Here is a 144,179-nt window from a genome sequence, read left to right on the forward strand (position 1 = left end):
CAGACACTCGGCCACGTAACAGCATTTGTAATATAAACCACTGGTAAAAACATCTCAGATGGGAAATGACTTGAAAATTATGAGAACTTTCTTCTTCTATTTCTGTGCACATCTTTTGCTTGTTGCTGTTCAGATTTTTATATGCCTGAGTATATGTTCATACACCTTAAGAAATATTTCATGGACACTTTAATTTCTGAACATACACACTGTGGATCACAAATGCCAGAGAAGAATAATCTCACTGAAGCTGATGAAAATTTTTTGGCATTAAAGTTATTTCTGTTCATTTTTCTTGAGAATGCATTTTTCTCTCCTTAAAGAGCCAAAGATTTTCTTTAGGGAGCAGGTATTCTGCAGAAAATAAAGTATCTTAAAGGTAAGCTTCATGCTAGTAGAATTAAAGAACAAGACAGTAATAACTACTTCCCAAAAACGTATTTCCATTAAATGGGAACTACTAATAAAAATTGCTCTCCTCTTCAACTCAACTTTTATGATTTCAGTACAGTTGGCTACTAGTATGAACTGGAATCATGGAAAATAAAATTTGCAGCTGATAGAGTAGCTCAGCAAATACTGTAGTTTTAAGACAAAGGACAAATTTTCTCTGTGTAAATACTGGCTCACAAACTTCGTGTTAATTTCGAATCTGTGAAGATCCTGAGGAGCAGTGAGGCCCAAAAAAATTAATTCCCCTACAAGAGCAGCTGTTAATGAACCAGTCACTCACAAATTAAAACAAAATTGATCAAAACATCTTGTAGTGGCAGTGTATTTAAGATACTACGCTTATAAAGACACAAAATCCTGAAGATAAAAGAAGACACAAAGGGAAGCTTGACTTTTTTTGTTTTAATTTATTTTTAATTGTTTCCCATAATCACTTTTGTTGAAAACAGTAATTCACAATCATATCAAAGGGACTAGAATTTCACCCATTTTCCTGCTTCACTCCTGTTTATTTGATTAGTTAGAAAAAATTGCTTCCAAAGAGTGAAAAAAGTAATTCATAAACAGGAAAAAGTAGTCTGAAACTCTATTAATAACCAACTTATTTTTATTAGAGCAAATACAGTTGTGAAAACTGTACATTGTACATTTTGGGTCAAGAATTATAAATAGAGAAACTCATAGATAAAGAGTTGATTCTTTGACAGCAAGAAACTTTAAATAGACAAAATGACATTTTTAAGTACATTGGCAGGCTTCATTGTGCTGTCCAAAATGTAGTGTACAGTATAACAACCAATTATAAATAGCCTTTCATGTAAAATACAACTGTGCACGTTTTAGAAAAATACCAACAATTTGTTTGAGCTTTGTTTTAAAAAAGCTTATAAATCATACATATTTATAAATGGTACTAACATGCTTACTTAAATTTATAAACATTTTTCATAAGCTTTGTTACCCATTATTTCCAGAGCATAAAGTATTTTAAATAAACATTTAATAGGAATTAAATATGTCAGTTACAAAATTATCTCTCCACGTAAGGAGACAGGGGGTGATTTAACAGTGGGATGGAACATTTCATCCATTAATTCAAGGCTTACACAGTAACTTTTAAAATTTTGTTCTTATTTAAAAATCACTTTCCTAAATTTAAAACACAATTTAAACTTTGTTGTTTTATTTTCTTTAAAAATAAATATACAAGTTTTATTTTCATTTGCTCTCTTTTCTGCTTTCTTCTTTATCCACACTGGCCAAAACACAGGATTCTCAACATACTTCTGTAAAAAACACCATGGTGTTACTGCCCTGCTCGGAGCTGCTTCGCTGCACAACATTCAGTCCATACCTACGGAACTTTACTACGCTGCATCAAAAAATAGCTAATGTATTTTGTAAGAATGTTGCCCATTAAACCATGCAAAAACTTAGAAAGTTTACAAACAGGTTCAAAAACTATACTGTATGAAAGATTCTCTAAGAGAGATAAAATAAACTGTAATACAAGCCCTTTGCTTTTTGCAGCTTTAAATTAAAATGTTTGCTTGCCAAATGATCACACCACATATCTTCAATAAATAAGCATGCATTTCATTAATACAGGGTACAATAATTACAGTATAATGGCACATAAAAAGAAACGTGATCGCGTCGTTTGAACAAAGGGCTACGAAACTACTTAAGACAAACTTTCCAAATGAAAAATTTTGAGGCTTTTTTAATGCTGAGGTAAAATTATAAATGGACTTTAAAGACACTGAAGGCATCAAATCGATAAACAATCACTTAACATTTTCAAATGCTCTACCTGAATGTATTCAACACAAATCTAGCACTTTAAAGTTATTATTTATTATGAGCATTAGCTAACTGTCATTGGCATTAATGTGCACCCAGACAAGACTTTATTTTAACTGCTGTCAAAATACCTCAGTGTTGCAACATCATAATTCAAATCACCAATTACCACAGCACCAAAACTAAGAAAAAAAGAAAGGAAAAGTCAACATGCAAACCCTGTATCTCACCTTTCTTGGGTTATTTTGATAGTCTATATCCTGTTTAGAATGTACTTCTACCAATGTAAGATTTTATTTTTTTTGATTATGAAAAATTTTGCTTGGTATTTGCATAAGTATTTGAGCATTTTAAGGAAGATAGCAGTATCTTTAAGTTTTGCAGTAATGGTGAATTATTTACTGAACCTTCATGCAAAATGACTCTTCAGGTTTAAGAGAATGAATTTAAGAAATTTATCCCTGGACTAGGAAAATATATTTGATTTTCGGCTTCGGCTGCTAGGCAGAACTGGTAGCTTTCTCCAGGTTGGACTAAACACTACTTATGGCTATACATCAAATTTCATAAACAACAAATGAACAGAATCATGCACAGGCAAATGAAATTCGATCTCCCAGAACACTGCAGGAGATGTTAAAAGCAGCAGGTAATGGAATAAGACTGGTGACTGATGTTGCTAACTATTTCTTCTAATGAGATAGGAGTGAACGCTGGAATCACTTCCACAGCAACAGAATCCTCTGACCACATTCCTCTGGCAGTCGTTTTCCCATCTCCCCACTAAAAACATCAGACGGTAAAATAGTAAGGCAGCTGTTAACTTCCATCAACAAAAAGTGCAGCTCCGTACATTTCCACTTTAGTCACACTCTGCTGGAACAGATGGACAAGCCAACGCGCTTCACTGGCGGGGCTGCTTCAGCAGATTATTTTGTTTGTTTTCCAACATGGCTGCTTGCTTCAGCTTTCAGAGGACCCCAAAGCCACGAGCCACCAGCAGAGAAACTGATCTGGGCCCCTGGCTGAATTTTCCAAGTTTCATCTCTCTCGCGTCCCATCCTAATTCCAAGCCTCCTTCCCTGTGTCTGAGTATGACAGGTGCCATTTAAAAGGCTGGTGACACAACTGCAGAGAACTGTGGGCTAACACCACTAGTTGTCATGACTTCACTGAAGGGTCAAAACAGTTACAATATTAAATAACTATGTTGAATCACATTCAGGCACAGCTAAAATTAAAGTGGGGAACATTAAAAGTATGTGAAGAAATTAAATCTTTATTATTTAAGGTGGGGTGGATATGGTGATTTTATATGAAAGCGAGACCTTTCTTACCTTTCCTAATTCCAATCAAGTTAGAAAATGGACAAAAAGAATGGCTAAACCAATATTCAACAGCATTACCAGGGCGATCATGACTGAGTTAGGGCCCTGAAAATAAAATAAAGATATTAGAATTAATGCAACCTCCCACAAAGGCACAGTAATGAACAAGACCCGACTTCACAATTTCTACAGGTTTTGTCCTTGGTCTGAAGGAAACAGACCCTGCTACTGAAACACAGCCACTACCCTTGATATTCAGGTGAGATAAACATCACCTGTGTGAAAACGAGCTGGACAAATATAGGTGAGAGTACATTACTTCTCTGCTCCTAATCACACTGAGATTAAGCCACCTGAAAAATACAACTGCATCAACAAATGAAAACAAACCCATCAACACAAAAACAATGTCAGCTTAAAATAAAGCAAAACAAAGAATGTGAACTACTTTAGGGAAGCCAGAGTGCTGCTCTTCATCCTTACAGGGGGATCCTTTTCCAGTTCCAACCCATTTCAAAACAGGTATAACAAAGATGCTTGAAGAAAAGAATACACTTCTTTGATAACCCAAACAGAAAAGAAAATTTACTTACCATTGCACTAACAAGCCTGTTTACATTACAGATTAAAATGCATTTTGCAGCTGCAAAATTAAATTTGTTTTGATTTATTCAGACACCCAAAGTCCTATGCACTGAAGAACTGAAAAGTCAAAAAACTCCTTCCATTCCTAGCTAAAGCTAAAATTGGTTAGAAAGTTTAAACCATTACACAATTTTAGTATTTCTGTGAAGCCAGAGAATGGTTTTTAATTATTTTTAGCAATTTTGGATATTTTTTATTTTTTAAATGGATGCTTTCTAATGATCAAGTTGAAAATATGTCCCAACAGATGAAAATACTCAATTTTCTTCTGCCCTTAACATATTTGGTTTATTCAACAACATGATTTCACAAAGATTTTAATACCCTTTTATTTTACAGTTGCACTGTAAGCAGAAACTTTTCATTTAGACAATACTTTCCTAAATCACAAATCATGAAGCCCACTAGAAAATCTGTGCAGAAAACTATCTTCTGAGCTGAATCACTGGCTTGCATAAGAAGGTATATATTGAATGAGAAATGATACAGTATTTTCACTTTTCACATGAGGCATGCCTTGGAGAAGTTCATTCTGCTTCATGACTACATAACGCTAACATCAGCTATATAATTTCTGGAATGCTAAGGTGTAAGATCTTGCTATCAGTAATGTGCTGTAGCAGTGTAAGTGGGAAGCTACAGAATAGTACTTGTGTCACTATTATACCACAGTCTCCTGAAACAGTCCCACTGAACACCTTCTGTCAGGACACACCTTTACACAGCAGTTCCGATGGCAGGCGGAGGCTGAGTACGTCACAAAACACGTTACGTCAGGCACTGCTTAAATCTCTGGTGAGCCTAAACCTCATCAGCACCTCCATCCATAGCAGCCATCAAGTTCCCTTTGCACACACTCAGAGGTGTCTGTCCACATGCTGAGAAGCACGTGTTCAAGTTCAAACAGCGACTGAGATTATAAGAAGGCCAATTAAATTATGCCATAGGGGTAATAGTATTGGCTGTAGCACCCACATTTTGCTTAATGGTGGAATGTCTAAAATATTCACTAGGAAATTGAATACCAGGTTTAATGACACCTTAGTCAAAGTGATTTTGAGTAACAAGCTCCCATTTACCAGTGGTATATTTCAACCACCAGGTCACAGAACAGAAGTGGAACCATGTTCCTTCCTCCTTAGTGGAAGTGATTCACCATGCGCCCAAGCATACGAGACAGGGGCAGAGGACAGGCATGAAAGGAAAGCACAGCTCCAGATATGGTTACCACAGCACTGTGGTAATTAATCTGTAGATTAATTACCTTGCTTCTGTAGAGAGCCTTGCTCTCTACAGAAGTGTGATTTGATTACACTGTTCATTTCCACTAAGATGTGGGTTCAACATCTTTGTTTCTGGTGTTAGGCACTGGAACAGGTTGCCCAGAGAAGCTGTGGTTGCCCCATGACTGGAAGTGTTGGATGGGGTTTTGAGCAACCCGGTCTAGTGGAAGGTGTCTCTGCCCATGGCACAGGGGCTGGAACCAGACAGTCTTTAAATGTCCCTTCCAAGCCAAGCACCCTATGGTTCCACAATCCTATGAGTCTAATAGGGATTGCCCATGTGATTCAAATCAGGTCAATGGTTCCTTGATAGGCTGGAATCCCACCTGAAGATTTTACAGTTATACTGCACCAAGAATTGCAAGGAACTGTGAAGATTATTGCCAAGTACCACTAAAATTTTTCAGGATTTGGCCATCTAGAACTTTGCATATTTGAAAATAACATTGATGAAAATCACATCGATTTACTGCAACTGAAAAAAAATTTGGAACCCGCAGTCTCTTCACAGGAGCCAAGAACTAGTTAATTACCTGAAACACATTATGGAACAGCATCCTGGAAACTGCAAGACAGATTTTTGCTCATTGCCAAATTGGGACTGCAGTTCTAATGGCAGCTCTGTATCATCAGTGCACAGACTCAGGTAATTAAGCTTGCTGGAGGGGAAGGTGATTTCTCTTTTGATGCATCTGTCAGTCAGATTAGGTATAACTATCTCACCACAATAAAATTAGATAAATTAGGCTAAAAATGCCAGGGGCTATGCTCTGAATCAACAAGTCTCATCTACAAAACAGAAGCAAGTTGACACCTTAAGAACCGGGCTGTTGAGTTCACATGAAGATCATAGAAAAATATGTTACCTCTTTATGATAATGAAATATCATAACGATATCTCTTTATACAAAGCACTAAAGCTCGTGTACTTTGGCCTGCTATGTGCATTGTTTCACCTTCTGATAACTATACCACCTTCAGCCCAAAGCAGGATTTCCTGATACACTAAAAAATGATCAAACAAAATTTATGAAGCACACAGTTATTATGCAATGAACTACCACCTGTTTTGGAGACACCTATTAAATAAGCGTTTAATGCTTTAAGACAAATACCACAACTAAGACTTTAGTGTCCCGCAAGGGTTTAAAATAGCAAAAGCCAAAATTAGTTTCAACACAGTCCTAGAGTGACTAGAACAGGTGCACTAAAGAAGCTGTAGTAGAAAACCTTCAGTCCTGCTTGAATTGACCCTTTCAGCTTCTTTAAGTTAGATATTTATGTAGTTCAAAATGCAACCATATGATTAGTTCCCATTTGGGGAAGAAAGAAAGTTATTTTCCTAAAATGTAGTGCCAGGAAATAAAATACTAGGCTTTTAATTCCATTGCATTAGGAATGTTCATTAAATTTAGCCTAAAGTTCTTGCTCAGAGGTTTGTTTAGGATCAGGCAAATACTGATCTATTTTTCAAACATCATGGTATTTACAGCCCTTACTAAATGGATGTTAGGTGAACAAAAAGATGAGAATTGAACAAAGAGATGGGAATAGAATCCTTGAGTAACATTCAGGTAAAAACCAGGCTAAACACCGTGTGTTTAAAAATCTTTACCTGCCAACTAAAAAAAAGATATTACAGTTTAGTAAAAGACTTGAGCCCAGGCTTGTTATTTATCCTAGGGCAGCACATGGACACATATCAGGCAAAATAAAAAGGCTATTAATGAATGTACACTACAATAGAGTTTTGCGAAATTCAATCCTATTTTTCACTCAAATCCAAGAGAATCTCTAATCAGCTCATATTCAAGGTAGGACAGCAGTGCACAAGCTGAAACTGGGGCTGGAGGCTGCTAATGACCAGTCAGAAACAATAGAACTGGATTGTGGTCAAGGGTCTCTGTGAACACTGCACACTGTGGTAAGTGCAAGGTGATGTGAGGGAGCCCCATTCTCAGTGAAAGAGGAGTGATTTACCTCTCAGAAATGACGGGTGACTTTGTCATTGTGCTTTATGCAGGATTTCACCTTAATAAAACTGTGACTCTTTTATGAGTTCTGGAATAATTCAATCTTTGATTTTTGAACATCAGGGAGTAAGTAAAGAGAGAAACACACTTATGTGTGGCATAAGAAGTATGTGCTGGTATTTTTCAAGTATAGCCAGAAATGGGGATATCTGGAGAATCAAGACTGTTCCTGTATCTAACTTATTGCACAGATGATATTCGAAGACATTCTTAAGGATGTAACATTCACAGAAAATATGAAACATGAATTTGATAACTAAAACAAGCTGCTACAAGCTTCTCTGCAAATAAAGTCATTTAAAGTTCTTAATCCAAATTTAAGCTGACATTTCATTCAGGTATGAGAAATGGCTTTGATTTAGACACATAGAAGGAAGAATTGAAAATCTTCCTTTCTGTATCTGTGCTCTTAATGCGTTATCATTGGAAACCTGGAAAAAGCACAGCACAATTTTATACAGCACTTTCAGATAATCTAACAAAAGTGCTCGACAAATGTTAATAGATTCATTTTTTTTGCATTACAAAACTCTGTTTTATCATTCTCTTTTCATGAGAGTGAGAGTTCTTTTCTCTTTATATTCCTTAACAAATACAATTTAGAACTTTGGTGGAGGATATAAGGCAGACTTACTCTCAAAGCGTAACAAAATCATTTGTCAGAATGACGAAAAAGCAATTGCAGCTTTCTACTGAAATAAAATCATTCCCCAATGCAACTCTAGAATTCTTAAGTCTCTCAACATTGAGAAGCATCTGAGATAAGGAGAAGTGCATTAATTAGGAAAAGGGAGAATAGGTTTAAACTAGAAGAGATTACGTTTAGATTAAATGTTAGGAAGAAATTCTTTACTGTGACAGTGGTGAGGCACTGGCACAGGTTGCCCAGGGAAACTGTGTTTGCCTCATCCCTGAAAAGGTTCAAGACCAGGCTGGATGGGGCTCTGAACAACCTGGTCTAGTAGGTGTCTCTGCCCACGGCAGGAGAGTTGTGAAGCTAGATGATTTTTTTAAGGTCCCTTCCAACCCAAACTATTCTATGATTCCATGAATCCGGCTTCTCCTCAGTAACTGTGCTCTCTTAACTTGGTCACTGCTTAATTCCGACACACTGCTGAGCTCAGCCCAGGAGCACTGCAGAACAGGCTACTGTTTTTCTGAAGCTGAAAGGTGATGCTGAAAATTAAGTGTCCAGCAAAGTAAACAGTCACTCTGAACTGTTTCTCCCTCAGACTGCTAGGCCACTAGGCCACTCTTTTTTGCTTTAATCAGTTTAGCATTTTTACTCTCAACCTTTTGAAGAAATAAGTACGTAGGAAATTTAGTCTATAAGGGCAAATTTACAAACACATATAGAAGACTAGAATCTTTGAAAAACACCCACATACATCTACATATATCTTAAGATACTGTTACAGTAAAAATGAATTCCTAAAATCCACCTTCCTTCCATATTGGAATGCTGGTAATGAGAATAATGCAATTAGGATGCTCCAAATGAACCAGAGTGAACCAGAGTTCCCAGATACCACTGCAGTATCAGTGAACAAACAGTAGCTAATGCACAATATCTCATCATTTTTACACCTTTTGTGATAACAGGCTGTAGGTTCATGGTCCTTATCCTGATTATTCTAGAAGGTAAATAAACTGCTGTTCAGATAGCTTACTTGTTAAGATGAAGCTTCCCTCAGCTCCAAAATATTATTTGAAATGAAGGAACAATAAGGACTATTTCTAGTGCCTTATTTTCACCAGAGCTAAAAACCAATTCCAATTCAGCCTAAAATTTGTACATGCTCCCTCAACATTTACAAGCCTGTCAGCTTTGTGTTACCCTACATAGGAGTAATATCTGTGAGATTTGAGAGGTTAAAGGGCTGATATCAGCTGTAATACAGATTTGCAGATTACAAAACCTTTGTGAACATCTACTTTGATCTGCACAAAACAGAATGAAAGCTTCCAGCAGAACTAGAGAATATCATCTTGGCAAAATGCTCATTATCAAACTACTCAGTGATGGCTCCAAAACCCTGGCATCTGAAAACTGATAGCACATTTAATCAAGATCATTAAAATCAACATAAAACAAGACTTTTATCTGAATCTTTGTAGCTGTTGGATCTTCTGACACATTTGCTTGTTAGCCTGGGAAACTGTTTTATAAAACACACTTTCAGAAATTATTTAGTACATCAGGGGTTTTTGTACCTTGAATCTTTCATTGTAAGATATGTTTTAATCATTCTTGCAGCTCTTTGTGTGACTTCCCCTCAAGGCTTTTTTTTCCATTTTAAATCCCCGATTTACAGACACTATTTTATCCCAGAAGTGGTTGCACCTGTGCCAAAAGCAGACAGAACAGACTCCCATGTACTCTTGCTTAATCTTTTCTGTAGCATCTCTGAACAACAGCAGCAGACTGAGAGCTCATGCTCAGCTGCCTCTCTTGCTCCTGATCCACCAACCTTTTCCAGTTCTGATCCTGCAGTGCCAGGCTCTATAAATTGTTTTTAATATACAATATTATATTTTACTGTGCTGCCACGGATAATTACACTTTCAGCCTTCTCAGCAGCTGATTTGCATGAGCTTGTATCTGTCTTCATTATAGACTACTCTTCTGGGTCTCTGTGTCTTCTATAAACTTCATGGACAATATTCTCATGCCCTCTTGTATGTCATTAACAAGAATGTGATTAGAGTAACAGAATTAATGTGAGAATGACCTCACCAGAATAATATCAAATAACTGATGGTTTTTTAATTACTTTTTGAGAACCATCAGTCAGTTTAAAAAAATTCTTTTAATGTGACATTTAGCCTTTGCATTACTCTGGTTTCCTTGTCAGAATACATGACAACGTAAAAGCAAATCAAGTGACCTTCTTGACTGAGATGATGATTCTTCTGCCACACCTGAAGATGTCGAACTTGTTTGACAAGACCAGTTACAATTCATGTTGGTTACTCCCTCTCTTTATTTCTAAATTTATTATTCATGAAGCCTGATGTCAATTATTCAAGTGTTTTGCATGCAATAAGTACTAGGCTATCTGGATTGCTTTAAATGGGTCATTCTGTTTATCCCATTAATAATGAAACACTGTTTGTTTTGTAGAGTACCACCAAAAATGACTCAAATAAACAATGCTTATAAAAGAGAAACATTATGACTATTGTCTAAAACTCTTCATTCACGAAAGGTTAACTTTAGTATGCAAAACTAATGTTTTCCCGAGTTTCTCTTGGCCCAAAAATCACAGAAACATCATCAGAGATTCTGAATTTCATACCATGGCTTTTTCTTCTAACATGAAATAGAAATGCTACTAGTCATTGCTCCTTTTCTGCATAGCTATTGATAATTTTACTATTTTTAAATAATAATGAAGTTAAGAGTCACACTGATCTGAAAGGGTATTTTAAAAACTCCTGTGCTCATTCCAGACTGGAATATTTCTTCCTCACTCCAGGTGAAGTGGGTTTTAGCTAGCTGTATCCAGACTGAAGATTTGACAGAAGTGAGCTGTGCCTGTGTTTAGGTTGCAAAGCTCAGCACTCAGAGGTAAAAAGGCAGTAAAGTGAGAATGTTTTTTTGTAATACTTACCGAGCTGTTTCCTACTTCTTTCTCCATTGCTGAATGTGACTCATTATTAGCTGGGTTCTTTGGTGCAGCAAATTCTGATTTCTTAATTTTTATGTCAGGCTTGTTTTCTTTGGCATCTGGCTTACCCCCAGATCTAGCAGGACTTGGCTTCTGAGAGGGCGGTATCCGTGCAAGTGTTGATGGTGAAGGGTTGGCATATTCATCTTCTTCCCTGAGCTCCTGTGGAAGCGCTGTTGGATTCATTTTTACATAATAGCCATGGTAGTGACCATGCAGCTCCCCATTCTCGGTGCTGCTGGCATTGTGCTGGGCGGAGAATTTTGGCTGGTGTTTCCCAGCTGCTTCCTCCTTCACTGGTGCTTTTGAATACAAAGGCTTGTTAGTTGTGGGTGTTATATTCTCAGTGGCTAAAAGCTTTTTTTCTTGACTGAGTCTTGCCCCAGAAGTGGAGCTTTGCCTTTTCAGTTGATTTGAAGGAGAAGTCTCAGAAGAAAGAGGAGGACTGTTTCTTGGGCTTGCTTCTGGGGTTCGAGGGGGGGTAGTACCTTTTCGATAAAAGTGAGGTGACTCTTTTGGGGTGGGTGGTTTCTCCTGACCTTTTTCTTCAGATTTTTCTTTTGCATCCATTCCTTCTTGAAATTTTTGTTTGATATAATCAGGGCCTGAAAAATAGTGTAACAGAAATATTAAGATCAAAATAAAGTTCACAGTAAAACTATTGCACTGGGATGTCAGACTACACTGCCTTGCTAAAATGCAGGCAGGGGTATATGTTACCAACAGTTCATTGACATCCACAGTGATTTACTCCAAATTGCTCAGGCACTGGAGTTCCTGTAGTTTTTTGGTAATTCTTGGACAGTAATACTTACTAACTTGGCTCACTCTAGATCTTCAGCTTTTCAAAGGGCCACGGTATGCAAATTTCTCCTGAGTGAAGTCTGAGTGACTCAAGATTGTCTAACCTTACATCACCTACCATTGCTTGATTACTCTCACTGATTGAACTTCTCATGATCAGAGTACCTGTTTGATATGTAGATAGTTAACCATGAGAATGAAATGTCTCTTCTGTTCTTATAAGCTACAGGAAAAAGGGCTTCAATCACTTTTTTTGGGTGAATGTCAGCTTGTCTTATATACACATATTTGTATGTACTTGAACTCTCACATGCTGGCTTTGTCTTCCAGAGCCAATCACTCCCATATGAAGACCCAGATTAACCAAATCTAGTCACTAATACAATTCCTGCTTAGAAGGCAGGAATAGAATATTCACCTGGAAAATACTTACAGAGCAGCAAGTGTGAAGAACATCCTCTCTCCAAATTCTAGCTAAACACCCACATGCACATTCACTACTAGGACTCGCTTATCAAACTGCACGCCTATACAGCTGTTAACATAAACAGAAACTGGCTGACATGCTCTGCTCCAAGTTTTGGTTCTCAGATTTAGTTGTTTAATGGTAAGACTTCAGCAAACACTGCTGAAGAAACAAAACTGCCATAAATCTGCATGCACTGTAGGCAATGTTTTCTGCTTTACTTCCTAGAAATCACATCTCAGATTTCAGGATCAGTTTCCCTAAGAAGTCAGAAGTTGGGGAGCTCTGTGAACAAAGAACTGCCAACAATCTTCCTGTATTTTCAAAAATGGCTTCAGAAAAACACATTGCAACTGTTTCTTCACTTCTATCCTTGCTAGCACCACAACTTTCCTTTGATTTCTTTACCCTTCTCTGAGTGAGCCTTATCTGTGCTTTAAGTCATAGAGAAATTCTGTGCCCAGAGAAGAAAGTCTGCACACATTTTTCTGCTTTTGAGTTTAGAGGAGGCTCTAACTCTGCTAGGCAGATACAGTGTTTTTACAGATGCCAGAAGCATATGCATATCTACGCAGTGTGAAGATGAGAGGAAGGAAGAGCAGCATGAAGCTTTTGGAAGTTACTGAGTCATCTGGTAAGTAAGCATTGCTGAGAAGAAGAATTACTCGGCATGCAAGGTCTTTTGAGCAGGAAACATTTTTGGCATCTCTGAAAACCAGGGGTGGAAATAGGGAGCTGTTAAGAAAGAAAGCTAGACAGAGACAAGCCAGGATTTGTTCTCAAATGACATTTGAGGAGGAAGTTTTGAGGAGTTAAGCCTTCACAGAGGAAGAGAACTAGAGGCTTGATTCACAGATTTTTATAATCTTCCTGGTAAAAGGGAAAAGCAGCACAACGCAAATTAAGTTTCCACATATAAAGTTACAGGTATGATCGCCATTCCAAAAATTCTCAGTCCTGTTGCGGATTTCCTTCCATCTTTGCTGAGATACATAAGGTAATGCTGAGGGATTTAACATGCATAAACTTTATTTTTCATATCTTTTCACATTAGGTATAATTAGGGGTGTAAAGAGAAAAGGATACCTAAAAGAACTCTGACTAATCTTTAAGCCCAAGCCACGGAGCTGTCAAATTGCAATGATTATTTTTTAAGGACAGACCCATATTCACATTACCTTGCTCTTTATGACTGCTGTGGTTAAAGCATCCAGTTGGAACACCGCCTCTTCAGTCTTACAATGCTGCCTAAATTCTGAAAATTCACTGTGACATACTCTGCATTGCCTCATATATGTAAAGATTTGACTTTTACTAATATCTGACAGCACTTGACAAACTGAAGACACTTTCATCAGGAAAACATCAGAAAATGACATCAGAAATGACCTCAGAAATGTCATCCCTCTCCACCCTTTCCTGCAATCAACTAAAAGCCTCCCAAAGTTGGCCAGAGAAAATGCCTCTCATCGAGAGACCTCCAAGCTGCTGGAATTTTTGAAAATAGAAGGGAACCCATGGTTTCACCAAGAGACTGGTGGAGTGAGAAGTAAAAAACTTAAAAGCAAAACAAAATGATAACCTGCAGCCTCCCAAAGAAGTTAAGTTTCAACAGGCTAACAAATGCCACACTTTCACTGGGTATTTGGCAATATTTGATGTTATGTGACACTGAGCTCCACCAAAGAATGCTGCATCCAAGTAACATCTGAAGGTGTCTGACCAGACATTCAGCCACTGCCTTTAACACAGCACAGCAGCCCTCCCTCTCACGCCCACAACATCATGTATGGATTTAGAGATACATCCTTTGCCTCCAGTCTTGTCAGGCAAGTCTTTCCAACACTGAAATTCTTGGCCCTTTGCTGAAGTTCCCTTTGCAGATTGTCCAAATCCTTTTTAAACTTCTGTTCGTTGTATCCAATACAACTGGACTGTGCACCTGTCCTAACCACTGACTCTAAGCAGCAAGAACTCAGCTCCCACTCCTTTCTAAGGACTAAGAGCTGTCAGGATTTACCTTGTCCCCTTTGTTAAAGACATGATTCTACAGACATGGGTAAGGCATTCCATCATAAGAGCAATCTACAGCATAAGTTTAAACAACCAAGGGCCAAGGGAATTTGTAAAGAGAGTCACTAACATCCTTTCCTGTAACATGTCTTAGCTGGCTGATCTTAACGAGGAAGGGAATAGAATTTGAGGGTAAAAAGTGATTATCTGACCAGGAAATAAACATGGCACTCTGGTTCGTCAGTTTGCAGTTCAAGCAAGCAGATCTAGACATGATACATCTCAGTGCCTAAGAACCTGGTCTGGAAAGCAGAACCAAGAAATGTTATCTAACCAAGTAAAGGTAAGATGAACCTGCATGTTTTCTTATGGTGACATGCTGGCTGTGCTGCCATTGCATCAAAATTGATGCACCTTCACTTGATCAAGGTCAGCCGCGGGGTGGTTTTGGCTCACACACCAGTTGTGATGCCAGCAACTGGATGGCACCATTGAAGTGTGAGTTAGCCAGTATTTGGGGAGAATAGCCTCTGAAAGACAAAGGACTGTGTGGAAGTGTGCAAGGTCTGCACAGTCTCACACAGCCTGATGGTCAGCTTGAACAGCACTTCATTGATGGCTGTGGGGTGAGGGAAGCTTTGATTCGGTTGAAGATGATTGCTCCAAATCTAGAATTTCTTGTGAATTTCTTATGTAATATGTCCTTCCTCCTGGAAGGGCTCCAGTAAGTGATGTGACAGCATGGCCAGCCCTGTAAATGAGAAGAGAAGGATGGCCTGGTTCTGCCACAGCATTTTTAAGGAGGTGACAGCCACATGCTTTCCCCCATGGCCCAGTGAGGCACACGTATTGGCAGCATAGGGCTGTTGCAGGACTGTGGCTCAAGGAGCATCTGAAAATGTCATCCTGCAGGACACTGTAAATGCAGCCACTGTTCCCCAAGAAGGCTAAGAAGAGACCTCGTGCCTCATCAGATCACAATGAAATCTGAAGCTTGAGAGGGATGGCAGAACACATCCAGGATAGTGAGGGAAAAGGCATACATGCAATTGCATCAGTGATTTTATAGACATCTTACCATTCTTACAATTCAGGAAAAATAAGCATTTCATATTACAAATTTTTTTGTCTACTGAAAGCAAAAAAAAGACTGTAATGCCACTAATGCAGGCTCCAGAACATAATCTTTTAAGAATATAATATTTAAAGTACTATTGATGCTGAGAGATGTGATTCAATTTCAAGGTATGTTAGAAGTACTTATTAGATAAACATATGATTATTTCTGCTTTTTAAACTGAAGTTCATGTTATGTGATATAGCCTATCTTTAGTGCTACGTAGAGAGTTAACAAATAGACAGGGCTATAAAGTGTAATCCAAATAGGAAACAATACTATAATTTCATCATTATGAGAAAATTCATGTTGTGCTTATAGATAAACTCCAAATGTGAACCACATATCTCACTTCCTAATTCTGTTCACATGTATGAACTGTTAGTGCAAAGATGCTCCATTTTCACTGTAATGTTTAACAACTGTCTGTGGGGTAAGGGTGACACAATCAAACTTACTTGCTCAACCAGAACACTGCAGTCTATATGCAAACCTTCCAAGATTAGAGGCCTCTTTTTACTGAACTACTCAACACTTCTACAAAAAAAAGGAGAGAATTCCTGATCTGAGAAGTTCACAATCTGTAAGTACAAAACTAAAGCTTATACCAATAGCCCATTTTAGTGATGGGGAAGCTAACCCAAAAGGAAATAATAATCCAAACCACGTTTCATTTGAATAACCTTTCCAAATTTAGTGCTCAGCTGTGAATAAAGTACCAACAGGCTCAAAGCTTTGCTAAATCTTTGACAAACCTAAAGGTGTGGAGAAAGCCTTTGTCAAAACTAGGAATGCAGTGTAAGTCCCCTGAGTAATTGAAACTCCACACGGCACTTTGGCCATAATTTTGTTGCCTACCACAAATGTCTTCTTGCTGAAAAAGCCAAGACCTGATCTACCAAATTGAAATTCAAAGAGAGAAGGAAATAATAAACGATGAGTAAGTTTCTTACTGCAGATTATACCCTAATACAAATCCAGAGCATGAGATGGTTGAAGTAATAGCTTAAGACTTTTGTATTTAAAAAAACTGTACTAAAAAAGGAAAGTATATTCTTTAGTGTTGGTACTGCACGTTGATATATACTATTCATGAAATAAACCAGTGAAAACAATTTTGTTTATCTTCTGATGTTTTTGATGGTTTTCTAATGTGTCACTGTCGGCAATAATACGTACGCTCTCACAAAAAAAATTTCTTTGCTATTCTGATGAACTTAATAAAAGTTTGAAAAGCCAAGTGATCATTTAGAGGATCAATTAATGTAAGATCTTTCTTCCTTATGTTAGGCTTTTTCAGGATAGGACATCCAGTAAAAAAGAATTCCTCAGGATGGTAACTATAGGTGAAGAAATATAAATAATCAATTATCAATCTCTTAAAATAAATTAGTCAGTGAGTCATTATGGAAGTGCAAATAACTATATTCAGTAAATTTTAGAAGGATAGGGTTTATTATTATTTCATCATTGGGGAGATATGAAAGGAGGGAGAAGAACTATAATTAATATCATTAGTACTTCCTCTGTTTTGTTCTAAATTTTCTGACAGTTATACTGGTAACAAGGAACAAAAAAAACCTCCCAAGTGCAAGGCTGCTAGCTTGAATTCAGCCCAACTGAAAGGAGGGCTGTGCAATGTCATGTGCAAAATGTCATGTGCAAAATGGAGCAGAGATGTGGTTACATTTTTAGTAATGTCTGGTAGACTGAACTGGGACTGAATAGGTCTGGAAATTAAAAATTATTGCCAGAAAAATTAAAGGACATAAGGCAAGGGGCTTAAAGAGCAATAGGGCTCTGAGAGAACCATTCTGCTTGACTTAGGTATGAGTAGAATAGAACAGCACATTTCAGTCGAAAAGGACTTAGAACAATCATCTTGTCCAAGTCACTGACTAATTCAGAGCTGAGCAAAAGTTAAAGCCTGTTACCAAGGGCATTGTCCAAATACCTCTAGAACACTGCCAACCCCGAGGCATCAATTACCTCTCTAGAAAAGCCTTTTCCAGTGTTTGACCACCCTCCTGGTAGAGAAAGTCTTCCTAATGGTATTTTCAGAGGTTATCACTCCAGGTGTGTGCAGTGCCCTTCTGATGGATGCAGTGATCCAGCAGTAGGGCATGGAATAGTGCAGCTCCATCATGGTTGGGTCAACGTGTGGCAACATAAGAACTGTCACACTCCTAGTGATGCATAGATAAGTTATTTAAGAATTCCTTAATTCAAAAACACATATGTAGGTTTGGCTGCCCTGTTTCAGCTGCATCTGAAGTTGGTTATGCCACTTGGAATAATGGCTTTCTTTAACTGTACTTGAGAATGCTTTAGAGAATAAAAAGCCACATTAGCTAAGGCTTAAAAATAAAGCATGTCACAAAAGAGAAAAAAAAAATTGAAATGGAAGGAATTGTTGACACTGTTTTGTGAAATGCAGAGGAAACCCAAGTCTGGATGGCTGATTTAACTTTTAGCCTCTGATAGCAATTGCATTTTGGTGAGGTATGACCAGCATTTCAAACACTATTAAGTAGCTTTCCTAGCTAAGGGCAAATAAAAAAATGTTTCCTGGATCAATTTTAAAATTCCATTTGGCTGCCTTAGAATCCTTTATTTTTTTTCCCCTGGACTTAATACACCAGCATGGAAGTATCATGGCAGCCTAGGAAAGCAAACTACAACGCAAACAAGAGGGAGAGGAGTAAATTTTTTTGCACAATCCAAAAAATACTCCAAAATATAATGTTTATTATTTAAGAGTCTTTCCTAATTCACTCCTAATTGCAAATCTTCGTTTCCTACTCATCCCTCTTTGAAGGTATCTTCCCTTTGCTGAAGTTTTCTCCAGCTTACACTTTCCGGGCTTCTTAATCTGTTGTCAGCATTGCTACTTCCTTAAGCAGTATTCCTGGTGGTCTTCCTTCTCATGCTGGACTGGAGGCAAGACTGCAGCTAGCATGTGCCAACAGCTACTCACTAAATCCATGAGAGCCATGGAGATTGATGCCTACATGTGTTTAGTTTATGGAACTGTTCTGATTTGACTGGGCAGCCTGCTGTCTTTGAAACCATGTACTACCAACATGACTGAAACATATGGCAAAGAGGTAGAATATAAGGGGATATTTCACTATTGCCACAACCTGACAAAGCCACATCATCATTCAGTGATGTAAAAGTCAGAACACACACATCTCCCTGAGGAGTCCTAGTCCCGCTAGGACTAACTTTAAAAGGCAGCATCACCAGCAGGCTTCAAAGCAAAGGGAAATGCAACCTTCCCTTTTTGCTAAGTAAAGATAAGGACCTACAGAAAGTATTCACTGGTAGAAATTGCTTATTAAGTGTCTTGTTCTGAAGAACTGCAAACATATAAATTCTTGCAGATCAAGGCTGCCACTTTATACGTGCTCAGGGAACAGTTTTGTGCAGTACACTGAACAACTTCTGCATAGTTTTGCTAGAATATGTATCTACCATATTTAAAATGTCTGCCAATGCTTTATTTTCCTGACTTTGACACCAATGAAAATGACACAGCCTTTTCAAAACCCTCACCAAATGCTTCCTGACACAGACTAGACTGAGATCAAAAGCCTTGAGTTACTTATTCACTACCCCACATACAGCGACAAACACACAAAGTTTGGCCAAACCCAAGGCTAGTTATTCTGCCTCTGTGTTTACTCTGCTGTGATATTTACACAGCACAATACAGTTCTTGGTGTGACCTGAGTACTTTACTGCTGGTGTCTCTGCATTTCGCACAGGTATTTGTTGAAAAGCATATGACACCATGTTATCTCACAACGCTTTTGGAAAATATCAAAACATCTACTCAAGCACACTTGAGCTGCCAGCAACAGCAATGGCAACAGAAAAGGAAATGGACTTCAGCCAGACAATTCACATCATAGGTAACATCACAAACTTGTGAGTCTAGCAGTAGGATGATGAAACAGATATTAATGCTATTTCTACCACTACGAAAACCAGACTGCCTCTTCTCTCCATGTCAGTTCCTCCAAATCTGAAATTAGAGTTACCCTAAAATTAACACACCTGCATACAGAACCTAAACAGCGTTTTTGTAATTTGCATTTTTGTATTATCCAATAACTAAGGAATCATTAAGGATAAAAGAATCCCTAAAAATAGGATTTTCTTCCTCTAAAGGTTTATAAATGCATCATTAAAGTGCAGACATATACACACTAAATGATCTGAAGTTAGGAAAGACTACACTAATGAATTTCAAAAACTGCCTGGAGTCAGCACCAAGAACAATGAATTTATTCTATGTATCCAATCTCTGCTCCTGTAATTGCTTTAGCAGGTGACTGAAATAGCTGTGGTATTTCCAAAACAGGGCAACACTTCCTAAATGTGTCTGCATAGCAGTGTGTAAGCCTTTATACTTCTGGATTCAATACCATGAGAAAAATGTAACAAACTTATCTTACCTGGTAGAGGGCACTATGAGTGCTGCACATCTATCTCTAACACCTCACTGGCACATCAGCTTATGGACACAGGAATTGCCTGTGACCAGCAATCTTAATTATGGCTTGCTTTACTTACCCTGCCTTTCTGTTGATGAATACTGACAGAACTTCAAAAAATATCTGTCAAGATTACATGGTGATGCATATGACTCCTGTATCTAGGACAGGCTTCATTTTTCCAGGGTAGATAATATGCAGACATTGTATTTAATGTGAATGATCCCAGCCAAATAACACATGCACTATAATCTACTTGAATGCTTCTAAGCCTGCAGGCTGCTTAACAGGCGATAACGGAGAAGGTAAATTTTTAGCTTTTTCACAAAAAACCTAGAGACTACTTTACTTCATCTGAACTTCACTGGGACAGCTGTTAACTGCAAAAGTAGGTTTTTTAAGCTCCTAAAGGATGGGCAGAAGTGAAAGGCTGTAATCCTATTCTCATTGCAACTGCATTTTCTCTGAGAAGATGAATTTTTAATATAGCGAGAGACTGTTAATGTGGCGTAATAACTGTCTTTACCCAGTAGAATTCACACTTCTTTACATTTCTCCCAGCATGTCCAGATCTTTCTGACATGATGATCCCCAAAGTTCTACACAGTATTTCAGACTCAGTGTCACTGGAATCATGCAGAGAAGGGACCATTCTCCATGACGTGCTCCTGTATATAAAGCCTGGAAGGGTATTAGCTATTCTCTTATCACATTTCAAGTGCATGGCTATCATCCTGCTCCATGGGAGTTTGGCAACAGGAGCAGGTTCATGTCTGCTGTCCAATTGGCCAAGTCTGTCAGCCTGTCTTAAGAACTGTTTTTCAGTAAATTCAGTAAACATGTGAATTTTTTTGCCAAAGCCCATCTAACTTTTGCCTCTTTTAAAATCCTTATTTCATAAAGAGAAAGTGCCTGTTTTTTCTGAGAACAGCCTTCTGTTCTTCCACTACAGAAAAAAGCAGAGCCTAGGATATGCACTCAGGGTTGTAGATGTCAGCATTTCTTATGCCTGTGGAATATCTTACCAAAAAGGCTCAAAACTGGGAAGACAGTAAATACATGTATGTCAGCAAACACCCAACATTACTCTTGAATATACAGGCATAGATACAGATAGGCAAAATAACATGGAAAAACTGGACAGTTTCAGACTCCACTGATTCTACAGATCTAGAGATGCCTTACTGCCTTTAATTAAAACTCCAGATATTTCTAAGGGATTCATGATTATATGATATAATGTCAGACTTAATTTTTCAGAAGTCTCCTTTACTGCCTTCTGTTTATAGAAAAACCACTGGAAATTATGAACAGGAGTAAAATAAAGAGACTTGAAATTTACTGCTTTTGAAATATATGGCTTTATGAATTTTCTCAGAGGGTTGAGGGTTAATCCAGTATTTTTCAATAACAGTACTCATTAAGCTGTACCACACTTCCAGCAAAATTAATTTCTTTTATCTAGCACTGAAATTAATTATAAAGTGTAAGAGCCTGAAGTGACTGCTGCACTGCAAATGCCAGAACTGGAGAAATACTGCAATCAGTTTAATTCTGGTAAAACTGGGGTACGTGAGCTGCTTAGCCTTGCATCCAAATCTGGCTTCTTTCCAATATGTTCTTTTTCTTTTGTATTTTAAGAGAAACCCCACTCACCATGCCACTTACCATTCTGACCTCACACAGTGGCATTTCTTCCCTTTCTCATTAGTGCTCTAAGTTTTCATTTCTTTTAAAGTCTAAGTTTGCTATATCCATTTACTGTTCCTCTCCTCCAAATCTATCCCACACTCCTCAACTGCCTCTGACAAAATACTTTCTGCTCTTCATCTGATACTTTTTGAGGAGCCTCTGTGATTTTCTTAGTCACATTTCAGTATCATTACTCCACTCTTACCCTCCTTTGACACAGGAGACCATTCTCCTCTTCTGGAACAAGTCTAATCTGTTAACATCTGTGATTTATTCTTTTAGTTCACCTGTATTTTTCTTTCATTTTTAAACCATACTTTCAAGGAAAATAACCTCCGATTATTCGTTCTTGGACTCTCTACCTTTCTTTTACAATTTTCATCCTGTTTAATTTCACCATATAAAAACTACCAATTCCACGCTGGCTGTGCTTCAGTTCCAGGTTTTACTCCTGCTCAGACAATGATCTGAATGAATAACTACTACTGAACTAATGGGTAGAAATCTTCATCTTCTCCAAATTCTCAACATGGTCTTCCACACCATACTGAACATTACTCTAGATTATTCAGGTCTATAATAATGATATATTCAGGTCTATAATAATTTATTCAGGTCTAAATGAATTAGATTTTTCATTTTTGGGTAGCTCCCTAGAGTCTCTCTAACTTTAAATAAGTCTTAAATTTTGCACACTTTCTTGGAATAAAAAGGCATGTATATCAGCCATCTGTTTCTGTGGCCTTGACAAACACAGAATGCAACTGCAAAGATTATTTTTCTCTAATGGTTCACATCACATGTTAAAAGTGTAACAGGAGAAACCTAACCTTTTAAACATAATTTAAATCTCCACTAGTATAATAAAATCCTTTCAAAATAGATCACCATACTCGACTGAAAATTAGCGCTGTAAGGAAAGTTCTCAGTTCTTTGTTAGCTGAATTTCAACATGGAACAAATATTTATGACACGGTTATAAATAGGATTTATAATGGAAATTTTGACACTGTGATAATACTCCCATGTGATAGACCCTACTTCATCTTGTCCTTGGCTGGACACCATGACAGACCAATATAGAAATTGACTGGAGCAGGCCAACAGTGTCCTGGAAGGAATGGTTCTTTTTCAGAGTGAATGAACAACTTTTAACAGGAGAAAGGAAGCACTGACATCTTTCTCTCAGCCTACACCTGTAATTAACACTCCCATAGTGCCAGATTAGATAGGTATACCTAGGCTAGAATTCAAAAAGTTACTTTGAGATAGCAACACAGCACTGAAGTTAGTCCAGGTAGTCCAGGCTTCAACTAGTTTCACAGTCAGATCCTGCAGCCTTTACTAAGCAACCACGAATTTCATCTGGATGCAAATTAACTAGATCACTACTTATGCAAGTCCGTGAAAATTACAGTGATTCTAACAGCTTTATCTCTCTACAGGAAACTGGTTCTCTGTTATTAGTTTTAAAAGTTAATTTGCTCAAAACTAATAAGACATATTTTTCCTAAGCAAATAATTTAATTATGTGACTCAAATGTATCTTGGAGAGACTGAGAAAGCATCCTGAAGAATTAAGGCTATGCTTCTGCAAACTTTCTTAGCTTTGCCTTCTCCCAAGCAGGCTCTCCTGTCCCGGATGCATTGCAGGAACACTGAGGAGTGGGTTGAGCCACCAGGTGTGTCAGGCAGTGCAGGAGGATGGATGCAGACTCCCAGCAAGCTGGATGGCCCTCAACCTGGGCAAGAGGAAAATGTGGAAGGAAGGATGGAGACATCTGTACTGAGGGCTTGGTGAGACAGGTGATAAATCTGAAAGTCACGTTGTGAAGACTGGTATGATATGACTTAGAAGGGGGAGAACAAGAATAGAGCTTGAAATTGGCACTTTTAATGCACCTTCTTTCTTTGGTTACTGGATACAACAGAAGTGCATTAGGATACGTCTAGAGGCTCTGTCTTCTCTAGAGTTCTGGAGAAAGAGGATAGAAGCAATAAATTGTAGAGAAAAAATGGCACAGCAGAAACCCAGTAACAGATCTGTGAGGATGCTGAAGTCATATGTAGAATAAATTCAGAAAATGAACAGGTTCTTGTATGACTAAGAATAATAAGCGAGGTCCCGTATGCTTTAAGGCACAAACTGATGGCATGGCTGGTTACTTTAACCATGCAAAATGCTCATTGTAATTGGCTTTTTAAATAAAACTATCTGGTCTGGCACACATGCATTTAGCCAGGACATTCCAGTTAATTAGCATCAGCCAGAAATCTCTCTTTCCTGTCCATATGGAGTTTGCATTTTGAGAACTCGAGGAGGTGGGGATGGCAGAGAAGAGGAAGACGGGAAGGATGGTTTTTTTCTTACACTACAGATATCTACCACTGGTCAAAAGAGAATGCAAACCACAGTTCCTCTTTAAGGCATTAGTGGCCATTACAAATTGACTTGTAATAAACTTAAAATGCTTATTTCTGAAACTAGTCATGTTCAGCATGTTAATACAGAAGCTTTAACAGTAACCAAATCTTATAGTAAAAAAATACTAGTAAACCTTGCCAAATTCTTACCCTTATCATTAGGAACTCTTTGCTCATATATTCCACCTAAAGAAATCCTGTCCATCTCTAAACTTGGACAGCTTTAATTTATGAACTGCTCCTTGACTTCTCTCATGCCTTGTTTAGGAGGTTAAAGGCTGGATGAATTGTTTTGGTGATCCATGTATGCTCATCTGGCAGCTGTTTGGCCTGACAAATAATCTGCCAGAAAACAATTCAGATCTGAATTTCCAGACCTTAACTGCTCTGTGGTAAAGTGCCCAGACTGCTCTTACCCTGCAGCAAAGTAGTTGTACCCTTCTTTCATTTAATCAAATGTTATTCATTCAAAGTGAATGAAAGAGCAGTATCCATTGCTGCAGGATATACATGCACATAGACAATTATGGCTTAGCTGTCCAGTCTGTGCAAGTCCATACTTCAGTTTACCTCCTGATAGTGTGCTTACAAGACCACATCCTAAAGACAGTCTGGGAATTTAGAATGAATGTGTCAGTCAAAGCATCCACTAACCTTGTGCAAGACTAGGACAATATTGCCCGTTTTCACTGAGTGTCAAAAACCTTTATTTTGTGTTACACCTTTGATACAGTATTCCCATCAGTCATATGTTCTTCTTTAGGTTTTAACAAGGGACACAAAAAGCACTTATTTTTTTTCTCTAAGTGAAGACAAATCTCAAACTGTCCCTGGATGACTCCCTTGAATGAAGCTATGACTCAGGTTTCATTTGTTTCCTGTCCTGGTGTGCTCTCTTTTGACACATCCACAAGTTTAGCGATGCCTGGAGGAAATAAGCAGGTCAGAGCTGAGATTTCTCAGAATTTGTTTTATTTGTTGATAAAAAGGCCAGGTAAAATATGGTCTCTATAAAGAGTACAACATTTGTTAAATCTACAAAATGTAGAGCCTTGTGGGTAGGGCTCTGCAAAGACACACATCCTCCTAATTATTAATCACTAGCCAAATATCTGCTACAGCAAAAGTAGAAGCAGGGTCTTGCCTGAGAATAGCATGAACAAACTCAGGGAAAACAGCTCTCTGCAAGCTTGTAAGTCCTTACACTATGGCTCTGACCTTTTCAATCATACTTATATGCAAATACTAAGGCAATCAATCACTGGGAGACCTGAATCTCAAGATTTCTATGGTACCTCATTATTATTCTTACCTGCTGGATGCTACTTTACTTCCTACTGCTTTGTTCTCCTTTTAGTCTCCTTTTAAACTGTACTACAAAGGTACAGCCTGCAGCTTCTGATGAATGCCTTAATGAACATAAAGGTGAAACAAGAGAGAAAGGATTTGGGAAGTATAAACTGCTGTGATACAATGAATGATGAATATTCACTGTAATTATAATTTGTGTGTAGTACTAGGCTATATACGGCCTAGAAAGTTGCTTTTTAAGAACCTAAAATTTAAGAGGTTTTCAAAAGGTTTTCAAATATTGAAATTATTTTAGGCTACAAGTAATTCAGAGATCACTCATTAAGACAGAAAAGAATGCTTCTGTTATTTAGAGAGAGGTATTTATTTCACTTCTTTTTGTCTCTTTTGTTACAAGAGGCTTGTTGATATGCTACATACATTTACTGCTGACAGCATGCTTGCCTACCATACTAAGCAGTTAAAGAAGTAAGAGAAAAATCACACTTTTTCATCACAACCTATTTTCAAGACAATTTAGTACAATGGAAAGCTTTCACTTAACTATAGTTTCAGAGAATGAGACAGAACATTTGCTGATACCTTTTAGCAGCACTTACAGATACTGTAAAAATAAAAAGCTTAAGCAACAAAAGAAACCCAAGAAGTTGGTTTTAGTGAGCAATAACAGTTACCTTCTTTTCATTCAAACACATGAAAAATGCTATTTGAAAAGCAGATATTTACTTCTGTTTGTGTGAGTAAACGTAAATACTTAAAAATATTTACCTATTTTATTACCAGAAATGACAAAAGCTAACAGTATCATTGTCCAGTTACTTACTCTTAGCACAATTCTTGGGAAATGCTTAAGCAAACAAGCATGCGTACAAATGAGTGGGTTAACAGGCACCACACGGAAAAAGTGTATCTGAAAAAGGTATCATGTACACCAAGCCTGGAAAACATCTCAGACATGATAGCACATGAAATCATCACAATGATGTGTGAACCTGGTGGTTTGCAGGAGTTTATTTGGGATAACTGAGATTTAGTTAACACCTTTAAAAGTGTTTACGTCATGGGAATAGATTTTTTTTTTTCAGATGTATACAAATATGCTGTATTTGACTATCTTGGAAACAATCAGAGAATTCAAAATTTGGAGTTCAGAAAAGGTATTTATCTTTTGCTAGGAGCTAGCTAACAGAGAGGTTTTCACACAGAGAACAGAGTAAGTAAACTTTGAGAAATGCTTTGCTGTGTCACTCCACGCATATGTGGGAAGGGATACAAACTCTCCTCTTCTGTAAATAGAATAAAAGTTTCAAATGAGAGGAAAATAAGATCCCACACCTTCTCTCCCATATCTCAGCTGATCTGTCAGCAATGCTACTTCAATTCCTGTGTTAGGGAGTAAAAAGACACCTGATAAATTGTTGATCTGGGTGATTTCTTGGTGTCAAATTTCACACTGTCAGATGTTGGCATTTTCTCCCAAGTACTCTAGTAATTGCTTTATTTGAAGGGTTTGGAATTGCTTTGTTTGAAAGGTTTGGCAGTTTTTAATAGTTTCTTTCCAAATGCTTCAATTCTTTGCATGGCTAAGGTTATAACTTCTTAACTTATGAATGGCAAGATGGCCTGCTGCTGTAAACTGGGATTTCTTCAGCTGGTGGAGAATGAAGTAATGAAAAATGAAAAAGACTTGACTATGATAGCAGTAAGTATGGGCCAGTAATATAAATCCACAGGAGAGGTAGTACTGAGATAATTCCCAAAAGTGAAAAGTACATATTTATACTGTTTAAAAGCTACTAAAGTCTTACTACTGGAAATAGTTCTGTTGAGCAGTTCTGGACTGCCATGTCTAAAAAAGATGAATTTATATTAGGATGTGTACAAAGAAAGTCTGCAATACTGGTAAAGGGAATGAAAATTCCAATCAGGTGAACAATCCTTGACTTAGGCACTAAATGAATACATAAAGAGGTCCTCAATCCCCCCAGTCCCAAAACACATTCTCTCTCTACAACAAAATACTTAGGAATAAAGAAGAAATCAAGTATTCTATAAGGTAACTGACAGTAAAGATTTAGTAACAAATATATATATATAGTGACCACTTGAACTAAGAATTGAAGTCAATATTGTGTTACTAGAAAGTGTTGCAGAATGTTGTTCTTTGCTTCTGTGGGTCACTATAGCCTGCATTCACTATATGGGCGCATTTAAGATAAGTAAGTTTGTGTCTGAAACAAGGATGAGCAGAAAATAACAGTAAGTGAAAATGAATCTCAGAGCTATAATCTCTATTAGCATGCGAGTACAGGCAGATCCTTGAGAAGTAATAACAAGATATGACTCAACTCAATTTGACAGGTGAAATAAAGGGCACACATGAAAAGACATTAAACTGGCAAATGGAGTTCCATTTTATCTATCCAATTTTAAGCTAAAGAGCAGTACACAGAAATATGAACCTCATGGAAAGACAGCAGAAAAACAATGCAAAACCAGCTTTGCTTCTTCCTGTAGCAACTTTCCAAACCCTGTGACAGATGAAGACCGGCTGCAATGCTGATAGAAGTGGGACAGACCTAATTCTATGCCACTAAGAATATAGAACTAAAGTTCTACAGAGCACACAAGAGGAAGATTCCCTTGCAGATTATGTATGCCTAATGGTAAAACATTCTCCAAAATTCAGACCTTAGCTAACCAAGACTGTCAGGAATTCCACTGGACAGTAAAAAACCTATAGATCTTCCCACTAATAAAGACATTATAGAATTAATCAAAATTTCTGGTGATTTATGATTGCTGAAGTCATTGATACTGTCCTGAACAAACTACTAATCTGAGACAAAGTTATATGCTCGATACTGACTTTTCAACACTCAATTGTTTTCATACAAATAAATAGTCACCAAATTATTAAAAATGGAGAACAAAATCTCCTTGAATAATGTGCACTTTTCATGACATACACGACTTACTTCTGTATAAAAGACAACATTCAAGACAGAATCAACACTTTAACTTAACACAAAATCTTTTCACTGCAATACAACAAATAGCCACATAAAACCCCAATCTACAATTACCTGGTTGGTAGAAATTTGGTGAAAGTTCTCTGGCAACTGCTCTTGCAATATCACATTCCTGGCGAGCAGCCTGAGCAGCCTGATCCGCAGCATCAGCTTTAGCTCTTGCATGTGCGGTTCTGTGCAAAGCAGAAAACAGTTTATATGCAGAGGAGTCTTTTATCAGGTGCATCAAGCATGTGAGAGCAAAGGACCTCAGCTATCATACACTATCCTGTACAGTGCACTCTTAGACAAATTGTTGTGAGGAACTGCAAATCAGTGAAGTACTTCAGGATCAAATCACTATTCCTCTCAGCTCTTCAGTCCTGTTTATCCTTGGATCATATTTACTTGCAGCAACACAATCTACAGCCCAAGCTTGTAATTAAAATTTCTAAAGAGAAGAAAAGAATAGTATCTGACAGAAACACAGGATTAGGATTTATTTACATGCTACCAGAATGTGTACAGAAGTGCACAGGTCAGACTGGGCCATCAGACTGACTCCTAAACAGGATTCTGGGAGTTCAGGACACATGGTGTTCAAAGGGATTGAGGAATGCTACTACCTTTAGCACATTTCAAAGTTAATGCTGGGTCAGTGCTGGGTGCCATGTGAAAATTTCTGAAGGGAAAAATTCAAGTATATTGGCCCAGAAAATAGGAAATGTCTTCCACAATCAGATCGTGTTGGTAAGAATAGCCTGGAAAATGTATTTAACACTTCAATAAGCTTTTGTAGAAATGGGAACTTAACTGTCCTAAATTCTTGTAACTCTCTGAATTTCAAATCCAAAAACAATCTGAAAAGGCAACTTTTCTGAAGTCAAGACAACAGTATGCAATACTTTGGTCATGTGCACTCTGCTTCCACTTTTTTCTTCTTGCTATTTCTCAAAAACCCCCAAGAACAGCTTCTGCAAAGGCTTCTGATTCCAGACTGCAAACTGATAGTTGTGTTACTGCAGGTTTGCATCACTGCATGTCCCATCTTCCCTCTCCACCTCATTTTCCAAACAGTCATCTATTTAAAAATTCCTGATGGTAGCGATCTCTCTGTGACTCTACAGCATTAGCACATAGCCTAGAGCTATGAAATGGCTGGTTAGAACAGAGGGGAAGCTAAACATGGCAAACCAGCGGAGTCTTTTGAGACTCTAAAGATATTACTAACATTTTAAAACCAAATACATTAAATTTTGTGATCGCATCCTTTTTCTCAAACATTATAATAGAAAATTGACACAGAAGTAAGAAAAGAATTAGTTAACAGGACAACAATAGCAGCAAATTTTATCCCAAGTGCCTGGTAATAGCAATGAGCAGCAATTAGATAAATGAACATTTCTAACAACTTCACTGTAAAAATCAGTGTTATTTTCAAGACATAATGAAGGGTTCTATATGTTTTAGATAAAAGAAGAATTAAATGTTAGCATTAACCAGAATGAGCACTGAGAGATTAACTGTATGGCAGACTTTGCATTTCTAAAAGGATGTTTAATCTCGTAGGGTACTAGTATAAACACAGACATAAAAAACCCACATAGACAGTTTCATCTGTGGTGCCTGGAGAAGATTTATTTAAGTTACATCCTCCCTAAAATGTGTGTGCGGATAAATGTTGAATGCTCTTTCAAAGCTTAGCTTGTCATAATTTACTGGATAAATATTAGCTTATGCTGCCTTCTTGAAGGTCCCTCTAGGTCTGTGAGAAAAAAGATAATGAGCAAATGAATTGTAACACCTTTGCTTTGTACTCAGAATGGGGGAAAGAAACTGTTAATAAAAACAAATACACTGTATAATCCCATATGTGTTCTGTGCAGTTCATGAATGGGTGTATGGTATGTGCTGCTTAGTAACAGTAATCAAACCCGTTCTTTCTCTATAATCATTATTTTCAATTAGATGAGCTATTCTTAGCTCCTGCATAATTATGTCTATGTAGCATAAACCTAATGAAGCAGTCCTAGCACTGGGACATTGTTTTGTGAGACAATAATGTAGTCTGCTCAAAGATAAACGAGACACTGGCCATCTTTTTGTGATGAAAGAACAACCAGACTACTCCCATATAAAAATAGTCTAATACTATTGCTACTGCTAAGACAGACATTTTAAAAGCTAATATATTAAACAACCAGCATCAGAAAAGCATACTGCCAGGATAATACATTTATTTATTGATGCCTATTAATTTTCTGTATTATTATATACAAGAAGCAAAACAGACATTCTGTTGAAAAGTACAGTGTCAATTAGTTATGGAATTAGGTGGTGACCTGAGTAAGAAGCCCGAGTAACTTTGTCACATGAAGCTGGGCAGAGCAGGTCACAACAGGAAGAAGCCAAAGGAACAGAAGGTAAATGAGCACAGCTTTCCTTGGCTGCCTTATCTCACACCTCTTTTTTCAACTCGCACTTCCTGCCGTTCTCCCCTTTGTACTGCCAGCGAGGAGCTGCAGCAGAGCAGAACAGCAGCGAGCAGCGCCAAGGCATGTCCTGCAGTGACACCCGGGAGCAGAGCTCAGCGCTGGGACACCGGCACTGCAGCGCAAGGCACAAGAACCTGCTTGTGCTCCTGAGCAGGCCTTCGACAGCCAGACTGCAGAGCGTGCCCGGAGACACTTCCCTGACAGCCTGTTCAGCGCTGACGAGCGGGGACAAAAGTGACAAGAGCGGGGGAAAGCGGCGGAGCTGATCTCCTGCACAGCGGAGCAGCTCTGGCCCTGCCCGGGAACGCGGGCTCTCCGCTCCCTGCCATTGTTTGCTGTTTATCACCCTGGCATTTGGCTGCTTCGCTGGCTAACTTCAGCAACGAGTGTTTTATCCTCTCCATTTGCAACTGCATACTTAGATAAAATTTAACTTCTTGCACACTTAATTCTAAGCGTCAGACTCAAATAATTTTTTCTGATTTTTCTGTTGCTATTTATTTTCTTTTTTATACTGACTTCCACATTTGACCTGCCTGTATGTTTTCCAAATGACTGGCTTACAATTACTGCTGCTTGATACTACATTTTGTCTGTACTTGTTTTATTCTGCCTTGAACTGACATGCACACTATCAGACTAGTATTACCAGAAACTATGGAGAAATATTTTAGTTTTGAATGACCACGTTTCTAAAGGAGAACTATCCAAGCAGAAATAGAATCCATTTGCTCCATTTATGCTTCCCACAGTTTTGGAAAGGTTTCTTTACCTTTTATTTTGGGGGTAGATTTGTCACTGTAAGGTCTCCAAGTTTTGTTTTCTATCAGCAATTATTCATTGAAATTTAAGTCTGTGATATGTCAAAATGACCCACAACTGAATGACCACTATCTACTTGAGAACTGTTTTTTTCCTCTAGGGAACTCTGTGTCCTTTGCTATGACAAGAGATCTTTATGAGAACTCTTGAAAGCAAAACTCAAAAAAAAGTCTCAGTTTCTCTCCCCAGCCAAGAAAAAGACTGCAGTAGGTTTTTTCAAGGAAGGATTGATCTCACGTTTCAGCAGCAAAATAGAAATTATTCAGGAGAGAAGGCAGCAATCCACAGATTGCAAAACAGTACAGAAAGATAAGTAACCTGCTTTGCAATGCTGCATTATAATCCATAGCAAAGGACCTTTAATGATTTTAAGTCAATATGTGGCTCTTTGTAAAAAATTATTTCTCAGCAACTGTAATACCTAATTCACACTAGTAACTTTCGAATTACAGTGTGGTTATATGTGTATTTGTCCCAGAAAATATCACGACTATCATAAATATTCCACATGATGTGGCAAACACATGCTTGAAAGCTTTCAAATGAATACAAAAATTAAAGTATTTACCAAAATCAATTCATATTTAGAGAGACAATCTACCACTTCACTAATGAACGCACAGAGATGGTAAATTTAACAAGACAGGGGCTTGAAATTAATTTGTATCTATGGCAGGAATCAAACTGCATTTAGATGAAAAAGGATTTTGTAGCTATAGCTCATGGGGAGTCCTGGTAGCACATGGCAGCATGTGGAGTCTGTAGATCCCTGGTAGACACCAGCGCATCTGATACCTGGCAGGTACCAGAAACCACCAGTCTCTGTGATCAGTGAGTGAGGGCTGGAGAACCAATGCTTGACTAAAAACCTGAGAAACCAGGGTCTGATCTTTAAAGCAGCCTAAGTTTCCTAGACTGCAGGACAACTGGTATCACCACTGATATCTTTCCTTTCTGTGTTTCACTGGGTAGGTAAACAGGAACACATCGTATTAACTACATTCAAAAATTATAAACACAGAGCCAGAGGCTTCTTACAAGCAGCTCCTTCTTTCAGCAATATTATGGTCAGATTTCTATCTATTTATGTATGAAAAATAACTTGAAGAAGGAGTGCTGAGGTTTGAAGAGCTTAAACAATATTATCTCCCTTTCTGCAGCAACAATGCTTATATATAATGCCATGTGCCTGGAATGCATTATGTAATGTTTATCTAAATTTAAAACCCATTTAGAACTGTCCATTACCCTCCAGATTATTTTGTATTTCCATGGCATCCTTCAACGCACTTGTAATGCTGCCTCATTCAGAGTCAACTAAAAATGTAAGCAGCATATGTTTACTTTGTTTCATTTTTCAGATTTTATTAAACACAGTGAATCCAGCACAAAGCTTTCCAGGAGCTTGCTTTCTATTTCTTAAAATTATAAAAATAATTCTGCTTTTCATTTGCCAAGTATGTGACACACAATTATGCTCCTATCACATTATCCTAAATTAATAATATTTACAATGTTAAATAAACAGATTTCTGTATTGTAAGGATAAAAATATCAATAATGATCAAACGTACATGAAGTTCTCAAGAGATATTTTTTATTAATGACAGGTATCAAGTTTATCTGTGTAACATTATATATTGTGTATGTAATGTTACTAGTTACCATCCTTCTTGGAAGTAGAATTCTCTAAAAACAATCCTACCTTCCTAAATTCTAAAATGCAGTGACAGTTATAGGAAGCAGAGAGTATTGTGTTGAGGTTTTTTTTCAAGTATAACACTTTCCAACATTTTCACATTTACTTCTATCTGTCAGAGAAAAACTTTGCAATCTGCAAAACCAAGTTCTGGTAAAATTGGTACAGAGATCTGTAGCATTTCCAGGTAAAATTAGCTGAAGAGAAAGAATTTAAGGGAAGTTCTTTGGTAGACAAATTTTTTCCTTGCTCCCATTTCATTTCTATATTCCCCTGATAATATAAATCAGTAATGAATGCTTAATATATATAGAACATCTATGCATTTTTTAACACTGCAAGTGAAAGACTGGCATTTATCAAGTGTGGTAGTCATTCTTCTCAGCTTCTTTCAGTGAGAATACTGGGTGAAAACCAATATTCTGCTACGGTAGAATTAAAAATACATACTTGCATGACTGTGCAGCGCTACCTAAGAACTCTTGGCTTTGTAACTCTCAGCAACTCATTGCTGTAATAGCTTAGAAGTGAGGGTAGGTCACTTGCTGAATACCAGCAAGAAATGGGGGTGTCTGAGAGAAACTGAAAGAGGAAAAAGACTGACTAATATATAATGCAATACAAGAGCTTCACATCAATAAGTAATTTAAAGAGATTCTAAACTCCAGATTGAATTAATAAAATGAGACCTATGCCCTCAGCTAACTTTACTTCATCAATCTCCTTTGTGCTTTACTGATTTTTAATCTCAACCAGCCACTGCTTCTTTATGAACTGACTTCTCTCACTATCTGGTCTAGCCCGGTACTACCACTGAAGTCTGATGTAGTAAAGCATGAGCAGGTCTATTATGCAAACACTGCTGGCACATCAATCTGTATCACCTTACCTAATGGATTTTGCTTCTGAAACTCCTCCTTCCCAGCCTAAATTAATTTCTCATAGTTTTCAGTCCTTACTCACAGGAACTTCAAAAATACTAACCTTTAGTTAGTAATGCCTGAAAAACTGAGGAAATTCCTTACACTTGGCTAACAGCCAACCTGGTTTCAGTACTTGAAAACATAACCTGGGGCTAATGACTGGTAAACAAGATATCAATTTTAGGCATAAATAACAGCATAAATAAATTGGGTCTATGTCCACAGAGATTTATAGGCTAACAGTGAATTGTGCCAGACATCATACTTTAACGAAGTATTTTGCCAACATTTCATACACCTGTAAAGATTATGGGTTCTATACCTTATCTTGTTTGCCTTGATTGAACATACTTGGACTATTTTTTTCCTAAGGTTTCTGATTTTGTACCCAATGGCAATGTATTCAAACAATAGCATAAATTACATGCAATTAATGAAGTACATAAAAATGGATTAAAAGCTAACTGTGATGCATTTCAAAGTTTAATGCAGAAAATATCAAAGAAAATGGCTGACCATGTGCATTTTACCTTAGGAGTTAGTTTCTTGTTCCAGATTTATTTAATATTTCACTTTTAGAATGTGTCAACACAAGCTAAAACATACTGTGGTAGAGCTGGCAAGTTATACAACTTCGGAATTCTGAAAAACCCCAAAGACAATTTACTGTAACCTAAAGTTACTGTAATCTAAAGTTTACTGCAACATGAAGTTCAATCATAGCAACTCCAAACCCCGCTGTGTTTAAGTGTACCAAAACAAAATACTGGGAAACAAAAATCTAGCCAGTATTGGAGATGGCCATGGAAAGCAGCACAAAAACAGATGACACCCTGCTGGCTGGTCCCACACACCGCTGCAAAAGGAAGTGTTAATGTGCATTTAAAGACAAAAATCAGGTATAAACAAAGGAATTTGCTTCTGCTGTACTACATAATCCAGCACCCATAAAACCACTAAGGGAACAATGCCCAGCTCATCCACATCCCAAGAAGGAAAAAGTAATGTCAGGACCACAGGAAAACTGTGGATCTAAAAAGACAAGCTTTTTGACTTACACTTCTTGAGCCTTCTGTCTATTGGTTACTGAAAAGAACACACTGAGAAGCCACTTACCAAGGTGTACACCCAGGCATCTGACAGTGGAATATGGGGAGGACATAATGGGGAACAGAAGTGTTTCAGATAAAGACATAACTGCTCCCATGATAAGAAGCTGAATTGGGCACAGTCAATCTTGAAACTTTATGGGTGTATTTTAGAGAGAAAATGATGAATCTTTCCAAGCCTTTGCAATGATATTAGGCACTGTAATAAAAGTGCTCTTTAATCCATTTTCTGAGAAAAGAATTACATAGTCTATTGTTTACAGGAAGTGAGATTAGTTGATTTTGGGACTGTTTACATTAGGTGTTTCAGACAGCTGACAGAAGGGCTCTAATCAGCTCATTGGAGACACTCATCTTACTCCATTAAAATAAACAACTTTTTCAGTTTGGACCTCTGAACTGTACAAATGTCACACTCCTACAGTGGTCAGCAAGTTTGTAGGCACATTTACACATGTTGTGCCTACAAATATGGCAAACATCAATCCATGTGCTTGTTGAGGAATCAGCTGCCTTCTTATGCCAAGATTTAGAAAATGTATTCTCCTTCAGACCTCTTGGGTCCATATCAATAAACCCGGAACAGCTCAGCAACTCAGGAGTGCCAAGGTACTCATTTCTGTAACACCAGTCACATATACACAGCAGTTCAGAAAGATTTTAGGTGAATGAAGGACAGCATTCTTGAAAGAACATATTTCTGAAAATCCACTTTCAACAATTGACATAAATTAGTTCAATCTCCCTTGTCTGTCTTTCAGGCCCTCACTCTTGTTCACCTTGCTCACCTGTTTGGAAAAAGACTCACATGCAGATGACTGAATTTACAAAGTTTTTTTGAATTGCTGTTAGCATCACTAGAGAGGCTTCTTTTTCTGGCACTCTCCTTAACTTCAGGTGTCCTACTAGCCTAGCATTATTGATATGCACACCAGATACTCTACTGCTGTAAAAAGGAGCTGGCTCTTCATGTGATGGTACGCAAACCACTCTGTCAGTAGTTTGAATGAATGAGTTTTGCTTTCATATTGATTTACTTGACTATAGCACACAGCACAGAAATCACAGAATCATTCAGGCCGTAAAAGACATTTAAGACCACCAACTCCAACCATTAACCAAGGACTTCCAAGTCTGCCACTAAACCACATCTCTGAGTGCCCCACATCCAGAAGTCTTTCAAATCCCACCAGGGATGGTGACTCAACCACATCTCTGAGCAGCCTATTCCGATGGTTGGCAACCTTTAGGTGAAGGAATTTTTCCTAATATCCAGTCTAGACCTTCTGAATCTGTCACTGCCAGAGGTTGTTTCCTCTTGTCTTACTGCTTGTTACCTGTGAGAAAAGATTGACACCCACCTTGCTATATGTTAAAGATCGCACAGTCTTCAAGTTCATCAAGATCAGCACCATCACTTTAAGCAGAATGCAAGTTTTCCCGTGGGAATATTTACACTTTGGAAAAAATACACTTTTGTGTACTATGGTCATCAGGGGTTTCCCCCCATTTTTGCCAATGGTGAGTCACTGACATTATTTTTTCTGTCACATAAATCTTGATGTGTATTTCTCTACCCTACTTTATAGGACAGATTGTATTCTATTCTATTTTATTACCAAGCCTCCTTAGTGAGCAGTATTTTCTTCCAGTTCCCTGACCCCATAATTAAAGTAATTCCTGCAGACAGGAAGGGACTATTTTTTGAAAGGGATAAGGGAATAGCTGCAAACTATTTGTTGTTTCCAGTCACTAAAGCAAATTATATTGTTTGGCAGAAGGGAGCTTCTGAATCTAACTAGAAGCATGAAAAATGATAACCACTAGAGCTTCAGCTACTCCTGATGACAAAGATAAGTGAAGAAAAACAAAAAGGAGATAAATACGTTTCTCCTTCCTTCATCATAGCTTTATGAAAAGAAGAACTTAATGTAATAATGAAGGGCACAGTAAAGGCAATCCTACTCAAGGAAACAGGAATAAATGGACCACTGTGATCATCTGCTCAGATAATTTTTAAGGTAATCCCCCCACCAGAGATTTTTTAAAAAAACCTGTTATTCATCTGGGACAAATAAAATAACAGTCTAAATATGATGACTGCTATCATCAGCACCAGTATCTGGATGCTGTTCTATACTCTTTAAGATAAGAAAGCAGTAACATTGTTTCAGGGATACAACTAGATGAAATATAAGAAAAGCTTACAGAAGAGATTGGGTTTTTTTTTGTATACAAACGGACTGTTTTTTCCATTCAAAACATTATGTTTTTCACTGTTCTACTGATTGTTACCAGTTTGAATTACTTTAAAAAATCAGAAAATATGATCTAAAATGTCATTATTTAGAAATTTCTTTTTGTTAGAATAGTTCTAGTTAAGAAACTTTTGGAAGCTGTATTAATCAGTAAACTTACTCAAGAAAACTACGTCAAATGTCATCCGTGACAATGTCTGTATTCCTGAATCGCTCCCTTATACAGAGTCGATGTGGTTTTTTTTAACATTTTTTTAAAATTTCAAGGCAAAAGAAGTCCACAGTGTTAGAGATATTTCAGTAAAGAATACCAAAGCTTTTGGAGCATAGCATGTGTAATATAAGACCAACATCTGATCTCTTAACATCAAAATATATGTAACTTGCAACACACTTGTTGCATGAAAACTACATTCCCAGAAATGAGAGGGAAAATGTGAAATATTAGTTAAAATTCTGTGGGGTTTTACTTCCTTTAAAAAGACAAACTCTCCAATCATGAGTACTTCTAGAAGCATGCTTCTTGCTTTCTCTAAGTGACTCTGGCAGTCTGTCCTGACTATACTGCGGTTTTAGTACATGCTTAGTGTCTTGGTGCTTATTTGGTTTTCTCCATTACAAAAGCTTCAGCACACACATTTGCTTACATTTTCTCAAAATAAAGTAATGTTATGAAATTAAAATCTTCGTAACAAATGAGAAGAGAAAGGATACACTGACCACAGAATAAACACAGAAGAGCTTCGTACATTGCGCAAAATTGTCTAGAAAATAATACAAAATGAAAATACTGCCTAGAACATAGTTATGAACAAAATACATTTTTATGAGATATAATAGTGGCATTTATGCACTTGTAACTAAAAAACAATGTGGTGTAAGGAAACTATTTAAATGACAAACATATTGCCATGAATTCAGATAATCTGTGGCAATGTTATGGGTTTTTTTTTTAACAGCTTTTAAAAATCTTTGGGCATTAAAATCTAGTGCAATACTCTCAGCCTTTTAAAGGCATTAACTGTGTTTAAATTTACTTTTTTGTGTCCTTAGCAATCTAAAAGCTAAAACTAAATTGGGCTTATCTTTCTTTGCATGGTTCGTTTCTGTTCCCTGATTAGGTGCCAGATGTCCAGAAGAAAAGCATTGATAGAAAAATGTTTAGCAAACCACTCTGGAATAAGTTCTTCCTTTTTCAGTTATTTAAATATAACTGTTACAAAACTCAAGGAATATGTGAATAACAGAAAACACACATATATTACAATTGAGCAGCTTAATTAAAAATGGCCTAAGCTCTCCATGAAAGACAAGTACTCAAGTGCAGGGATGGTGTAAGCCTTTTCTCCAGGCTGACAGATATGAATCAGACTGTTCATATTATATATTAAACATCAAGAAACCAAACAGGTTAAACAAGCAGAGGAAAGACTTTGATGATCCTTCCATCTGTAAACATGTAATTCCTCTTAACTAAAGAGCACTTCAGATTGAAAATAACACCACATAATTTCAGACATAGGGCAGCTGACAGCTATTTCACAGGTTTTTCTATCTCCAGCATGAAGGAAATGCAAAACCTGAGTTTATGACAAATGCACTTAACAGCTTTAAAATAATCTTCTCTCATACACATACCACCCTCCAACAAACACCTATGCATCTGTTTACTCTCTGTAGTTATCCATAATGCTGCCAATATAGCTTTGAATAAACAACCACCATGTCCTATCAGCTACCAGAAAAACTGAAAACCCAGGAATGTTGCTCTGTTCTGGTTCACATAGTGCTGGTGATCTTGCCTAGATGCCCAGAAGGCTTTTGTGGCATCCAGAGACTGCTGAGAGTTCACAGCAGCTTATTTGTTCCTGCTTAGAGCAGTCCTTGACTGCTTTGTTCAGCTGAAGTCATGCAGATCTGCAGAGTAAAGTCGAGGATTTGTTGTTGTATTACATATTTAGCAGTAACCATTCATGAGAGCAATGACTTACTGCAGACTTATGAAAGTTTACTGTTTTAGACGCTCTGAACAGAGCTGGTCATGGTCTATTTCCTCCTTTTTTTTTTTCCCTTCTTACCACAGGCCTTGTCTGGAACCCTGACATTTTCTCCCAGTCTCCTCTAAAAAGCAAGCTCTTTCTTTTCTGAGTCACTAATAGCAGAATTTTAGTGTAAACACTACTGCATGCCATGAAGAAGACAGCAAATCCCCAAATAATCAGTCCTAATGTCTCTTTGCCCTCTCTTCACACAAACACAGATTTATCAGACTTTCCAAGACAATCTAAAGGTTGATGGGTTTTACTGACACAACTGTGACACTGGAGCAGCTGGTAAGACAAGAATCTTCCATCAGGCAATACCATGTGCTCCCTGTCCCACCAAAAAGCTCTTCCTATTGAGACCCAATCTTGAGATCTGGTGCTTGAGATCAGGATTGGCAAGCAATTCCTGAGCCTCAAAAACAGATCTCCTAGTGAAGTCACCTTTCTAAACTGCAAGTATTTGAGCTTTTAAGAGCATCAGAGAAGGATGCTCATCAGATGCTCCCTTTTGCACAGCAGGCTTGCCAGAACCTACTCTATCTGCACTGAATATGCAGCATTTTCCAGAAGTGCTGGCCGTGATTAAACACATACCCATCTGAGTCCTGCACTTGTTGTGTCTTCAATAAATAACACTACAGCAGTAAGTGCTGCAGAGCAATTCATGTTGCTGACAGCCAGTGGGAACTGCAAGGGTCTGAACACCAGTGAGTGACAGGAAAATATTTGCACCTGCTACTTTTCTTGAGGACATTAAAGGAGCCTCACCATGTCAAGGGCATGTATCTTGGCAGGGAAAGGGCTGATAAATCCTGGGAAAGCAGTGTCCTGGAATAACCCTGTGGGCTGAATGAGCTATCCTATAATCACAAAATCATAGAATGGTTTGGGTTGGAAAAGACCTTAAAAATCATGCAGCTTCAACCCCCTGCCATGGTTATAGTCACCTTCCACCAGACCAGGTTGCTCAAAGCTCCATCCAGCCTCACCTTGGACACTTCCAGGGATGGGGCATCCATAACTTCCTGGAGCCACCTGTTCCATCATCTGACGATCCTCACAGTAAAGAATTTCTTTTTAATACGTAATCTAAATCTACCCTAAAAATACCCTACATAAACCTTCTGTTTGAAACCCTCTGTCTTAACACTACACCCACTGACAAAAGAGTTTCTCCCCACCTTTCCTCTAGGCCCCTCCTAGGTACTGGAAAGCTGCTTTATGATTTTCCTGGACCCTTGTTTTCCCTAGGTTAAATCACTGAAACAACACCTTATTTCGTCAGGTTGTATACTAAGATGGTCCTTCCTAGAGTCTGCACTGATCCACCTTCACCTGACTATGTATCTTATTTTATGAATCCCATGGGGAAATATGAAATCATCAACTGGGAAGGCTTTAGTCATGCCCCAGCTCTTCTGCTGAGGCCTGCATTGCTGGGGGCTTAAAGGAGGAATGGAGGACATACTTTAAGAGCCACTGGAAGGGCAGGGAAAACGAACACATGCTTTCTTGGAGAATTTGATAATTCAATATGATCACTGCAAGGTAAATAAAAGATTAACCCATTTTATGTAATTAGCAGAATAATAACAGTAATAAAAATTTCTCCCTCAACAAATGTCAGAATTCCAGCTAGATCTACTGATGCAGTGCATGTCTACTGAACATGGAGTATGACCTCACGTTATGCTTAGCCAACACTACTGAACAAAATGTGAGGGTGTGTTCTGCATAGCAGGTGTGCTGCTCTGGCACAAGCATGGCTCCAGCAGCAAACGGATGCACATGGAATATGATTTCTCGTTGGAAAGGTGAAATAATTTCATAACAAGGAGAGATTTCGCAATCTTATTAAATAAATAACATTTTCACTCTGTGTGAGATAGATGTGCTGTGGAAGTCCTCCTGAAATGAACCAAACTTTTGCTACCAATCTCCAGTGCTTAGCAGACTTGCTGAACTACTGCAATGGGTTAGTTTGCCAGCAGTTATGAAGAGATCCTTCAGCAGATGGCTGAAATTTGCTTTTGGCACTTTCTTTTTCTACCTCTTATGCAAGTGAGTCCAGCTACAAAATCTTGCCAACTACTTTTTCTTTAATGATAGACATTTCTAGTAGCAGAGCCCTGTTTTCAGTATTCAAATACTGAGAAAATAAGATAAAAATTACCTCTTTTTTAAGGGTCAGAATGGGAGCTAGATTTCTGCCTGACAATCAAGCCTGGCATTCCACAGAATGGGCAGACATACAAAGAAAACTTTTAGGAGTTCTTAGGTGTAGGATCTTCATGTACTTTGATCAGAGTGCAGAAACTCAACCTTTCTCTAAGTTTGCAAGGAAAGCCCTCACTGCAGAGAAAAACAGTATCTTTCATTCACTTTTAATAGATTTGAATAACAATTCAAATGCCAGTGCTGTCCAACTCTGTAATATCTGGACAGAAAGCATACAGGTCACACTGTATCATGTATCACTGCACTGTATTTCTCTCTTATCACCTAGCTGATTGGGAAAAACCAGAAGTGAGTTCCTTGTTTTAAAGACGTCATATGTTTTATAGAGAGTGTGAGCATCATGGGAAAGTTCCAGATGCAGCATCATTTATTGATAATTTCAGATATATCCTGAACTACCACTCTAAGAATGCCAGAAAAAATGCATTAACCTTACACTTTAAACATGGTATGATAAAATTAAGTATTACCAGCCTACAAATGAGACAGCATGGGGAGAACTTTGGATTTTTTTTTGGAGAGGAAAGAAACTGCCTTTCTTATCCACCTAGAGAAAATACAGATTCCAGTGCCAAGAAAGCAGGATCCTCATCTAAAGATCTTCTATGAAACAAGAGGGTCAATTTTGTTTGAAAAAGACTTCACAGAGGAAAAAAAAATAGTCTTTGGAGAAGGAAAAGAAATAAAACTGTCTCTGGCATAGAAAATTGAAACTGAATGGACTAGTCAGAAAACATGGCATTTAAAGACCTAGCCATCTGAGATCCTAATAATTAGTCTTGAGGGAACAGGGCAAAATGGGGTCTGAGAGCCTGTATTTTCTAGTCCTGGTTAAAAAGAGTTACCTGCTTTTTTATTCAATCTATCAGGTTACCCCAGAAACAAGAACAGTTCCAAAGAACAAGGAAGGCTGACTCCTACAGCAGCAACACAGAAACTTTTCTAGTAACGTTTGCAATGCTGGGACAATTGTTTTGGTAACTATACAGTCTAGGTTAGGAAATGTGTGTTGCTCCCCCACTGCCCAGGGTGAGAGATCCCAGTTCTTTTAGTGAGTCTACAGTACCAAATCTCCATGTTCTAAAAAGGTCCCATTTCCTCCAGAGCACCTGAAGCTACACAGCTATACGACAAATGGTCAGGATATCCAATGTGTCCATTTCCTCCTGCAAAGCTGCTTGGCTAATGCTGGACCCTTTTGTTTCACCAAAACTGAGCTCGTTGCTGTCACGTGAACAAGGTGTCTTCTCACCCTACATGAAATGATGATTTCTTACCTGCAAGACTTAGCAGTCAGCCAAAGAGCTGCAGCAAAGCTGAAGTACAGTTTCCACACAGAAAGGTTATTTGGGGTCTTTGTTCTTAGATGCCTCCGCTTGTCAGAATGCCTCTAACAATACTTAGGAGGCTCAACTGGAGTCACTCTAAAAATACTCAAGCTCTTTTTTATTGTCTTGCTCTACAAATTTCATCTCTTTGGCTCATGCTTACTACACTGTTTTCACTGAATCTAGCAGTCACCCATTAATATGGAAGATAACCCTGCATGAATAAGAAGCTGACATGACTTCCCTGATGCAAACCATCCATGAATGCCTCAGTCTTCTGAATCTCCACACACATTAATGATGTGTCATGAGACCCCATTCTTCTACACACACATCCTCAGTGGTAAAGCCCTCAGAGGATGACAGGGTAAGACTGTTGTCTCTCATTGGTGCAGACCAGTTCTCAAAGGACAGTAGAAGAAGTGAAACAGCAGTTGATAGCTGAATTGCCCACTTTCAATCAACCCTGAGAAATACTCACTGGACACTCTCATAAGATGCAGAATAAGCTGGGGCTGGGTAGAAAACTCAGCACAGGAGAAGAGCTCCCTGTTCAGTGGGGAGGGCAAAGACCAGAAAACCAAACCTCTTCCAGGAACATTGTATAGATATAAAGTGCACTTGGTACTACAATTTTTATTTGGGCTAGCTGCTGTCTCAAATTCAGTGATGGACCAGATTAAGTGGATCTATCTCCCTGTAACTGGGATCAATGATGAGTTACCCATGCTGCAGTAACTATGGCTACTGATGTCCATGTTGGAAGCATTGGTGCTGTCATTCTGAAATTTTTATACCTCAGCAGGGTGTAAGGGCATCAGTATGTTGCTAACTCTTTATTATTCTGTGACATTTTGCTCTGGCAGTTGGGTATTAGTCCTCTCAGTGGTGTACTTAATGGACAGTAATTGCTTGCAATCGAAATGCTGGAGCTTGCTTAGGGTTTGACGAGGCCATGAGCTGCTGCAGAAGACAGTTTCAGCCATCAACCTCACATTCTGTGAGTTACATCAGATAAGGGCAGACATACAGAACATCTGAACATGCAGTTGCCCCAGCAGAAGAATTGTTGATTATATTGTGCAGGAAGTGTATGTTAATTAAAAGGTGGACTAAATTTAAAGTTTATGATTTTCTAACTGGGGGCATCTGAACCAGGGAATAATAAATCAGGGCAGAATCAAGATTCTGTATGTTCTGGAAGGTTTTGGGAAATGTTTGGGTTGACAACAACTATTTTAAACATCCATCACATTCTCTCACAGTGAGAGGGAAATAAGGCTCCTTCTCTGCTATTCTTCTGCTTGGAAGCTTTACACATCTTGTACTTTGCTATTCTACATGCAACATAAAAGTGCTAAGATGGATGTAGGTTCAGAAAACGTGCTGCTATTAAAAGCCAACTGACCAGCTCCCACTGTCTAACCTGGCTGAGGTGTGTACATGCCTACAGTGACACACCTGAAGAAGAAGTGCCATCTGGTGAGACTGGAGCATGAAGTACTGCAGTGCTGCTGCTGTGTGAATGAGATTTTTGCCAGCGTATGTCAGAGCTGAATTTAGCCCTCCTGGAGATGGGATAATTAAGCAAAGAAGAGTCCACCTCCAGCTGATTACTTTTCCTCCTACAATATATCTGAATTAAAGAGTATGAATTACATCTAACACAAGCTTTAGAAACTTCGACAAAGCGAACTTTGGAATCCAGAAACTTAAACACCCTTACTTTTAAATTTTTAAGAGATATTTGGTATCCATCTGCCCTTGAATTAAACTGAAGTAAAAAAAAAGTATGTTATTTGGGTCAATTAACATGGCATAATGCCTAATAATCAATACTAATGCTATCCTTCTATTATCTTGAGTGGTCTTCTTTCCCACATCTGAAAATTATTTCAGAATAAGGTTTGTTTTCATTGTAAAATGTAACAATTAGTTTCAGTAAATCATGAAGCCACCTGCCTTCTCTGCATCAAGCACTTTCAAAACACACTAGGAAAAGGCACAGTTATTCTGAAAGTGCATGAATGAATTATACCAGAGTATTTTATATATAGCAAATTTTACACACCTAAAAAATAATTTAGTAAGGAAAACAAACTCTGCATTGGTGTTGTCTGTTGATTTACCTACTCCAAATCACATTTTTTTAAAAATTAAAACATTTTTTTTCCTTTCCTTTATTATAATGATTTTTGCATGGAAAAAATCATGTTTCTTTCTCATAATTTGCTGTGATGAAAGGCTGTGGAACACAGAAGCAGTACCACTCATTTCAGATAAAAATATTTATGAAAGATCTGACAATTTTTCTTTCTGTTATCCTTCAGACGACATTTTTTTAGAGCACTTAAAAGGAACAAAACATATGTTGTTTAAGCAAGTTCCCTGAACAATGGTATTTGCCTCTTAACAGTGTCAGGCTTGTGTCAGAGATCAGAAATGTTAAAAGGCAAGAAGACAAACAGGTTAGTAAGGAAACAAAGCATGCTCAGCACAATTAAACTGTGAAAGCAGCTAACTGCAATACATGGGACAAACAGCAGAAATGAAAGTATTTGAGAGAGAAACTGAGTGAATGTGAAGCAAATAAAAACTGCAAATAGAAAAATGTAGCCTTTAGATAAATTCTACCAATAAATCTATAAAATAAATAATAGACCTTAAAAAATTCCTTGGTACCCATACAATCTTTGATGTGGGCCATTTTTGTCTTTATCCTTGTGAATTACGGAGGCAAGAAAAGCATTAAGGACAGTCTTTGAATTTTGGAGTTGTGCTACATCCACTCAAACAGAACACTGCATCCTTGACACTTTGGGTAGAGAAAAAAATTCAATTCTTGACAAAGGTCCAGAGGGAAAGAGGTTCTTGTATATATTTGGGTTTTTTTGGGGTGGTGGTGGTGGTGATGGTCGTTTTTTGTGTTGGTGTTCGCCTTTTTTTTTAAACACCAAAATTTCTTCCTTAAGCTGTTTGAAGCTACACATTTCAACCTATAGAAACAGACTTCTCTGTCAAGTATCAACAGCTTGTCTATCTTTACTTACATAAGTGGAAATGAGAGAACACTGTCTCCTTGTGAGCACATTTATTCTTAAAATTATCAAATTGATAATTTTTAAAATTTGTACTTTTTAAACACAGATACTAAATTAACATATGGATTATATACATACTATATAATTATATGGATAATAAATTAATATATGGAACTTGTTTACTATTGTAGCTGTATTCTCCATTCTATTTCAAGACCAACAAGGAATAGGTTAGAAATAATCTTTACATATCATAGTCCCAAAATCTATTTACCAATATATTAATGAGAATTTGAATTTGAATTAATGAATGGCAAAACAAACAGCATATTGCCTACAGAAAACACATAGAATTTACCAAGAATAAACAGGGCAACCTGTGCTCACTTTCACAATTTGAGTGGAATGATGTACAGTTATCTTATGGCCTTTGATGTGGCAAATATGAGTTTGCTTTGATTTTAAATTATATTTGTCTTTTATTGAACTAATTTTATACTATAAAAACATGAACATGGTTTCAGAAACAATAGCAACCGAAGCATTAAAACACCCCCTGCTATTGCTATAAAGGGAAATAATATAGAAAGAAATACTAGGTCCCATGTGCACAGTCCTACTGTTCAGAGGATTCTCTGGCTGGGATTTTGCCTGAATACATTTTTTCCAGGTCATCAAATTCCAGATTACTCTCATACAACAAAGGAACACACGAGATCCCTTTAGGGGACTGTGTAGGGAAAAAAATCAGGTAAAACAAGGCTATAGTTGCATGTATGCTTAAATGTAAGGAAAAGCACAGCTGAAAGGAACCATCTTTTCTTCCCCCAGTCTCAGACAGTCATTCCTGAACTCGGATCAGTCTGTGTCTCAGGTTTGCAGCTGATTCCTGGTACTGGTTCCTGGTACTGCAGGCTAAAACACACTTGAAAACACAGGCTTCAAGAAAGAAATAAGGAAGTGAGAAGCTTAAGCAAATAAAAGGGCTTGGTGTAAAGAATACTCAGCTATTTTTTTGGCTCTGGGGGCTACTGAGTCTTGAGTCATTCAGCTCCTGTTCAGAGAAGAATTATTTCTGGTTTTGTAGGAAACACTACCCCAGAAAATGCAACAACAAAACATGAAGCAGCTGCTTTCTCTTTCCCCAGTTTTTGCTCCAAATGCTGGATTTGTTTGTATCTCTCTGTCAATGAAAAAAAAAAAAAAGGATCGGTACATGACAACAAAGTCCTTCTCTGGTCTATCTGTGTGATTGTGAAATATGTGAAAGGACTTTGTACCTCACAGGGTATACTTTTACAGGTGCTCAGTTTGCACTATTATACAGGTTTGGTGAGGGGAAATTAAGGAATGAGGTAGCTCATGAAACGAAGATAAGTAAATTCACAAACTGAAGCATAATACTACTTAATAAAATCAGGCAAAGCAAAACAATAACTGCAAGAAGCCAGTAATGGCTGTTTTGGCTCAGGCAACTGTACAATATGCTTTCTCAGTAACTTACTTCTCATCCTCTGCAGCTGGAAGGAAATATGGCATTCCTCACTTCCACGGCACACTTTCTCTCAGGCTACTTAGTGAACTGTGTTTTGGCCAAAAGGATGAATACTCTGGGAGCCGTGCAGTAAATACTTCCAAAAGATCTAAGCAATTCAGTAATTCAAGACACTGTCCTGTAGACTTACAGTGTGCAGAGATACCCTGCTTACTTGAAATATCAATCCAGTTCTAGTTTACCTCCTAGGTAGTGCATTTGTGTTTATACTATAACTCTCACCATATCCTTTAAGAGACTGATCTACTGAGAGATGATCTTTGACATTCTTTAGCAAAACATCCCTTACTGCAAATATAGGTCAGGAACATCTAATAGAAATTTGCCTATGGCAGCACAATATTTTGAGACATGAAAAACACTTTCCTATAGAGAACCCAAAAATACCACTAGGAGAGAACCCAAGATTATACTTGCATTTTCATATAAGATAATTAAGAATCATTTTACATGATATTACATAATCAAATACTTCTCTGTTGTTCAGGTCCTCCTCTTGTGGACCTTAAACCCCGTAATAGATGTAAAACTTCACTTGAGATAAGATATGATCTTGCTGCTTTATTGACACACAACTTAAAAGAGGCACAAGTGATGCAGATGAAAAGTAGATGAAAAAGTCTGCACCAAAAAAAAAACCAAACCCTGAAACCCAAAAAACTCACCAAAATCTGGAATATGAGTAAAATCAGAAACACAAGAGTTGTTCATATGCTGTCCAGCAATGCTGGACACAATATGGTTACATCTTAGAAGACAAGGGAAGACTGACTGTAATGAACAATACCTAAGTATGTTTAGACAGACAGTCTTTTAAAAGCATTAACTTAAGTTCAAAGAGGTTATTCTGAGATCCATGTTTATCATGCTATACACCAGTGTCCTACTTATGGCTCCAAAGCTTGCCATAACATAAAGCTTGCCCATTTCCTGAAAACATGGTGCTGGTGATAAGGGAAGGCACATTGGCCTCCAGGCAATATTGTGATGGACCACATGCTCATTCTGCCCTTTCTCTTGATACAAATCTGTTGTGTACATGCATAGGACCCCATACAGACTATATTCATCCATTTTTACCTCTGGTGACTTTACAACAGGCCACCTGGCTTACTCTCACTACAATGCAGGCATCTCTCTGCACTTAACCCGTATGTACCAATTCTCACTGAAGGAAAATAAAACTGCTGTATGAAATTTTACTATAACTATCCTGTTTCCATCACCTTAGGTAACAAAAAGGATATTGCTGAACTGAGACATTATTCAGAGACTTACCAGATTTTCCACGTATTTACTACAGAAGCCTACAGACTCTGAAGTAATGAAAGGAGAATAATCAGCTGTACACACCAAAAATAAGCTTCCTTTCATAAATCTACTTAAAAGTTCTTGGCAGCTACATGAAGATTGTTTTAATGAGTACACAGATTTATAGACAACAAAATTAGAACTGTCTTGCTTACATTCACTGCATCTTGGTGCCATTAAGTCCGAAGACAACAACTATGTAGCAAAACAATATCAACTGATATATATAAAAAAATAAAGATCATGTGTTGCTTCAAGCTATTCAGTTGATGTGGAAAACCAGGTTATAGCTGATGAGATGGAAAGAATGATCACCATAGCAACAATTTACCACTTAACAATGAAGGGGGAAGGGTGCATCATTTCTTCCTACTTGCACATGTAAACAGGATTAGTTCAAAATTCTCAAGTTCAGTGACTTATTCTGTTCTTTCAGTAAAAAATGCACTGAAAATCATATTACATAGTACTACAGCATTATATTCAGCATCATATGTCAATTCTATTGGCAAAGACAAGAAATTCAGTACCAGAAGAAATATAATGATGATTTTAATTAAAAATTCTCCTTAGTAACATAAGCTGTTGTGGAAAAGCTTGTCTCACTGAGAAATGAAACATTCCAGTGAAGTAGCAAATCAAAAATCTAAATTGCTTGATTTTAGCAATGTTATTCATGTATTAAAAGAAAACCTGAATTATATTATCAACTTATTTTAAAATAAATGTTTTGATTAAAAGAAATATAGACTGCATATGTACAAACATAACATTATCTATTACTGCTGTGGATAATTTAAAAAAAAATATTATTTAAGTGTGCTTTCCCACCCTTCTTTGGAGTTATTTTTCATGTGATATAGAAAAAATGTGCATAAATGAAATACACTTTAACTGTTTTTCTTGTGTCTGCTCCACCATTCCTCTCCATGCACACAAGAACCCCTCAACACCTGTAACTTGCACCACCTTTAAGTTTACCTCAGTCATCTTCAGTATTGCCCACACTGTTCAGAAACATTAAGATGAAAACAGCACAGCAAGCAATGAATTAACTGTTCAGCAGCCACTGAAGACAAACTGAATGACATTGGAGTCTTCATTAGCTGGGCTGGGCACTCAGCCTTTGAGGCAGACACTAAGTTCATTCACCCACCCATTATTTTACTTCCTACTTTTACCCCATCTCTGCAGCACGCACACTTTATCCTCAAAGTGCCATGCTAAAACAGATATTTAAACTGCTCTCATTTTACACTGCACAGGGATCAGAAGCAAAGCATTATGAAGCTCAATACTGCTGTGTTTAGATACGAGGAGTAAAAATCCTAATACTTAGAAATAATACTTACATCCCCTCACAGTGAATGGAGGAGAATCTGATGTACAGATTAGGTACTGGGCAGCACTTGAAACACTAGGAAAATTCAACTTGCCTAAAGGAAATTCTGAGAGACATCTTCAAAATACATTCTCTCATCTGTACTTATGCAGCTCTGTGATAATGAATTTCAGGCCATAAAAATTTTCAAGATTTTAAGCTCTAAATTCATGCATTTAAATACAGATGAGTGGCTTATGGTCAGTATTCAGAAAACACTGCCAAAGGCACAGTTTGCAGTCCTGCACATCCTTTGTGTCTCTGCTGATAATTAGGACACCAACTCAGGAAGTGTGAAACATGAATTGTGGGTGCCTGCTTCCAGTTTGAATCTGTACTACCTACATACCAGAGGGCGTGTGCAGAACAGTAAACCTTCTGACAGAAAAAGCTTTACCTAAAAATTATCCAAAAGTGGAAAAACAAGCCTTTAAACTACCTACAACACACAGGATGTAAAAGTCAAAATTCAGTTACAGGAGAATACAAATCTGTGACGAGCTGGTTAATTACTCTGAAGACAGCTCAGAAGAGTCAGGAATGATGCAGCAAAGAACAGCAAAAATGGTAAAGGATTTCTTCAAGCACTCTCCCTACAAGAAGGAGGTGCCAGACTAGTCCTGATGATCAAAGTGCCTTAAGAGAAAGCAGAGGAAAAAAAAAGCTAGCTAGCAGTACTCTGTCAGAAACATAAAGGAGATATTAATGTACAAAGGGTTTAATAACTTCCAAAAGCTGAAGAAAACACTACAAAAAATGCTACATAAAAGAGCCAACATAAAGCACTCATGAGTGTCAGTAGCAGGGCTGCATAAAAGCACCCCCAGGGAAAAGGGATCAACGGTGCTCACGCTGTCACACAAAAACCGCATGCAAATAAGTCATTATCTGCCACAGCACTCAAATATCCTGAACCTTAGATATAGATATGGCTGCAGCATAATAGCTGAGATCTTCCAGAACAAACACACCACATTACTTATGCCCGAAGCCCATTCCTGGTTTTGGGCAGATCAGCACAGGCACAGTTGAGGCACAGTGCGGCACTTGGCCTAAGGACACAGTCTCTGTGTGTGCAGATGCGAGCTCCTTCCTGCTTGGCAACAACCTGCTGCCCACCACTTGATACTAAGAAATCAGAGAATGGAAAAGCGGAGAAAAATGCTTTCCCTGCTCTCCTATTGCTGCTAAATTACTGTGTCTGCCATGGAGTAATGTCGTCTAAGTGCCCCACCGTGGCAGGGCAAGGCCCATGTCACCAAGGCACCTGGCAGCAGTGGCTCCTCACTCCACTAGCAGTGGCTAGACAGACAGACTGTCACTGCAGAACGTATATATCATCCAGTCTGATGTTTCCCATCCGTGTTATTTCCACCCAGTAAATCCCTACCCACTCCCAGCTGCGTTCGAGAACCCTTGGGAGTCAGGTTGGGCTGCTATCAGCAAGACAATCCCTTCAGCCTACTCCTAAGCCCTGTTGTTCAAGGACACCGAGGAGGCAGCTGCAGACAGGCTGAACGGTCACCCCCACTCCCAAGTATATTCTTAACAACTTCTAGCTTTTACATCGCCAAGACTTCGGCACATGATCTCACAGCGACAAAGGTAAAAACTTGAAAGTGAAATACAACACTGAAAGAGAAATTCCTTTGGCAGATCTTCTTTCCCTCACCCCTTCTCACCCTGCATTTTCAAGAAAGGACAAGATGCAAAAGAGGAGAAAGATTTAGAGGAACAGGTGCACATTGCAGTACCCATCTTACCAGGGTCTACAAATAAGCCAACAGAAATAGTGACAGAAACATAGAATGACAATGCAATGAATCCCTGAAAATTAAAAATTCCGGGAAAACACAAGCAAGCATCTCCTCAGTTACCCTGGTTATTTAAAACCTCAACAACTGAGACAGCTTGTAAAATAGCCAGCCACCACACACCAGGACTGAAATGGACTACAAAAGACAGGTAAGGCAGTAAGGCTCCATAAAGCAAAGATTATTCTCAAACATGCTATATTATAGATAAAACACTGGATTAAACCATGGTAAAGAAATAATTATAAATAAACTGTTGCATTTGTGTGAAATACCAGGGCAGAGAAGCAAAAAACCCCACAATAGTTTGTTGCATGATTAGCCAAAACCCAGCAGCAACTAACAGAGCCACAAGTCACTCGGTCTGTTCGGCCTGGCGAAGAGGAGACAGTGGGGAGACCTCACTGCAGTCTACAGCTTCCTCGTGAGTGGAAGAGGAGTGACATAGACTGACCTCTTCTGTGGTGATCAGCGACAGGACCCAAGGGAATGGCCTGGGTTCCGTAAGGGGAGGTTTACGCTGGATGTTAGAAAAAGGCTGGGCACTGGAACAGGGAACTGGTCAAGGACTAAGCTCAACAAGAGTTCAAGAACTGTTTGCACAATGCTGTCAGAACTCTTGGGGCTGTCCTGTGCAGGGCCAGGAGTTGGACTTGATGATCTTTCTGGGTCCCTTCCAACCCAGTGTGTTCTGCGCTTCTGCGAAGCCTAACTACAAGACAGTGCAGTGGTTGTTAAAGTGCTAAGAAAAATTCCCAGAGACACAGGGAAAGAATTAGAGACAAGGAACAGATTATGAATATCAGTATCCATAATTATGGTTTATTTGTTGGGAGTGGAAGCAAAGAGCTAATGTGTGGTGCTGGGATACAATGAGGCAACTAAGGTGGTATTTCTGAGAGAGGCAGGAAGCAACTAAGCTTCCTAGTTACCCAGGATGTGTCTGCAGTTGCTGACATTGCACAGCCTCCTAAAGGTCTGTTAATAAATATTTGCTTAGCATACTGTAACTTGAGCATAGGAGAGAAAAAGTACCCTTTCATATTAGCACACTACAGACAACCCTTACAAACCTCACATACTTTTCACAGCAAAGGAGAATGCTCTTTCTCCTAGGAGGAATAGGTTCTTCACAGAGATTACCTCTCCACATACCTTTCAAAGAACTACTCAAGTTTCTTAATCTTCCTTTAAAGTAAGTCCTTACAGAAAATACTGGAATATTCACCCCTCAGTATCAACTATACCAAGGAAGACAAATAATTATAGAAGTTTGATATTTTCATCACAAAAGCAATGGGATTTCTTCAGGAAATTTCAGCTTTAGCAGAAACAGACAAAATATTTCAAAATAAGGCAGTTTGTAGGAGAAAATAGTAACAAGTCACCATAAATTTGGAGTAATTTCATGTTCAGAAAAGTACACACTTACACAGAGAAAACAGATCTCAGCCTCTTTATTACAGACTGTATACTCAGGACTTGACCCTCTCCTTTACTATAGCTTTCAATACCTGCAGCAGGATGTGCCAGGTCCTGGGTCTAGTTAGACCAAGTAGCACTTGGTCACCTCTGAGAAATCCTGTTGTGCCCCAAACCAGTGCTTGGGCTTACAACCTGAAAACTGCATCCATCAAAAGCTCAGACGTTTCATTAGAGACAATAATAGTCCACAAAGACCATCAGAGGGTTGGAGAACCTTTCTACAAAGACAGGCTGAGAGAGCTGTGGCTGCTCAACCTGGAGAAGAGAAGGTTTTGAGAAAATCCCATTGTGGTCTCCCAGTACCTTTAAGGAGGCTTATAAAAGGGAGGAAGAGGGACTTTGTACACTGGCAGATAGTGATAGGATAAGGGGAAACGGCTTTAAACTGAAAGAGGGCAGATTTGGATTAACTGTCAGGAAGAAATTCTCAACTCAGAGGGTGGTAAAGCAGTGGAACAGGGAAGGTCTATGGATGTCCCATCCCTGAAAGCATTCAAGGCCCGGCTGAAGGGAGTTCTGAGCAACCTGGTCTAGTGAAAGACCTCCCTGTAAATGGCAGGTGGGTTGGAACTACATGATCTTTAAAGTCCATTCCAACCCAAACCATTCTATGATTCTAATATTGTCCATGAGCAGCTGGTAAAATGTATTGAAAGAGATTTATCTCCCATAAAACTTCTTTATTTGCTCTAACCAAAACTATAAAGGAATGGGAACCAATGTTTCAAAAGTATAAATCAATTTTTTAAAATAAATTTCAGAATTAAAACCTTCAAAACACTCATTTTAAGAAGATGACATCAGACCTGCATATCACAGACTCTGCTTCTGGAGTTGCAGGATGAGCAGTAAACACTGCAATGTAATGAAGGGAATTCTGAATGGATTATCTATTACACATGTGGGACTTCACTTTGTTAACATATAATGTGATGCAAAAGCTAAATCATAGTTAATGAACAATAAAGTTAGAATCTCCCAAGAAAAGCTGAAATTCATAGCTTACTGGAAGTTTCACAGTTATACAGTAACTGTATAAAAGTATGGAATGAACTTTAACAGGATGTTGAAAATATAGTCTCATCATAGCAAAGTGTTTCATCTCAGTATAAAAATGTCTTTCCACAGTTAAAAACTGTAATTTTTTGGGCATCCTTCTCAGCCACTAACTTTCAAATTCTAAACTTCCCACCAGAAGGCCTGAAAGTCGATTTTTTTTTTTTAACATTAAATAATTTACGGATGTTTTCCAATACATGCATTTGGCTTTTTAGTGAGAACATTTAAGTTTAAACCTGAAGTAATTATTACAAAGAAAATATGATAGTGTGAGCAGGATCTGGTTGACAATCTCTGATGACTAAACTCCTTTCTCAGGGGCACTTATGTTTTGAGTTATTGTTCAGCATAAAAGCAGAGAGAATACATCTCTAAAATATACTAAATTTAAGGTCTTAATGAGTTTTTGATGTATGCTAAACACACCTACCATGAAACTCACTGGAAGTTGACACGCACTTGCTAAAAATTTGTAATGAGCCCACAGTCCAAGCTGATGCATTTCTTAACTAGTGTAGACATTAACTAAACTTCTACAAAGGCTGATCATGTTGTCTCATTTAGCAGTTTAAAAGACTGCTATTGAATGAGTTATTCCTTAGAAGTTCATTATTTATCAACATTTAGTTTCCACGACAATGTATAATTAATAATACATAATATAGTACTACAGCTTGCCAAACACTTGCTGTGATACAGAAGCATATTCAGGTGCTACAAGGCCAGTTTTGTAGAGCCCTGGACTGCCTGAAGCTTTTTTAAACTGATACATACTTCACTAAATTTGTGTGCCATGAAAACATAATAAAATATTTATAAAGAGGAGAGTATGTTTAAAAGAACCAAAAAACATGAAATTGTAAGTCTACATAATTAGTATTATTACAACAATTAAAGTATTTTCAAAATGCATTTTCTAAAATTAAAAAGATGAAAGTAATTAATAAAATTCCTCAAAATAAAGTAGCCCCGAATGACTAAAGAATTTTAATAACTTTATTATGTTTGTCTGCATAGTCATGGCACTTAAATGCAGGGCTGTACAGCTTCTCTATTTCTCTGGACACATCTTATTTCTTTTCATGCAGATCACACAGGTGTATGATAGACACACTCCAGAAAACTAATGGAGTATTTTGGGCACAGCAGGAAAGTGCCAAAAAGACAGCCTGAAAGTGTCCTTACTTGCACTGTAGAAGTACTCTTATTTTGGAGGGGAGCTATTACACACATGGCAAACAGTCCATTACACTATGCATCTCCTGTGAGCCCTCCCAACGTGCTCTACTGGCAAACATCCCAATGAACCGCTTATTCTCCCAGGACCATTATCAGAGATGGACTCAGAGCACAGAATGACATCTCTGTTACACATATTGCATACAGCAATGCTACTGATGTGTGAACTCACATTAGGGCATTTAAGCCAGCTTACTGAACTGAAGATGGATCTCAGCTAAAATTGCAGGGTTTGGGTTTTTAAAACATTGCATTGGGTAAGAGGAAAAGACACTTTGAAAACAACCAACTTTGGAAGAGTGCTTGCTGTGCCAAGAGGATTTAAAAGCTCCTGATTAGGAAAATGGCACATTGTATTTTTGTGACACTAAGTGGTGTGCAAGAAACTAATGCCTCAAGCATGTACCTGACTAGAGAGTACAAGAGGTAAGCATTCTTCCCATGGCAGAATTGCAAGTCCCTTCTTTGTCCTGACTGGAAAGTAAATCTTGAAGGAAAGAAACCTGATTCTTCATTGCAAGCTTAGGGAAGAGACAGCAGGAAGGACAAAACAAAAAGGCTCACTGTCTTTCTTTTCAGATTTATCTGTTACACTTTCCCAGGACTGTTACCAGAAAACTCTCCCTAAACTGCTAAGGGAATTTTAGTCTTTCTCTGATCATTTTGCATAGAGTATGTTGAACACTTAAACAGAATATGAGGTTCCCACAAAACAAACCTGGAACCTTCAGAATGCTCTCAGAATGAGGCCAAGCACTCTCCATTCCTCAGCAAGCTCCCTGTACAGAGGAGGACAAGGGGGGGAGGGCGAATACTGATGATGCTGTTATGAAAACAGGAAAACAGTAATGGAGGAATATGGAAGAACAAATAAGCAAGATATTGAGTTGCCAAAGTAGAGTACTGGGTGGCAGAAAGTACATACAAATATATGGTAAAAAGGTAGAAGTACACTGGATCTGATTTTATATGCAGAAGTTTATAAATCCTGTTTTCCATTTACAGTAAAATCAGACTAATTTATCAAGACTACTTTTACCTGAATGTGCAAAAAGCAATTTGGGCACACATTTGATAGGCAGGTATAAAAGAATGAATGTGAGAAGATCCAAATCAGTGGCACAAATAAAGATGACGGTCCGACGGTCCATCAGCCCATCCATCCGCCCATCCATCCATCCATCCATCTCTTTCTGCTTGACTTGAGAAGACAGCACAGAATGACAGTCAGTAGGAACATGAAATTAAAAGTGTGCTATAGAGAAATAAAGAGGGTTTTTCACTATTGTCTTAAATTCATGCTTGATAAAAAAGGTATTGATCACTTTTTTAACAGAAACTTTTACCAGAAATTCAACAGCCTTGGCCTTGCAGTTTAATGACTTGAATTTGCAAAAAAAGGAGGAATTCTCAAATCACTGACCTGTCTTCATAGTAAGGAATAAGAATTTAATGTCTGATATTTTTCAGAAATCCCTTAGAAAAAGGCCACACATGCAAACATTTGCAGGTCACCAGTTTGATTGTTTTGGGACATTCTATAGCAGGTGCTAACAAATCTTAAAATGCATTTATTGGCCTAGTAATTTTATGGATAAAATTGTCAGATGCCAAAAATATGGATATATGGATAAAATTGTCAGATCTTGCACAACACAGGGACAAAGTCTGACAACCAAGCTCAGCATAACAGAAAAAATGACACTGAAAACAGTGTTAAGGGTATTTTACTCTGGGTATTTTTAAAAAGCACCTACAAACATTTAAGGTGCAATACTATTCCTGGAAAGATCACTGGGAGCTTAGACACTCATTTGAGCAGTATCAGACTCTCTGAGTGAAGAAGGCACCATCAGTCAGGACTTGCTTTCATGAAGTTATGGACAATTTATACAGACATTGCTTAGTGCACAGTAGTACCACAGGGGCACAAAAATGCATGAACTTTCCTATTTTTTATTTATATTATTGATATTTATAATATCAATAATATTCTTTATATTATTTATAAATAATATAAATTATATTATTTATATTTTACGTATATTATTTTATTTATAAATTATTTATTTTTATTACAATATTTATATAATTTTTTATTTATATTACACTGTCTGGTGGGAAAAGAAGCAGAAGGCACAGTGTACTTCTCCAAAGTTTGAACTAACAACAACACAAATGTTTTTGCATAAATAAAAAAGTATTTGGCTTCCTAAGGGTTTCAGCTCACTTGTATTACTTTGAGCATTCACTAACTAAAAAGAAAAGGTGGAGGGCTGTTTTGAGCACTATCAGCAACTGAGCAGATGATAAATGTACATCTGTGTGCCATGTAGAGAGACGATGATAGCACAGGGAAGATGGGCTACTCTATCAGCTGTTAGTGGACTGTATTCCTGTCAAACGCTGATAAGCTCTACTCGTGCATTGCCTTATTTAGTCAGACTTCTCTGCTGACACACCAATGCACAGTAACAAGTGCATATGATGCTTCCAATACAGACTTCAGCTCCTTTCACTCAGAGCATAACAAATACTAAATGGCTTTGTATCATTTTCTAAGGCCAACTGAAAAAGTTTTATTTTCTGATTTAAGAATACACTGCCAGTAACAAAACTCCACTCTTCGTAGTATTTAATGGGGAACATGATGTAGACTGAAATAGAATGGTCAGAAAAAAATGCAAACTTTTTCATAATGGAGACATTTACTCTGTATTTTGAAGACTAAGAAACTTACTGGAACATATGTAATGTTTCATGAGCCCGTCGTTTTAAGAATGAGCATAGGCTAGAATAGGCTTAGGGCTCTAGAAGTAATTCAACCTGAAGACGTAAATTTTTATGAACTTTTTATTTACATATATACCTGTATACTATTACTGTGATAGGATAACTCTTTTCCCAAGTAACTCCAGCTACATTTATTCCAAATGACATAACACACATAAGGAGAGAACATTTTTATTAATATTAAAAGCCAACATCTGTTTCTTTCAGAACCATTTCAGCGGCCTCACACTTGCAGAACTAGTAGATTAGTCCTGTTTCACTAAAGCTATTTAATAATAGGCTGCTGTACTACAGTGTCATTTTAGGAATTCATCACTGCTTTAATTAATAGTACTACTGTCCATTAACTCATCTATTACAAATATATTTACAGCATAACTGCTACTATAGAGGAAATTAGCAGAGTACATACTGTTAAAGTGTGCATCCCTGAAGTTTTGTCATCATGTTTCACTTACTTGCTAAGTTGTAAAATCAAGTAATCTGTGATGGGTCTTTTAAGTCATTAGTGTGAATTAACAAGATTCTGCTGTATATTATTTCACTGCTACTGCCAAAAGGTCAGCTCTTGAATACAGGAGACCCACTCAATGTCACATATTCCTTTGGAACAATCACAATATATTCTATTAAAATTCACTTTGCATTGTACAGTGTCATTAATTGTGTTAGCTAAAACACCCAGTTAATATCCTGCTTTTTTAAGAGACGGCAATATCTTTCAATGCTGCAGATGAACACCAGTTTTCATCAGATTTTATCCTTAGAGCAGGTCATCTAGACTAGACTGCACTTTTCTTGGTATGCACAGAGAGTTGGTGCACAAAAGCTTGATGTACAACAAAAACCTGTGCTTATACACTCATACATCCCTCTGGCTCTCTTTCATATAAACCTAAAGGAGCACTTGTTCCCAGGTCAGGTATTTCTAACATGGCACTCCAGTGTAACTAACTGTTGCTGAAAGGTCACACTAAAGTTTATGTCATGTTGGGAAAGCAAACCCATTTAACCAAGTACTGTTGTTCAGCTCCATTGGATGAACGCCCTGCCTGTGGCCTGGGAGCACACGCACTCACTGGGCCAATTCACCACACCCAGGGCTGGCTTTTGACTGGACAGATACCCGGGGAGGAGCAGCACAGGTGAATTGCCAATTAAATTACCCTGGAAGTAATAGCAGCCCACTCCTGATCATTATCCTTCCCCGAGCTGCTGCCTCTACCACAGGGCTGTCTGGCTGACTCTACCAGAATTTCACAGCACATTCCACACCCGCTTCTGAAGATCCTTTGGGGAAAAGGACAGCCGGGAGCCAGCTGTCTGAATGGCTTCAACATCCTCTTCTCCTTGGAAGCCTCTGATGCACTGCACATGCAATAACCCACCTAGCTTTCCCTGCTAGTAGCTAAATGACACGTGCATCTAGCCAGGGGAGTCTGGCACCACTGACTGCCTAGATGACCTTCCAGAAAAGGGGCTGAACAAGTAAAGCTGAAGAAAACAAATCATGATTAAAACTTGCTCATGTAAGAAATGCTTTTACCTGGTTAGCTACACTGAGGACATTTGCAACATAGAAGAAGCTATACTGAAAAAAGAATAAAGAAGCAGTAACATCTATAATCAGCTATTTACACTGCAAACCACGTAAGCTGTTAGCAGAATTTCTTACATGTATGTAAATGCAGAAATCAGATTCACTAGTAGAGCAATAAAGCACAAAGCTTTATATACCCAGTTACTTTTCAGAGAAAACCCTCACCTGATTTCCAGAAATACGGATTTTCTCAGCAAGTGAGCTGACATGTCTTTCTAGAATAAATTCTGTCACACCTATTCATACTGAGCTGTACCATACTCAAATCTCAGGTTTTGAGGATAGTATGCAGAACAGCATAGGATTCAGCACGAGTAACAGCAGACAGAATGTGTTTGACATAGGGATTCATTACAGAAGCTCTATTATTTGCAAAGGGAAAAGACTAAATCTCAGAGGGTACCATTAGTTCCTCTGGAATTCATAAAAAAATTGAATTTTAGTTTTTCTGGAAATTAGGATAAGTGGACAGCATACTGGGAAGCTGAAAGTTTCCTTCAGTGGTAACTGAATTGTCTCTGTATTTGATTATCCCTTCCTGATCCAGCTGGGAACTTCCAGTATCTTGAGTTTGGCCTTTCAACTGCCTGTGACTCCCACAAACATGCAGCTCACAAAGAGCACTGTTCCATCAGTGATATCCTGCTATCACTGGAACCAGGGGAAGTTCTGCTGTTGATGTCAGTACGGTCAACATTTCGTATTTCACCAGCAGCCTATGTAAAGGATAAATTAAAAGCTATGATCAGCTCACATCCTTTTTTATCCTTTAAAACAAAGGAGTCAGTAAAGTCCAAAGCAAATGGACTATAAAAGCCATTTGTCTGCTCTTTGATTAGAAAGGGATGTTTTCTCTGCTCCTAAAGAAAGTAACATCACAGGAATTATTTTGGTAGTAAGGTGAATATTTTCAAGTCTTGACCAATTTTCTCCCTCCATCTACAGAGCAGCAAGCTGTATACTCCTTTCCAGCTTCTCTTAATTTCAGAATTTGCCAAGTAACAGCTATGAGGGGTTGCTGATCAGAGCATGAAACATGACCTCATTCCTTCAGAACAACAGGTGCAATAAAACCCAAACACCTTACATTACTATAGTCTCACTAGAACTTTATTTCATAACTACCCTCTAGGATTAATAAAGTACACTTTAAAGTACTCTTTGGGGTCATGAAAGGGTAGGCTATTTAAAATTATAATATGAAAGCCTTTGCCTATTTTCATATTAAAATCCCACAATATTATTGCCCTTCTGGTTGTCTATTTCAAATCAATTTAATAAAATAATTTTCTCATATTAATGTTATGTATACACTACTATGAATGCAAGTATCCCTCCCATTAAAACCCTCCTGCTTTCACTCTGAAATACCATAATCTAAATCATGCCAATCTTTCCTTGTTCTTGTTATTGAAGAATGTAATGCTGTCACTGTAATATGCTCACTCTTAAAGTCCCTGCTTTATTCACTAGATTCAACCTAATGCTTTTATCTGTGTTTGGGGGGTTTTGTTATAAAATGTGTGCTCATTTCCTTTGACATAAATATTTGGCATATTTCAGCTTGAAGCAATTGCATACATCAGAACATCCACAGGCTGTGGCTAATTACTTCCTTTTGAGAAGAAACTAGACACTTGAATATTAGAAATCTGTATTTTCTTTCCTGGTAAGTCATGGGGAAAACTGGGGGGAAAAAGTCCCCAACAAACATGTTTATTCTTACTAGCAGAATGCTTATAAAGATGGTATTAATGAAGTAAAACAGGACAACAGCATTCCAAAAAACCTCTAGAGGAAATCATCTTTTCATTGCTCCTCTTATTATTAGTGAATACATTCTGCTAATAATTGCATGATCACAAGTAGACAAGATTCCACCATTTAAAACATGGATAAAAGGCCTGAGTCTACACAACCTAAAAGATGAGATGGAACATGTGGAGACAAATATTCCAGACCAAATGGAGTAAAAACAAATAGAAGTGCAATATTAAGTTGCCCCATCAGAAACAACTGGTACCATCTCCAGGTCTCTACTCATACTCTACAAGAAAACATTACTGCAGGTACGAAGTAATTCAGAGAAGGATCTCAAAAAGCCATACATTTCTCCCACTCACTTGTAAAGAACATCATGGTGAAAGCACAAAAAAACCAGGTCATGAGAAGTCCGAACCCATTGTGTACGCACTCTTCCAGAAGCGGTCCATGAACAGCATCAGCTTTAAGATGATGCTGTACACTGTGATAACTGCAGCTTTTGGCTCTGAACAAAGGCCCAGTAATGTGCCTCTTAATGGGATATATCAGAGTATTTTAACAAAAGGTGCCCAGTTACCTTTCAGGATGTTCTCATGCCCTTTAGCCAGCTGATTATATGTGGGGTCTTTTCCCTTAGATGCAAAGTGATTGCTCTGATGGCATCATTTCCTTTTTTCAGGCATTCAAGTTTTTTTCTTTCCAATTAAAGCTACACAACAGAAAAACAAACAGCAGGAAAGGATGTAACTGCAGACTAAGGTGACACTTGGTTGACCTTAGGATACAAGTGGATTTGTCTTGTCACATTCACAAGGAACAAAACCTTTCAGCCCTGTCGCAGGGAACCTGACCACAGTCAACAGCTCCACTGCAATACAACATCATCTTCTGCACACAGAGAAATAAAATACTGCCATCAAACAAAGTTATCTCATCACAAATATTTATGATGAGCATGTCAATCAGTTATCTACACTGTTCAAACTGAGCCTCTTTTTTCTTCAGTCACTGCTGCAAACTGAGTTACAGCATCAACTTACTACTAGTCCTACTTGTACAGTCAAATACTGCAAAAGCAAACTAAAAGATAAATCACTTTAGATCTTCGCAGTAAATTTAGAGAAAAATACTGGAAATATTACAAAAATCTAATTAATGTAAGGAAAGATTAATAATTTCAGTCTTGTTCTCTCCTTACAGGGGTCTCTGGAATTAGCTCTGGAAAACCCTTTATTGCACATGACACAGCAAGTGCAGAAAAATGTGACATTTAGTTTTAAACCAGGTCATGGCGATCAAATATTCTCTCGCATACATAAAGAACTTTCTAGAAAAGCTATTCATCCTATTTCAGAGAACCATGGTCCTAAGAAGGGCATCTGATCTAAATTACCATTCATTCAAAAATACCTCTCTGCCAAAACAAGCAACAGACCCAAAGCAAGTATCAGACATACCACCCTAGAGTGATCAAAAATAGAAGAAATACATGGTAAAAAAGCAGCATCGTTGTCAAATTTTGAAGTGAGCAGAGTTATCAAAAGCTTTCAGTAAACTCTACTTTTGAATAAAGAATGATATATTAAAAAGAGATGTATTTGATACTCTGAAAGATCTGATGTTAATCAAAAACTTTTTTCACTTGATGTAGATTGTAAAATGTAGATTTCTAAACCGTATCACAGCATGAGACCAGCAGACAACAGAAATCGGATGGTTATATAATTTGGTGGTTAAGCAAAGATATTTTTAGTGCTTTGCTAATCCATCTAATGCATTTCTTTCCAAGAGAAGAAAATGCATTACACTGATAGCAATAACAGGGTCAAAACATGAGGATATTGACAAGTAATTTACATCTTCCAGAAAATAAAAATTTATCTAAAATTATTTAACAGCATCCATTCCTAAGGAAGGATTGGGAATGAGTGACACTTACACATAAGTAATTGAAGAGAAGACCAAAACAAAGAAGGCAAACTTTCACAGGAACACTTCAAATAGGACTCTCATAATGCAAAACCAGCTGGTGACACCTCAAGACAATCAAACAAACAGAAAATTAAGTGTGTAGGCAATTTCTGGGTGGCACATAATTTATGCTGTCTGGGAACCCTGAAGAAACCTCTACCTTTTCTGGAAGAGAATTTTGCTGCGACAGAAAATAAACCATTTCCCCTTATATTCTATTTCATATTAATCTTGAGCGGAACAAAGCACATTTAATCTGAAAATATGGGAATAGGACCACCAAAGGACAACAAAAGTATTTTTATAAACAGCAAATATTCTTGAAAAAAGGTGAGTTAAACCACTCCTTAGTGTAATCTGAAACAAACTACAGCGGACTTAACATTAAAAGGCCCCAGTCTACTTTAAAGTTTCATTTATTAATAGATGGACGTGTCAAAGTTGTGCACAAAATGTTTCCTCAGCTGACTTGCACCTCAGCAGGCTCCATTTCTGCCTCCCTTGAAACTTCTACTTGTAAAATGAGACAACTCAGCACCAAAGAACAAAGAAAAAGATGCAAAGCTGTGAATTAAGTTTCACTAATGAAAAGACAATAAAGGGTTTCAGAGTCAGAGAGACAGGAAATGGTTTTAAGTTTAACAGTGAGCATATAAAAGCAGAAAATCCAAGAGGAAACAGTCACTCTAATTCTGCAAAGTGAATTTCTTCTGTAAAACCAGAACTGTTTTCTTGAATGGATTAAGCAGTGCTAGGTTATACATCTGCTCAAAACCACATTTTCATGTACCAGCAAATTCCAGGGAAATTAGTCATATTTTTCAAAGAAAAGTATCTTTTTAAGTATCACATTAGATACACTAAAAGCAGAACAGCATTTCTTAAATTTTCAGGGACCTTGAACAAGCAGGCAGGGCTTCTAAAGATAGTTTAAGCTGAGCTTTCTCAGACTGACCTATGAAGACCCAGTCTGAATGTTCTTTGAACCATCAACCAAAAATGTCTTCATTATTACAAAGAGCTGATTAAATATGTTGCGAAATAGCAAATAAATGGGAGAACTTTTGCTATGAGGAAATGAGCTCACTCATTTCACAGACCCAAGTCTTGTGCAACACCTACTCAAATATCAGGGCACAATTCAGCATTTCTGAGGACTTTTAATAGTGGTCCAAAATGTAATAATATTCTGCACTGAAAGGATTCCAGTCTGGCTTCATCCTTGCTGTAAACAGCAAAACTCTAGGTGTGCAAACAAGTTTGTGTGACCTCTGAGAGTCTATTTGTACTGTATGCAGACCTTCCTGAAAGAGACACCTGCTCCTTCATATTGCTCACTCACCATGGAGGTCTGCAGCCCAAGTTCATCATGTTATGCAGCATGACATCTCTCAACAGGTAACTCACAACTTAACTGCTATACAGACTTCATGATCACTTTCTTAATGATCTAACCACAAGTGTAAGGAGCAAGTGAATTCAAATCAAATATCTGTTACATTACAAAGATGGAACTAACAAATGAACTGTTAAAAGCCATTTTAAAGCATATCCTGATCAACTAAAATTTGAAGAAAACATCAAATCAAATTTAGCCCAAACTCCTTCGTAAATTTATTCAGAACTATAACTTTGAGTAATTGCTTTTGCATTTATTGCTCACCAATGCAGCAAAGCTAAAAGCTAAATGCTATGTACTTTAATCCTTCTGCTAAAAAAGGTTCACCCTCAGAGCTCCATCAACAATTTTTTCATCAGAAATGCATCATATCTGTGCATGCCTGCATCTCTGAGGTGAAAATGTTTAGTGCCTTTTCCTGATAACAAGTAGTTGTATAAAACTCAATTATGAGAAAGTAATAAAACTACATCTCTTGCAGATGGTCTAAATTTTAAGAATACAAAATATACACTAATTTTTATCTGTCCCATTTCTGTCTTAAAATCAGTTTCTGGAACAGATATAAACTCTGAATTAGAAAATAAAATGACACTCTTCACCAATATGGCATATACTATCAAACAGTACTCGGGATTGTAACGCATCGTTATGATTTTTTTTCTCATATTTCATTATCCACTGAGAATATAAAACAATATTTATACTCGTACATTGCATCTTTAAGAAATTGTGAATGCTGGGCAACATCAGACTTCTCAAGATAAATTAAGTTTTGCACAAGGAATCTAGTCACCAGTGGGATAAAGAGAAAGCCTCTTCACCAGAAATCACTGACTAATACTTCAACAGATCTGTACAAATCAAACATTTCTGAATATCACAGTAAGTCACCAACTTAGCTGTTCTGTTGATTTTTATGGAAGTGAAGCCATTCCCACCTTTATTGCTAATCTGTGATTTCCAAAACTGAACTCTTCTCTGAAGCAGAAAATGATGTTGTGAATGGCAATAAATTTAGAAACATTTAAAACATGAAAAAAGATTCGATTTTCAGTAAAACTGAAAATAAGCCCTTCATCAAGACATATTAAGGTAGAGGCGGGACTCCCGACACAGACATATGGAAAAGACACCCATATGTTTAATGTGGTTCACCACTGCATCTTCACAAAGCATTCTGACAACTGGCACCTGTCTGGTTACAGTTTGCTTTTGCTTACAGTAAATTTTTGCTTACAGAACCACAGAATTGTTTAGGTGGCAAAAGACCTTTAAGATTTCAACTCCAAAGGTTAATCCACCACTGCCAAGCCCACCACTAAACCAAGTCCCTAAGTACCACATCTACATGTCTTTTAAACACCTTCAGGGATGGTTCCCTTATTTTTCCTGAAATACATTTTTTATCTTAGCACTTGGCACTATATTCTTTGTTTTTAAGATATTCCTAAGATGCTTATACAACTGTCATCACAAATTCCTGCAAGCGAAGGAGCTTAAAAAGTGAACTTGGGCAGAACACACACACTGAGCCAGTTCCTAGGAAGTCACTTCAGTTTAGTGATCATCCAGATTTCTTGTTCTTCTTTCTTTTCCCTTTGGAAATCAAGTTTTTAACCAGCAAATGGCATGAAATCCCAGCTCCAGACAAGAACACACTAGTGCTGTGATGCATGCTCGTATCTGCCCACAGGCCACCTCAACAGTGACAATCTTTTGAGTCTTGCTTGTTTCCACATTTGGATTTTAAGTTCTTTTGCAAAACTAAGAGTGTCATGATCCAATACCTTTATTTATGAAGTAGTCTAAAAATTCAGAGAAATATCTTTGAAATTATTCACCACAAAGCCAGAAAGGAAAGCTACAGCAGCAGTAAAATGACCTTTGCCTCTTCTTATATACACCAGTAACATCTGAGGCAAGCACGAAGTGGAGGTGCTGCATTATAGCAGTAAGGAAACTAAATAAGCCTTACCCGCCTGATTCAGAGTGGTAAAACAAAAGAGAGATACCTGTCTTCTTAACCTCCTAGAAAAAAAGAGCTGAAAATTCACATTTAACCAATTTCAGTTTGGTCGGATACTAGAAGGAAAAATTTGGCTTTTAAATGCAAAACAGTAATACCACAGTTTCTCATCCCCTATTTTTAATGTAGAAGGACCAAAGTATAGCATTTCTCACCAGAAAGTCTGGAAATAAAGATTAAAAAAATAAAGAGAAAGAAGAAGTGCTTAAGTGAACAAAAAATTAATTCAGGAACAGAACATAATGGGACAGACTAAATGACTGGTTCCCTCAACTGCAGTTTAATGCTGGATACCCATAGGGCTCAGGGCTGAGAACCCACATTATTCTTAAATGCCAAGGAAAAGCTCGAACAGCCAAGTAACTGAATTTGTGAATGGCAGCATCAGAGAAGTCTGAGGCACAACTGCAATGAAGGGCTGCACAAAACTCACTGATCACTCTTAATGGCAAATGAAGTTCAATTTAAGCGTAAGAGTGATGTGTAAAGCAGAACCACCCTGACTTGATTTATGAGTGGCTTTAAGGTGACCTTGGAATGAGCTCTTGGGAGATAACTGCTATTCAGCAGATCTGGGAATACTAAATCTTGAGAGAACAACAGGAATAATCAATAGGTTGTTTCAGATGTTAAAGGCTTACAGGGGTTTGATGGAGGCAAACTTTAGTGGAGAAATTTATTCCTGGACCCTAGCCACAAAGAGACTGTGCCTCTACTTCCACAGACAATGAGAGCAAAGAAATGCAGAAGAACAAAAAAAAGCAGAAAAACAAAGTGCAAATAGAGGAGTACTGAAAGAGGAAGATCATAGTGAGATAGGCCGAAGAATGCAGGTCCGTGTACGGAAGCATGTACTGAAATTTGTTACATACATAAAGCAGAAAAATGTATTAATCACCAGAAACGTGGAAAGAAGTCATAATATGTATCACTGAACCATTAGTATTCAAATAAACAGTACTACTCATTGAACTACACCGGTTTTGAGAAAATGAATCAATTGTTATTTGGGAAATATAGAGTTAGGTCAATGTAGGGGGCATGAATTAATCATTTTAATGAGTATTTTTCTTTTGTAGTTGTTCAGTGGGAAATATGCTACTGTACAGAATACTGTTTGACAATGTTACAGTTAGATGGTAGCAAGTTTTCTTATCTCTTTGAAGAAATAAGGTGGGCATGTTCTATAAGAGTTGATTTAGTCTTTGAGCAAAACATCAGGTAAATTACTCAAGCTCCAACTAGTACCTCCAGATGTAGTATGTACGCAGTTGTACTAAATACATCTAGCAGAAATACAAAATATCTTTTTGGTTTTGAGAGTATTTTTATAGCAATCAATAACATAAATCTAATGACTTAACTCTACAGTTCACACATGACTAACCAGTACAAACGATCCAGATTTTGTTTTTTAAACGGGTATTTATTTCCATCACAGAAATTCTCCTACAAGTCAGTAAAGACAGATGCTATTTGCAGCTTAGCTTTTGAACAATTGTTGTAATACAGAGCAAAACTGACAGGCTGTATAAAAACTAAGGGGAGAATCTGCCTAACAACTCATCTTCTGTGGCTACAAAATAATACTGGTCTCTTTGTGTATCCCAGTATAATTAAAAAAAAAAGCCTTAATGTTGTCACGTACATTTGCTGGGTTACTACTGCAAAAATCCTCTCTGTTTCTGAATTAAGTGTTCTGGAAATTGGGGAAAAAAAGCCCTTATCATCTGAATAAATAAATATTTCAAGAATGTTTGTACAGCAGTAAAAGGCTTTCTTAGAAGGTTATTTTAAAAGCAGTGGTGCAGCATTGTTTCATTTACGTACTGAAAGCACGGAGTATTTCCAATCTTGTAGTAGCAATCTCCTGACTTTAAACAATTTAGAAAAGCAACTCTCAAGTAACAAATCTGTGTCTAATACAAACACAAGGTCAGACTGGATACACACCAGAACTGCTTCAAAAAAACTTAAATCCCTATTAGGCTTATGGCTGTAGGTAGGTATATTTGGATATAAGTAATTTGATTAAAAAAAAATACTAGAGGCTTTTTAAAAGCTGAGAGATGGTATAGGACTAATTTTGCATATTTTCAGCCACACAATCTTGGTGCATTAAATACTAAGAAAGTAAACCAAAATAATCTGTGTAGTGATGTTTATAAGATTTGTGTATTTCAAACAGCTGTATTATTCATTCCCAGCAAATAACTGAGGAACAGTTCAAGATTAGGTTCTTTTACCAGTGAGTTTGTGAAATCTGAGGAATATGTGCCCCAATGAAGTTAGTGGTGTAACTCCCACAGGATTCAAAGAACATATGTTTTTCTATAAAGAATGCAGAATTAATTCTAAAATTACTATCTATAGAAGCTCAAGACCTATTTTAAGTTTTATCACAGCATTTCATTCGTTATCTTCAAACAAACTATGTAGCAAAATGATTAAAAGTGATTTCATTTTGAACCTCAGGCAGCTTTTTGTACTGAAGTAAGCAGTCTTACATAAATACCTTTGGTATTTGCTGGATTCTATTCCTAAACACAATGTTCATATTTCAGCTATAATAAGTAAAGCATCTCCAAGGCGTGTGAGGCACCAGGCTTGCAAGTGTCCAGTTTAGTTTCTTGAGTAAAGTGAGAGTGGTAGAGTCAGCTAAATCCATCATGGAAAGCTGTGTGTGGCACAAATAATTCCGTGCTGTTTGGAATGATGGGCAGCTGCCTTCTAGTGTGGACACAAACTGTGCTATCACATGCGTGTAATTTCAGCTCTCCATAGAAATCACAGTTTGTTCAGGTCAAGCTGAGCACACCGGTCACACAAGGCGATGAACACAACAAAGGAGCTGCCTAACAAATCACCTAGTACTGCTTCCTGAGACTTCCACACGCTCCGTATGACCCCACCATGCAGCTCAGAATACTGAAGCTTACTCTGAATCAAGGTTATGAAAAATATAAGCAGTGGGTACTTAAGTAACTGCTGTAGTGTGGACGTGGGTGCTCTGGAGTGGGCAGCTGAGCCAGAGGTGCTGCCCAGCAACTTGAAGCCAATGCTAAGTGCCCAGGCCCAGGCTGGGGCAGCACCAGGCCAGGACTCAGCGTAAACTGGAGCTCATCCTAGCACTGGACATCACACAAGTCACTACTGGCCCAGGCCATTAAGACTGCAAGGGAGAGCAGGGTCCCAAGAAAATGCATGTTGTGGAAGTGGGTTCACTCCCAAACAAAATAGTTATTCTGTGTCTCCACTACCAAGTCAATCCTGCTACACTTTCCTCCTGCATTCACTTCTAAGAACTCAAGACTTTTGGAGCCATGCAGAACAAAGGAGCCTGCTTGTGAGACAGGATCACAACCAGAGTTTCAGCAGTTTCTATTACAAAAATAAAAGCTGAAATTTAGCTCCAGCATCTGCGGACTTGGACACAAACATGTTAAAAATAAAACTGAGCTGTCTAAAAAAGCTGCTCTGAAAAAGAAATCACTGCAGAAGATGTCAGTTAATCCCCCTTCAGTGTTCCACTTAAAAGGAGCACTAGAGTGACTAGAGGCTTGCTAGTCACTGCTGTCTGAGCACAGACAGCTAATTAACAAGGAGGAACTGCTCCATATTATTAGCAGCAAGATATTGATTTTACTGTTATCTTGTTCTCCAATCCAGTCTTTTGCCAGCTTCTTTTCATCTGTTGGGCACTGCCATTTTCCCAGACTGCAAGGTCTCCAGACAGTATAATTTGTTTGTGCAGTGTCTAACACAAAGGAACCATTATGCTTCACCAAATCTCAGGTGCTCATGTAATGAGAGCCATTACAATATTGCTTTTAAGTCGGTCACAAGTTCTCATGGCATATTATGACAATACATACACTTCATGTAAAACTCACTCAAAACTTGAAAGTAATTAAAAGTATTCTGCTTCTGTGAAAAGGAGAATAAACAGGAGTTTAAATTCTGTTTGTTTTATGACCTGAAAGATCAATGAAATGTAAGGAAAGTATCAACAAGGAAATATTTTTCTCTTTTGATTTCTTTCTCCCTTTTCCTTCATACATGATCTTCTGGTTCATATTTCTTATCCTTACTGTATGTTTATCATGTCCCTCTGTGTCCTTGCGAAGTTTGTTTTTCCTCAGAGAGTTGACACTTAAAGGAAAAGACCTTTCAAGGGGGGAATTAGCTAGAAAATATTTGAAAGGAAAAAAAAAAGAAAAAGGCCTGGCTCTGAATGCTCAGTTCTGAATGCTTAAAATTGACCTTTCTGAAAGAGTAAGGAATAAAGGCTTGTTCGTAAACAAACATCATTTATTCTGCTTCCAGTGCTTCATGTTTACTTACAGGACTGATGTATTTTAAAAACACCCAGTGACACTGAGTATTATAAGGTAAGTTTATGTTCAAATGCTGAAAATTAATTCCAGAAACAATACAGTTTTATACTGTACATAAGTATTAATGACAACAAAATTAATATAATACAGTATAATGAGAACTTAAGTAATTTTCATACTAGGAAAGAAGTGCACTAATGTAATTCCAGTTTATATTGATCTGCAGAGGGATATCTCCTTTGAATGAGACATATGACAGTGATGAAAAGAAAGTTCAAAATCCCTACAGTGAGAATTACATGATATCCTCAAAATGAGTTTCCACTTGACTCGACTCTTGTTGAGTCAACACATGGGGCTTTTCAGTATCTTCCAAAAGGCTCCTCCAAACATACATCTCCCAGCATTTAAAGCACTTCACATGTATAGAGAAGAAACAAACATTTCTGGAAAGCAGCTTCTCCTCTTAGACAGGAGGACCCCAAATAAGGCATATAAACCTGACTGCTTTTAGCACAATGCATTAAAGATGAATTTGAATTAATTATTCCCTATAATAACGATATTTTAAAAAAGGTACCTTAAAAGCTTTAAAAGGGGAAAGTTATGAGCATACTTTTGAAGTTTCTCAAATTCTCTGATTTTTGTATTTATGCCAAAATATTTTTCCTTAAATACAGCTGGTAAAACTAATACACAATCAAATCTATTAATCTGCACTGTAATTTTAAAAGAATTTTTATTAACTGCTAATTTGTAATCTGTTTTGAATACACATCTGTGTAGTAGAAGCTAGTAATTATTTTCCTGATACAGCAGCTTTTTATACATCACATAATGTTGCAATCTGCTATCTTTTGATAAATGCTGCTCTAATTTTCAAAGCACCTCAGTACAAATACATCAAAAACCCAAAAGCTAAATCAGGAGAGACAACGTAAATTCAAGTTCAGAGAAGCACTACTTATCCCAACTTTTATATTTTCCTGTGTGTACAAAACTGCCACTTTAGACAAAGGAAGATTACGCAGATTACTGAAGATGACTTTTAGAAATAAAAAGACATTGGGAATATAAAGCAAAACAGTGGTTGGTCTCATTGAAGACTGTATGGACATCTGTCACAGGTCAAACTACCAGCCAAGCCTGTCATGACCAGCAGGGAGCTATGAAAAGGAGTATGGTCTGTTTCCATTTGGCTGAACAAATATTCTGGGAATAAACAATGCAGGAAGAACAGCAAACAACTCCAAGCTGCGTTGAAAAGGAAGGTTTCTGGATGAGAGTAAGGATTTCTAGCTCTTTGGTTTGCTGGTTTTTGGGGTGAGAAAAGGTCTATCTAGTGAGTTCTTCAACTAATGGAATGGAAATCTACACCAAGCACACAGTGATGGTGACATCTGTCCAGTCTGAAACAGAGAAGGCTGTGCAGTGAGGTTATGCCATATGGGCAGAACCATCTTTGTATTTATTACACACTAGAGAAATCACAGAAGGCACTTCTAGACTTTTTTGTGCAGTAGTAATTGTTGGGAAACACACAAGACCACCATCCTCATATCCATCTAGGAAGACATTGCAAGAATGCTACGGTCCAAAGAATTATTCTATTATTAATATATCAGTTTGGTAAAAACTTGGTAAAGACAGTTCTTTAGTTACCAGTGTCCATGGCCTTGCTCCTACGGGTAGATACACAAAACAACTCTGAAAATTTGTGAGATAGGAAAGGTCTTGCCATTCTTATTAGGGGAGTCCAACATGCCCTCAGAAGTGAAATTAATATTATCTTCATGCCTGATGTTGCCCAGCTTGGTGTCAGGTCTCTTGGCCTTTGAATCAGTGCCAGTACAGTTGGTGCAGTGGCTACTAAAAAGAGAGAACACCTGAATCTGCGGTCTTGCTGCCTATCCTGCTGTCATGGGAGTGTTTCAGAGAGATTTTTGGCTGAGAAGCCAAAGGCAGAGATTGCCCCTGGTCACAGCTGCACTACAACTGAATTCTTCTATTGCACTTTCAAAAACGTAATTTCAAGAAATCAACATTGTTTTGATGAATTGTTCCAAAAGAAGAAATTTGAACTCTGTCCTTCACCTAAATATCAAAGGGAAGGAAAAGCAAACAAAACACTTCAGAGACACTTCTTGAAGAGGAAGTGAATACACTGTGCCTTAGAATGTAATGGTCTGAGACAACAGCTTTTTTAATAGCTTTATACAGACTCAAAGGGGTGACACCCCCTTTCCATACATCCCACCTATTTTATTATTAAACTAGGGCTTATTATGTACTGACAGAACATGAATGGGATCCAGCACTTTCTTAAAGTTAGGTATTACTGATCTGCCTTACTAATATGGTATGCTGTCATATAATGCCTTACATATATTTATAGAAGTAACCAAGTATATGCGACCCTTTAGTTACTTACATGACCAGTTCTCAGAAAAGTCCTTTAATGGTATGCTACATTCTTCATCTTAGTGTCTCAATTACTTCTTGCTATGAGCATTTTATATATACAAACTCTCCCACTTAAGCAGTTTTTTGTATTTTCTGCATTTCTTATGACAGTCAGGAAAAGGGTAGTCACTGGGGACACACTAGTGACCACACTAAATTAGGAGTCAGTTGTTCAGCTCGAAGAGTAATGTGACATCCTCTTTCTAAAATAGCATGAAGATTTTCTTTCATGCACATTCTGGACTCTTTTTTTTATTCAAAGCATATTTCAAGAAAACCTGCCTGAGGAAACAAACTAAAACCATCAATAGAGAAACTGCCACAGAAACTTACTGGAAGGCAATAAAAATGAAATAGCTTTTTAAAGGGCTCTCAAACTTAACAATAAAATCAATTAAAATTGTCTGTACTTATTTAATTTGTAACAATTCCATTTCAAGAAACTTTGCTTGGTTGTTGGTTAGCAGTTGAAAGTGAAAATGACACTTTCCTCCACTACCAATACCCATACACTTCTCCCATCTCAAACATTCGGCAGAGGCACAGGGAGAAGCTGACCACCACTATTTCATGTGGTGGTCGTATGATCAGATGAGTTGAGGAGAAGCACGCTCCAAAATGGAAGAGTCCTCATAAAGAATACTTTTGGCAGATACTGCCCTGGCAACCAAATCAACAGCCTCTAAGCACAACATCCTTGACCATTATTCTTAGGCTGTTCTTACCACAGTTTCGCAGAAAAAGAGATTAATCTGAAGATGCCTATTGTCAAATGGGCAACTTCAATGAGTTTCAGATGCTACCAAAAAAATCAGCAATACAATAAGCATAACTGGAGCACGGTTATGGAAAATATTAAAACTTTACCTCATATGCCCCAAATAATTCACTACTTTCCTCACCAGTTTTATTATCTGAACAGGTTTAAAGCCATAATGCAGCAGCTCTTGAGAGAAAGCAGAAATACATCAAGAATGGAAATTTACTTTTACAGTACATTAAGTAACAAACACAAACTCTTTACTCAAATGAGCTGAAGTTCTAAGTTCCATATGCATAATGCCACTAAAGTCAACAGAGCTACACACATGAAACTGAAAGGTGAGCAAGTGTTCACTACCACAAAGGTGTACAACCTTCTATTTGATAACTTACCTTGAGGTTGCAATTTCCACTTTGGTTCTTGCCATGGCAGCTGCTCGCTGTGCACCCTCTATTGCTCTATCCACCTTTTCTCTAGTTTTTGTGTTTCGTATTGGTATAAGTTGCTTTCTTATTCCACGGACCAAAATGTTATTTTTGTACTTTCCCTCTTCTTTGGTGCCATCTGGAAACATGGTACATCCATATCCATGCCTCCTGTTATTCAGCCACTCTCCTTCGTATTTCATACCATTTGAACGCTCACTGATACCAAAACCGCTGCGCTTGTCATTCTTCCATTCACCCATGTAGGCTTCTGTAGTGGTAGCATCAACATGGTCTTCCAGAGGGCTATAATCACAGTCACCATCTCCAAAACTAATCGTAGAGTTGGCGTCACTAGAACTAATCCTGCTCATAGCAGCATCGCTCCTTACAGAGCTCCGTTTGCTAGATATTGATGACCTAGACTCCGATTTTCTAAGTTTTATACTACCAAGAAGGGATCCTCTTCTGAATAAGCCTCCTTTTTTCTTAATGCCCATGGCTTCTGCATCACTGTGAAAATTGAGCACAAATCCTCCTCTTGTTCCAGCAGGACTGTCTGAAGTGACGTCATGCAGAACAGTGCCATTGCTCTGCTCACTTCGAAGTGACGCCAGAGATGTTCGGAGAGGTGAACGGATCACAGTGGCCATGCCATAGGGTACACTCTGACGTACACCATAGCCATGTCTCATCCCTCCTGTCCACTGCCCCTGGTAGGTACCTTTTAAAGTAACAAGAAGTTAAATTTAGGAAGCTGTAGAAGACCCAGCCCTCTCCATCCAATATGATACAGGCAACACTACATTGTCAGCTCTGATTTTGGTAAGAAGAGATGCACACGACACAGGCAAACTACTTTTGTTACTTGTTTTTCTTACAAATTATTTTGAAGCAAATCCTTCACTTTCACAGCTGATTAATTTTGGTAACTAAGAGACAGTAATTATAACCATAAGCATTTCCTAATGGATCTGTTCAGGGGAAAAAAATTGAGAGAAATTTCTAAAGCAGGACACCCTCAACAATTTTTAAGGTGGACTGATAGGAAGGTGACCAGCAAAAACAGAGACACATTATATGTAGTCAGCTGAGAAGGGAGAGAGCAGGACACTTACAGCTCTTGTGCCCAGCTGCCCACAGAAAGAGCAAGTAGGAGAAGTAACCATTCTGTTATTGTGGGTTTAAGGTGACTACAGACCTCTCCTTGTCAAGAGTTATTTGACAGATTGGCTGCAGATGGGCTTTTGGATCCATTGTCATAAACCTCCATTGTAAAATTAAATCTTTTAAAATTTTTGTGCGGATTTGAATAAATGAACAAAACCTTAGGAGTCCTTTTTCTCTCCTTACTCTTCATACCAACACTTTCTGGTATCCCCAGTACATAAATATGCCCTTGCATTCTGCATTATGTTCGGACAGAGGGATCAAAAGCATGAACTCTTTAGCCCTTTTTTTGCCTTTCATTTGCTCTGCAGTATGTAAGAAAGGCAAGGCAGTAACACAATACTGCACAACATTCTAGCAAACATTTAATTGTAACTACTCTTGGAAAAAGTTTTAAACAGCAATGTAAGGAGGGAATATGGTATACGGTATGAAAAGTCACGGATGGCCATGCAAAGTTGCACTGGAGCCAAACCCCACTTTTATCAGATTACAACAGCAATTTTACTTCTTGTATTCTTGAAAGGCATTTTCATTTTGACACTTGCCAGTGTCTGCTTTCTGAAGGCCATTTGTAACAGAGGCTCCAAAGGAAGGCTGCATGGATATCGCAACCAGCAAGTAGAAGATAACTTATTTGGTGATGTAATTTCACTCTCATTCTCATTAAACTACTTTAAGCTCCTCAAAATGATTCGCTCACCCACCTAGTGCTGAGTCTTTAGTTTTCTTTTTTAAAAGATACTTCGAATATTTTTACAGAGGGATGAATAAGTAATCTCTAATTTTTTTAAAAGTTTTTTAAAGTTTTTTTAAGTTTTAAATTTTCTACTTCAATTGGTGCATCTATTAACTATTCAGAGAACTAAATATCAAATGTCAAATTCAGTGATTGACACAATTTTTGTGAAAATATTTGTGAAGTACCAGCAGTTAAAGATGTAGATCCAAGATTCATTTGCTTTGAGATTCAATCTCTTCCAGATATACATACTGGTTTGGTTGTGTACGTGAACACCATCTATCAAGCCCTGCCTTACTCTTTACCTCTTCTGCTAACTTGTATTTCAGTGTTAACACACAATTAAATTTGTTAAGTCTGTTTTCGCTATTATATAATACTAGATAGGTTCCAAAACTAACTATTTCATGTTGGTAGAAAATTCTACCAAGTGGAAGGTTTTTAACAGATGGCTGCTGACACAAACAAATAACTTTCTTAGTTTCTTTCTCATTCTCTGTATCCTGGATACCTACTACTGCACTGGTTGTAAGGGTGCTGAATCTAGGAACATGATTATTTTAAAAAACTCAGCATATGGGGAAGAACAAATAGAAACATGAGCACAGAGCACTGGTATGACATGTTCTGTAAATGCTGCAAATATACAGCCACAATCTAATCTTTTTTGTTTTATTAAACAGAAAATTCCTGGAAATACATTAATATTCTATGAGCAAAATTACTTCATTTTGTCCCTAATTATTTCTGGGATCTGTAATGATATGCTGGAACTAATAATCTGGCTACATACACTTATTGCTACATATTATAACCCCTTTATTGTTCTGTGCTAGTTAATTTAATTCTGAAATAATAAATCTAAGTCTAATTTTGATTATACCACAATATTACATTAGAGCAGCATCTCATAATTATGGCTATCCATGCTGCTTACAACATCAGACTTGAAGCACAATCAACTATTTCAGTACAGAATTTTAAAGAAGTAGAAAAAGTCAGCCTCTTTTTCTTCCTACTATTTTAATTAATGAATGTGTTTAATGGAAAGTTCAAAAATACTTAATTTAGGACTTGTATTTTTCACTACTCTAGAAAGAAGGGAAGTGTTTGCTGCTGCCCTTAAGGGCATTAAAACAAGAACAATTCATGTGCTGCTATCCACTAGTCCAATTTTCCTTTCAATTGGGGTAATAAAATCAAAGCCAGCTTCTTCTAAGAAGAAAACAGTAAAAAAGAAAATGAAAGATTCAAATTCATTTTGTCTTTAAAAAGTAATAGATATTTAGGCTGAGTTTTATGCAGTGTAGCAAGTAACTCTTATCATTTCTATCATTACAGATCAGTCAGTAGAAATGCTTCTGATACTAATGCTAAAAAGCCAACTCATTTTCCTTGGTTTTTCAACTCACATTTTAAAGGAAAATTATTTTAATGACATATGGAGAGCAGTGTCCAGAATATAGATATAAGAACCAGTAATTTGACTGACTATATCAGACTTTAACTGCATCACCTTATTAAAAAATTTTTAGGAATCTTTAAATAAGACATGTCAATATTGCAATATAACTAAAAACAAAAATGTATGATATAACACATGATGATAAATATTTTCCCATATATGAAGATGAAAATGTATGCAGTATTTACCTATCTCTCTAGATAAACAGGAACTTTATATCAACAAACACACCACATTCTGTTTCACCTTATACGACAGTAGTTGACTATTCAAAGCAGTTCCTCTAAAGGTCAATTATTAAAATTTTTATTAACACTGTAATTACCAACATAATTTAAAACTGTATTTGACCATAAAATAGTAACATTGTTTAGCACTAATTTTTCCAAAGCTAGGCTTGCTGTCCTTTGTAAATGAAGAAACAGTCAGACACGACTGCTGACCATCCATCTGGTGTTTAACTGGTTCTCTTGAAAAGGTGTTCATATTTTGAGTCTGAGAGCTATAAGAAAGTGCATTTTATTTTCCTTTTCTTTTTGTTGGCAAGTTGCTCTAAGATATAATTTCATAATCTGTTTCCTTAGTTACAGCGTGCCATCCCTTCTAAAACACCCTTGGTGCATCTTACAGCTGTAAATGTCATTGCCCACTTGCAGCTAAAATTTAAAACTACACTGTGAAAAAAACTGAGACTTAACTACTCCACTTGCTCTTACCCTTTACTTTGATATTCTGTGGTTTAAAAAAGTTGTTGCTGCATTAAGACTTTTACATGCTTTTCTCACTCAAATGCTAAATAAGCGTAGACCTAGAAAAAACACCTCTCAGAAATCAATGAGCATATATGACCTTTGCTTCAGGGTGCTTTTTCCCCTCATCTCCCTTTGTGGAATGACAACACGCAATTGGTTTTTGCTGTTGTTGGAATGACCATAAAGAACCAATTTAGACATACTGAAGTTTCAAATTAAGACACAGTCACTCCTCCTAAGTTTGGCATCTTCACACAGATTAACAAAACCTAGGGTGTTTAAAGGGGGCACAAAAATCCAGATTGCTGCAGGGGACAGATAGATGGGCCACTTAAAAGCCCAATGTAATCACATGCAATGAATGAAGTATCATGGTTTATAATTCACAGGGCTTTCCTCAGAGATTTGACTGAGTGACACTTTTAAGGATCTAAACACAGCAAAACATATGTTACTCATGTCACAAAAAGTGTTGTGTGCAAAAACTGAGGAACACTGTCAATGCTTATTTTCCTTTTCCCTCCTTCAATGATATATCATATTATCACCAATACACTTTAAAGCAACATACTGGGGATATACTAAAAAAGTCAAACAAAAAGCCAGCAGCAAAGAGGCCTGGATTATAGTGGGTTTGAACATAAACTGGCAGTTGGCATAGTCTAATGAGTTATTTCTCTACACTGGTATTCTCTGGTATTCATGAAGAGAGAGCTTTCCTGCAACTGTTTTAAATTACGTTAAAGATACATGTGTAAATCTGGTTTCCTTATAAACCCATTTCAGATGTTGTTCTGGTGGGCAAATACATCTATTGTTCCCAGAGCATGAAAACAAAAGCACATCTGCAAACATCTATGACGTACTGCTCTGCTTCATTCATGAGTACTTTCATTAAAATCAATGGGACTTCACACCCTCTGTTCGTATGAGCTGCAACATGCAAACGACTGGAGTCATGACAACAGATTTCAGCTAACAGTGTGAACTGGATCCTTCATATGTTGTTCCAAGTCTAAATATTGAGAGAATTTACCTCCAATAACCAGTACTATATTAGGATTTTTTAAAAAGGCACAAGAAGCCTAAAGAAAAAAGGATAAAACCAACTTTATTTTGAGAAAATATTTTCTAGAAGATTTAGTGGAATGGCAATTTACTTTTCCAGAAGGGTAGGGAGGAAAAAAAAGAAGGCCACTGTTTGTATTTAGCCAAAACAAATATAATAAAAATTGAAAAGTACATTGTATGATGAAAGAGAAATTGACATTCTGATCTCTTGCATACTTTGATTTTGGTGGTTTTTTTTTTTTTTTTTTTTTTTGTTTTTTTTTTTTTTTGGTTGTTGTTGTTTTAGTTTTTTTAATTTATCCACAAACATAGCTGCCTTTGAATATCAGAACTTTCCACACCAGGAAACAATTTCTGGTGAGCTACAAATATCTCTAAACTAGGGGCTAGCAAGGTACAAAACCCACTGCCCATTTCATTGTCTGAAGGAACTGAATCTTACCAACTTGCTCCATTTACTACTTTGGAAAAGAAAAAATAGGAGCCCAACCGCAAATATCTCATCTTCTGCATAATACAAAATTACCCATTCTCCTGAAAGTTCGACCAGAGATGATTCCTTGAAGAAACCATCAAAAGCATCAGTTGAGAGCTGATACATGGGTTAGTCCTTTAGTCACATAATGTGAACAGTACCTCTGATTTTGGTAAATTCTATTACCTGCCTGCTAACTGAACATGTTTCTGAACGCTGAAGCAAACAGCATTTCGGAAGAAAAATCCCAGCAACTCTCTAGTCCTAAATCTGAGACCCGTTTTTCCTCCTGTTACAGGAGACCAAACCCGCTCCCTAGCTGAAGAGCAACTCTGCAGAAGTTGCAGGTGGCACTTCCAGCGAGGCCGATGACATTACACCAACAAAGGCTGAATTAAAGAGTATCAGACTTATTTATCATGCAGAGCATGAAGTGACAGAGGTACAAGAACTGTAAGTGAGCACTGAAGTAAGCTCCAGCCCTGGTTAACCTCACTGAACCCTGACTTGACCGCTCCCGACTTCAGCAGAGGGCGGATCGCCGCGGCCGCTCCGCACGCCCAACCTCAAGCTCAGCCCTGGGACACTGGCTTTGCCGTGGGGAATGGTGTGAGAGGCAGGGCTGTGCGACTGCACCGCCCACCTGCTGCTTTGAGCAGGATGCTTGAAACCATCCCATATTTCGATAAAAACAGGAGTTATTACACGAGGGTGGACCCAAGTTTCATTGATTTCACGCAAGCTGCGTCCCCACTCCATTAGCTCCAGCCTCTTGTTTACAAGCCGGGCGCATCGAGCGCACAAAGCCCGCACATCAGCGCGACACAAGGGCTCCATTATAACAAGTTCCTGCCGTTCCCGCACGAACGCGGTGCGCAGGGGGTGAGGTGCCGGGGCTCGCCCGCCTCGTTCGCTCCCCGAGCCAGGGGCGACCACCCGGCCATCGCTACCTCGGGCAGGGAGCCTGTGAGCCACCTCGGCGGGGAGAAAGGAAAGCCGTCTGCAGGCGGCCGTAATGCGGATTTCTACCAGCTGGCCGGGAGAAAGCGCTGAGCCCGGACAGCTCAGAGCGCTCGGAGCGCAGCCGGGGCCAGGCGGCTCCTCACAGAGCGGGGCGGGGCGGGCGCCAGGCACCTGTGGCGCTCCCCGGCCGCCAGCGGGGCCTCGGGGGCGCCGAGCGAACGGCGCCGGGAAAGGCGCACGGTCCCGGGCAGGGACAGCAGAAGCGACCCCGGTGTGAAAGCAGCGACGAGGTCGCGGGGCTGGAAGGAGGGGCCCTTCCCGCGGCGCGCCCACGCAGGCGCGCGCCCCCCCACCTCCATTCCCGCCCGCCCCCCGGCGCCGCCGCGCGCGGGGCGCCCCCCGCCGGCGCCCACCTCCGTCCCCGTAGGTCTCCACGCCGTATCCGTCCTGCAGCCCGTTGCTCCAGGTGCCCTCGTAGCGGGCCGGCGTGCTGAGGCTCTGCCGCACCCCGTAGCGCCCCTTGAAACCGTGAGACCACTCGCCGCGGTACATCCACCTGCCCTTCGTCTCCACGCCCAGCCCGTGGCGCTTGCCCTGCGCCCAGTAGCCCAGGTAGGTGTTGCCGCTGGGCCAGGTGTAGCCGCCCGCCACCTCGAAGCCGTGGGACCAGGAGCCGGCATACTCGCCCTGCCCCTTGGGCCCCGTGCAAATGCCGTGCCCGTGGGCTTTCCCGTCCTCCCAGCCGCCGCAGTAGGTGCCGCCATCGTCGAAGTCGAACCGGCCGCCCGTCATCCAGGGCAGCGGGGCGAGCGCGGCGCCGCCGCCGCCTCTCGCCCGCCTTCCGCTCCCTTCCCTGCTCCGCCTGCCTTGCCTTTTCTTCCCTTCCCGCCCGCCGCCCGACCGACAGCCCCGGCGTTCCCCGCGACTGCGAGCGCTCCGCCGGCCGGCCGCCCGCGCCCAGCCCAGCCGCAGCCCCGCGGCGCGCCGCTGCCGCGGGGCAGGTGCGCGCCCCTGGGAGGGGCTGCGCCCGCGGCCGCCGCGCCTGGGCGGGCTCGTCTCTCGGGAGTAGCCGCCTTCGCTCGCTCGCTCCCTCCTGGGGAGGTCTCCGTGTGCCTTCTGCTCCCGGGAAAAGGTTCCCCCCGCTGGTCGGGGGCGCGCGCGGCCCGGGGCGGGGCGAGCCGGGAGCGCGCAGGCCGGGCCGGAGCCCCGGCGATGCCCGGGGGGCGGAGGTGGCTCCGTGCCCTGCTCCGCCTCGCCTCGGCGCTGCCCGCCCGGCGGGCTCCCGAGCAGGTTGCTGCTACACCTGCTAGCCCCTGCAACAAGTAGGCAAAAAGAGAGGGCTTCCGAGAGCTCCTTGTGATTTTTGGTTTTGTTTTTTTTCTTTTTTATTTCTTCCTTGCTCTGAGTTTGCAGACGAGGTTTAAGCCGAAGCTGTACATGAAGAGGACAAATGAGTTGTGTTTTGTCCCTTTTCCAAATCATGTGTGGAGCCCACCAAGTTTCACGGGTGGAGAAATACGGGGCAAAAAGAACGTGAGTGGTATCGAGGCTTTTCAGGGACAGCACGGCTGGGAGCCTCTCATTATGCCATCAGCTCTGCGGTCATCAGGCGACTGAAGAGCTCTAAATCCTGCCAAGTACTTCTTTGCCAGATATTTGATAATCAGATAAAAAATTGTAAGGGCAAATGACAGGAGAAACACATAAGCGATGAAATTGCAGAGAGAATAGCAAGGAAGGGATTGAAAACTGCTGTCATGGTGTCCTAGCTTTTTGTTCTTTCACAGTTACAGACCAGGACTGAAATACGAAGGAAAATGTTCCTCTTCAATGGGGATTTTGTTAGAAGCATGAATCATATTTGTTAATCATGGGTCATGGTACTATCGGGACACGTTATTTGAAAAGCAGAGAAATAACAATAGCTGTGTTAGTAGTGATGAATAAAAGCAGAAAAATAATTGCAAGTGGAAGATTTGAATTCAATACATTAGAAATTGAAGCAGTTAAGCTTCAGAAATCTACAAAATTCAGCCCAAATGTAAGCAGTTTTGGCTTAAACCTAAATTAAATTCAAGTATTACACATACTAAACATGCTTGAATAAATTTTCAAATTTTGTGCTTCACAACACACTCTTCTGTGTATATTTTTATATCAGGTTTACACAATTTAGTGCCAAAGTATTTCTGCTCTTTCTAGGGGAGAGTTGGGCACCATAACTGATACTGCTGTCTCTTGTCATCTTAAGAAGTGTGAGCTTCAAAGCCTTCTTTCTGTGCTGTAAGAGGATTTCTAGTTCTGCTTGAACATGTGGAGGTGGAAGACAGTGCACACATTTGGACACATACATACAAAGAGAAAAAAGACACAGTCAAAGACTTGTGCCTTTTCACAAGAAGATGGAGAAGCTTTCCCTGCCCCTTTGCGCCCAGAGAATTTTGTTCTGTAGTTTTGGAGTGTAGAAAACCAGACAAAAATGTTGTTTCTCTAACACAGAGGTGCAGTCTTTCATGTATCATTGGACAAGGCTATGAAGTGTGCTGAAGTTAAGGACTGAGACCTTCACTGCAATATGGTGTTTTTGGAGAGCTGTTATTGAGAATGGAGTGGAAGTCTGAAAATGTTGTGGTGGGTGGGATTGCCGAAGAAGATACAGTGCAGTATTGTCTCAGTATTGCTTGAGCTTACTGAGTTTTATGCCCTACGTGTCTTGCATTCTTCCCCAAGAAAAAGATTGGAAACAATAGTGGTGACAACCCATGTGCTTTGAGGAGTTTACTAATTTCATTCTATTAATTTATTTCCTTTTTTCTTTCTTCCAACAGAAGATAAAGCCCTGTCATGTTTGAACAGAATTACGGAAGATTGAAACGCTTTATATGGTTTGGGGAACCACTTGTTGGAAGTCAGCATGCATAATAGGTGATACCGGTGTAAAATTTTCTAGGCATTGATGTTGCCTGTTCATAAGTGCATGTTATTATATGAGCAGACTTTTTTGAAGTTGTCACGACTCAACTGGAGCTGCTGAGCATTGGGTATGTCTGTTATGGGGCTGCTGTTGCTTTGCATGGTGTTTCTGGGTGCAGTGTGCAGAAATGAGGTGTAAAGCCAGAATTGCCTTGGGCAGCAGTTCTGTGCCCTGTGCACAGCTGGAACACAACCAGCATGGAGAGGAGCAGAGGTGGGGTGTGAAAATGGATTAGCAAATCCAGACAGTGCACCTTGGCAGTGGAAGAGGTGGGTCTGATGAGGGAATAGGAGATTTACCCAGCTCCTCTGTGGATCTGAGCTGTCTCTTTGAAGGACCAGCTGTGTCACTCTGCCCGATGGCCTAGACAAGAATCATGATTGTGTAAGTCCTTTGCCAAGCTGGGTATCACTTTTGGCTTGGTATTGGTGAATAAGTGAATTTGCTGTTGTAAAGACTTGGGTAATTGCACCCCTGATGGGTTACTGTACTGTTACTTAGCAATGAATTGTTTATCCTTAAAGCTGTTGATATTCTGTCTCTTAGGGTATCCCAAACCTATAGCTAATTGGGGCTGCCTTAGGTTCTTACATGTGTACAGTAGAAGATTGCAAAAATTAAATAGGCATCTGCCTGTTAGTCCTCTGTTTTACCCCCTTGATTTAAATTTTCCAGGTTTTAGTACTAGATTAGCTGAACCATCAAGATCAGGTGGGCCAGAAATGAACAATGAAAATTTCAGAAAGGAATCATATTATTTTTCTTGTTACCACATGTGTGTCAGTGGGTCCTTTTTTAGTGACCTGCAAATCAGTGGTAATTTTGCATGTGGTTGATATTTCCAGGTGTACTTATTTAAATGAAGTGATCAGTTTAAATGAACTTGATGCTTGATGACAAGATGAATTCATCACTGCCAGCCTTCTCTTATTTTACTTTTAGCAGGGGATACATTTTAATAGATGTGAGAATAAAAGTGCTTTGCAGAGAACTCCCAGCATCACTTAGCCAGGTATGATGATGTAAGAAGCCACAGGTGTCTCATTACTGATGAAGCTGTAGATTTATTATTTAGTTTTTTGGTTGGGTTTTCTTTTTATGGCAGATAGACTTTGCATTGATGAGTCTCAACTTTAGTTCAGGCCACGTCATATTTGCTTCTAGCCACAGTGTAAGTAATGCTCATATGCAACCTTTAGCATGTATATGTTAAATACCTTAGATCCACAGATTTTCCTTCCTTTGCTTCTTCCCAGAATTAAATTAATAATTATTCTGCAACTTCATAGATGCAGGAAGTAAGCAGTTACAGATATATGAAAGTTTCTCTTTTGTCCAAAGTAAATGGAATTACTTCCACTACTTTTTTAATCTAAGTTACAAGAGTTCTTTTCTGAAATCTTTCATGCATGTAACACTCAAAAAATACAAGGACCAGGTGCAGTTTATTTATTATTTACAAAAAAGTCATCACAGCACCAGGTCTGATGACACTTTATGTATGCAAAATATGAGTGCCTGATGACACAGTATGTATGCAAAACCCTGTGCTGCAGGGTTATATTTAAAAAGGTCCTTGCTGTAGGGATGGTACATGCAGCAGGTGAAGACACACTAACTCCAGACATTTAATATTAACTGGATACAAAACTGCTGAGTTTAAACTATTAGTCTATAGATATCTGATGCATGAATAAAAATTAGGCACATTTATTCTTGCTCTTAAAGGCCTGATTCAGCAGGGAATTACTTTAAGTACTTTAGTAATCCCATTTACTTCAGTGGGACTACACATGAGCTTTAAATTAAACATCTGCAAGATATCTGTGCTCAAATAAAGCAAAGCTCTGAAGTCTGTTCTCAAGTGTTTTGCAGAATGGAGGCAGGATGTTTCACTGATGAGCTGCACGCCTCACACGTTGTATTGGAGGAGTTCACACACAAAACTGCTGTGTGGGAGGCAGAAATACAAAAGTAAAGGTAGTACAAAACTCACAGCGTAGAAATTTCAAAGGCAAATAGGTCTTTTCTGGCTCCATAGGAACAGCCACAACTTTTTTACCAAGTTTTGTGTCTGGAGTCTGTGTTAGAGTTTTTAAACATAGTTCTGTATAACTTTCACACAAATAGTTTTGTGTGACTTTTAGAACAGGAGCATAACACTTTTTTCTTATACACTGTAAATCCATGTAAGTTAGTGTAAATACTGAAACAGTAATTCTAGAGTTTTTTTGGGTTTTTTTTTTTTTTTTAAATCTGCTATAATATTTGAGCAATGCTGTGTTATGAATCTGCTCTCCTAGGTGTATCAGTGTCAGTTCTGCCTCACAGCTGAAGCTGAGACCTAGTCAGTAAGACAGTATATTTAATTCCAGAGATATTTTGCTTACTCAGTGAATACAGTTATTATTTTCTTTGCAAAAGTGCTGATAAAGCTTAGAAAAAAACAAAAATACAGATCCTCTTCTAACTTGAAAACAAGATGAGTATGTTCTGTACCCAGACTTCTATTTTCAGCATTGTTCCAAGCAACTGAATTAGATTTGTTATAAAAATGCAGTTGATTTTTTTAAGGAAATGCAGCATTTATGTTGAGCACCTTTGTCTCTGAAGTGATTTTAACAGTAACAGAAATCTCTATTTAAATAAGGTACAGTGTGTTGAAATGATTTTTTTTTTAAACTATATAAAGATACTACAATATTTTATTATAGTGGAAAAAATATGATATATTGTTCCTGGATCTTGTCAACATTTGGAGTTGTGTTGGGTTTGGGTTTTTTATATATATCTGGAGAACAAAAATGAGTGAATCACTATACCTTAATCAATTTATAAAGAAAAAAATATAACTTATTATGTATTTTATTTTATAACATTTGATATGAGGAAAAGTGTCATATCAGTGATTGCCCTAAATTAGCATTCACATTATATAGGTTATTGTTATAGGAGTATACCTAGAAAATCAGATATATCCCAAGTAAATTTTTCCAAAACGGTGATAGGAATTGTGCAACTGCTGTAGGTCAAGTCTTGTTTCCTTGGGGAAGATGGGAAAGGTTTATGGATTTCCCCTTTGGAGCAAATTCCCACTTCTTAAGATGGCTTGCTTGAGCATTTTTCTTTAGCCTAAGGAGGCTCTGTGAGGCATTATTTTCTTGTAGTCCTCATGATTGTCCCAGTTGCTATTCTCTGGACTTTATCTAATTGTGTTTTGTTATTAGTTGCTAAAATCTGATTTCAAATACAAACCACACTATTTGGCTAATATTGTGTCATATTAAAATAGCATGATTCTGTGTGACTCCCAAAAGACATTATTCTTTTTACACTGGTGCCAGGAATCAGTAGTGTGATGGTTCTGTTCTCCTCCACACAAGATGATGTGTAAAAACACATCTTCAGTTTGTGGTTTACTGTTGTCCTAATCCTTTCCCATAGAATACTGTTTAACTAGTTGCTTCCCACTTTCTATTAGTGAAGTTGAGCTTCACTTAGCAGGCTTTCACCAGCACACTCTTTTTTTCCGCTTTGAGATTATACTCCCAAGTTAAGTTAATGTTCAGTTTTAATTCCACATTGCAGTTCCTCACAGGTTTTTAACAGTTTGCATATTTGCATCTGCAATAACTGAACTCTTCCAAGATCAAAGATATTCATGAAGGTATTGAATATTAATGCCTTTGGTACAAATTTAGCATTTCATACATCCTTCAGGCTTGGGACTTAATGATTAATAACCATTACTTAATAACTATAAACAATGTCTAGTCTCTTACAGCTTTACTTAGATCACATTTAACAAACATCAGCAGCTTTACTGAAGTCAAAATACATAATATCTCTTCTAGTGAAGGCTGAAACAGAAAAGCTTTTAGCCCTTTGGTTTATCTCACTGGTGTGGTTGAAAGCTTTTTCTCCCCATTGAGCAGCGGCACAGCCCTTCCCTTCGCCGTCCTCCTCTAGGGCTGTCTCAGTTTCCTTTTCTGTTCCTAACTAAGACTCATTCTGTGAATTGGCCTTTCTGATTTTGCCCCTACATACTTGCACTCTTCCCTAAAATTCCCTTTAGTAATCTGACCTACTTTTTACTTGTGTATGCGTCCTTCTAGTGTTTCAGGACCCTTGAAGAGCTCTCGATTTAGTCAAGTTTATCTCATGATACCCATCTTATTTTCCCTTTTCATCGAGGTAGTTTCTGTTTATGCCCTTCACACTATTTTCACATTATATTCACATTATATTTACAGATTTCTATCTTTGGACTTTATAATAAAATAAAACCTAGTAGAGAGCAGATCTTAAGTTTGTCTTTTTTACAGGGCAGTCTTGGCAGACACTGGTTTGGGATATTCTCATGCCCCCAACCCTCTGTGCTGCCAGCACAACTGTTTCTTCAGTGAGCTGTGATTTGGATCAGGAAACCAATCCAGCTTAAAAATAATCCAGCAGAAAGATTTATTTTTATTTTGCTCTTAAAGCTGAATCCTTTGCTCTGTTTGCAGAACATCTATGCAAACAATTGCCCTAATGCAATTGAAAGCATACAGAAAAGCTGGCAGCTTTACTGTTCACCTTGTTTGTTTGTAATTCCATTCTCTTTTTCTAGGAATTACAAATAACATTTTCCCCATAATCTTTCACCCAAGTTCCCCTCAGTCTTGCACTTTCAGTCAGTTTGCCTGCTGTTGATTACTAAAGAAGAGATATTCCAGATTTGATGTAGTCACATATCTGCTTAATAACAAAACTTTTCTCTGTACAGCGGTCTTTCAGTACCTGAGGGAAGGCTACAAGAAGCACGGAGACTACCTAAAAGAGTATGTAGTGACAGGACAAGGGGGAATGGCTTCAAACTGAAAGTAAGTAGGTTTAAGTAAGATATAGGAAGAAATTCTTCACTGTGAGGTTGGTGAGGCACTGGAACAGGTTGCCCAGAGGAGCTGTGGGCTCCCTGTCCTGAGAAATGTTCAAGGCCAGGTTGGAAGTGGCTCTGAACAACCTGGTCTAGTTGAAGGTGCCCCTGCCCATGGCAGGGATGTTGGAACTGGGTGGTCTTTTAAGGACCCTTCCAACCCAAGCCATTCTATGATTTTGTACTGTAATGATCCTGTAGGACCTTCCCAACAGGTCTCTTGGTTGTTGAAGTCCCCCATGTTCATCCTGTTCTGTGCTTTGATGATCTAGCAGCAGCACCCAAAGCTCTTGAGTCCTGCATTGCCATGTCCTACAGATTTTCAGGGTGCTTGAGGAGGGCCAAAACCTGATTGAAGCTTTTCTAATTGTCTGGAGGATTCATATTTACTCTCACATCAAGTAAGAATTTGGGTTGTTTAATGTTTATTTGTTAGTGATGTGCAAAGCACCTCTTTTGCCTGAATGTATACTTTGTGGCTTTGCTATTTTTAAGTTGTAGGAATAGCATTATTTTGAGATCTTAATTTCTCTAGTAATTTTCATGTAAATTAGATAGTGAATGAAATAATTTTCATACATGCTGCTTTTAATACCTTAGGAAACAAAACTTCATTGGCCTTCCTGCTCACCATAGTGCTATTTTTATGAATACCTCTATTGACAGTTCTTATACCACTTATATCTTCCCAGAAATCTAGGCTTTTTGCCATGTTTTAGTCCACTTATTAATTTAAAATCCTCCTTTATTAGTTAGCATTTTCATCACCAGTGATTACAGACCTTCAGAGAGCTCTGGTAAAGAGAATTCCTTCACCACACAGACAGCTCTGCAGTGTTTCTGTCTCATGTGACTCCAGTGAAGGAGACCAGAGCTCTGCAGGTCACACCAGGAGACCTTTGCAATGGTGAGTACACCTCAAAGAAGGCACCCATCCCAGCTTCCATAGGGATCACAGTTCTTCAGCTACTCCGTGGAGCTTGGGGTTCCTTATGATCTGCCTTGATTTTATCAGGTAGATTTATCAGACATAAAAATGAGGCTGTATGTCTGTCTGCATTCACTAATTTTGTCTTAACATGGGATGTCATGTGAATTTGTTTTTTTCTTATAAAAATGGATTTTTTTTTTTTAAATTGAGCGGTGATAAATTAATGTTAAAATAGCAATTAGATATGATGTTTCTAATTTTAAAAGACCTTTTGAAGGTTTTGGCTGATGTCACACTCCTGTTTTGCTGTACTGGATCAGAACAACTGTTGCATTTCACCAATGAATTAACGTTGGTGCTTCTTATACCTCAGATAATTGGTTCTTCTGAGTGAATCCATTTGCAAAATTAATTGAAAATCATTGTCATTCTAAATATCACAGTGTTTTGGGTTTGTTGGTGTTGTTTTGGTTCTGGGGGTTTTTTTTCTTGTTTTGGTTTTTTTTTTTTCAATTTATGATGGAGAAAACAGGACAAATGCTACCAGAGGTACAAAAGCTGAGGGTTTTGCTGTTTGATACTGAAGGTAATATGGATATTTTGGGTACAGTATAGTCACTTTTGAGATGTGTTTCCATTAACAAAGTCTGCAACAGAGGAATTGAGCTTTAGAGGACATTACCATAGGGCTAAGCAGGCTGTTCTGCAAAGACCATTAATAGAAAACCACTCCCTCAATCTGCTTAAACTTTGGTGAGGATAATGCGGCTTACTCTAACTGATTTTTGATAAAACAGTAAAAGACAAACAGATGCTTGATATGCCTGAGTTGAGAAGTGCACTCTGTTGATAAGTTTCTTCTGCTTCTTCAGGAATATTTGTGCCATGGAAGAAAACTTTTCTCACCACAGCTAGCATACAAGTCAAATACCATAATGTGTTTTGATATTTAAGTTTACATAAAAGAATACAGCATGGGTTAGTGCATCGTAATCAGCCTAACCAATGAATTGAACCTCCCAGCTGGTATGAGATTTCATTTATTCTTCATTTGCTTCTCTTCTGTTGGCCATTTCACTGTTTGTAACATAATGTTATGATGTTTTTGTATGATGAAGAAACCCTTTCCCTGTGTGGATTACAGTATCAGCCCACTCTGCATCTTGAAAACTGGCTTTCTTAGCAAGTGCACTTACTGTAATACCACATTGCTGCAAAATGGTTTTCTATTTGCCCGCTGAAATTTCACTTAAAGATTAGAATCTGCACTTTGGAAGACACAAACAACAATGCAGAATTTTGAATGTCTGTGTTGTGCAGGTGCAGAACCGTTTTTATGCTCTTGGTGAATTCACATGAGTTTGTGTTTGCAGCTCTACATGTGAATAAGATATCTGTGTTATGTGTTTCTGGCAAGTACAAGATAGACATTGGATAAATTAGTGTCTGCAGTATTCTTTTCCTAAAAACAAACTGTACGATTTGGAGAATTTTAAGCCTTAAGTTTTGTTTAAAGGTAATCTTTTCTTCATTTTTTTCTCTACGTGGAGTCTAAACCAGATTTTGTGTCTTTGTATGTACTTTGATTTTTATGAAAATATCATTCTTTAGAGACTGCAGTTGTCATAGTAAGTAAAATATTTTTACATAGAAGTTTATGATCTTGTACAAAAGGTCCTTTATGAAAAATTATCCATTATTTGAGTTTTTGTAAATCACCTATACTTTGTATTAAGTATGTAATGGTGGAATTTAGTCTAAGATTTCTGCAGAATATCTAACGGTGTCAGAATATCTGACAGAAAATCTCTGACAGTGTCTGCTCTAATCATGGAATGTATGTCTTCCTAATAACACAGTGTATTTGAAAAATAATTATATCATGTTCTCTTATGTCTGAATGCATGATAAATGTAATTGACTTACAGAATAATAATTTTTTTTTTAGTTAGGCATGTATTCATCACTGAATCGTTCACTTGTAGGCATGCCTAAAATCACCATTGTGGAGATCACATTAGTTGCTGTTTTAGGTTGTTAATTAAAAAAGTTGTCATTAACCTGCATGGTATTTCATTATGTTAGGTACAAAGTTTTTTTTCAGCCGATTTGAGAAGTAAAATTGATTTTAAAATTCTCTTATTTCTTGTGATAATATAGCAAAAATTATGTTAATTCACCCACAGTTATCTATCTGCTATTTTTGCTTATAAGAAGTTCTGCCCTGAAAAAAAAAAAATTAACAGAGCTGGAGGACTATTTCTGCAATACAACATGCTAAAGTTAGAAGCTGAGAGTTGCAGTTTTGTCTTCACTTGTAAAGGGATATAGTTTTGGTTTTATGTAAATTTGAGACTGCAGTTTCTGTCTAACGAAACTATAAATCAGATTTTATTTTTACCAGCTGGTTGCATATTTGCAAAATTGAGCCAAATGAAATATTTTAAAAATTTCAGCCAATTTTGAAAATTTATGATGTCAGGATGTTCTTACCTTAAATTTCAGTAACCAGAAAGGGAATGAATCTGGCACCATGCAACTTTGTGATTCTCCAGTCCTAGTGCTGAAAATGAGTTGTATAGGTTTAATAGACAAAAACAAAAGCAAAAAAAAAAAAAAAAAAAGAAAGAAAGAAAATGTGATATTTTCTGTGCCATTTGGTGGCATGTTTCTAGATTAAAAAAAAAAAACTATTGGAAAAATTATAACCCTTTAAGTGTGAAAAATGTGCATGTTATTTTAATCAGAAATTTTGTTGTGTTTTTCACTTGTTTGGGTTTTAAAATTTTTCCTCCTTTCTCTTACAAAGTCTAGCACAGATAGGTTGGGTTTAGTCAATGACTGGAAGTGCCTGGCTCATTCTTCTGGCTATTGAGTGAGTTTCAGTTTGTAAACTATTTGCCTGATTTTGGAAGAGGTGCACATTTGCTTTAACAATTGTACAATTGCACAACTGCTACATGCACAATTGCTTTAACAAATACACCATTTCCCCCCCTACTTTGACAGTTTTTGACACAGCTGCTGTCCACATTTGGAAGTGCTGTGCAGAGCTGGAGCCTACTGTGTTGCCACATCCTGAGTTAAGAGTTCATTTATGGGGACAAATAAGCTTGTGTCCCCATAATAATTTGAATTATTTTATGAGGTAATACTTTTCTTTATCTTCTTATGGTTTTATTTTTTTAAATGGAACCTAAAATCGTATCCACCTAGAGTACAAAATCTTATTAACATGATTATTGAAATAAGACTGTGAGTGTGCATGAAGCTGTTAGAATGGAAGTCTTCAATATGCAAGTACGCTTGCTACCAGTAAATTTTGTTTTATTTCATCCTGTCATGCTGGGAGTGAGTGTTGAAAGACGAATGGGCAAGTGTTGCTCAGGCAGAGGGGAGAAGCACGTCATCCAGCCCCCAGAATAGCATCGGCAGTAAATACGGTCATGCTGTTCCTCCCCGAGATAGACCCAGATCACATTCGTAGCACCCACCGGGTCTGCTGCTAACCAGACCTTCAGGCCTTTGATGAAACATTTACAAATGCAGCTGCAGTTCAGAGGGATCTTCTGCCAGCACTGAAGTAGCTGACATCAAGAAAACGGGAGGAAACGGGATCACAAGGCATGGAGTTCAAACAAAACGCAGTTTAGGGGGAATACAAATTTAATCACAGTATGAAAATGCTTCTCCAAGATATGAACCCTGTACTTGTTAAAACTCCCGTTGCGTGTTAGCTTGTTTCCCAGTGACGTAGAACTGTTAAAGCATGAAGCTTTTGTAGAGGGGGAAAGGTGAACAGAAAAATAGCTCTTTGTTCAATTATCTTGGGTCACACATGGTGTCAAAACTGGAATTAAAATATATTGTAAAATGAAATCAGAGAGAAGCTGAGATTAAAATTTTTTTCCAGTTTTAGTTATTTCTAACTTTGTGCAATATATTGAAATGAAGTTAGATAGCCCTGAAGGGCAGTGGCCTATCTAGCACATTAGAGGCGAAATTTTAATTATTCAAGACCAAGAATTAAACCCTGTCAGTTTCTTCATCTTGAAAAGATAGATTATCCTGCTGGGCCAAAAGAATATTCTTAATGCCTTGTCCCAAAGCTCTGTTCATATTGACTCAAGTTAATATAACTGCTGTGCTTTTATAATGTTTGTATGTAGGACTGTAACATACAGATCAACTTCTTCCTTTGTGTTCTGCCCTGTGGACTTGACAGGACACTACAGGAATTAAGCCAAGGCACCACATCTTCCTCCACCCCCCACCAGTTTGCACGTCTCTGTAAAATTTGAAAAGCTTGTTTCAGCTTCTGCAGCTTCTCTCCTCTGGCTTTGCCCCCGCACCAGTGCATTAGCTCGGGTGTTAGTGGAGAGGGTTTGTTATTTCAGACACATACCATCACCTGCTGCCCTCACTTCTCCCCTGAGCTCGCACAGGGCACAGGGACAACTTCATACTTTCATTTGTATCAGTTACACACATGGGATTTAAATTCATCCCTCTCTCTGTATAGTGCTTTTTTTTTTTCTTTTCTCTCTCCAGATAACTCAATAAATACTAAATTGCAAGTATTCTTGCCTTCAGCTGGCACTAATATCCTACCTCTGTCTTTCTTAGGAAAATCTAATTGGGATTTCTTTAAATGTGATAGGGGAAGTGTGTTTTCAGAGCAGTAGCTCTGGTATTTGTTCTCTATTTGTGAGTGACGTTATGCAGTTGAGAAAAAATCATGCCAGCATGTTTCAGTCAGTGCCAAAAGAACATAGACAGTGATTCAGTGCCCAGATCTATTGCTGCCCAAAACTGTAGCTTGTCCTATTTTTACTTTCACAAATTAGGGTCTTGCTTATTGAAAGGAGTTAGGTGAATGTTATGTTTGCATGCTACTTGATAGTGAATTTAATCAGCTGTTTTTTAGTCTGCTGTTCTTTTATTTCAAGCAGTAAGAATTAATTTTCAAAATTCAGTAAATGTACACTAAATTGATGGATCATAACTGGCCACTACGATTTCATTGTTTCTGCTGTACTATAATTTGAAAACACAATGCAATAGTAGTGCATAAATTGTGTGATTTAGATTGAGGGGAAAAGAGTCTTAGCAAAAGAAAATACACTACCTACACTCACGGTTCCCACCCTGCCATGAGCACTTGTGAGCTGCATTGCCCAGACAGCAACCATGATTTTCTTGTGGTGGTGTGGAGCCCACGGTGGCCCAGGACAGAACAGCCTCCATCCCTGCTGCTGTGCTGGTGAAGGGTGCTCTGGGACAGATGATGATCTAAGCTTTTCAAAACATTTTTTTCCTTTATTTCTGTCTAACACAGATGTCTGACGTGGAGTGAGATTTCAGGGAGTCTAATTGAAATATTTTGCGTGTAACTCTTTTAGTCCAGTTTGCACAAAAGTAATGAGCAAACAGCAAGAACTAAGGCTGAAGAAACAAGAATTTCCTTTTTGAAATAACAGCTATATTTCTATGTTGTCACTGTGATTGAAAATAGATCTTCAAAGGAAATGGATCTTCCTTAGTGACACCTATTTTTTTACTTGTCAATAACAAGGTGTGGAAGTACACGATTATGCTTTAAAGAGGCTTAAAGCTATTTTTCTGAGCAATTTGCTGGGAAAAGATTAAATGTTTAAACTTATTTACAAATTAATTTATCAAAGTGTTCACATTTCCAGTAGAAAGTGTAACAAGATTTTTAGAAATTTTTGAAAATTATTAACGTTTGGGTTTGTTTCAGGGATGGAAAGAATCTGATTTCTATAATTTTTCAGGAAAGATTTTAAAAACTGTTTTCCAGTCAAAAATGGAAATACTATGAGACTTCAGAGGACATTTTACAAAATTGTATTTAACTCCTTAGGTTTTCTTAAGGCTTTCTGTGTTTGGGTGTCATCCAGTTACTGGGTATTTATATTTCACAGTGTGATGGTAATAGAATCTTAACTGGCTTAAGAGCTGGTACAGGACCCACTGAAGCCAGTACAAATCACCTCTCTAACTTTAGTGGACTTTGCTTCAGCATCTGTCTAATCTATTTTACAAGGTCAAAGCTGAGCACTCTGGTTTTGGCCACAGGCAATAATAGGTAGAAACTGGAATATTTCTTACATTCATTGTTTGTGTTGTGGTAATATGTGAATTTTAATGGGCAACCAAAAGCCAGTGTGCCAGACAGTGCTGTGCAAACAAAATGTCATCACTGTTATATTAAAACCAGAATCAATATCAACACCTGGATGCTATGCACAGGGGTACAGAGTTTTCACTGTTGTGGGTGACTTGTCTAAGTTAGTGTGAGGGAAGAAGAAACATGTGAAGTGATGACACAGAATTGTTCCTGAAAGCTTGGTAATGATCCAGGTTTGTGAGCCAGCATATTATACATGTGCACAGAGACAACAAATATGGGTAAGTATAAAAAAAGTTTTAAATAGCTTGAATTTTGCTGATATGTTAGATTTTATACTAAAGATGCTGTTTACATAAAAGCTTGAGGAGGGATAGACTCGATAAAGCTTTAGTGTTAATACCTAGATTTTAAGGTTTATGGCTAAGAAACGACATTTTTTTCACCTTATGAAAATACATTAAATCTCTTTCTGTGTGTGCATTAAAAACCTTATATTTCAGGAAAATTCATTCCAATCAAAACTGTTGAGATTTATATATCATTAGAACAATTAATATTTTTGTTACATCAAAATTACTAATAACGATTTTGAAATAGGCTTACTATAAAAATTCTAAAAATGTTATATAAAAATTAATTATTAAACTGTATTTCTGAAGCATTTACATATGAAACTCCTGCATGGAACAGGAATACTATAGTATTTAGGGAAAATTTGGTAGAATTTTGTGGTGAAATCCCTAAAAAAACCCTAGTATGATGTGTTAAGTAACTTTGACAATGACTAAATAAATTCTATTATAAATTGATTTTGTTGGATGTAAAATGGTAACTGACAAATTATTTTTCCTGTGAACATGAATCAGCTATCTACAACTGCCATCGCTCCATGGTTTTATATGCAGTTAAATTAGGGCACAGATAGTTTCAGCTGTGACTATCAAGACATAATGCTGCTCTCACTTTTTCTATATAGTTGCATATCTAATTTTTCAGTCATGTTAAAGAAAGTTCTTGTGTCAGTATTAAGCCTCAGCTGTGTACCTGAGTTCAGTGCTATGTTTTTTTGACTCATATCATCAGTAAAGCAGCATCTGCCAGTGGAATTTAATCAATAACCATTGACGACAGAAGGTCCAGAACAGAACCTGCCTTACTTTCCCAATGAGTATTAACTCCTGCAACACTGTCAATTAGGCTGGCTCTGCACTTGGAACTGAACCAATGCATCTGTTAATGATTCATAAACAGAATCCAGCTAATTTTCAGCTTTAAAGGCTCTTGGCTGCACAGAAAAAAAAATAAAAAATTCCCCCCTGTAGTCTAGTACATTTAGGTTTCAGTAGGCACAATGAATTGATCTGATAAGAAAAAAAACAGTTGTTTTTTAACTTGCATCAATTACTTTAATGACACATCTGACCTGTGTGTGTCTTGTTAATAACATGGAGTGAAAGTTGAAGTAAAGAAGAAAACTGATTACCAGAATTCTGATTTCCAGATCTTTCACCCATTTTATATAACTGTTTATAACTGTTTATCAAGATTTTTTTTATTTTTAGCATTAGCTGTAAATGTTATTTTCCTTCCATGATGTAAAAATATGTGCATTAAAAAAACTTGTAGAGGGTCATGCATATATGCATATATTTTTGTAAACATATATAGGATGCTAAAAAAGGCCCAAGAGAGGCCATGCAGAGAAACAGGGCAAGAACATCAGTGTCGTAGGAAAAATTATTTATCACACAGAGCTAGGGGTCTGCTTGAAGCCACAAGCTGCCAAGATGCCAGTCAGATTTGCATTTCTGCTGCTTGTGTATTTATGGCACAAATTAAACATGCCCTAAGGAGACTTTTGTTTTGATTGTGTAAAGCCTTGTGTAAATGCTTGTGAAACAAGATGTTCCAGGTTGTGATGAGCTTTTTCATAATCTGGCCCTTTTGCTTGCTTTTCTGTGGCTATGAGAAAGGTAGAAGGGCAAACATAGGTGGATGGATAGGTGCTGGTTCTGAAGAGAAAGGAATTATTCGTCCTTTTTTCTTCATCTCTGGAAGAAGGAAGGTTCTATGCACCGTGTTTGGGAAAAGGGAGGCCTCGTGTGGCCAGGCCTGGGAACGGCCCTGTCGGGCTGGAGGGATCCCGTCCGCAGGCACCCGCTCCTTCAGCAGAACCAGGACTATAAACATGGACATCGGGGTATTATGTATCAGGGTTATTATTTATCATAGAATGGCCTAGGGTGGAAGGGACCTTACACATCATCCACTTCCAACACCCCTGCCATGGGCAGGGACACCTTCACTAGGCCAGGTTGTTCAGAGCCACTTCCAGTCTGGCCTTACCATTTCTTGGGATGGAGAGCCACAGCTTCTCTGGGCAACCTGTTCCAGTGCCTCACCACCCTCACAGTAAAGAATCTCATCCTGATATCTAATCTACTTTCTTTTAGTTTGAAGCCATTCCCCCTTGTCCTGTCACTCTTGTAGAAAGTCCCTCTTAGTCTTTCCTGTAGACTCCCTTCAGGTACTGAAGGCCTCAATTTGGCAACCTGTAAGCCTTCTTTTTTCCAGGGTGAACAGTCCTAATCCTCCTGGCATTTCCTCATAGGAGAGGTGCTCCATCCCCCAAATCGTCTGGTCCTCTGGACCCGCTCCAACTGGTCAGTATTTTTCCTATATTTCATAGCAATATGAATGACTAGGTTAGGAAGAAGGATCACCTGTATATGATTGCAGCTGTTCGGTCCTTCTTTCTTTATTGTGTTACAAGATAGATATATTTCCTTGCCTTTCTAGACATCTAAACCAGGTAACAAAATCAAACACAGAAGTCCATGTGTGATATTAAATAAATTCGCTGTACCAAGAGAAGCAGGGTAGTGGTCTATATGGTAATTGACAAAATGACAACACAACATTTTGATTAATAGGCAAAATGAAGGAAAAAAAAAAAAAAAAAAGCAAAGCAGACTCCTGAAAGAGTGCCTAGTTCATGTAAATTTAAGAAAAAACAATTCCCAGTTCTTTCCCTTGAGTTGCTGTAAGATCTAGCTGTAAGGAACAGCTGTGCAGCAGCCTAGGCAGGGATCTGTGAAAATATCCATGTATCGGTGAGTCACAGGTTAAAGCCTTTGTGCATGAGAGGATGTTCTAGCACTCTTACCTTAGACATGTATCTTAAAGAGAAGTAAATCCAGCCATAAGGCCATCAACTGCATTCTTGTGGTCAGTTCTAAGCACATTCTCCAACTTTTTGAAGAATAATAATTAAATTAAATTCCCCCAAGTGTGGGATTTACCATCAGTTACCATCAGCTGGGGTTTGTGAGAAGCCTCTCACCAGGCATAACCTTCTGAAGAGATTATTTTGGCTTGTGACTCTAGCAAGGAGTGGTCTCTGAAGAAGGTATGGGCCTGCCCTTGTGCCCACTCCCGTGATCAGTACAGGGCTGGAAGCTGGCTTTTTGTTTCTTTCCTTTTTATTTATAAAGTTTGTCCATTACCTTGTCTCAGTGACTTAAATCCATTTCCTTGCTTAACATTAGTAAAAATTTCCCTTAATGTTCTTGTTATTGGGATACAGCTCTCAACATACTAGGTTCAGGTCTTTAAGAGACTGATCATGATGTTCATCTGTTATCCAGAAATGGCACATGGGACTGAGTTATCAGGTTTACCTGAAATAGTCGCCTTTACTGGGAACTGAGCAGTCAGAATGAAGATAACAATACTCTGCACTCTGTAATCTCATTGTGCTTTTTTACTCTGCTAAAATCTGCCTGCTGTTGCTGATAGCGTCTAATGTACTATCACCAATCACATTTCTAAACTATCTCCAGTGTAAGATACAGAGGAGGCATTTCCTGATGATGTAAACCATTGTTCGCTCTCAAATGCTTTTCCAAAAAGACCTTGCTTCACACAGGGAAAATGAAAAAAGCCCTGAAAAACTGTTAGATTTTCTAATTTTGTTTAGAAAAAAAAATAATTAAATAACTTTCTCTCTTGAGAGTGAAAGAACACATCTAGAGGCAAAAGAAGTTATTCGAAAGCTTTGTTCCTTCTTGCTATGACTCATTTTGCAATTGAGGATTTATGCCCGCAGGGTCCAATTCAGCATGATTTATGGGTGGTTTGGTTTTTTTGGTTGTTTTTTTTTTTTTTTTTTTGGGTTGTTTTATTTTGTTTTGTTTTTTCCGAAGTGTGTGTTGCTGATGTCCCTGAAATTCATACTGGAAACACTGGTTCAAAAAAAAAAAACAAAAAAAACACCAAAAAACTAAACCAAAAACCAAATAAATATAAAAGGTTAAATCCTGCCATGTGACCTTCCCTACTTGCGCATCCATCTTCCTGCGCTTCCTTAGGGGATGCGGCAGACGGCTTTGCAGGCGGTTTCCCCTTCGGAAGGGCTGTCCTCCGAGCAGTGAGGGCTGTTCCCCGCATCCCCGGGGTATTCCCTTCGGGTGATTTCCAAGAGCGGATCGGCGCGGGGCGGGCACGGCCGCCGCTCCGCGCCCGCGCTGCCTCCTGCCCCGCCCAGCGCCGCGGGCCGAGCCGGGCCCAGCCGAGCCGAGCCGAGCCGGGCATGGCGCCGCTGGTGCTGTACCACTGGACGCAGTCCTTTTCCTCGCAGAAGGTGAGGGGTGGGCGGGGGAGCGGGCCCTGGATCGCCGCCTTCCGCCGTGCCCACAGCCCCTGCGCTCCCGCGGCGGCTTCGGGGCGGAAGGGGTGGAGGATGGAGGATGGAGGATGGAGGGAGCGGCCGTGGGTGCGCCAAGGCGGGACCGGCAGAACGGCCGGCCGGGGATGCTGCCCGGCCGGGGATGCTGCCTGGCCGGCCGGGGATACTGCCCGGCCGGTCGAGGATGCTGCCCGGGTGACCCCGGCGGTGCCGTTCCAGGTGCGGTTGGCAATAGCCGAGAAGGCGCTGAAGTGCGAGGAGCGCGATGTGAACCTGCCGCTGAGCGAGCACAACGAGCCGTGGTTCATGCGCTTGAGCTCCTCTGGAGAAGTGCCCGTCCTGATCCATGGAGAAAACATAATTTGTGAGGCAACGCAGATTATTGATTACCTTGAAGCGACGTTTGTAGATGGTAATCCCACAACCATTTCAATACGTGGTTCTTCCCCTCACCCCGTAAACTGCAGCAATGCTGGGGGCAGCTCTGTGTCACTGCAGGACTTCATTCAGGGCAGAATATGTTTATAGTCACACAAGTAAACAGGCTTCTTAATAGCTAGCAGTTTGGGTTGAATACATGTTCCTGTAAAATTAGTTGAAGGCTTTCCAGCAGCTTCATGAGTGAACCTTTATAATTAAAACCTACCACTGTCCTCCTTAGCCCTTCAGGAAGGATGGAGAGGCCAGGAATGGCAGCAGCACAAAGTTAGCTGCACTAACCCTGGTGTGACACTGCCATGAAAAGTAAACTGAACAGTGCTGCATGACTGCCTTTGTTGAGCAGGTCCAGATTCCCTGTGAGATAAGAAGAAACATGCTTAATTTCAGAAAAAATCTTCTGTAGAACAATGGAAGTAGAATGAGCAAAATTTTTTGGAGCCAAAATGGAATGAAGAAGTAAAAGAGCAGGAAGAGAAGCCTTGGAAGTGATCATGTGCAGGATTTTGAAGTTCTTTGTGCCTGTACTGTTAAAAGAAAACAAAAAACCAAACACCAACCAAAAAGCCTGCCTCAATTTTTGAAGGAAATGCAGAGCTGAATTTTGTATAGGGGTGAAGATGGCAGCATTTTGTATTTCAGGGATTTAGCACTGCAATTTCTGAGGCATGAAAAAAACTTCATTTTTGAGTGAACATAATTTGTGCTCTCTTTTAGTCAAAAAAGGAGTTGGGGCCCAGGTAGATCAAGGCTAGGGTAAAACTCATTGATGTGCAGGAATACTTCCAGCCATGCTTTGTGTGGGATTCCTGTACTGTAATTTTTACACCATTGCAGGAGCAGTAATGTTTCAGCCATAACAATTTCCTGGAATCTCAGCTGTCCCCTGCTGTGAGAGCATTATAGGGTTGTATGGCATGGTCACCCATTCCTAGATGTATGTAACAGAGCTGAGAGTGGTTTCCTGATTTGAAAGCTTTTTAAATACGTGTTTGTATGGGTTGCTGCATAGGAATTGGAATTCTAAAACATTTTAAAATGAACTACAAATATACATTTCTCTGAGCTGCAATCACACTGTTGAGTTATGTGGGGAACAAGTGAAGCTTTCTTACCTGTGGCTGTGTCACCTTTACCAGCTGGACATGACTGAGTAAACTTTGGTTAATTAGATGATTCTTCTTTTCTTAACTTTATTTTTAACTTTGTTTTTCAGAGGAAGTACCAAGATTAATGCCAGAAGAGGGGAGCATGTATTATCCAAGGGTGCAACACTACAGGGAGCTCTTAGACTCCTTGCCTATGGATGCCTACACACATGGCTGCATCCTGCACCCCGAGTTAACCGTGGACTCCATGATTCCAGCCTATGCTACCAGCAGGATCCGTAGTATGTACTGGTGTAGCTCTGAATGTCTCTGACTTAGTAGGTTGCTGCATTACATTCATCTTCTTTCTTAAGTCCACCTTAAACAATACTGAGCACAGATTATGAATTTTAGTTGCAGTCCTTGATGATTTGTGCATATACTTTTTATTGATTGTGTATAGTTGGGATTTGGAAATGGGAAAGAGGAAATGTTATTTTTGAGGTGTCTGTGGAGATAATTTTTTTTGTACCATGGCTACCTTTTAACTGATGTCTTTATGTTTCCTTCAATGTATTGCAAAAGAACTGAGTAGTTCTAGGACAAGTATCAACTCTTGACAGCACGGCTGGATGATGATTCCCTGTTTACTATTAGATTCTGAGATCTCTGATTTTTTTTTTTTTTTGTGTCAATGTCAGTGGTTTATATACTGTTGATTCTTTTTTTTTTTCTTTGTACGATGTTTGAGAATGCTCTGCAGAACAAAGTCAAATACTGCAGAGTCTTTAAAATGTAATACATCTATACTAAGTCCATTATATCATAAATGGTGATATTGTGTTAGCTTGAGAAATCATATTTCCAACAAAATGTCTTATCCCCCTCCTTAAAATTTCTGGTAACACACTATTATGTTGTCAGAAGTGAAGGCAGGCAGTTAATTTTTCCATATTGTTGCATGGTTGTTGTTACTGAAGTAACATAGAATCACAGGATCATAAAATCATAGAATCATAGAATGGCCTAGGTTAAAAGGGACCTTAAAGATCATCAGTTTCAACATCTTCCACTAGACCAGGCTGTTCCAAGCCCCATCCAGCCTGGCCTTGGACACTTCTAGGGATAGGGAGTCCACAGCTTTTCTGGGCAATCTGTTCCAGGGCCTCACCACCCTCACCGGAAAGAATTTCTTCTCCATATCTAATCTAAATCTACTTCCTTCAGTTTAAAGCCACTCCCCCTTGTCTAAGAACACAAATTATTCTCTTACATCACTGCATTGTCTGGTTTGGTGCTTTTGATTTGGTTGTTTGTTTTTTTTTTTTTCCAAATGTGGATGCTAACTGTTTACTGAAAATTGTGCTTTACTCATAGGCATTATGTCTAGTTTTTCTGTTTTCACATAGTAATAATCAGTGCTTTTATTCCAGTTCCCCTTACAACATTGTCCTCTGCTTTTTTTGCTGTATGTATTCTTCTGCTCTAGCTTCTAGTTGGTATAAATTGTTCTCAGTTTGCACATGTTCATACTGGCAGAGCTAACATTATAGCTCATCTAAGTTGGGATGTTTTCTTATCTTTTCATGCTTAAAGCATAGTCTACATTTTTTGATTTGAAGCATTTTTTTTGAAAAGCCTGTGAATGTTTCTTAACAATTCCTTTGCATGTTCAAACTTCTCCTGGTTGGAGATGGTTTCATTTTCAGCTTGAAACACCTGGGTTTTTTTCAGACTGCTAGGTATAATAGGGCATGGGCCAGTTGTGTATTATGTCTTTTGGTATTCTAGGTTTATAAGTATGGCATTTTCAAGAAAAGCCCCATTTTAAGGAAAAGGCTATGCATGCATAGTATAAATCAGTAAAGTTAACTTAAGCTTTTCACATAATTCCTTCTTTAAATCATGTAATGAATGTTCCTCTAGTATGTGCATACAGTTCTTAAAGAACATTTCCAAAAGGATCACAGACTCTGGCATCAGATTTTAGGTAGATGAAAACACCTTGGCTCCATATTCAGTGGCATTTAGGCTTTCGCTGTGAAATTATGCCTGTGGCCTACAGTGACAAGAAATCTCAGTGTGGGCCTACCAGCACTGTCACATTGTAAACTGATGAGCTGAAGGTGGGTTGGGTCAATTTAAAAAGCATTTAAGTTTTCCGAAACGTGATATATTTAAATCCTAACCTGGTGCAGATGCTGTATTGAAGCAGCACTTCCAATTTCCTTGGTATGATATTTGTATCATGAGATTGTATCATGAGTATGTTTGGCTATCTAATATTTGTCATTCCTTTCTTTGTCTGCCTCGGTGTTGTTTTGGCTTTGGTTTTTTGTTTGTTTGTTTTAAATTAGGCCAAATAAGTAACACAGAATCAGAATTGAAGAAACTTGCAGAAGAAAATCCAGACCTTCAAGATGCCTATATAGCAAAACAGAAGCGCCTTAAGGTAAGAAACCCCTTTGTATGGGCTCCTTTATTATGAGCTTGTTAGTGTTAGATTTTTTGGTCACAATATAAACATTTGTTTCACTTGTCATTACCAGTAATGTCATGCAGTCGTTTAACCCTTCAAGGCATGAAACAGTCTGTTCTCAGATCAGCTACACACTTCAAGTGTGTGCTGAAGGTACTGGACTGGTCCCACTGACTTCAGAGGTAAGTACACATCAGTGCTAGTGTTGGGCTGTTGAGCACCCTGCAGGGGTAGGCAAACCTTAATATCTGGCATCTCTAAAGTCTTCTTCTGTTTTCTGAATTGTCACCAGTATCCATGTGGTATCTATCTGACTACGTGGAGAAAATAATGACATTTTATGAATAAACACTGTAGTATCCTAAGTATAAGCTTCTCTGATAAAAGTATAAACTCTGTATGATGATTAAAACACTAACCTGTATGTCTATTTAGTCTAAACTACTGGATCATGATAATATAAAATACCTAAAGAAAATACTGGATGAATTGGAAAAAGTTTTGGATCAGGTGGAGACTGAATTGCAGCGGCGAAATGAGGAAACACCAGGTAAGGAATTTTTCTTGCTAAATCCTGTTAATATTTCTGTTTGAGGAGACTGAGTAAACTTGTTGACAGCACCATTATAAAACAATATTTAATGTGTCAGAGTTGATACTTTTAGTGTATATTGATCTATACATCACAGAAGGGATCAATATTGTTTTAAATACTGGCTTGCTTTACTGTTCCAGTCAATGATTTCTCACTGTCTCATGAGAGTGCGTGATCGCATTTTCAGCAAAATGAGTATAATTAGCTGCAGAATTTTTTTAGTATTTTTGTCAAAAAATCAGGAAAAAAATTAACTACAGAATGTTGATGTTATAGGTGTAGGCTTCAGTTCATTATTAAGATCAGAACCTTAATGTTTAATACAGGTTTATTATAATCTTGTGCAGATACTCTGCTGATATTTGTGGTATATGTAGAATAAGCAATCTGAATAATTGCTCTAATCATTTGGCAACCCTCTTCCCTCACCCTCTTGAAAAGCAATCCTGTTTAGCTGCTTCCACCCAAATAAAAGGCAAATTTTTCACAGAACCACAGAATCATCAATGTTGAAAGAGACTTTCAAGGTGATCTAGTCTGACTGTCAACCCAGCACCATCAAAACCACACCTAAACCATATCCTGCTGTCTGCTGCCCTGGGCAACATATTCCAATGCCTGACCACTCTTTCAGTGAAAAACATTTCTAATATCTAATCTGAACTTTGTCTGGCTCAACTTAGGGCCATTTCATCCTGTTAGAAAGGACTGACCCAAATATTGAGCCCTGGGGAACCGCACTAGTGACCAGCCACCAACTGGATGTAACTCCGTTCACCACCACTCCCTGGGCTGGGACATCCAGCCAGATTTTTACTCAATGAAGAATATACTCACCCAAGCCAGTTTGCCCAGGAGAATGCTCTGGGAGACAGGTCAAAAGCTTTACAGGTATTTAGATAATGTGCACAGCCTTTTCCTCATCCAGTGAGCGTGTCACTGGTCATGGAAGGAGGTCAGGTTGGCCAAACAAGACCTGCCTTTTTAAACTCATGCTGGCTGGGCCTGTTCCCCTGATTCTCCTGCACATGCCATGTAGTGACACTCAGGACGATCTACTCCATGATGTTTCCCAGTACCAAGGTCAGGATGACCAGGTCTGTAGTTTCCTGGATCCTCCTTCTGACCCTTCTTGTAGATGGGTATTATATTTGCTAATTTCCAGGCAATAGAGTCTTCTGTGGTTAATCAAGATTGCTGGTAAATAATTTTAATAATTGGCAAATTTTTGGCAGCTCCCCTCTTATTCTTGGGCACATTCCATCTTGACCTATAGAGTTGTGGGTGTCTAACTGGCATGACAGGTCACTAACCATTTTCTTCTGAGTTGTAGGGTCTTCACTCAGGTGCCCATCACCAACTTTCAGCTCTGGGAGCTGGACAGCCTGAGGACCAGGGGTTTTGGTGTTAAAGACTGAAGCAAGGAAGGCATTAAGTATTTCAGACTTTTTCTCATCACCCACTATGTTTCCCCCTCCATACAGCAAAGGATTGAGACTCTTTAGCCCTCCTTTTTCTGTCAATGTGTTTACTGAAACTGTTTTTGTTGTCTTGAACTTCAGTGACCAAATTAAATTCCAGTTTGGCTTTCTTTCTAATTTTCTCCTGCATAACCCCATGACATCCTTGTAGTTACCCACCTCCTTCCAGAGGTGAGACACAGTCTTTTTTACCCTGAGTTCCAGCCTAAGTTCCCTGTTTAACCAGGCTGGTCTTTGTCCCTGACAGCATATGGGGACAACCTGTTGCTGTACCTTTAAGAATTCCTCCTTAAATCTTGCCCATTCTTCCTATACTACTTTGCCTTTCAGGACTGACTCTGTCAATCAGTCTCCTAATCAGTCCTGGCAGAGGTCCAAGGTGGCAGTTCTGCTAGTGCCTCTCCTTACTTCACCCAGAACTGAAAACTCCATCGTTTTGTGGTTGCTGTGCCCAAGATGGCCACTGACCACCATATCACCCATGAGTCCTTCTCCAGTTGGGAGTAAGTTTTCTTCCACACACTCCAGGAATCTCCTGCTCCTCTCCACTGTGTTGTATTTTCAGCAGGCATCTGGCTGAAGTCCCTCACAAGTACAAGGGCTGAAATTCTGCCAGCCTCCTGTAGAGTGCGTCATCTGCCTCTTTGTGGTCGCTAGCGGGTCTGTAACACACTCCTACAAGGACATCTGCAATGCTGACCTTCCCCCTCATCTATACCCACAGGCATTTGACCATATCAGCATCCTAAATTCTGCTTAAATGGGATTAGTCTACTGCTTATTCACAGTGTGGTTCAACTCCCAGTGGTGCTAATAGGAGTCCTTCCCCTGATTTCACTGGAAACTGCATGAAGCATCAGTCAATATCAACTGCATCTGCTCAAATCAATAACTTTTTTCATTTAGCTCTATAAATAGCTGTTGTAATAATTACTGGTTACTATCACAACTGTAGGTTTGAACCAGCAGTTGAAAATCTAGGTTAAATTTTCTACTGACTCAACAGTGAAAGAGTCGCAGAAAATATTTTAACTCATAAAGGATGGAAGGATTTTGTTCAACAAATTATGTCTGCCACCATTTCCAGCAACTCCTTTCCTTTCTCTGCTAAGTAGCCTTTCTAAGGACTGAACTGATACAATATTGATGAGTTTATGAAAGCTTCTGGGATTGCAGGATTTTGTGAAACATGGAACTATTGTCTCTTGAATTTTGTCTGAGGTATTCCCACTTTGGAGGTTTGTGATCTGTACTTCTCCAGGTCCTGTCCAAACTCAGAGCTCCTGCTTCTCTTGCAATTGCTTGAATCCCTCAACTACTACTGCTGCCACTGCAGGCATCTTTTTTTCACACAGGATAGATTCTTTGGTCTTTTCCATCATCTTATTTAATGCACTGGATGAATTCCCACGTATCCTTTCAGCAACTCCTTTTCTACAGAGGCCTTTTTTCCAGACCTCTGTAGCCAGTCAAAATGGACTAGTACCAGCTTTGTGCCAAGCTGTTGCTTTTCTCTGGTGGAAAGTGTGTTGGAAAGGAGATTGAAAAATTTCTCTGTTTCTAGGGAGGGACGAACTGCAAAAGTTACAAATGAGACGGGAGCAGCACAGTCCTCTCTATTTGAGATCTAGGCTAGAGCGGAGTACTTATGCTGGCAGCTATGATAGCTGTGCTGGCTATCAAGTTTCATATCCTGGGTTTCAAAAGCTCTTGTTATAGTCAGTACATGTCAGCCATTTCAGGTGGTGGTGGTTCAGATCACTGACAGCAAAGTGTGATGCTGCCTGGCGGTGCCTGCTCTGAGCCATCCCAGAAAGAGTCATCTCTTTCCTTTGACTGGAGAGGGTACCTGGGGTCTCCATCTGTGCTCCTGAGTAGTGATGAGCAGTGTGAATATTTGTCATATTTCTCAAACATCTCAGTGTAAAATCCCCATAATTTGGGGTCTAAGAGACACAAAACAGACACAGGTAGTCAAATTCTGTAATCTCAATGGGCTGATATGTTTGGTGCAAGTCAGTCATCTGATCCATTTCTTTTTGGCTTGAAAGCCTCCAACAAGTTAGCTGGAGTTAGTTCTTGAGTGAATGCCGCAGAGCTGAGTGACACAGGCAAGATGATAAATTCTTCAGACAAGTGGCAGCTTGTTCAGTAAAAGCTAAACTGTCTTCCTCCTTCCCAATCCTGTTTAATTTATTCCAGATTTGAGAAATCTAGTTGAGGAAAATAAGTGTTTACTGTGGGTTTTAATTTATGAACCTGGAATGTGGATTTTTTTTTTCCCTTAACAAATGTAGGCCAGTCTGCTGAGCCTAAGACTTTACAAGATTGTGCAAAGAGTGGACAGGGATTAGGAAAATGTTTATTGATTAAAGTCATATTTTAGCTGAAGAGTTGTTGCTCTTTATTAGATGGTACTTTGAAGTAGCACTAAGCTGAATGTGCTTATATTCCATTAGTTCCTAATGTTTTATGTTTTATCTCTGCTTAGAAGATGGAAATCAGCCTTGGCTCTGTGGTGATTTCTTCAGTCTGGCAGATGTGTCACTTGCTGTCACATTACATCGCCTGAAGTTTCTGGGATTAGCAAGAAGAAACTGGGGAAATGGAAAGCGGCCCAACTTGGAAGCTTATTATGAGCGTGTCGTGAAGAGAAAAGCATTTTACAAAGTTTTAGGACACGTCAACAATATATTAATCTCGGCTGTCCTGCCAACAGCATTCCGTGTGGCCAAGAAAAGGGCTCCCAGGGTTCTTGGCACCACCCTGCTGGTCAGCATGCTGGCAGGGGTGGGTTATCTTGCTTTCCTGTGTCTTCGGAAGAGATTTGCCAACATGGTGCTATCGATTAGAACCAGGCAAAATTATTTTTAGACCTTGTCTGTCCCTGGTGGTGAGTGGAGGGCATCTCTGCCCCCCAGGAAAATATCTTCAATAAAATATAAACATAGAAGAATGATTATGTCTGTGAATTAGAACATTGCTACAGAGTAATCATCTCCTGCTGCTGTTTAATTGGGTTGGCAATGCTGAGATTTTTTTCAAAAATATGTGTTTTGGGGATGACAAAGGAAAGAAGAGACGTACTTTTCAGCCAAGGGCCTATAACTGTGACAGTGCTTCTTTAAAGTGGTTATTGTCTCCTTTACCCAGTAGCTGACCTAATTAAAATGCTTTAATTTAATAGATATGCAGCAATGTGACAGCTTTTCACTGTAGATGAAATGCATTATTGTGCAGAAACCAGCATTGTTAATACTGAAAATAGCTCTTACTTTAAATGCTCAGAGTAAGATTAATTAGAACATTGTGCCTGTTGTGCACAGGAGCAAGTTTCTCTGTACTGATTATTGTCTGTTGATTTGCAGTTGGACCTTTAGGAATGTGTTAAAAAATAATCTTATAAAGCCACTTTTGTCAGTGTATGTTCATGCAGCAGTACAGGAAAAGACCTGAAACAGGTAAGAACATCAGTGATTTGTGTACCACACAAGTGAAATTCTCCAGAGGCATCACTGGACAACAGATACTACAATTTTGCTGAAATACAAATGGAAGCAAAACACCTGACACTTGTCTTTTGAAAGCCTTTCTGGCTCAGCCTCAAACTCTGGCAGAATCAAATCCAACTATCTTGGTGCATATTTGCTGCTTTCTTTGGGGTGGCTTGGTACAGTTGCCTCTGTGTGAGTGTCCCATGTACCCTTTTGTGTTTCACTCTGAGCACTGGCTATTTTTGCACACTTCTTGGCAACATTAGCAATTGCATGTCTCTATAAAATGCTTGGCCACAACATGCCACAGCCAACTAGAAAACATATGCAGAGCAATGCCTTTTTGTATAAGTAATTAAAAATAGTTCACTCTATCATTCTGGTTAGGTAGCCTAGATTGAAGGTAAAGCTGTAATTTAGCAGTCTGTTTACTTATGGATAGGGGTTGTGTTGATGGTAAGTGAAAAATACAGATGGTTTGGACGTGATTTATACTGCTGATTTTTTGCAAAACTGCCAACTTGTAGCATGGAGGAAAGGTGCAGTAAAACAATTTGATTACTTACTACTACTCAGCAGATGCTGTGAGTTTTATTAGTTTTGAACTGAGCTCCCATTTCAACAAGAAATGTATATTTACCTGAAGGTAGACTTTGAATCATTTTGCATCAAAAAAAGCATATGGGAAGGGCTGAAAATTCTCATGACAGTTTAATAAGATTTTTGTATGCTTGATGAATGTTTGAAAGCCTCAGAGTTTTGTTTACAAGTTGTACATAGATGCAACAAACAAAACATAGCTTTAAGTGTTTGCCGGTCAACAATCAGTGCTAACAGGCCTAAGTACATTTTAGGTCCAGTGCTGGTGGCTGTGGTCTCTCTGCACAATTGCATTTAGGTGTCAAGAAGATCATCTCAAGTTTGCTGGAGAGAACTGAGGCAGTTTCTGTCTGGGCAGTCTCACCATGTAACACATATCAATATGAATAAAATTATTGGATACTCCTGCTTATTATTTAATGTTGTGCTAGTTGTCTAGCAAAAGTAGACCTAAATCTCATTACTCCTTTTCAGTAATAAGAAACATCTTACCTAGGAAACAATGCGTTTTTTTATTTGTAAAAAAGACATTTTTATATAATTCTATTTCATGATCCAGTGGTTCTCAAGAACTTGTTGAATTAAATGTGCTGTATTTGGAAAAGCTTTATTATCTCTAGAGTGGGTTTAATCCAACAATACTATTAATGTACTGGCAGCTTTAACTGAGTTTGTTGTTTGTGTGTTACAGTTCATCTGCATTTACTTGCAGCTATCAGATTTCACTAAGTTAATAAACACAGAGAAAGACCTGTAACTTAATTCTTCCCTGGCATATATTTCTGTCAGACCACCTGTAAAATGTAATTTGATCAAGTCACAGTAAAATTAAATATATATGACTTGGTCTTCGTTATAGTGAAGTGACCACCAGATGTCAGTGGTCCTCCAGGACTCTGCTCTGGCATGCCTCTGAGGCAGGAAAACTACTTTTCACAGAGCAAAAGTTTGTGATCTCAGCATACGAGGGTTGTGAGCACCCTCACTGCATTAGCAGTCTCTCCAGAGCTCTGGAAACAACTGCATGGTTCTACCACAGGTTTGTTCTCCGACACCTGCCACTTAGGCTTGTGTAGTTTCTATACTGGGTAAATGAGAAGCCAAAGTTGAAATAATACTTCACATGAAACTGAATGTTACTGAACAGTGATTAAACTTGTCATCTGCAAGAATGACCTTGGATAAAACTTTTACTGTGGAAAAGGTTGGATCCCTGGTTTGATTCATATCTGTTAGTTCAACTGTTTGGTATCCTACTTATTTTCACTGCCCTGAAGTACTCTGTGCGTTGATTTCTGTACAGGTGGCAGCAAAAGGCTTATCCATGATTAAATTCCTCAAAATAGGATGAGATTTAGAAACACACATGCTGCATTTGGCTCTTTGTGCAGAATAGCTTTTGTGCTTGCAAAGTTTCTTTTCAGCCTGGGTTATTTTCTTTCTGGTAGCTCTGTATACTATTTTGATTGGGTACTGAAGCAACCTTCTAGTTTTCATTTACTATTTGCTCTCATGTCATGCGTCAGATATATTTCATATCTTTAGGTGGGACTCCTGCAATAAACATCAATTCTAAGTCCACATTCTAGTCTGGTTTATATCTTCTGTGTCAGTGAAACAAAGCACATTTGAGAATTACGTAGTATTGCTGTAAGGACTGATGCTATTGAAGGAGAGAATCTCTTGAACCCTTTTTAAACCAGTTTACAGATTGACTTCAATATATATTGAAACAGCAGTAACAATGTTTTCTTTGGTTGTCTGTCTGAGCTGTATATGTATGAGGTCCAACAGAAACTATTTGATAAAGTAAAAAAAAAAACCCAAAAGTTAAAAAATAAGAAGGGCAAGCAGATTTTTTGCTGTCTATTAATCCATAAAAAAAATTCCAATCCCACCTCGCTTCTTACTGAGTTCATGATTCATTGTTGAGCTACAGCAGCTGGGGCTCCTTTCTGTAAGGTGCATGGCAAGCATATAAGCTGTGTTCACACAGACATTGTCCTTGGCAAGACTAAATGTGTGTTAGTCTGTCCATAAACTAAACCCCCTTTTTTTTCTTGCACTGTAGGAGTCTGTATTGGGCCTCCTTCCTTGTTAAGCAGAGAAATAAATAACAATATGTGAGGCTTGCATGCATTGCCTCTCAGTATCTTGAAAGCCAAGGAAGCTCTTAGGATAAGGTAGACAGCTGGTGGGGTTTGCGTTTCAGGAGATTATGACACCTATAGTCTGTGCACCAACTCTGAAGTAGCCTTATGCTTTAGCATTAATCAGAAGTGTGCACAGAGCTCTTGCAGTGGAAAGCTTATGTCTAAACAGATAAGAGGCAATAGTGAATACAAAGGTAAGAACAGTAAGTATAAATTCCTTGTCCAGATTCACAAAGCCATACATCTACTTTTGCATGTCACATTTTTTAAGGCATTTTAAGTCTGAATTTTATAGGAGCAAAGAGCTACTAAGATTTAGAGAGCAGACTGGCATGCCCTAATGCATGAGGCTTAGAGAGAGCAGCAGATGGAAAGTAGGTGAAAAGTAGTGGGTCTAGCTAGCTGGAGAACACTGTGCTCTGCAATATGGTGTATGACAGATTGTTTGCTGAGGCCTCCTTATTATCTCTCTGTTTAGCCAATGTTAGAGGTGTAAGGTTGTGCTTAGGCAATTTATAAGATGTACTGAGGAAGTCAAAAGCATGTAGAAAAATCCCAAAGAAAATATGCTGGGTTTTGTTGCCTCTTTTCTTTATAAAGAAGGTTTTAGTTTTGGTGCAGTACCAAGTCATAAAGTCAGGCACTCAAAACTCAGGAAATTCCAGAAGCCACAGTTCTTACAATACTGTTAACTCACTCATACAATACTTCAATAGCCTTTTTATTTCTGTTTTCCTTTCTAAGTTACAATCATGGTGCTTAATTTAATGTGAAGTCAAAAATGTTGCACCATAAATAGTTAGGCTGTGGATAAGCTTAGTGTTGTGGGAAGAATCTGTTGGAATTTGCAGAGCTGAAGGTCTAACTCTTTCTTTGCTTTACATCAGCATTAGTATTTACTACAGTTTTAAACACTCACAAATAATTATATAAAAGTGTATTGTGTCAACTAACACATAACATAAATCAGTATGAATCCACTTGATATATACTAATGCATATTGATATTCTATATACAGATACACTATAGTATCCTGTTTGTCCCTTTCATATTTCATTTGCTAAAAATGGATAATTGACAGTTATGTATTTTACTGTATTACTTGCCTTTATGAAATACATTTGCATTTATAAAGGTAAAATTATGAAAATATAATGTAATTGTAGAATCATACAAAATTTTGGGTTGGAAGGAACTTTGAAGAGCAGCTAGTTCCAACTCCCCTGCCATGAGGAGATGTGTTCCCTTTTCCTTATTTACTCTGATAGCATTATAAGGGTATTTGAAAACATTGGTTACATCATGACTGTAGGGACTTGAGAATATACACAAACATATTTGGTGGTTCATGTTAGCTGATCATCCAGATCAGAATCTGAATGCTACTGCCTTCGGACTGAATAGAAAGCTTTAGCTGTTGAGAAACAACTGTCATCCTGAAAATTGCTTATTTAAGGCTTGTTTCAGAAAGGTTGCCTAACTTAAAGTGTTTAAGCAGATGATGCCTGTGTTTCTGTAAGCACCAGAAAACAGAACATTCTTAGGGCCAGACCAGATGTGAGGGGACCACTGGTTCTGTCACCTGCTGACTGAGGCATGCACCTTACAGAAAGTGGAGTCCTTCTTCCTCACTTTGTATTGAAATAGGTAAAACTCGGCGGTAGAGACAAAAACTCCTCCCTCGTAGATACAGGCCCTGTGCAGTAGGTTGCAGAGTCAGGCTCCCTCTTTCTCAGCACAAATCACATGTGCCTTTACAGAAATCAGAGGCGATTCCTTTGACAAAAAGGTCGTTTGTACATGTGGAGGCTGAGACTGTCAGTCACTCAGGAACTTGATGGAGAGCAGGGCCTGCCACACACCTTCCTCTGCCAGCTGTGTTTAAAAGCCAGCAGCAGCTGGCAAATGTAAAGCTCTTGGAAAGGATGTCTTTAGGTACATAACACAGGTTTGGGGAAAGGAAGGAATTCTAGACTCTGGAGCCCAAATGAAACCAAGGAAAAAGTGTCCAGAGAAGTTCCATCACTGCAACTTGTGGTCTAAGCCCTGTGTGGCTTTTCTGCAGGTGGAGAAAGGCTTTTGGATTGCTGCTTCTGAGGACATATTGTTGTAACTCACTTCAACTATTTAACTGAAATCAATGAAAGGAAGAAGAAATATCTGTCTCTGTTGAATACATAGTGAAGCCAGCTTCCTGATACAGATATTTAAGTTGGATCACTGTTCAGACAGGTACTGTGAAAGCATATGTTTTGAACTATGTAACTCTCCTCAAACACCTTTACACAAGCCTAGACACCAAACTAGAAAAATTCAAATTAGAGGTCTGGATTGTACCCCAGAGTCAGAGGCAGTAAAAATAGAGAGACCTATTGTTTGAATTTTTAGGTCTTCAAACAGAAATACTTCCAGAGACAAAGATCTCATAGGAAATCTGTGCCAGATGCTCTTTGTCCAGATTTTGTGCCTTAAGAATTTGTGCACCTTTCTATTGTTGTGAATTAAAGACAGCTCTAAAACACAGAATCCACTAAAATTTACAGAGGAAACAAAATTGGCTGATGTTGCAGTAATGGAGGTATCAAGATTTCAGTTTCTAACAGAGAGCCAAATCCAGATCTGGAATGAGTCATTGCTATGAAAAATGTGGTGGTGCATCTACTTACATGGGTTCTGAATTTGATTTTAAAGTCGTTATGCCATGAATCACATTTTACAATTTTGCCTTGACAAGTTTTGTTTTAATCAACCTATTTGTTACAGGGACAATGAAAACTGTATGATATCTTTCTGAAACAAAGGAAATATGCATAACTTAAGCTTTTAAAAGCTGTGTAAGCTTTTAATATGGGCAGTATATATTGAGTCCAAATTTTTGGAATATGGAGTTATTTTTGGAATAAAGAATTCTTTTAAAACAAGTCCAAGAATGTATGTTTAGGACTGATTCCAGAACAGCATCATAAATTTTTTATGCTTTGGATTTGAAAGAGAACCAAAAATCTATAGCTGACTTAATTTTTCTGCTGTTAACTGCCAATTGTAACTGTGATACAAGGAAGCTCCAGCAAATAAAAAGATAACATATTTCTCTTTTATGTATATATATTATATATATATATATAATATATGTAAATATATGTGTATATATAAATATATATGTATATACACATATGTATATATATATATATATGTTTATATATATATAATATACAAAAAACAACTGCACTTATTTAATTTTCTTAGGTAAAGCATATTGTATAAGAGTTCTGCCTCGTGTGTGTTATAAGAAATTAACAGTGCAAAGTAAGAGATGGAAATATTCCCAAAGTGGCTGGCAGAACAACAATATTGGCAACATTGGCTGAGACTGCAGTTCCACACCCTTAGCAACCCACAGAAGTGGAAGTCCAGCAGCAACTGAAAGAGGCTCATTGCAACCCAACAGCCTTCTGTGACAAGTGGGAAGAGAGGCAAACCAAGCTTCAAATCTAATACAAAAAGAGGCTGTGCTTGAAGTCAGAAATCCTTCAAGCCTGTGTTCCTAGCATCACTGTCTAACTTGGAATGAGAGAATACCTTGATATTTGCACATTATCAATGACTGTACCAGTTGTTAGTCCAGGGGTAAGTCTCCAATACATTTATTGGAGAAAACACAGGGAGTTCTGGAATCAGGAAAAAGTTTTGCTTAAATTTGTATAGAAAATTAATTTAAGATGTATTTGTGAAGAAAATCATATTCATACCCTGCTCTCAGCAAGAATTAATTCTCAAATGTGGTCTTTAGCCTCACACTTCACATTGACATGCTTCAGCACCATAATGTTATGGGAGAGAAAAAGGACAGGTAGGGTAGTAATGGAGACTCAGAAAGGACGTCTTGGTGGGAGGAGGGAATATATATAGATATAAATATATCTATATATATTTGTATAAATATAAATAAATGGGATATTATATTAACATATAATGATACCTTAAGGTTTATTCTTCATTTGGTTTCATTAGTTTGGCTTTTAATTAAAAATTAAACCCAAACATGATAAAATGCTAAACTGCAATGTGTGCATTGCTGTCAAGAGGGAAATGCAATCACAAGTTATTGTCTGTTGATGAAGGAGTAGAGACTTTGCTTTCTGTGCATGAGAGTTTATCTGAGCACCTCTGCTGGGGATGAAATATGTGAGGAGACAAGCATTATTATTACATGGTTCATTGACTCATTCAATAATGATTCTGTTTATCAAGAGATTCTGTACTTCAGTCACAGCTGAAAATACTAATTCTAGATAGCAGTAATTTACCTGCTTGCCTCCATTAACAATTTATTAGGTATTACCAAATTTTATGTTTTTTCATGTATTATAATTAATCTCACCACAGGACCTTGCCTCAAAAGTAGTTTTGTTCTCCTACACTGCAGTCCTTCATCTCATGTTTGTTTGTACAGGACTGGTTCTAATCTGGGCTGTTTGCTGTATAACCTGCAGTTCCCCAGGGTCCTGCTGGCTGTGGTCACTTTGTGTAATGTTTCATCCTAAAATCATAGAATCATTTAGGTTGGAAAAGACCTTTAAGATCATCGAGTCCAACTGTTAAACCAGCACTGCCAAGTCCACCACTAGGCCATGTCCCTGAGTTTAACACCTACATATATTTAAATGCTCCTAGGGATGGTGACTCAACTGCTTCCCTGGGCGGTCTGCTCCAGTGCTTGACTACTCCTTCCATGAACAAGTTTTTCCCAATAGCCCAAGAAGCTCCCCTAGTGCAACTTGAGGCCATTTTCCCTTGTCCTATCCCTTGTTACCTGGGAGAAAAGACTGACCCCCAGCCTGCTTTGTTGCCGCTTCCTTTCAGGTAGTTGTAGGTCCTCCCTGAGGAGGACTCCTTTTCTCCAGGCTAAACAACTGCAGCTACTCCTTGTAAGACTTGTCCTCCAGACCCTCCATCAGCTTCGTTGCCCTTCCTTGGACACGTTCCAGGACCTCAATGCCTTTCTTATAGTGAGTGACCCCAAACTGCACACAGTATTTAAGGTGTGGCCTCACCAGTTCCAAATACAACTGCCCTGGTCCTGCTGGCATCACTGTTTTTGATACAGGCCAGGATGCCATTGGTCTTCATGGCCGCCTTGCTTGCTGAGCTCAAGAAAGCAAAGAATTTATCAAGATTTATGTGCTCTGAAGCACAGTTCTTGGTAATAGTAGCTGCTCGGCATCAGCTGTAATTGATGTGACAGATACTTTTGGTACTGACTAGATTTCCATGAGGGAAACATATGCATATTTTCAACTTATTTCAACACTGTGGGCTCTGATTCCACCACTTATAACTGCAAGTTTTGTGTAGTAATCTGCAAAAGAAAATGGCAATTTTTCAGACATTAAATGACAGAGATACATTTACTATCATGAATACTTCATCTGTAATACAATGGTCTGTTTGAGAATGCCTGTTAGAATTAACCAGTTTACTTCTTAAAACCTGTGAGAACTTACAGCTCTCACCTGACTCAGTAAGACTGTGGGAAGTTAGGACCTCTGGATCAGGTCCACAGTTGATGTCCACATTATAATGTGGTCCATGTAAACAGGTAAGGTTTAGAATCAGGTTATTTTCAAATGTAAAATTCCTTAAACCAATTGCTTATATGGATACATCTGAGGGAGCACAGTATGGCAGGGATCGGTAGATGGGTGATTTACCCAAAAGGAGATGTTTCACTTTATGCAAATGTATGGAAAATTTTATTTCTTTTATAATTGCACTAACTTTTTTTGTGGTTTTTCTTTTGACTCTCATATTCAGAAAATCTTAACACAGTACTAAACCTTTGCCAGGTGATTCACTGGGTAGCAATTATAATTTTTTTTTTATCCGTGGATCTTACTCAACTCATTTAAGTGGTCTGATTAGGAAGTATTTTAAAATACTTAGCTATGGTTTTTCAATCATTCTACCACTGTTCCAGAACATCACCTAGTGGAAGGATCTACAGCAGTGCAAATGCTTACTTCTCTAGTTTGTACTTTAAAAGTTTTCAGTTCTGGACTTGCAAAGAAATATTGAACACAGGATAGACTAAAAAACCCCCAAGCACCAGAAGAGATAGTTAGCTTTTTGGAACATAAATTGACTCCTTCCTCAAGCTGGAGGAAAGGTCAGTAAGCTCCTACAGGTGCTATTTATTCTACTTTGTGTTACATGTGTGACAGCTAAATTTCAGATGAGTACAAGTGGTGGAATTTTCCTTTCTAGCTCAGACATGCCAAATGTGTAGGGAGTTTATTTGCCTACATTTGAATTTTTGCTGATGAAGTGTGGTCACTGTGCTTCATTGAAAGGAGCTCAGTACAAATACATGGCTTATGGTCAACAGTGTTTGGGTAAGACATTTGCATAATTTTCTCAAGTGTCAGTGACTCCACACTGTTTGCCTAAGTAGCTTTAAGAAAACACTAGATGATTTTCCAAATGGTAGTCCCTCTGTTAGAAGATGAACCTTAATGGCCCTGTTTAAAACAGGGAGTTTTTATATATGATACACTATTTTTCCTTTAATCTCTGGATTCTGAATGATTTGATGTATACAGAGGAAGAGAAGGTATGGTTCCTTAAAAACTTGTTTTCCTGACCTTTAACAGAAAAAACACAACTGAGAAGAATGAATGAATAGTCTCTGCTTCACAATTTCAACTAAAACCATCTTCTGATAACCTCTGATGTAACTAACTAACTAGAGCAAGAGATACTTTATTTTATGGATTGGGCCTAAATCCTTAAGCTCTTAGTTAATACTGGTTGCAATTTGGCCTTATTTGGATGCTTCCTTGTATTTGGAAGACACTAGAGAGCTTTTGATCTGCCTGGAGCGATCTTGGTGCATTTTTTTCTTTTTCCTCAATACAATAGTTGGCATCCTTAGCACAGGCTGTTTCAGGCAATGTCAGCTCTGTTGAACTCCTCTTTTTCCAACATTCATATCCAGGGAAAACATAGCATAGATTATGAAAGTACTGAAATGTGCTTCCTTAAATTCCCATCTTTGTGTCATTGTGAAACTTATGTCTTCTGCCCTCCTTTTCACAAGCCTTTGTAAAAGTCCATTTCAAGGCCACACCCAAGTACTTGTTCAGTTGTGGAGATTGAAGATGTACGAGTTTGAAGACGTGGCCTCCTAGTTCATACTCAGAAAAGTCTTTGCTCTTTGCACAGGTTAGTTTGAAAACTGCTACTATGGAAGAAACCTGTTTCATTTGTCACATAAAATCATCTCCTCCTCCTCCAAGAAAACTCGTCTGTTGTCAAAGTTTTCTGCTAGTTTGTGTCTTAAAATTAATTTGGCTTTTCCCCCCTATCATTTATTGCAAAAATAAGCTCAACCTTGGTTCTCTGATGGTTAAGATTTTGAAGCTAAGGTTTCCAAATTTCATAGCTCAGTCATACCCAGTTGTCCTTGGGTATCACTAATGTTACAGTTTAAGCAAGTTTTCCTTCTTCCTGGTATATATTCCCATTATGTATCTATATGCAATAATTGCCCTATAAAAATAGCAGAACAAAATAGTAGAGTAAAGCTATTAAACTGATATATTTTGCAGAAGGAGAAAAGAAAATTTCCACGGGATGCCCTACCCCAATAAATATTTTCTCCAAAGGTGAGATTGTAAGCAAATAAGCAAATACCAGTTCTTGGAACCCTTACTTTCAAAGTGTGTTTACTAACTAAAAGTCTGTTACACAGGAGTACACAAGTGAGAGCAGTATTCACTGAAAAGCCAGCATTTTCAGTAACATGGTAATAAAGTTAAAATACTTGTAAAAAAAAAAAAAAGAAACCAACAGAAAACAAAATAAAACCAACCCACAAAACCCTTAAAAACCCTTTTAGAAAAACAGTTCAACACAAATGAATTCTCTTAGCAGTGATAAATAAATAGTGATTTCATGACACTGTTTATTTACTGTCACTGAGATTTTATCTTGGATCAAAATATGTAAACAAACACACAACTCCACCGGTTTTGGAATAAAGTACAGGACTGGTATTAAAACTATAATTCCTGTTGATACAGAGTATGATCCAGCCAGAAACTTAAATTAGCGTTGAATCACAAGCCATCTGTACTGCTATGAACACCCTTGCTGTATGTAGAAACCCAGTCACAAAAGAGTATTCCTTGTTCAATTCTGATTTTTGTTAGAAAAACACATTTACTCATCCCATTTATTTCATATTGTTCTAATTATCCCCACAATGTGATCATTCACAAAAGGCATTCTTGACCATGAAGAAAACTGTGATGAATTATTAAAATAAAAATTGTAATTTCGGAGTCTGCTTTTGAAAGCTTCTCTCTGGCCCAGAAGATGACATCATGTGTCAGTGACATTGGCAGCTTTGGAGTACTGTACACCAGCCACGGCAACATAGTTTCAGTCCTAGTTTAGCAATAAATTATATTACTATGTAATTAATTTCCAGATTATCAAAACCCATTAATACTTCTTCTCAGTAATCCCTCCTGAGGCCAAGGGGCATCAGCTGGGACCACTGAATAAGCCTGAGCTGCTCAGGAGGCTTGAAGAACAGGCTGTGGAGAGTCCCTCCAAAAACACAGCAGGAGCTGGGTGACCATGGTCCTATGATCAACCAGCTCATGTCCCTGAGCTGGTTGATCATAGGACAACCACGCTCCTTTGCTTGATCCCTCCATTAAGGAAGCGTCATTTTTCTTTTGCTCTTCAGTTTGGCCATTTTACAGATGCTTTGCTGGCCATGAGCAGCAGGACATGGGCAGCAGGAGGCTGTGGGGGCCATGAACTTGTGCCAGCACAGATGATTCTGGGATTGGCATGAACACCCCGCTGTGTGCCGCAACTTTGAGCAGCTGCAGGAGCCCATGGGCCCCTCAGCAGGTGTATTTTGGAGTCAGAATGGAGTGCTGCTGTGGGGGAGGATATGTAGACCCCTAAGGGATGGTGGCAGCAGGTCACCAGTGCTGAGGAGGGACACTCCTGAGTGACTGTCATCAGCACAACAGAGCTCTGCAGGAGAAGGCTGTAGACATGTTTCTGGCAGGGCTTTCTCTTTCTGCAGCCTTGCACACATGGCGCCTGGTGACTCGTGTACTGACCCCCTGCAGCCAGTGGCACAGCAGCTGCAGTGACACACCAGCTGAGGATCAGTCCCCTTGTCCCAGTCTCCACTGCCGTGGTGTCATGCGTGCTGACCGGGAACTGGCCAGAGCACATCAGGCTGGGTTTTCACTTCGGTGGAGAGCACTGTTTGTGCCATTGGATCAGAAATTCTGCCCTTAGAGCAAGCAAATCAAACCCCAACATGCCAATGCTCGGGCCTGTGAGCTTTGCTCAGGATTGAATTTAGTGCAATGGGTTAAAAAGCACAGGTCAGACTCACAAGAAGAGGCATGTCTGGCAAGGAGCTCGTTGTCAGAAAACAGTTATCACTGTTAAGTGTATGGATGAATAGCAAATTAATGCTTCTCCAGTTCTTGTGCTGTGCCAAGACATTCTCTCTTGGCTGTACAAAGGAAAAATGCTTTTCCCAAAAAGGTATTTTTGTAAAGAGAAATCTACACAGCATGGCTTCATCTATGAATACTTAAGATTTAATAAAATACAGAAGTAAAGCACATTTATTATCTGTACATCACTGCAGAGTAGGTACAAATATATTTTTCAGTCTATGACTCTTTTGGAATATCTGCCATTGAATTAGATTGTACTTCAAGGACCTATTCACATTAAGTATTTTCCACTATGGACATTGTTAAATATTTGTTTATTCACAGTTTTAGAAAAAATATAATATATTTAACAGTAGAAAGTAAGAAAATAGTCTTTGGATTGGAATTCCTTTGGATAGTATGCTTTGATGAGTGTGTAAATTTTGTTTTTGGTTTGTAGAACAAATGTACATATAATCCTTCTCTTCAAAAGGAAAAATAATATATCATTTTAATGACATCTAAATAAATCTCATAACCTACTATTAAACCCCTCAATTTCCATTGTGCTCTATTTATTATGTACACGGTGCCATTTTCAGTTTTTTACTCCCTGTGGATTTCTAACTCTTTCTCATCACATTTTTCTGCTAATTGGCCCATGACTTGCCCCTTCCCCAGACAAGTCCTGGGTGTCTGGAAGATGCCAGAGGCTGGGATATGGAGCTGTGTCCCTGCTCCTGCCCAATCCAGTGCAGTTAGTTCTAGCTGGGTTATAGCAGGAGCACTCCCTTAGCTGAGGAAGGATGATCTCCCTCCTCATGTGAAAGTTTAAAGAGCAAGTATTGAGCACTGTTGTAGGTGCAAACATTGTTTCCACTTACAGTAAAATGAAAAAAAAAAAGTGTTTTTTTCATTCTGTTTCATCATATACAACTCCCCAATGCAAGAAAAATACACTTAGAAACCTCACATGCTGAATTATCTGCAGAATTGTAGAATTTTATTGAACTTGACAGGTAGGGAAGAGGGATTTTGTTGATAAAAATACATATATAATTACATGTATTGTTTCTGATATTAAGTATGGTTACAGCTGCTGCTTGAAAATTCATGAACACTGCAGTGTTTGAATGAAGAACTGTAGGGCAAGTAAATAACAAATCACTAGAAAATATTTTAAAAAATTATTGTGGCAGCTCAAAAAGAAAAATCTTTGGACTCATGTATAAAAGGTAGACCAGACACTACTTTTTAAATGATAAATTTACTATCAGGTCAGGGATTTAACAGGAGATAAAAGAAACTATCAAAGAGATAAGTAAAGGCAAAATGGAAAGACTATCCTACCTTCTCTCTTATTTCATATTTGGTTTTACCAATTTATGTAATCTGATGGAAGATTTAACAAGGTTATGAATGATCCAAGTCATCAGGCTTAAAAAGGAAACACTAGAGGGATGGTTGCTCCACTAGAACATGGTTTTAAAATCAAAATATTTTATTTAGGCCAGAATGGATAATTTCAATATCCCCTGTGGTAAAGCATAAAGCATCAATCTTCTTACCCCCTTCATCCCTTTTCTCCTGTGATACAAGTAACATTTGTACCTCAAATGTTTGACTAAACCATTCCCATCTAACTAGCCATAAAGTTCCCAGGAAACAGACAGTCCCTTACTTCCTTTGCTAACCCATTTTCAGTAGTTAATTGCACTTCTTAAAAATGAAGATCTGAACCTACTTATTTGAAGTGCGTTTTAGATTAGGATCTCCCATATTTAAATAAGCCCAGCTGTGCTTATCATCACTTCAAACCCACTCAGCTGAATGAGCATGAAACCACACAGATGCTTGTCCTTAAAGACAATGACTTCCATGTCCAGGTCAAGCTCTAATATCCACAGTGATGGATGGGGAGCTGCAAAAATTGTTAATGAACACACTGTGTTGACATGACCGTTGGGATGACTGTTGGGCTCTTTGTTTAGTTAAACACTGGGCTGTAAAGAAAGCAAATGAAGAAAAAACTGCCAGAGATAAGCCATATCTTGGTAAACATTTAAAGACAGTTACATAACCAAGAGAGAAGAGGGCTTGACCTCCCTCTTAACTCCTTCTAAGGAAAGAAAACCCAGAAACTGAAGAGTCTGAACTTAGAAGGTATCTCACTTAACGTGCAGAACTGATAAATCTTGGGAAGAGAGGAGAAGCAGGCCATGACTTAAGCATCTCTTCTAGTATTTGTTGTTTTAAATCCCATTTTATGCTTTGTATATGAAAACAAGCCTCTGCAACAAAGCAGAGAACTGAGGCTGTATTAGGTCACTCTCTTGTCTTGAACAATGGTCTCAAGCGAATGTCTAGGAAAAAAAGATAAGATGAGAGGAATGATGCAGTGAAAATTGCTCTGAGAAAAGTCCCAGCTGACAATGGCTTGTAGCACAGGGATTTCCCCAGGCAGAAATAGTTTCTGTGTGTTTCATACCCCTTGTGAAATTCTTGTCAATGTACATGCCAGTGTCTTTTTACACCTATGCACACTTCTGGCTGTCACTATCCTCTGTCAAGCAGTTTTGCAACTTACACATTTAGTGTATGGACTTTTTTTGTTTGAGTCTTCCACTTGATGGCTTTAAAGCCCTTCACACTTGCTAGGGAAAAAGCAGTGAAAAAAACTTCAACATGTGTTGACAGCAACTTCAAAGAAGTTCAAATTCAAAGAAGTATTTCTGTCCTTTTGAGGGCCTTCAGGCTCTAAGCAGGTACTCAGCCAAAAGGCAGAGCTGCAAGATTTATATCAAGCGCCTTAATTGATATATATGTATAGAATGTTGGGCTATTCATCATGAAACTGCAAATTCTTTTTTCAGGAGCAGTAAAAACCTGGTACATGCTGCATAAAGATGTACCCCTTGAGAGATCCTGAAGAGACAGAAGCTTTGAGGACCATTCTTCTAAGAAGCATTTGGACTAGAGAAAGCTGAAAATGGGTTCCTTAATGAACCCCTATTATGAGATCATCACTAGTAGATTAAAAAAAAAATCCACATTCATATTGGCAATAGAGTATTTGCCATTTGTTTCTATTAATAAATTTTAAAAATTTGAAAATTTTAAAATTGAAATTTTAAACTAGTCCCTGCTATGAGTTGAAGCCTATGGTTTATGATGTCAGTGACTGGTAAAAATAATGGACTGCTTTCCTTCTTATGACATGCCTCCTAAGTCATAGATAGGCAGCCAGCAGCTTTTGGTTATGTGAGTGTAACTTTCCAAAACTCAGTGAAGTTAGCCCAGATTTTCACTAGGAAAACTGAATTGATATGGCCAGTTGAATTCACTCACATTATTTTAATCTAGTGTCAAGGCATCGCTTCATCTTACTCTTGCACCAGAGACAGGATTTTCTAAGAACTCTTTGCAAACTATAGAATCATTTAACAGGCTGATTAATCAGGTTTTCAGACAGTAGCTACAAGTTCTGTTCTCAGTAAAGATCAGACATCCCTTTACACTAGTTTGAGACTAAATTCTCTCTAATCCCACCTGCAGCTGCCAGCAGAAGCAATCAGTTCCTATGTTGTTTATAAGGAAATGGTTTCTTTATTTTGTGGGTGATACCTTAAGTCCTTGTAAACAAACCCATACATGTTCTATTTTCCCATGACAGCTTGAACAAGTTCATGTAACCTATAATATTTTCACTGTATTGTATTTCTTCATGCCTGAATGTTAACATTACAACTAACAAATAACTTACAAAAGCCAATGTATGCTTTATTATAAAGTGCAACTTCCTCCCTCCTTTGGAAAATACACTAATGTGGCATGATCTTGTTTTGTCAGCATGTATTGCCTTTATTCCATATTCTGCTAGTGTTTATGAATGGAATGACATTTGGATTTTAAGTAGAAACTTAAGAATATATATCCTATCACTAATTGCCTCCCACTGTATTCTGGTGTAAAAAAAATACAATTGTAGTGCTGTAGTAATTATTTCTGTCATGGCATGTGAGAGTAATGTTAGCTTATACTTCAAACTTTTCTCCCTTTTTCAAATCTCCCTTTCTTTTTTTTTCCCTTTTCCTTGTTGATATATCTTATTTAAAGGCAAAAGAAAGATATAATTCTTATTCTTTTCCAATACTGGGGTGAATTTATTTGCACTTAATTCTCATTAGTCAGCTTGATAGCAAATAACACCAATAGCTGGAAACAAACTGAGTACTTCTATTTCCTTGGAGATAGTTAATGATAGACTTGACTGCTCATGAGGGTATAGCTCATTAATGATCAGATCTTGCTGTTAAATTGAAAAATTACTTCACTTGTACTTTCTGTACCTTTTGTGAGGATATGTAAATTTATAAGAAATGTATCAATATATCAAAAATGTAAAGTGACATGGGAAAAAGCCAGTTTGGAATTGATGTAGGTGACTGAAAAGAATTCTTTGACTTTTTTTTCTTCCATGTTTTCTTTTTTAGTCTGAAGAATCCTTTGTCTTCCTCTAATTAACCAAACATTGAGGCAAACAAGTGAGACTGCAAGTGGTGCATTTATTTTAAGAATGCCTTTTAAGAAACCCTTTTCTCAAGCTGGATGTTGACTATTTATGGGTTGAAACCAGTATGTGATTAAAAGAAAATATGTTAGGAATGAAACAGTCTTGCTAAATGCTTCAAGGTCAGACTTGCCCATTTAAAAAGAGATACTTTTCCTCAAAATGTCACAGTCTCACTGGTTTTCTTTTCAAGCTGCACATATCCCATGGACAGTAAATGTTTTTTGTCTTCACTTATTCATCCTTAAGATGTTTGTTCCCTCACAGAAGGGTAAAGTTTAAGTAAGCATAAATGGTTTAAGTTCTAAGATCCCATCCCGAAAGATGCCATGAGAAGCTATAAAATACTTATCTTTGTCATGCAATCTTTGACAGTTTAGATCATCTTTTTGAATTGAAGTTATCATCAATGAAACCAAGCTTTGGTTTAGAAAAACACATAATTTCAGAGCAAAGAGCAGAAATGTGGTGTTTGAACAGTCAAGTTCTCTGATACTTATCAACAGCAACACTTTCTTGGAGAGAAACGTGATAAATGGAAATTCTGCTCTGCTTTCCAGGAAGGGTTCAGCTCCTCTGAAGAGGAACATAAGTTCAGAAAGAATCACTGATGAGCCAAGGGAAACATCTGTGGTTAGTTAACATAGTACGGATTAAACAGAGTAATTGCAAGATTATGATAGAGAAGCTAAATGATTTCAAACCAGAATTTTCATTAAATTCCTTATAGCAAAAGACTTGCAACTTTATAATCTTGCAGCATGTAAGGAAACAACAGTGAAGAAAAAAGAAACAACCGATGGGGGATTTTCTCAGGCAATTTTGTAATTCATGCTTGACATGTTTACAGTTTGTACCTACATGTATACTGACTAAGGATTGTGTGCTGGAGACTGCAGTTTCCTAACATCTCTCCATAGCAGGACCAATGTGTAACTCAGCCTTTTTTACACATAGGCCACTATAATTCTGTCTAAGGTCTCATTGTTCATTTCATTTAAAACATGTATCTACTGCACAGAAGGCTTACTTTACCCCTGAGAAAAGAACTCTTCTTTTTATTCTCTATTTTGCTGGTGTTGCAACTAGTTTGGCATCCTTAATCTGAGATGTGGAAGTGGGAATCTCCTTGGGATGCAGCTGTACAAAAAATAAATGGTCTGAATACACTTTTTTTTTTTGCTTGTAGTACTCTTGCTTCACATACACATTGAGATTACCTCTGTTTTTGCTTTTCATTTATAATCTTCTTTTCCTATAACCTTTGAATTCAGTAATTTCTAATTGCTAGTAATTACTGAATTACTGAACTATTGGTTTTTACAATCAGTTGATGGTCATGTCCTAGAGTTTCCAAGACTCAAACTGGATGAAGTTACATCAGCTGAATGGCAGTACCCATTTTGGGGAGTGTTCCCAGCCCATCACAAATGCAAACTGAAAAATGCCCTCAAACTGTGATGAAGATCTGCTCAGCTGGTCAGAGCATGGTGCTGATTGTGCCAAGGTTGTGGGCTCAATTCCTGTGTGGGCCATTCATTTAGGAGATGATCTTTGTGGGTCCCTTCCAACTCAGAATGTTCTGTGATTCTGTAAAAAATATTCCAGTGAACACAATTAACTGCTGCAAGATAGGGTTTGAAAGTTGTTCCTGGCCTGTTCTGGCAGCTCATCTGAGGCACTTTATTTCACTGAAATGTGGTAACTGAATCTGGTGTTGGAGTCTTATGACAAAAAAAAGTGAGAGTCAGATGGGGTAAGAACAGTCCAGCTGTTTTCCCAACAGGCTTTCTTACTTGTGAAACCAGAGTACCTAATATGATCAGGGGTGAGCTGAGGACGTTTTTGACTAGTGCATTTGTCAAACCACACAGTGTTTGCATCATAATTCCCACTTATTTATCCTTTTCAGAACACCTTGAAACTTCTGTTATTCTCTTCTCATTTAATGAAAAGCTCTGCAGAACTGCATGTCCCTTTGTGTCCTGTCCTCTGATGAAACTACCATGCTGGCAATGGCAGATTTTCTCAACAGATCATCAGTAGCAGATTGCAGTCTCCCAGGAGGAAGTGCAATTTGGATGCACCATCACTGCACTTACATCAGTCTTCTTGTGGGTCATGCATGTGAACACTACCAAAGAAAATGGTTTAACAGGACACATACCGAAATTCATTTGAACTCACCCATAACATGGCTGTTGACCATTTTCTGATGATCATGCCTGTGGACACTTGAAGATGGTTCCTTTTTTATTTGTACATAATATTAACTTGTGTGATAACTTATAGTAATTGCCTTATTTCAAACAGCTTTGAATTTCATTCTTTTGTATATTGTTGGTTAATTCAAGTTGCTGCCTGTTCTCTGATATACCTGTTAATTTTGTACCCTAAGATCAAAGGGAGCATGAATATAGATACAAAGAATGTAATGCACAGGTTTTTTACCTGAAAAATTAATAAAGTGACTGCATGGAGCTGTAGAGACTAGAATCTTTAATTTGATGAAGAAGGAAGAGAACTACAAATACACCCCTCTCTTTCTGTCCAGCATTACATGAAATCATGAGAATCCCATGTAGGAGCCACATTTGTAATGTTGTGAACAATACATTTGTTGGCCCTGTTCACATCCTTTAGTCCTTATCCCTGCATCCTTGTCTGTGGTCCTGAGCAAGCAATTCAAGGTTAGCATGGTACAGATGAGATACAAATAGCCTGAAATCTGGCATTTAGCTATTTTGTTGTGAGATGCTTTGGCTTTCTTAGACAATATGGTTAAAAAAGTTAAAAAAAAGGAAAAATTTTAATCCTTCCCTCCAAATCAGTCTGCTGCAAATTAATTTGTCTAACAACCCTCTATTAAGGTAAAATTTTAAAAAAGGCAATAATTTGTCATCAGACCTGGCTAACTGGCAAGATCCCAGGTGACAGAAAGCAAATGCAATGCTCATCTACAAGAATGAAGATCCAGGGCACTGTCAGTCTGACCTTAATGCCAAGGAAGATAACAGAGCAAATTGTCTTGAGTGTTGTCACATGGCACATACAGGGCAAGGGGACTGGGACTAGTCAGCCTGGGTTTATGAAGGGCAGGTCCTACTTTACCAACTGCTTCTGTGACAAGTGAGTGAAGAACACCCACCAGGTGGGTGTTGCTCACCTGGACTTTAGGTGTCAAATGTTTCCATTTGACATCATCTGCCAGAGCATTCTCCTTGAGAAAATGTCTGCTCATGGCTTGGAAAGGTGCAGTTTTCTGGATAAAAAACTGGCTGGATGTCTGGGTCCAGAGGGTAGTGGTAAATGGAGCTAATATTCACTTGAATTTTGGTGGGAGTGTAGATCTGCTGGAGGACCAGAAGCGTCTAGATGGGCTGGATCAATGGGCCAAGGCCATTTGTTAGAGGTTCAACAAGGATAAGTGTTGCGTCCTGCACTTGGGTCACAACAAGCCAAGGCAGTGCTACAGGCTGGGGGCAGAGTGGCTGAAAAGCTGCCCAGTGGAAAAGGACCTGAGGGTTCTGGTCAACAAGAGCTGAACATGATCCAGCTGTGTCCAGGTGGCCAAGAAGGCCGATGGCATCCTGACATCAGCAAGAGTGTGGCCAGCAGGAACAGGCAATGGTCATTCCTCTGTGCTCGGCGCTGGTGAGGCCACACCTCAAGAACTGTGTTCAGTTCTGGGCCCCTCACTACAAAAAAAGACTTTGAGGTGCTGGAGCATGTCCAGAGAAGGGAAACGAAGCTGGTGGAGGGTCTGGAGCACAAGTCTTACAAGGAGTGGTTGAGGGAGCTGTGATTATTTAGTCTGGAGAAAAGGAGGCTCAGGAGAGACCTATCACTCTCTACAACTGCCTGAAAGGAGGTTGCAGCCAGGTGGGGATCCCAGGTAATAAGCGAGAGGATGGGAACAAATGGTGCAAAGTTGTGCCCGGGAAGGTTTAGATAGGGTATTAGGTTATTAACCAAAATGGTTATCAAACACTGGAACAAGTTGTCTAAGGACATGAAGGCTGAACAAGGTTCTTAGCTTCCCTGACTCTCACTTTCTTTATCATATGGCTCCAATTTCCTGCTTAGAGTGCAAATTTAGGAAATATTAACATGCTGAAGAATTTCTTTTTATGCCAATATCTAATTGATATATATCACTTTGGTTTTTTTTTTTTTTCTTGAAGCTCACCATGTGGAAAATAATTGCAGATTGAAGTAGACTGTAATTTGTGCCAAAGAGAATAGAAAACCAAGTAATGCTGATAATCCTGGACAGGCCAGGATAGCCTTTGTCACTTGATGGTTGAGTTTAATTCAGCAAAGCCTTTATTCAGCTTTTATCAACCCACAATGAAAAGAGATTTGCAGGGCCCATTACAATTTTTCTATTATTTTTTTAAATTGGTAGGTTCTGGTGAACGAGCAGTGCCTGGTATTTTTGCTGTTGCATTTGTTGCACTACTGGTGTAATGCAGTTGTACCAAATGCCGTCAAGAACTATTTGACTCTGAGACAAATGACTTTACTTTCATATTTGCTCCTCTACTTGCATATGAAGTATTTTGTGTTCTGCTCCCTACAGCTGTTGAGAACTAAGGTCATATGAGAGCAGCTGGAAGTGCCCAGAGCAATCAGGAAGGAGAAGGAGATGATCCTGGAGGTCAGCAGGGGTTTTCTAAGCTTTGTTGTGTCTCTCCTTCCTTCTATCCCCTCAGCATTCCTTTCTCCTCTAATCTAAAAGTCAAAGCACTGAGAGTAAAGGCTCTGAAAGCAAGTATGGCCTCATACCACAAACACAAATGTTTATTGCCATTTCAAATCATGTCGGGTAACAGAGCTTTAAATTTTATTCTTGGAAAGATTGGAGACCTGTTTTTCTACTCAAGACTAAACAGGAGTTCAGGTACACTCCTGAGAGAGCTCTCCTTTCCTGAACCGAGTCCAACTCAGACTTGTTCTGCTGGAGATTGCAATTAGCTTACAGTTGGAGTACATTAGAGTGATGTCTCTCATTAGAAGTCCCATCCTGGACATTCAATGTCTTCCTGATTAGTTCTTTATTTCTTTAAACAGGTAATTTCAAACCACTATGCCCTTAACAACGTCTAGTTTTACAAAAATGTGTGGCCTCTGGTTTTATGACATCCCTTCACAAAAAAAAAAAACAAACAAACAAACAAAAAAAAAAACCCCAAAAAAAAACAAAACCAGAAAAAAGGAAAGAAAGAGAAAAAGAAGTCATGCTTCATAAGCTGCTTATAACTGAATGCATACAATAAGTATGTTTTAGTTTCTCCCCAACAGCATGCTGACTTCCCAGGAAATGCTGGTGGAGTAATTCTTCTTCTTGGGTGGTTCAAGTTCAAAACTGACTGTAAGTTTTAGAGTACCACATGAGGCATGCAGTAATCATACCAGTATGCACTGTCTGGAGTGTTTTATTCCTTGGTTGCTGTATTTTTCCTGTATGCCTGGGAAATCAACTGATCAGAATTTGTTTCAAAGATTTAAATAATCCTGAAATATTTCTTTATATTATTTTTAATTTTGTAGGTAATGAAATCCTGGGTTTTCATTTAATTTTTATTCTTAGTAATAGTAAGCAAGGACTAGTAATATTCAAATAGCATGCAGTATCAGCAGCAGTCATTTGGGAATAGAAACCTTAAAATGGCACTTGAAAAAGACCCCAAAATTAAATATAGATTGATCTCTTATTTTTTTAGCTTTTTTTTTGTCTGAAGGAACAAGGTGATGCTTTCAAATGCAATTGAAGCTCTGAGATAGAAAATCTGAGAATAGATAAATTAGATTTATTGTTATTATGCTAGTATTCTAGTGTCTATGGAAATCAGTGCTTTTATGAGTTTAATGTGGATTTCATGAGGAAGAGGCTGTTGGAATTCACACTATGTATTCACTGTGTTAGGAGTGCCTATACTGCCCTGTAGGTGAGCAGCCATCTCCAGAGAGGCCTGGATGGAAGCAGGACTGATAGAATCACACTGCACTGCCTACAGAGAATGCCAAATAAGATGGAACAGTATAGGAGAATGTTGTGGTATGCCTGTAAAGGGGTAGAGAGTCGGAAAAACAGCGAAACCACCTGGGAGAGATGATAAGAAGGGGAAAACTGCTTGTTTAGCTTGGAGGTCTGTCTAGATGTGAATCTCATTTTATTCTAAAGATTTGATTTCAAATGGAAACTTTGAATGTGGAGTGTTGATTTTGTGCTGAGGGCTTGGTTGAAAGTGTTATTCATAAAACTGGGAGGGTGTCATTATCCAATGGATGGCTGTTACAGAGCAACGAACTTTTACACAGAAGCTTAAGTGAGGAGGAACTTCTCAGGCAAAATGTATAGTGAAAAAATCAGAAGGAAATTTGAAAGGGAAGTTTCTTTTCCGAAGATGGGTCTAAAAACCTGGACAAAGATAAGAGAGGCAGGAATATTAAAATCTTGTTCAGATATTTGTCTCTGAAGGGTGCAAGAGTAAATTTGGAACTGTTAAATTTAGGGGGGAACCATTAGAAGGCAGAATGGTGAACTGCTGAGTTTCTTTCATAGTCTTTTTGTTAAGATATTTTCCCCTAATGTGGTCTAACAGAATTGAAAGATGATTGGTTGAAAATTGAAAATAGTGATAAATGCCTCTCTCCACTCCCCCCTGCCCCAATGTCATTGATAAAATTCTATTTACATAAAGGATCTGAAAAGAACTCAGGGTTTGCTGATGCCAGCTTCCATGTTTAGTGCTGAGCTAAAACTCTATAGGCTAAACGCAATAAACTCTCATGGTGTAAGGAGGCAATTGTTAACCCGTAGAAAAAAATCTCTAGAGGAAGTTCTATGTCATGAATACCTTTTAGGAGCCTTTACATTGCAGTATGTAACACTGACCACTGACAGAAATAAACTGGGCTAAAGTAGCTCCTTCTGTGAGCTATGTCAATCTCACCCCAAGGTTTTCAAGACTACTTGTAGTAAAACTCTTTGCCTAAAAAGTTTGCTAGTTGCTACTTTCCTGCAAAATCATATCACTCGATCCAGTAGTCTCTAAGGATACATTTCTGCAGATATTACTTGTGCAGATGAATTATTTCCTTCACTTTACTGTAGAGCATCTCCCCATTGGCTGTAACTGCTGTTACATTTTTATTTGCAGTACAAATGAGACAGAGTTTTTACACAAAGAACTTCACAAAAAAGGAGAGAATCCTGGTTCTTTATCCTGAAAGGTCCTGGGACCACCTCTAAAGAGAATGAATTCCAAAGATGGGACTTTCCACTCATGTATTGTGCCTCATAATTTTCAGAACAACCAAACCAAGCCTTCATGTTGATCTGCTAACTTTCTTTGGGTGATATGTTACAGAAACAGCCCAGTTGTCACTAAAGTTTTGCAGTATCTCTTCTGGGCATTCAACAACAGTTTTGGCCTAAAAAATTTCTGCTTGTATCTTAAAATGAAATACATCTCTAACACTCTTTTGGGTATGATGGCATTAATATTACAGTCAAGCCTTTTGAAGCAAAAAAACCCAAACACACAAACTAAAATCCCCCAGCAACTGCCCATCCCCCTGACTTAAAACACTTTGTTCAGCCTTTATCTGCTCTTGTGCATATGCACAAAATAATCTTTAGTCGTTCAATTTTCTGAACTCCCAACCAATCTATCCTGATTCTACAGCAGCCTTTAGCTCCCTTCTTACAAAGTACTGGAGGGGCAGCACAACTCAGTTGTATTATCACTGGGAAATCTAGTGGCTATTGCAAATTGCAGTATTATCAACATCAGAAGATTACACCAGTGATAATAATGAAAGACAGCACTGAAGGCATATACAGCCCTCACAACCATAGCAGTTTGTGCTCACAGTTATGTCCCACCTGAGCCTCTTCTTTTTGGGGAGCACTGGCTTTGAGCCTGTCTTGGAGCTCCCTCTGGTGCTTCACTGCTCCAGTGCAATGAAGAATTACAGTCACGTCCACAAGAAAGGGCTGTTTTGGATTGAGTCTCACTGAACAAAGTAACTACAACATAAAGACTTTGCATCCTCTGATTTAAATTATTATACCTGAAGGAGGGTGGATTTAGATTAGATACATAGAAGTAGTTTTTGCAATGAGTCTGGTGCAACACTGGAATCCAGAGAGGTTGCCCAGGGAGATGGTGGATGCCCCACCCTGGAAATCTTCAGGAAAGGCTGGATGATGCTCTTGAGCAACACGATCTAGTTGAAGTTGTCCCTACTCATTGTAGGGCTAAAGGACATTTCAAGGTTCCTTCCAACACAAACTATTCTAAGATTCTGTGACTCTATGATTCTATGACTTCTTATGTTAAAAAGCATTAAAATTTTAAACAAAGGTATTTTTTTATTTGCTTAACAACCATCTGTTATTTTCAGGTAAAAAACTGAAACATTTTCATCTCAAAATGTAGTATTCATAACTGAAGTTGCAATAAACTATTATCTCACAATTATGGTACTGAAGATACATATTTGTCTTTTCATCTTAATGTTTAATTTTGGGTCCCTCACTAGAAGAAAGATTTTGAAGTGCTGGAGAGTATCCAGAGAAGGTCAATGAAGCTGATGAAGAGTCTGGAGCATGACTCTTATGAGGAGCTTCTGAGGGATCCTGAGTTGTTTGTAGCCTGGAGAAAAGGAGGCTCAGGGAGGATCTTACTGATCTCCACAACTGCCTCAATGGAGGCTGTAGTGAGGTGGAATTGGTCTCTTTTCCCAAGTAACAAGAAGAAATGGTCTCAGGTTCTGCTAAGGGAGTATTAGATTGGGTATTAGAATATACTTTTCTGTGGAAAGGATGGTCAAGTATTGGGACAGACTGTCCAGTGAGGTGATTGAGTCACTATCCCGGGAGGTATTTAAAATAAGTGTAGATGTGGCACTTAGGGACACTTAGTGGGGATTCAGCAGTACTTGATTAACAGTTGGACCTGCTATCTCAGAGGCCTTTTCCAACTTAAATCATTCTATGATTGATATAAGAAATATTTAAAATAAATTACTGGAGTTGCTTTGCTCTAATTTAATGATTTCTTCTCTCTGTACTCTTTTTGGATTGGTTTCACAAAACTGCTGAACACTAAAAGGCTCTTTTTTGATGTTAATGGCTATGGAGTGACTGCAAAACTGTCTTCTGTAAGTAGAACATGTTGTAGAAAGTACAATTAGACTAACAAATACTAAGATATTTTTTACTGCACTAATCTGAGCTCTATCAATCTTCAGTTAGCAATTAAGATGTCTTTGATTTCTCTTCATGAAGCACAATTTTCATTCATTCAATCAATGTTGCAAATTATTTGGCTTTATTAACAGACAAGACAGGCTTCTATGAAGACTACTGCACCTTGCTTACTCTTTGCTTTTTGTCTCTTTGAAGCCGTCCAGTTTCTCCTATGGGATGTTAAATTAAGATAAATAATTTAAAATACTTACAGCCAAATATATATATGCTTCCATTTGATGGATGAAGGAATTTTGCTTCTTCTTATGGGAAACATTATGCTGGTATCTGTTGATGAAAATCAATGGGATCATGAACTGACATTTGTAGCAAAATTAATTTGTATATTTTTGGTTTTGTTTGATTTTTTTTTTTTTTTGGCACCATTAAAACATGAAGTATTTGTTGGTTGAGATGTTGGCTACACGTGTTAGTGATAGTTGGAAAACTGAAAACCTCTTGCCAAGATAAATAGTTTTCATCGAAGTGAATTGCTATCCAAGAATCTGAACCAGCAAATTCTTTCTGCTAACATTCCAGAATTCTTGGGGAAGAACAGTGAAACCTGCATGCAGAAGGGAAAAAAAAAAAAAAAAAAAAAAGAAAGAAAAGAGTGAGAATTATGCTTTTGGCAATTCAGCTTGCATTTTATTATTCTCTTGTCAGCTTGAACCTGTAGATATTTCTGTCAGTGTGCCCATCTGGGCACCCCATTCAGCCTGTCAAGTCCTCTGGACTTCAACAACAGCTTTCAGAGTGCCAACCATATGTTTGGATCCCACCTGCAAAACTCCAGTTAAATAAGCAATGGTCTCTTGAGAGATAACTGTCTGCAATATGATTTATTATGAACACTAAGCCAAATGCAGTGGAACTCTATTGTATTTGCAATGCAATCTTGTCCTATTGATGCCTTAGGTTTTAGCTTTTATGTTTTTCAGATTCTGTACTGCTTTAATGTGTAGTTCTGAGCTTCCTATTAAGGGATAGTAAGCTCTCTTCACAGAGTAGGTAGACAAAACAATTCCTTTCCTAGCCTGGGGCCAAGGACAACCACCCAAATTTCAGGCCCAAGAGCATAAACAACATGGACTGAAGAGAGAGAAACAAGAAGGATGGGACTTCATAACCTAAATCTATACTTCGACAATTAACTCCAATATGCTAAGGGACCAGAACTTATAAAAGTGAGAGACCTTTTAACTGGTCATCCATTTTGTGACCATCTGTCACAGAATATGCTACTTTGTCCTCACAAAGTTGCAAGTTTCAAACTTGTTCTGCTAAAGCTTGCTCTCCTCCCTGTTACCTGTAAGATTTCCCATTTTCTTTTCACACCATGGGGAGAAGGCATTGTTTTTTAGTGTATGACTCTACTGACCTATTTCAGATCTTTCTTTTTGGGGAAGATGAGCATGCTGGTGCTTCCAAATGCTTAGAGCCCTTGCACTTTGCTGAAAGTTACATTAAATAATAAGATTTTTATAATGTGCAAATTAGCAATAAAAATGCATGCTGAAACACTTTTTAGAGCTAATTAAATTCAGCTTTGGCCGAGGTTTTTATCTGAAAAAATATTTTATTTTAGGCTCTATATCACTATTTTAGTTATATGTCTTCACCTCATCCCTATTTCTCTAAAGTAGTTTGCATTTTTAAATAGTGGAATGCAGTTTACATAGTGACATTTGTTTAAGGAAAACTTTTCATTGTTGTGCACTGTATGTTTTCTGTCCTATTACTCAGAATTTAAAGAAGACACTTAAATTTTGCTTCTTTGGAATAGTTTTGCTTCCCATTCCTGTTCCTAACCTTGCTTACAAATGTTATATTGAGCAGGACCTAGAACATGTGAATCCATTGATTTCTTAAACTTAAGCATGTAAAACTGGACTTTCTATTGCTTCTGCTCTTTCTGACCTTGTCACTCTTGATGATTACCTGTTACATAGTCTAAAATTTTGTGGAAGAATGGGAAAAACTTCTTGTAAAACATATGTATGTAGTCTTTTTTTCATCAAGATGTCATTATATATCGATGACAATGGATTAATAACTGACGTTGGTTTTTTGTTTTGTTTTGATGCATTCTTTTCCCAAAGTATTGATGGTGGTAATGGGAATTCCCATGATAGTGATGCGTATAGAACACCTTGGCATGATATTCCAGGCACTACAGCTGATGTCTCTAGTGCTCAGTCAGCAAGGACTGGAGAAAAGATGCTGGAAGTTATTCTTTTCTTTAGCAGGGAAGGAAAGTAGTGGCACAAGGGACATTAGCACCTCATATTGCAAGTGTCTCTGCAGCAAAGAAAGTCAACAACCCTGTGAACCTCAACGATTCTGTGATTCATCCATACCTTTTGTAACAGATAACTTTATATACTTCATGCACCTTTAAGTGCAGATGCAAACAATGGCAAACTTACACATCTATATGTATGTGAACAAAGAATTAATCAAACAGATGCATACAAGCTGGTCAGATTTACTTCAGGAAATTATTTGTGAACAGGAGAAAAGCTATTATATTATAAAACATCCCCCCTTCTAACCAACAACTCCAAAAAGAAAGTATAATACTGACTCTTTCCAGAGTGACCTAGATGTCAGATTTAAAAAGTTAACCAAAAAAGAAAACTTGTGAATGAAATAAAAGCTAAGGAAGACTTTAAATGGGGATAAAAGAGATAGTCAGTGGGGGTGGTTCAGTGCCTCAGACTAACAAAGAATCAGCCACTTTCCTGTGTGTGTAAGATGCAAGGAATGATAGTTTTAATGCCTCAGTTTGCTTATTGACAAAGCTGTTTATTGTTACTTATCCTAAAGTTTTGCATTTGGTATTTCTGCAATCTCTGTTTTAAAATATAATCCAAAATTAAACATTTGTACTGCATTTTCCCAGAGAGCACCTCAGGAAATTGATCACATACCTATAATCACAACATGGGTGGATGGGGCCGTGTGAACGCTCACCAAGTGGTCCCTGCAGCTGCGCATTTCATTTCCTGCAGCTGGCATTGTGATCGATTTTTATTCCCATCACGGATTTATGTTGTGATAGATTTTTAATCCCATAATAGATTTATGTGGGGTGAAATGCCAACTAATTGTTAAGCACAGCGTGTGCTTCCTTTTTGATTGCTAAGTAGTGCATTTCCCTTGAAATGCACCCTCACGATGCACATATTATTCATGCACAATTGTGCAGGAGAGAACAAGTCAAAAGCTGGAAGTAAGAAGGAGCCTTAGAAAAGCTGAGCAAGAAGCCTTTCCATATCTGTAACTGTCCCACTCTTTCTAGGCTAAGAAGTATAGCTAGGGACTCGCAGTAATGAAGACTATACCAAGGGTTCCCCTGAGCCTGTAACTGTCACTTGTTACTACCGAAAACACTATCACATAAATCCTTCCATGAGCACAAGTAAGACAGAGGAATTTCCACAGAACTGGGAAATAAAAGATCTTTGTCAACTCTTTAAATCTGAAAAAATATTTTTGCTTCTTTCTGCTCACCCTTATTTTAATGTGAAATTCTGTAGACAAAGGTGTATACAATCTATAGGAACATTTTCTCTAAAGCAAATTAAGGCACTTTAAACCAGTTATCCCATGGCTTAAATGCCAAGGAACTAGAATTTCTGGAATGCAATGCTTCAATAAATAAATTCAGAAAACTGGAAATAATTTGGAGCGAGATATTTGAAATGTAACCATAGCTTCTGAGCAAAAGGTCAGCGAGGTGGTGAGAATTCTTCCCAAGCCCATGCAACTGCCCGATCTTATCCATAAAGCTGATCCTTCTTGTTTAGCATATTAAATAACTTCAAACAAACCAGCCCTGTCAACCTAGATTGACCATGACCAACAAGGATTGAACAAGGTTTTCAATGTAAGAAAAATTGCTAATGGGTGTGATAGGATATCCCCTCAGAGCACTTCCCTGCAGCCCACTGTGTCTGTTACAGCATTCAAGGCTAGGCAGTTCAGCCAAGGTGTCTGTGTGATAGCCCTGCTTGAGGGAATGCTTATAGCAGATGGTTTAATGGCATTTGCTAAATGAAGGGCTAAGCACTTTCTGCTCTTTGACAAATGCCGTGAGAATGCTATAAATAAATATTTAAGTAGAAGTAGCTTTGAGCTTTTCTTCTCGTCTATCCATTTCTGATCTGTGGCCAGATATCTGTTTTTCCCAGACAAAGCAGGTCTTCAAAGACTCCTGAGACTCCTAAATGCTGCCCTTGGTCTTGGCTAAAGCTGCCAGCTTTCTAATAATTCCTAATGAAAAGTCAGTTAATTACTGAATTCTTTTAAATTTCAGTTGTGTCTGGTCAAAACATTAGAAACAGCCACATAAGGAAGATGGCAGAATGTAGATTTGGAAACAGGGACAAAATACAACATTTGAAACCATCACGCTGAAATATATGCAAAGTTCAGTTGAATCTCACATTCATTTTTAGCAAGCCAATTGCTTGCCAGTTTCTTCCTCCCTTGTCTTCCATTGATTAAAATTCCTAAGAAGTAAAAATACCTGTCTCCTTATTAAAATACTTCCTATGTTAGAAGGGTGCTAAAGGGACTTTAACAGAAATACCTGGAAATAAGGCAACAGCTCTTGAAATGTATTGGAGCTAGGCCATCTGCTGTTGGATGCAAAATGCTGCTTTATGGATGCCAAAAATAGACAGAAATTCTTAACATAAATCAGAGGCAGGTGCCAGTATTGCAAAGTGAAGCAAGATGCATGAAACATTTAATTATCATTTTTTGAGGCACAGTGTGAAGGGAGATCTCATGTCAAACAAATGAGAATCGGCAAACAAAAGAGGCTCAGTTTCATTCTGTAAAACTAAAATATTTACAAGTAAATGCTCAGCCACTGTGAAATGTGGAGCCCATAATAATTCAATGTCTTTCTGCTTTGTAGCAAACATTTCCCTTAAGAAATTCTAGATTGGAATACTGAATGTTTATGGGAAAATGTCTGATACACTAAAGGCATACCACATAAAATTCATCCTGTGTGGTAGGTCATTTGCCGGAACAGAAAATGGGTGGAGAAGGCATCAAGCCTGAGAAAATCACAGAAAAAAATGGATCAGTGGTCTGGCTACCATTTAAAGTGTGGTCTTTTACCCTTAACACAGCAGGAGATCTGGCCCAATATCAGCAGGTACTGATATCAATGGGCCTTCACTATGATCCATTGTACTCCTGTTAGTTTTACCAGTACAGACAAAATGTCTCAGTGCTACTGAGCTGTAATTTGCAGGTTTTCTGGTGTCAGACAGCATGGAAAAAGGAAGGAAATATCTCCATGGCTACACTTTTTCTGTTGCTAATTTTTCTTTGGATTTTGAAGTAGTAGAGACAGAGTTTGGATCAGTCTTAAACCTCTTCTCACATTATTGGGATCACAATCAGCTCCTGACATGTAACAGAGGTCAAGTGCTGCAGAAGTGATGTGCACCTGCACATCTTGGATGTTGAACTGAACAGCTTGGCTGGACTTGGGAAAGAAGATGAAGGCTGGAGACCCAAGCAAGTGCTGAATGATGGAGGACTGTTTGAGGAAGGATTAGCATTTTGAACTTTCTCCATGATCCTAAAAGCCAAACAGCAAACAGGCAATCCTTAACCTGGAGAAGGAATGCCTCACAATAAGCAGTGTCTAAAACAGGTTTAAGCTCTTGAAACCTCACATTCACAATAGATGATAGAATGTGTGAAAAAATGTGAAATAAACAGCAACTGCCAAGAAAATTTAACATACCAAAGAATGAAAAATGAATAAATAGTTTAGTTAACAAGATGAGTTATAACATGTTGAAGCAATTATTTTATTCTGAAAGGAAAGGGAGGGACAAAATGCTGAAATGTAAAGTGAGGTAAGGCTAGATTGGATCACCACTAGTGAGGAACTAGGGCTAAGGGAGTGGGAGAAAGGCATGGAAGACATAAAGAGTAATGCTGAGTGACTACATCACAAAGCAGTTCCACCAATGAGCATTTTTCTCATTTGTGGATAGCCTTGGCAAGAGAAACTGTTCATCCCCAGGATTAAGGAACATAAGAATTTTAGAGCAGCTTTATATATCCTTAGTTTTATCAACTCTAACTTTGTTCATTAAGAAGGCTCGGTAAGGGAAAGTTAAATTTTCAAGACCCTTATAGCTCTTCAAAACCATATTCTACTCCCAGACTAGGAAAAAATTTTGGCTGAGTTTGTTGTCCAGTCAGAATCATCTAGTGCTATTAGAGTATGTTTGCTGGCACTCAGATGTTGGTTTAGATCTCCTGTTTCTTCTAGGTGTTATAATTTGCCCTTTTTGTGA

At 38.4% G+C, this 144,179-nt stretch overlaps 2 protein-coding genes across 13 annotated transcripts; one reads left to right on the forward strand and one right to left on the reverse strand.

Moving 5' to 3' along the window:
- Positions 1-845: 845 nt before the first annotated feature.
- On the reverse strand, positions 846-83,518 carry JPH1 (junctophilin 1). Of its 5 annotated transcripts, none has more exons than XM_041413081.1 (6): positions 82,954-83,518; positions 75,870-76,626; positions 28,632-28,750; positions 11,160-11,821; positions 3,594-3,689; positions 846-1,739 (listed from the first exon to the last, which is right to left on the reverse strand). In XM_041413081.1, exons 1-5 carry the CDS (start codon positions 83,330-83,332, stop codon positions 3,609-3,611), a joined length of 1,998 nt encoding a protein of 665 aa, XP_041269015.1. In that variant the 5' UTR covers positions 83,333-83,518; the 3' UTR covers positions 846-1,739; positions 3,594-3,608. The 5 variants fall into 5 exon arrangements, with proteins under 5 accessions (XP_041269015.1, XP_041269014.1, XP_041269013.1 ...); XM_041413080.1 differs by having other exon boundaries at positions 846-3,039; XM_041413079.1 differs by having other exon boundaries at positions 846-3,344.
- A 495-nt stretch (positions 83,519-84,013) lies between these two features.
- On the forward strand, positions 84,014-113,129 carry GDAP1 (ganglioside induced differentiation associated protein 1). 8 transcript variants are annotated; one of them, XM_041412959.1, is made up of 7 exons: positions 84,014-84,217; positions 85,369-85,581; positions 102,424-102,616; positions 103,859-104,032; positions 106,088-106,182; positions 106,645-106,759; positions 110,777-113,129. In XM_041412959.1, the coding sequence occupies exons 3-7, from the start codon at positions 102,511-102,513 to the stop codon at positions 111,157-111,159; spliced, it is 873 nt and encodes a 290-aa protein (XP_041268893.1). In that variant the 5' UTR covers positions 84,014-84,217; positions 85,369-85,581; positions 102,424-102,510; the 3' UTR covers positions 111,160-113,129. The 8 variants fall into 8 exon arrangements, with proteins under 8 accessions (XP_041268893.1, XP_041268897.1, XP_041268892.1 ...); XM_041412960.1 differs by lacking the exons at positions 84,014-84,217; positions 85,369-85,581 and adding exons at positions 91,412-91,447; positions 100,092-100,180; XM_041412961.1 differs by lacking the exons at positions 84,014-84,217; positions 85,369-85,581 and adding exons at positions 97,402-97,795; positions 100,092-100,180.
- The last annotated feature ends 31,050 nt before the right edge of the window (positions 113,130-144,179 follow it).

Source organism: Onychostruthus taczanowskii, unplaced genomic scaffold (assembly GCF_017590055.1).
Source record: "Onychostruthus taczanowskii isolate IOZ18803 unplaced genomic scaffold, ASM1759005v1 scaffold4, whole genome shotgun sequence".
Taxonomy (NCBI): domain Eukaryota; kingdom Metazoa; phylum Chordata; class Aves; order Passeriformes; family Passeridae; genus Onychostruthus; species Onychostruthus taczanowskii.

Bases quoted from the DNA above. Each gene is read 5' to 3' on its own strand.
- JPH1 (XM_041413081.1), bottom strand. From the start codon at position 83,332: ATGACGGGCGGCCGGTTCGACTTCGACGATGGCGGCACCTACTGCGGC. The intron at 76,627-82,953 runs GTGGGCGCCGGC...TTACTTTAAAAG, and splicing joins GGAGACCTACGGGGACGGAG to GTACCTACCAGGGGCAGTGG. The intron at 11,822-28,631 runs GTAATTGTAGAT...ACTATTTTTCAG, and splicing joins ACCAAATTTCTACCAACCAG to GCCCTGATTATATCAAACAA.
- GDAP1 (XM_041412956.1), top strand. From the start codon at position 97,739: ATGATCCAGGTTTGTGAGCCAGCATATTATACATGTGCACAGAGACAA. The intron at 102,617-103,858 runs GTAATCCCACAA...TTTGTTTTTCAG, and splicing joins TGAAGCGACGTTTGTAGATG to AGGAAGTACCAAGATTAATG. The intron at 104,033-106,087 runs GTATGTACTGGT...GTTTTAAATTAG, and splicing joins TGCTACCAGCAGGATCCGTA to GCCAAATAAGTAACACAGAA.